General features: G+C 34.3%; 13 protein-coding genes and 3 long non-coding RNA genes across 20 annotated transcripts; 10 read left to right on the forward strand and 6 right to left on the reverse strand.

Annotated features, from left to right (window-relative positions):
• The first annotated feature begins 3,316 nt into the window (after positions 1-3,316).
• Positions 3,317-4,558, forward strand: LOC112733891 (uncharacterized). Of its 2 annotated transcripts, none has more exons than XM_025782993.2 (4): positions 3,317-3,638; positions 3,772-3,877; positions 3,991-4,074; positions 4,254-4,558. In XM_025782993.2, the coding sequence occupies exons 1-4, from the start codon at positions 3,573-3,575 to the stop codon at positions 4,304-4,306; spliced, it is 309 nt and encodes a 102-aa protein (XP_025638778.1). In that variant the 5' UTR covers positions 3,317-3,572; the 3' UTR covers positions 4,307-4,558. The 2 variants fall into 2 exon arrangements, with proteins under 2 accessions (XP_025638778.1, XP_025638779.1); XM_025782994.2 differs by having other exon boundaries at positions 3,430-3,638; positions 3,991-4,129.
• Positions 4,559-4,629: 71 nt separating this feature from the next.
• On the reverse strand, positions 4,630-6,908 carry LOC112733890 (protein YABBY 7-like). The gene is made up of 6 exons (XM_025782991.3): positions 6,440-6,908; positions 6,238-6,358; positions 6,108-6,156; positions 5,947-6,022; positions 5,710-5,805; positions 4,630-4,919 (listed from the first exon to the last, which is right to left on the reverse strand). The coding sequence occupies exons 1-6, from the start codon at positions 6,659-6,661 to the stop codon at positions 4,842-4,844; spliced, it is 642 nt and encodes a 213-aa protein (XP_025638776.1). The 5' UTR covers positions 6,662-6,908; the 3' UTR covers positions 4,630-4,841.
• A 15,786-nt stretch (positions 6,909-22,694) lies between these two features.
• LOC112736062 (uncharacterized) lies at positions 22,695-25,592 on the forward strand. The gene is made up of 4 exons (XR_003168711.2): positions 22,695-23,395; positions 23,642-23,785; positions 24,045-24,133; positions 25,285-25,592. It is a non-coding gene; the product is annotated as an uncharacterized lncRNA (long non-coding RNA).
• Positions 25,593-37,068: 11,476 nt separating this feature from the next.
• LOC112733895 (probable BOI-related E3 ubiquitin-protein ligase 3) lies at positions 37,069-40,870 on the forward strand. Of its 3 annotated transcripts, none has more exons than XM_025783001.2 (5): positions 37,069-37,336; positions 37,414-37,455; positions 38,005-38,134; positions 39,010-39,371; positions 39,961-40,870. In XM_025783001.2, exons 3-5 carry the CDS (start codon positions 38,050-38,052, stop codon positions 40,510-40,512), a joined length of 999 nt encoding a protein of 332 aa, XP_025638786.1. In that variant the 5' UTR covers positions 37,069-37,336; positions 37,414-37,455; positions 38,005-38,049; the 3' UTR covers positions 40,513-40,870. The 3 variants fall into 3 exon arrangements, with proteins under 3 accessions (XP_025638786.1, XP_025638784.1, XP_025638787.1); XM_025783002.2 differs by having other exon boundaries at positions 37,094-37,336; positions 38,024-38,134; XM_025782999.2 differs by having other exon boundaries at positions 37,079-37,455.
• Positions 40,871-41,440: 570 nt separating this feature from the next.
• On the forward strand, positions 41,441-45,201 carry LOC112733892 (protein STABILIZED1). Its single transcript, XM_025782995.3, has one exon. It carries the CDS (start codon positions 41,853-41,855, stop codon positions 44,964-44,966), a length of 3,114 nt encoding a protein of 1,037 aa, XP_025638780.1. The 5' UTR covers positions 41,441-41,852; the 3' UTR covers positions 44,967-45,201.
• A 326-nt stretch (positions 45,202-45,527) lies between these two features.
• On the forward strand, positions 45,528-47,537 carry LOC112733893 (putative pentatricopeptide repeat-containing protein At3g05240). Its single transcript, XM_025782996.2, has one exon. The coding sequence runs from the start codon at positions 45,528-45,530 to the stop codon at positions 47,535-47,537; it is 2,010 nt and encodes a 669-aa protein (XP_025638781.1).
• A 686-nt stretch (positions 47,538-48,223) lies between these two features.
• LOC112733894 (probable polygalacturonase At1g80170) lies at positions 48,224-52,401 on the forward strand. 2 transcript variants are annotated; one of them, XM_025782997.3, is made up of 9 exons: positions 48,224-48,460; positions 48,597-48,725; positions 48,821-48,991; positions 49,102-49,122; positions 49,479-49,686; positions 50,053-50,134; positions 50,393-50,501; positions 50,815-50,931; positions 51,768-52,401. In XM_025782997.3, exons 1-9 carry the CDS (start codon positions 48,224-48,226, stop codon positions 52,068-52,070), a joined length of 1,377 nt encoding a protein of 458 aa, XP_025638782.1. In that variant the 3' UTR covers positions 52,071-52,401. The 2 variants fall into 2 exon arrangements, with proteins under 2 accessions (XP_025638782.1, XP_025638783.1); XM_025782998.3 differs by lacking the exon at positions 50,815-50,931.
• A 13,842-nt stretch (positions 52,402-66,243) lies between these two features.
• Positions 66,244-71,351, forward strand: LOC112733896 (polygalacturonase At1g48100). The gene is made up of 7 exons (XM_025783003.3): positions 66,244-66,776; positions 68,279-68,410; positions 68,860-69,087; positions 69,214-69,258; positions 69,349-69,556; positions 70,268-70,458; positions 70,733-71,351. The coding sequence occupies exons 1-7, from the start codon at positions 66,357-66,359 to the stop codon at positions 71,123-71,125; spliced, it is 1,617 nt and encodes a 538-aa protein (XP_025638788.1). The 5' UTR covers positions 66,244-66,356; the 3' UTR covers positions 71,126-71,351.
• On the reverse strand, positions 69,861-70,349 carry LOC140178078 (uncharacterized). The gene is made up of 2 exons (XR_011870246.1): positions 70,219-70,349; positions 69,861-70,043 (listed from the first exon to the last, which is right to left on the reverse strand). It is a non-coding gene; the product is annotated as an uncharacterized lncRNA (long non-coding RNA).
• A 404-nt stretch (positions 71,352-71,755) lies between the features above and the next one.
• On the reverse strand, positions 71,756-72,459 carry LOC112733897 (uncharacterized). Its single transcript, XR_011870245.1, has 3 exons — positions 72,314-72,459; positions 72,126-72,145; positions 71,756-72,046 (listed from the first exon to the last, which is right to left on the reverse strand). It is a non-coding gene; the product is annotated as an uncharacterized lncRNA (long non-coding RNA).
• Positions 72,460-74,024: 1,565 nt separating this feature from the next.
• Positions 74,025-77,699, forward strand: LOC112733898 (1,4-dihydroxy-2-naphthoyl-CoA synthase, peroxisomal). The gene is made up of 9 exons (XM_025783004.3): positions 74,025-75,057; positions 75,134-75,256; positions 75,676-75,777; positions 75,972-76,010; positions 76,298-76,396; positions 76,527-76,574; positions 76,709-76,804; positions 77,045-77,167; positions 77,390-77,699. The coding sequence occupies exons 1-9, from the start codon at positions 74,764-74,766 to the stop codon at positions 77,504-77,506; spliced, it is 1,041 nt and encodes a 346-aa protein (XP_025638789.1). The 5' UTR covers positions 74,025-74,763; the 3' UTR covers positions 77,507-77,699.
• A 721-nt stretch (positions 77,700-78,420) lies between these two features.
• On the forward strand, positions 78,421-81,368 carry LOC112733899 (ADP-ribosylation factor 2). Its single transcript, XM_025783006.3, has 7 exons — positions 78,421-78,573; positions 79,198-79,367; positions 79,710-79,780; positions 79,886-80,005; positions 80,383-80,501; positions 80,594-80,675; positions 81,117-81,368. Exons 2-7 carry the CDS (start codon positions 79,220-79,222, stop codon positions 81,120-81,122), a joined length of 546 nt encoding a protein of 181 aa, XP_025638791.1. The 5' UTR covers positions 78,421-78,573; positions 79,198-79,219; the 3' UTR covers positions 81,123-81,368.
• Positions 81,369-83,111: 1,743 nt separating this feature from the next.
• On the forward strand, positions 83,112-87,666 carry LOC112733900 (pantothenate kinase 1). Its single transcript, XM_025783008.3, has 10 exons — positions 83,112-83,405; positions 83,858-84,067; positions 84,668-84,714; positions 84,898-85,014; positions 85,477-85,596; positions 85,691-85,785; positions 85,873-85,966; positions 86,118-86,249; positions 86,731-86,843; positions 87,151-87,666. Exons 1-10 carry the CDS (start codon positions 83,321-83,323, stop codon positions 87,377-87,379), a joined length of 1,242 nt encoding a protein of 413 aa, XP_025638793.1. The 5' UTR covers positions 83,112-83,320; the 3' UTR covers positions 87,380-87,666.
• Positions 87,667-87,748: 82 nt separating this feature from the next.
• On the reverse strand, positions 87,749-90,844 carry LOC112733901 (uncharacterized). The gene is made up of 6 exons (XM_025783009.3): positions 90,598-90,844; positions 89,999-90,142; positions 89,748-89,909; positions 89,267-89,389; positions 88,880-89,023; positions 87,749-88,421 (listed from the first exon to the last, which is right to left on the reverse strand). Exons 2-6 carry the CDS (start codon positions 90,134-90,136, stop codon positions 87,987-87,989), a joined length of 1,002 nt encoding a protein of 333 aa, XP_025638794.1. The 5' UTR covers positions 90,137-90,142; positions 90,598-90,844; the 3' UTR covers positions 87,749-87,986.
• An 865-nt stretch (positions 90,845-91,709) lies between these two features.
• LOC112733902 (probable nucleoredoxin 1) lies at positions 91,710-94,127 on the reverse strand. The gene is made up of 4 exons (XM_025783010.3): positions 93,972-94,127; positions 93,328-93,807; positions 92,771-93,250; positions 91,710-92,497 (listed from the first exon to the last, which is right to left on the reverse strand). Exons 1-4 carry the CDS (start codon positions 94,062-94,064, stop codon positions 91,919-91,921), a joined length of 1,632 nt encoding a protein of 543 aa, XP_025638795.1. The 5' UTR covers positions 94,065-94,127; the 3' UTR covers positions 91,710-91,918.
• Positions 94,128-102,838: 8,711 nt separating this feature from the next.
• On the reverse strand, positions 102,839-105,106 carry LOC112733904 (probable nucleoredoxin 1). The gene is made up of 4 exons (XM_025783012.3): positions 104,839-105,106; positions 104,260-104,739; positions 103,697-104,176; positions 102,839-103,624 (listed from the first exon to the last, which is right to left on the reverse strand). Exons 1-4 carry the CDS (start codon positions 104,923-104,925, stop codon positions 102,962-102,964), a joined length of 1,710 nt encoding a protein of 569 aa, XP_025638797.1. The 5' UTR covers positions 104,926-105,106; the 3' UTR covers positions 102,839-102,961.
• Between the last annotated feature and the right edge of the window lie 7,982 nt (positions 105,107-113,088).

Below are 113,088 nucleotides of genomic sequence, written 5' to 3' on the forward strand. Positions count from 1 at the left end.
ACATAAAATTACTCAGGAAAAATTTGCCATTCCTACCAATTACATTCATATCGAACACACTTGAAGAAGTAAGTTTTTTGAATAATTGTGGACATTAAACTTTATCAAATTAACCGTTTAATTAAGGTAATCAATACTTCATAAGTTTTATAAATTTAAAAATGATTTTTTTTTCTACAATGGAGGCCAAACACAAGTAAGTACAAATGGGTCATGACCAAAAACCCAAAAAAATATCCAAATAGGTAAAATACTATTTTGATCTTTAATATTTGGATTAAGTTTTAATTTAGTTTATAACATTTTAAACATTTTATTTTAGTTCTAAAAAGTTTTAAATGGGTTTAATATTGTTCTATTGTTAGTATATTTGAAGAGTCAATAGCCAATAAGTTATAATTCAAATGGCATAATTTTTTGATACTCACTTAAGAGATCGCGGGTTCGACTCTCCTTATCTCGTTCGATATCATAAAATAGTCAGAAAATTTTAGATCGGCTAGTTTGATTTTTAGAAGAGAATGAACTTATTTTTAAATGTTTCTTACTAAATAAAGAATTACACTTTTTGAGATTTTGTTAATTAAACAAATTTTAGTTCTCTACTTATTATATTTTATATCAATGGTTTAGATTTAGGGTTAAATTTAAAATTTATGATATTTTATTATGTTTTTTTTAACCTTTAATATAGCAAGTTAATTTTTAAAGTACTTGCATTCCCATCAAGATTGATTGGTTCCACTTTTAAGAGGACTAATATATCTTACAATGTATATATTTTTTGAACTTAATTGTCTTTTAGTAAAATTTGATAGAATATTTGCTTTATATATATGTATATATATATATTAAAAATTTAATTTAATTTTAATGTTTTGTTAGTATAAATTAATTTTATATTTACATACAACTACGTAATGCATATTAACAAAATTAATTACTTTTTATATTGACGGCGTGAGTAATTATTTAAAAGAATTGATATAATTGTATAATTGTGTAAAACTTTTTATACCGCATCAAAATTAAACTCTTAAAAACTTTATTAAAAGCCATGTAAACATTTATAAGAGTAAATCTATAATTCACTTAGACCAATCTGATGTTTACTTTTAACTTTTTATCTTTATTTTGCCATTTTTATGTGCGAATTTTTGTTGGGAAAAAGGTTTAACTGTATTAAGAGTGAATGTTAAGATTAGGGTTAAGTATGATTTTGGTCCCCAACGTAGGGGCTGAAAATTTTTTTCGTCCCTCGCCTTTTTTTTGCTCTAAAATGGTCCCCAAAGTTTCAGTTTGTTTTAAAACCGTCATTCGAACCAAAATGCCCCTATCCCTTCTTCCCCAAAATTCTCCATTCTTCCCCAAAATTATGCAAAGCACCAGCACCACCACAACCACCACCACCCACCACCGACCACCTACCACCACCACCACCACTATCAGAACTCAGAATCATAACAACCACCACTACCACCACCATCATCATCATCATCATCATCATTATCAGAACTCAGAATCAGAACAACCACCACCACCACCACCACCCCCCCATCCACTGCCACTCCATCACCAGCATCCATCACACCAAAATATCAGAAAATCCAGAAAAATCAACATCAGAAAATCAGAAAAACCAAAACATCATAAAATCAACATCATCATCGTCATCCTCATCAAAACCCAGAATTCAGAAAATCCAGAAAAATCAAACAACAATATTACTCAGAATCAGAAAATCATCATCATCATCAAAAATCCAGAATCAGCAAGAAGAAGAAGAAGAAGGGTCGGCGGTGCGGCGGTGGAGTCGGCGGGCGGCGGTGCGGCGGCATGGCATCCCTCTTGTCTCCCCCTCCCCCCCCTTTCTTTCTTTCTCCCCGCCCTCTCCCACCCCGCTTTTGTATCCCCCTTTCTTTCTTTTTTTCTTTTTTCTTTTTTTTTTATTTATTTTATATTTATTTTATTTTATAATTTTTAATAAAGGGTAATTTGGTAATAAAAAAATATAATTGGTAAAAAGGACGATTTTAAAACAAACTGAAACTTTGGGGACAATTTTAGAGCGAAAAAAAGGCAAGGGACGAAATAAATTTTCAGCCCCTACGTTGGGGACCAAAATCATACTTAACCCTTAAGATTATTATTAATAATTTTTTTTGATATTTTGTTTTAACAAATACATGACACATATATATCTCTCTTAAACTTTACGTATTTTTGATAAAAAAAACTTGATTAATAACATTGAAGATTTAGTTTTTTTTTTTGTTGCCCACGATATCCTCCAACCCGACAGGTCAAAGACTAATCCGTCGCGGATCTGAACTCCATTTAGTGAGCTGACCACTCGACCAACCCAAATTGGTTAACATTGAAGATTTAGTTAAACTCAATAAAACTCGAAGACTTATTGATGATGATAATTATCATAAGGGGAATGTTAGGGGGACAATGATTTTGTTGAACAATATGAACAACCACCAATAAAATAAAAACACACTACACCTCCAAATTAACCCTCTAAATTTTAATATTAAAATAACCATCCATACACTAATAAAATGAACATTCGATATATCTATTATTTACATTATTTAATATTTTCATTGTTTACCTATACTTTTCCTTATCCTAATAATGACACATTGTTTTTTGGTGCAATGAGATACATTTGTTGAGAAAGAAGTTTGCAAATAAAGCACGCTGCATGCACCGGTGTGTAATGCTGTAATTGCTTGGAAACTATAACAAAATTATCGATCTCTCTCTGTGTTGAGCAAAATAAATCTAATAAACTTGAGAGCAAAGCGACATTAATACCAATCCCATCGATGTTAGAACATATTATGACATCGCTTCAACACTTTCTAATTTTCGATTTTATTATTATTATTGTTTGTTGTTGGAAATGGAAAAGACTGAATCTCAAATCTCAATTGCGTCATTGATATGGAAGCAAATGCAATCAAGTGGCTAGCTAGGAGAAGAAGGGGACCACCTCCCTCCATATTCATTATTCATTGCATTTCACCAAAAGAACTTCGTAGGACCCCCACAAAAATGTGGCAGTAATTAATTGATGTTACTATATACCATACACTATACAGTAATAGTAGCAAGGTGCCCTTGTTTAAGTGGTTATAGCCTTGTCCACATTTTGGTCTTAATCAGCACATAAATTTGAAATATACATCATTCACACTTCTCTTATCCTCTTACAAGATAGATGAGGTGAATCTCTAGTGTTGGATTTCTTGAGCTATTTTGGCCCTTCACTATAGATATGTGTGGATAACACCATACAGTACTCATTTGTCTCTTTTCTAATATATATATATTATAATAAGAGCAATTCAAACCTCACAAAATATCTTCATGCATCCCTTGTACTTTTTTTTCTTTTTATATTATTTGTGTTTGTTTGCTTTCCTCTATTCATTCTTTTCCTAATTTGTTCTCTTTGATAATTTGTCCAAACTCCAAACATTTCCCTTTTTTTTCTTCTCTTGCAACTCACAGTAGCATATATATAATATATATAGCACACAGTACAATAATATAATAATATGTATCACAGTCACCAGTATCCTCTTCCTTGTTTGTATTGCCACCCACACAGCTATATCAGGATGGTATATATAGATGTGTTCCTTATTGTATTTTTTCCCCTTCTTTCTATTTGTGTACATTTTGGACATTTGTTCTAATTTAGTACTAGTTATTATTTTATATTGACATGCATGGAAAATAATAATAATAATGCAGGTTCAGAATCTTATAGAGAGATGCCTGCTATTTCATATGAGTCAAGATCAGTGCATAAAGGCACTAGCTGAACATGCAGGAATCAAGCCACTTGTTACACTTACAGGTCCATATTATATAAACCTTATTATTAATGAGTTTTCAATTTCATCACTATGTACACATATATGTATTTATTTGCATGTTGTGAAATTAAGTCTATGTTACAAATTTGTGCAGTGTGGAAAGAACTGCAAAAGGAGAATAAGGAATTCTTTAGGGACTATTTTCAAGTTACTACTCCCACCAGAAGGCCATTCTTCAGTAAGAGATCTGATCTAATTAAATAACCTCCCATTATATAAATTTTAAAAAAAAGGTATAGAGATTTATATATGCAGACTATAACTGAGGTTTCTTAATTCTTATCATTATTAGTGATCTGAGAATTGGAAGATATATAGAATGATCTGATGGTGAGTTGTCTAAATTTTACATTTCAGGTAGATATTGTAAAAGGGGACCAAGTTCAGCAAGAAGGAAAAACTGGAAATAATAATGTATAATTAATTACCGGATAATTATAATTAATCCAAAAGGGAATGAAGGAATAGTGATTTATATATAGCTGATGATGATGAATGGTTAAAATTAATTAGTTAATGATGGTTTGATCATGTGACTACTGCTGCTTAAGTAAACAGCTATATATATAGTTAGTATCCAATTGAATATTGATTGATGATGATGTATTATTATTGTAGCAGGAAATTAAAAGTGATGAATAAGATATCTATATACCCTGCTACTTTATGATCTTTTGCAATTCGTTTGTGTTACGTTGGAAAATTACCACGTAAGATAGAGAAATTTTGAGAATTTTTGACATGATCAGAACTCAGAAGATATATATAAATTAAGCAATAAGAATTTGTGTGATCCTAAGACAAGTGAGATTGGGCGTACTAGTACTAGGAAAAATTACATAGCATTTTCTAAACTCAAAATTTCTAATAATTTCCTTTTCCATTCTGGTTTTTTTTTTTTTTTTTTTTTTTTTTAAATGATTCTGAAAACATCTTTTTATTTCTTCACTTGAACGGTGCATTTATCATAGAATTCTCTAGATTCTTTCTTCCACGTCGATCTTCACCTTCTTCAATATTCACCTGCCAAATTAACATTTAATTTCAAATAATAAAATTAAAAATTAAAAGTACTATTATAAATTTATAATTAATTAATAATGACTCTATATGATGCATATAATATGTAGTACTATAGTTTAATTTTGATACCGTGTAAAAAAATTCATACAATCATATAATTATATCTGAGTTTAGATAATTCTTTAGAAAAAAATTCTTTTAAAATAAAAAATTGATAAAATAATAGATTAAAATGAGAAGTTAATTATTATTAAATTTAAAATTTTTATTATATATAAATTTTATTATTTTAATTTAAAATAATGAACTAAATTCTATTATTTTATCAATTTTTTTATTTTAAAAAAGTTTAATCTAATTTTTAAATAATAAATTTAAAATTTGACTATTTTTGTTAATACAACAATACCTAATTGATTTTTGTAAATTTACTAATGGTAGATCAAAATTAGAAGTGAGAGTCGAATTCAAAATCTAAATGAGAATGAAATGATTATACTATTTGAGTTATAATTCGTTACCTAAATTACCAAAGATTTGATATATACAAAGTTACAACTCATATTTTAAACTTGGCAACTACTCAAATGAAGATGGCAAAAATATATTTTTATAAAGATGCTTTGTTTAAAAGTGTGATTTATTTATTTAGCCACACTTTAAACAAAAACAGCACTTTTATAAATATCAAAATCTAACCATCCAATCCATCATCTAAAGGTCAAAAGGAAATATTTTCACATGAAGACAATGATAAAGTCTTCATTGTAATATCCACCTTCAAACTTACCTTATTATTATTAGCAAGTTGGGGTGTGTGGGTAGAGCGGTCTTGGTCAATTTCATCATCTCCTCTTCTATACTCAGATGGGGGGAAATTGGCCCACTGAAAAAAATCATCATCACCATCACCAAATTCATCTTTCAAAATAATCTTTTCTCTACACACACTCCAATCTAAAATGCCTGTCATAAAATGATTTATTTAAATTCAAAGCATGGAAGGTAATTTAAGAGTGATGAGTACATTTTTTGCAGCAGTACTGAAAGCTTCCTTGTGGGCCATTTCAGGGTTTTCAGCTTTAAGCCTCTTAATCTCTTCTCTGCATTATTAATTAATTAAACTAATAAGTTTCATAATTCACAAGAAAATCTCTGTGAATTTAAATTAAAGACTATAAACATTACTTGATGAAACAGTTATAAGCCGACGGTGTTCGCTGTTTCTTTTCTGGTGCTGTACATCCAAAAATCATCTCGTCATATAAATAAACAGTGCAATTAAATTACGAAATCATATTCGTTCATGCTTACTCACGTTTATTGGGAGCAGAATCAGTTGTAAATGGAGTAGTTACATCATTATTGGCTTCCTCACAATCATTATAATTATTATGAGTGTTCAAAGTGCTAATCTTGTTGCCATCCTCAATATTTAGCTGCATTAATTAGAACTCATGAATTAATGAATGAATAATGAGCATATCATGATGGATCACAAACAATGCAATTGTATGTACCTGATTGGAAGGGGTTACTAGAGAAGGAAGAAAGGAAGGTTTGAACATGTTGACAGAGAGAACGGTTGTGCAGTGGCCGCATCTGACACTGAGAACCGCCATTGACATGCTGGTGCATGGCACACTCACCACTAAAATGGATGAACACAATCCACATTGCACGTAACATATCTCTTCAGGAACATCAAACACATGCCTCACTAGTCTTCTACTTGATGACATGCTTAATATTAATTAATTATATCAGAGTCATGAGGAGATAGAAAAGTAATGGAAACGAATTGAACCATTTATATACTCCATATAGATATAGTTGAAGAAGCTAATTAATAATTTAATTTGAAAATGGACAATAATAATATTAATAAATCATATATCATATATCATGTGCATCTTCTTCCTTTTTGTATGCTGCTTTAATTTCCACTGCCGCACTCAACTCCAACATTCATCCTAACAATCAGGACACAATTTCTTTTTCCCTTCTACTTCTTTAAATGGATTTAATTTTACAAATCATTTTTAGTTGGTAATTAATTAATTAATATTCATGTGCAAACAATTGAAAACCTCCTTGACTTAATTAATTATTTGACTTGTTTAATTTGAGAAGCTTAATTAATAATGTAATCTGCAGCTAATCAATTTCATCAGTATAGTTATGTTTAACAATAATTAGGGTATATACAACATTATGTATCTGTGTTGATTCACAATTATTTCTAATGGTTCTTAACTCATGATATCCCATAAAAGGTTGAATATTCATTAGTATTACAAAAAAATTTGAAGATATCTTAAAATTCATAAAGATAATATGACTAGTAGAATTTATTATTTTTTATTAGCAGTTTGTTATCAATATTTAAAAATACAAAGTAAAAATACGTTATTGAATTATTAAATTAAAGAAATTAGATTGATGAATAAAAATTATGATAAAAAAAAACAATAAATTTTATTTATTTTTTAATATTTTTTTATTAAAAATATCTTTGGAATTGACATAGGAACTTTTTCACGGGGTTCCAACATATGCATTATTTACAAGCTGAGGAGGGAAACTTGAATAGTAAATGAAAACTGGGCATGTTAGCATCATTGGAGACAAGTAACATCGTTAATATTGTTGCAATAATAAGCTTAATTAGCCATAGCTACGATCTAGCTGTATGTGTATGTGTATGTGAATGGGAGGGCCAGCTGTTAGCACTAACCATGTGAATAAGAAACTAACAAAATGAATAATGATATTGTGTAGTGTTTAGGGTTCAAGAACCGCATAAACATGTCAAGTAGTAGTGACACATACACATGCATAATACAAGTACCCTTTATTTCAAAATTTCTTCAAATTTGACGATTTGGCTTTATCCTAAATCATGCTGTCTGTTTATTTATTACGCGTCCCCAACCTAGTAAGCATAAGACATGCAAGTCTCATTCAACTTTTTTGGTTCATTAGCTAGTGTCTTTGAATTTTGGAACAATAATTTTTGTATGGAAATCAATTCAATATATAATTCCAAGTTTCGGGTCGGAATTCCATTTTCCAAAACAAGTAGCAATAGTGAAGTAGTAGATATACTTATTGAGAAAGTTCAGGCTCAACAGTCAACATTTTTGTTGAAATCTGGTCAGCACTTAATTATTAAAAAAAATGATTAATTTTATATCATTAGATCTTATCTCATACCATTAAAAATATTAATGATGGTTAATTGATGGTTAAACATCACAAATTCTGTTAGTCCCTAGCATTCTTCGTATCTATTTTGACATAGTGAACTATTCTCAACAAATCTCGTTGGTATTTACTAGGTTTTGTAGGGCGGTTTGGATCAGTTTTGAGTTAAAAAAATTTTCGATTCAAATACTAATTTTACTTGCAGCAGTTTGGATTGAATTTGCGGTTTGGTAAATTAAAAAAATTAAATATATATAACAAGTCTCAACATCAAATTTTAAGTAATCAACAATAATATAACAAGTCTCAACAATATTTTAAAAACCAACGATAACATAAAAATAAAAATAAAATTATAGGTTAGTTAAAATAAATAAATAAATCAGCTTTTGAACATAAAATATTTATTAAATAATAATAATACATAAATAGTATAAAATTTATAATAAATTGAACATGTTATAAGTATAATTGTATATATAATGATAAAATAATAATATTAGAGCGCATTGTGCAGTTTGAATTGGATTTGATCGGTTATGAAAAGTAAATCCAAAATTCGATCCAGCGATTTGCAAAAAATAAAATCCAATCAAATTTAAATTAGTGCAATTTTAATCAGTTTTTAGTTTGAATTGAATTGAATGAGTAATTTAATTTAAATCGATTTGGATTTAAACACCCCTAGTATTTACTATACTAATTAGGTGACTAATAAACAATAGTCAGATATATATAAGTTCTGTATATTCTAATAAATAATAAGACTAATAATGCAGTTTGAATTATTATTTAATTGGACAAAAATAAAAGTGCAACAATCCGGAAGCTTCTTTCCACATTTCCACACATACAGCAACACAAGATGAAACTTTTGCTATCTAGTATCTACATGAAGTTATGAGAAAAAGTGTAAGTGGACCCATTTCATGACACTTGGTTATGAAGAAAATATTCTGATATTTTAAGAATATTTTAATAAATTATATACTAAAAATTGTTTCGGCTTTGGATGCAGTCGCAGTAAGAATAGATGGAGGAAGGAGTCCGTTTTGTAAGTGAAACAAGGAACGGCGATGCATCTTCTTCGGCTCTTCGCTCTTCGCACTTCGCAGCCTCAACTTTCTCTCCCTCTCACCTAAAAGCCTTCTGTTTTATGGGTTTCGCAAAATAGAAATGGGGCAACTATTTTTTTTTTCCTTAAAGCCCAAAGTTTGTAAACCCTAAACCGTCCAAAAATACAAACTATTTTTTTTTTTTTAAATTAAAGGGAGTTCAACACAATAAGGTGGAGCAGTGAAAATGTGATACAAATACCAAGAATAAACTAGATACCAAACAATCTCTAATCAATTTTGACAAGGCCATCAACAACCAAAGGACTCCCCACTAATCCATTCCTCAGCAAACTCAAACGACTTGTTTATAATTGCCGGCACACCTGAGTCTTGATTTCGGAACAGCCTGCTATTCCTTTCTAACCAAATTGTCCAGACAACAGCAAAGAACCCAATGAACCACCGCTTTCTATCCACCTTCCTTGCTACTGAGGTCGTCCAGTTTTCAAAGTGGTCCTTTAGAGTACCTGGCAAACACCAACTCCTTCCAAAGGCAAATAGCCAAGCACACCACACCTGCCATGTAATCTCACAACCAAGAAACAGATGAAAGTCTGTTTCCTCAAACTTACAACATAGCACACACAAAGTGTCATTCTGATCAATGACATGTAGTCTACCCAGCCGGTCCTTAGTATTCACCCTTCCGATCAACACAAACCAAAACAAAAGCTCAATCCTCGGGGGGACGAACCCTTTCCAAATAGCACTCGTGAAGCTATAGCTTGTGACTTCCTCCGGTAGAACTTCCGCATGCAGCGCCTGGGCAAAGGACTTAGTTGAATAAACACCTGTTCTATCAAATTTTCACACCACGCTATCCTCTCTCTCAGCTGTGGGCTTGACTGTGTGTAAAGTCTCATGAAGTTGGTTAACTAAATCCAACTCCCATTGGAACAACTCCCTTCTCCACTGGAAACTCCAAATCCAGTCTAACCCATTCCAAAACCCACAATTCCCTACCACTGAACCATTAAGGGTTAAAACCGAGTAGAGTCTATGAAACAAATCTTTCAATACCTCATTAGGTAGCCAGCTATCCTCCCAAAACCGGATTGTTCTGCCGTTCCTGAGGTCCATCAACAACCCGCTGATCATCTTTTCTCTCAACTGCGGTTCGCGGATATGTAGCTGACAGATATCCTTCCAAGGCCCCCTTTTTTGGGGACAGGCTGGTCGCACAGCATCACAGCAGGATCCATGTGGGTACAAGAGTAAACCACTTTCTTCCATAAGGGACAGTCTTCCTTTGAGAACCTCCACCACCATTTAAACAACAATGCTGTTTTTCGAATAACTGCATCACCAACTCCCAATCCACCTGCCTTCTTTGGAGTCATTACTACTTCCCACTTCACAAGTGGTAATCCTTGCCTCCCCTCCTCCGTACTCCACAAGAACTGGCGTTGTAATGTAATCAACTTCTCTGCCACCGTCTTCGGCATCCTGTACAAGCTGAGGTAGTAAATAGGCAGGCTACTTAGGACCGACTTAATGAGTACCATCTTACCCGCTTTGTTGAGGGTCTTCGCTTTCCACAAGCTCAACTTTTCTTCCGCCTTATCAATCACTGGTTTCCATGTCCTAACTAGTCTCGGATTTGCTCCCAGGGGAATGCCCAGATATCTAATTGGTAATGATGCCTCTGTACAACCCAATAACAGACACATTATATGGGTCCACAACCTATCACAATTGACCGGAATGATGTTGGACTTCTAAAAATTGATGCTCAATCCAGACATCAGTTCAAAGCACCGGAGCAGTCGCTGATAATTTCTGATGGTCTCCTCATCAGGTGGGTAGAAGAGAATAGTATCATCTGCAAACTACAAATGAGATAGCTCAATGTTATCCTTCCCAACCAGTAGCGAAGAGATACGACCGTTCCTGACCGCCTCTCCAATCATCCTATGCAACACATCAACAACTAGCACAAACAGGAACGGAGATAGCGGGTTTCCTTGTCGCAGACCCCTTTCCATTTTGAACGGCTTCGAAGGTGATCCATTGACAAGTACCGACATAGAAGCAGAACAGACATACTCCTTAATCCAGCCTCTCCATCTCTGACCAAAACCCATCTTCTGTAAAACAATATCCACAAAACCCCACTTGACTCTATCATAAGCCTTTTGGAAATCCAGCTTTATTATCGCGGAGCTCTTTTTCCGTGCCTTCAGCCAATGCATGGTTTCACAGGCGATCAAATCCCCATCGTGTATTTTCCTACCCTTCACGAAAGCACTCTGAGTCTCTCCTACCAAACCCGGCATTACCCGCCACATCCTCCGAACCAAAACCTTAGAAATGACCTTATAGACACAACCCACCATACTAATCGGCCGAAGATCCTTTATTTCTCTGGCTCCAATAAACTTCGACGCCAGCGCTACCCAAGTGATGTTCGATTCGCTAGGAAGTTTTGTTGACTGGAAGAACCCTTTAACCGCTCCAGTGAACTCTCCACCTAAATCTTCCCAACACTTCTTTATAAAATTCATATTATACCCATCACTGCCTGGTGCCTTTGTTGACTCACAATCCCAAACTGCCTCCTTTATTTCTTCAGTAGTTGGCATCAGCTCTAGCTCTGTTGCCTCTTCCAGAAGAATTTGCTTTACCAGCCCATCCCTGAACCCAATAACTGGCGAAGGCTCCTGGTGGTACAGCTCCTTATAGAAGTCTCGGATAGCAATCTTCATCCTTGCTTGATTCCTGACCAACCTCCCATTCACTAGTAAGGCATCAATCCGATTGGACCTTCTTTGCGCTGAGGCTAAATTGTGAAAGTAGCGGGTATTTTTATCCATTTCCTTCACATGCCGAGATCTTGACATCTGCTTCCAATGTAGCTCCTTTCTTATATACCACCTTCTACAGAAACTCACAAGCGCCTTTCTCCTTGCTTCAGTAGTCCCATCAGCCACTCCAGTACCAACCATGTCATCCACTTTCCTTATTTCATCCTCAAGCTGTGTGATCCTAGTGTCCATGCCCCCAAAGTGCTCTTTATGCCATCTGCTCAGTGGCATTGCCAAAGCCTTTAGCTTGTCCATAAACTGTACCTCCCCTAAACTCCTCCATTCCTCTTTTACCATCCTCAAGAACCCACCATGCGTAAACCAGGAGTCCAAACTCTGAAAAGGTCTAGGCCCCCCTCTAATCCGTGAGACCTCCATAATCAATGGACAATGGTCAGATAGCCCTCTAGGTCCACCTCGCAGCCTTGTTTCAGGAAACACTTCTAGCCACTCCAAGCTAAGCAAAACCTATCAATTTGACTGCACGATTGCCCTCTAAACTAGGTGAACAAGCGATCAGATATTGCTAAGTCCACTAGCTCCATATCCTGGATCTAGGATTTAAACTCAGCTGCAGACACCGTCAAAGAAGTAGCCCCCCTTCTCTCTTCCATATGAACTATCTCATTAAAATTCCCCAAGTAGCAAAGCGGGACTTGACCTAACCCAAATAAGAAGCTCAGCTCCTCCCACATAACAAGCTTTTCCACCCTATCATGCGGGCCATAAACTAGGCAAAAAGCACAAGAGAAATTATTCTGTAGTAACACACCCTCCACACACAACCAACGATCTCCTTTATAGCAATTGTTCATCTTAAATACTGTTTCATCCCACATTAAAATCAGACCACCTGCAGCGCCAACTGACCTCACGAACTCCCATTTAACCGCCCCATTACCCCACAGTTACTGTATATCAAAGTTTGTCACAACCTCTTTCTTTGTCTCTATCAAGCCTAGCATATGCAATTTAAATTTTCTCCGAAGGTTCTTTACCATACTCAGTTTACCAACTCCCGCCAACCCCCTAATATTCCAGGAACTAAAAATCATTTTAAAACATTTACACACACCTTCTTCCAATTTTTCGGCCGACTCCGTCTTGCTTTCTCTTTCGGCTTCGCCAGTTTTTTCTTTCGCGCAATTTCCTCATTCTGTGCCTGCAGTATTGCCATTATATCATCTTCCTCATCATACTGCACAGCTCCAGATTCCACTGCAAGCTTCCACACTTCCCGGTTTTCTTGCATTTCAGCTGCCCATCTGGTTTCGGACGTTTCCGGCTCAGCTTCACTTGCTTCATCACAGGGGTCATCCTGCAGATCCGTTAAAGCTTCCCCCATACCCCCCGGTGCAGGATCTACATTCCCCATAGAGCCCCTTATGCCACTCTCTGCCGCAATACCCTTCCCTTCCGAAACATTCCCCTCCTCGCCTAATCCATCCATATTCCATGACGTCGCCACACTTGGGCCTCCCAGCCAACTTCCTTCCCCTCTCATCTGGCAACACGCCATTCCCTTACAGCCCCTAGCACTGTTTCCAGCACAAGCCACCGCCAACTCCTCTTCCCCACTAGAGTGGAGCGCCACCCCCCCACCATCCACCTCCATTGTCCCCTTCACACCAATTCCACGAAACCCAGACCCTTGCTCCTCTTCCCCCTTTCCTGACCGATCCCTTTCCAACCCAACCGTCATAGGCCTCGTGTCCGAACTGCATAGTAGCAGTCCCATCGACCCCAGCCTGACGCCCCCACCCCCATCACGGGTCGTTGACGGCGCTTGGCCTTCGTCGCCATCAGCCACCAGCGCTCCATTACCGGCCAGCACCATGGAGGACATCGCGGGGTAGCCAACCACTCCCCATGGGTGTGACGCGTTCTCCGATCCGAGGGAGCCGCAAGCCTCCTGCCTTCTCCTTGCAATGAGCACTCCTGCGCCGCCATGGCCTCCCACCCCATCAACGCATCACCTTTCCTGAGCAGCGCTTTTCCCAGTCCGACCCGCCCGAGAGCGCCCTTTCCTGTTGCCCTCAGCCCACTCCGCTGCAGATCCGTTATTGAGGCCCAACCCCAAATCAGCGTGAGTACCAGTATGTGGGCCTTTGGTGTTTTGGCCCAAAATGGCTTCACTTGCCTTAAGAACCCTAACTCCCAGATCCATTCCACATGTCCCCAGCCTTATTAGCCTTCACTCCCACCCGAACCTTGCTTGTGATCTCCCCCACAGCCAGCACCCGATCCCTATCATACTCCCAGGATTGAGTTCTGTCTGACGTATCTCTTACACAGTCAGCCCTTTCCTTTCTGGGAGAATAATCCACGATCCATGCCGTTGCTGGTTTTGAATTCAAAAAATCGTTACTCCATTCGTTCAGAATCTCAGAACTAATTACAGCTTTACCCCCTGCCTCTCTTCCACCCTATTCGGCAAGGCCTCCATCTCAGTCGTCGTATCCCACCCCCCTTGCTGAATAGGACTTCGAGGATAGCCAGCCATACTGGCACAGTTCTCATCCTCCGTAGCAAACACTTCGAAGCCAGAGGACCCCACAGTTAGACGGATCCTTTCAGAAATAACATCAAACCTCCATGTATCGATCACCACACGCCCAACCCGGAACGACGTAGCTAAACTTGTTTCAGCGTCACAACCCACCACCTCACCCCACTAGGCACCAATCGCATGAAACGTAGCCACCGTCCATGCATGCAGCGGAACCCCATAACATGCAATCCACACTCTTCTCTTATCACACCGTTCTTGCTCATGCCAGCGGCACACCCTATGAAAGAACTGTCGGAGGCCACCCTCATCCCCTGCCAGCGCCTCCTCTGCCCTCTCGGTGCTATCAAAGATCAGCATGGCTTTGTACTTCCCCAGGTCACAAACTTGAACAACGTGCGGCCAGGCCCTTCGGGCGAAGTCGTTCAAGAACCGAAAGTCAATTGCCCTCATAGCGCTCCCAATAACACTCCTCTGCAGCCAGACTAAATTATCCTACACTACTGGTACCTCCAGCCCCTTCACCCCCCTCCCACCAGTCCCTCCTCAAGAGTCGGTGTTAAGGTACCCAAACATGTCATTCCTTTCCCATGATCTCCGTCTTCAGGTGGCGTGATCTCCTCTGCACCTCTCCTTCCATCAGCCTTGACCCCCGACGGTTGCTACTGAATCCCTCCCACAGTCAGCACCGTAGCGGTCCCTCTCCGTTCCTTAGAGTCATCTCTCCTATACTTCGCCTCCACTACTAAAATCTCTGATCCCCTTAAACGCATACGATTCATCTCTGCGATTGCTTTCAGAGCGCCGCCCTTCGTAGTATACCGTATGAACGCGAACAGATAAACCATTCCATTTTTCATCTTCCGTGAAAGGTAAATGTCGTTGATCCTTCCCGTCCAAGCAAACAGTTCAAATAACTCCCGCTTCGAAATGTCACCTGGTAATCTGTCCACAAAAATGCTGAACGAATCCCGTTCCAGTCGGATGTACGCCTCCCGATTCCAGACCCTGGAGTCCCTCTCCAGCCTTGAGGAACGCCTATACCTACCCTGCCCGGTGTTTTCCCACCCTGCTCTCCCACGCTCTCTCTCACTCATCTTGAAATCTTATTCTATTATGAAAAAACTATTTTGTCTTTTAAAATTGGGCTTATTTTGAAATATTGAGATTAAAATACTAATTTTAGTATTATGCTTATTGACGTGAGATAGAAATTGAAATTTTACTAATAATTTATTCTAAAAATATTCATATTCCAAATTTTTAATTTTTAATTTATTCTTTATTTAAATTTAATTAGGACTTCTTCTCATTATGTTGCTTCTTTTCTTAAATGTTGGAGCATTATCGTGCAGACTTTGCTAAAGTTTCTGTTTTATTGTCATCATCAGGACCACTTCTTCTTTTGTCATTGTTTCAAGTCAATAAACATAATACTGAGTCTCAATTCCCCAATTTCAGTTTCAGTATTTCAAAATAAATGCAGTCTTAAAGAACTAATTTTTTGTCAATATTAGTTAATTTTTTAAAAATTATTTTTATTTTAAATTTTAATTTTAGATTCTAAATCATAAATTATAAATCATATCTTAAATTTTAAATTATTTATGAAATAAGTTAAAAATATAATTTTCTAATAAAAAATTTAATATATATTGATGAATTAAAAATTAATTTTTTATATTTTTATTCTAATAAATATAGATTTTTTTTTTTTGGTAGATGAATTCTTTGATTGTGGGTTGTCAATATTGTATGTAAATGTAAGAATAATCACGTTATATTTTCTATACTAACCTCTTAATAAGTCTTAATTAAAGGATCAAACGATGAGTTACATATCAAATTATCAATCATGTTAACTGAAGTCTTAAAGGAGCTCTGTAACTATTATCAATAATATGGCAACTTCATTTTGTTGGGAATTATGATTAAGAAAATGACAAAATTTTATATTTGTTTTAGTTTTAAAATACGATAAGATCATTTTTTAGAGAGATATTTATTTTTATATTTAATTGTTATATAATTAATGACAATATTTTTTTAGGATATAATAAAATTTATAAATTTTTTAATTATTAATAATAAAAAATCTTAAATTCTCTTGAACTAAAAAAAAAGAAGACTTGACAAACAATTTTCTTACTTAACTTGTTTTGAGTGAAAAGAATATATATATGTTGCATCAATAATTCAAAGTCACCTATCACATTGAATGGTTATGAGTCTTTGTTATCGTGTGAATATATGAATAATCTAAAGTCACGTACCATATTAAATGGTTATGACTTTTTATTATTGTGTGAATAGATACAATGTATCATTACATACACCAACCATCACATGTATAAATATACAACCATTAACAATTAACTAACTCAAAATTGGTTAAAATTTAACCGCACTTAAATATTAATATTAATAAAATTATATAATACACATAAATTTGAAAATATCCTTTATATTTAACGTAGTTGCATTGTATTGCCAACAAAGCTAACTTGGCTTAAATGATCAAACACACTACCAAAAAAAAAAACGTTGAGTACTATTGAATTTACTGTCGAAAAATAAAAAAATCAGACAATAAATTAATTATCGTCGGATTAACTGTTAAAAATAATTAGACGGTATAAATATCGTCGGTAAATATTTGCCGTCAGATTTTTTTCGTTCGTCGATAAGACGGGATATAGTTAGTATGAAAAGGATCGTGTTGGTAATACAATCTGCTTTCCGATAAGAGATAAAATATTTGGTTTCTCCTACAGTGTTGATAAGGAGATTTGAAATATCAAACAGCTGAATGGCGATGCATGCAAATACAAGTGATTCCAATATGTAAATTACTGAGCATTAGTATAAAGATCCTCAAATTCGACAACATTACTTAGATTTCATAACAACGGGTAATGTTATGTACAATTTTTTCTCTTATGAGTTGAATTTTAGTATCGTGGTAAATAGAGATATATTTTACTATGGTAACTGACATGTTTATGTATCCTACACTAGATACCTTCCATCTCCTTACTATAGGAAGACCATGACACATTCAGATTTGAGTACAACTAGATTGGTAAGTTAACTCTAATGAACTCATTTCTTTTTTTAGCGAACTTATGAAATATTGATTTTGTATTTATTATTAGTTATATAGAAAAACTCTCCTGAATCCCTAAATATGAATCATTCATTGCATTACTTGTTCATTGATTTTGCTGCATATCTAAAACCATCTGGGCATGGTTTTGCCTGGAAGATAACTGGTTTACTTTCCAGTGTAGGAAAAAATATCTTTTTTTCTACTTACTGAGAAGTAGAGGAAGAGATTCAGAGTGGAAGTTTGGGATTGAGTGGAAGGAATGTTGTAAATTGTATAAGTTAAAGAGGAGAGACAACATTATCCTGAGACTAGCCTCCATACTGAACCAGCACTTAGAGTTGGAGATCGAGAGATTTTAATTCCTACATAAAAATGGCTCTTTATCTATTACCCTGCGGAAACACATATTTTGGTTTATATCTTGGATTATATTGGACATGTTTCGTTTTGTTTTTTATAAATATCTGACAATTGATGTTTTAAATATGACAAATAATAGGAACCTATAGCTGTATTGTACATAATTTTTTTTTATCTAAACATATCCATTATATTTTTTTATCTAGGCATATTTGATGAGCGGATAATTTATACCCTTTTTGGCATTGTTTTTAGATAGTTTTCAGTATGTTTTAGTTACTTTTTATTGTATTTTTATTAGTTTTTATGCAAAAATCACATTTCTGGACTTTACTATGAGTTTGTGTATTTTTCTGTAATTTTAGGTATTTTCTGGCTGAAATTGAGGGACCTGAGCAAAAATCTGATTCAGAGGCTGAGAAAGGACTGCAGATGCTGTTGGATTCTGACCCTCCTGCACTCGAAGTGGATTTTCTGGAGCTACAGAAGCCCAATTGGCACGATCTCAATTGTGTTAGAAAGTAGACATCGTGGGCTTTCCAGAAATATATAATAGTCCATACTTTGCCTGATATTTGATGACCCAAACTAGCATTAAAAGCCAGCCAAAAACTTTCTGGCGTAAAACGCCAGAACTGGCATAATTCTTGGCGTTAAACGCCCATTTTGGCACCCAGGGTGGCGTTTAACTCCAACTTGAGGCATATGCACGTGAAAGCTTGAAAGCTCAGCCCAAACACTCATTGAGTGGGTCCCGAAAGTAGATTTCTGCACTATCTGTACTTAGTTACTCATTTTCTGTAGACCTAAGTTACTAGTCTAGTATAAAAACGACTTTTAGAGATTCATTTTGTAACTCATGATTAGGGATGGCAGCAGTACCCGTACCCGCGGGTACCCGTCCCGCCCCTACCCGGGCGGGGCGGGTCTGAATCGTGGCGGGTTGATGAGCGGGGCGGGGCGGGGTCGGGTTCAGGCTAAACCCGCCCCTACCCGCCCCGGAGTATATATATATATATATATATATATATATATATATATATATATATATATATATATATATATATATCTTTTTAGATTAGGGTTAGTTTGGAGAAACCTCAGTTCTCACCCTCACTCACTCAGTTAGGGTTAGGAACCCCTTTCTCAGTTCTCACTTCCTCTGTTCCTCAGCTCTTCTCCAAGACCATAGTGAGTCCTCTCATCACTCTCAGTTTCTCTTCACTTCACGTCTTCACCCTCAAAAAGAACAGAGCTCTTCCTGTTTCCCCTAAAAAAACCCTAGCCTCCTCCACCGCCGCCGCCGTCCGTCGCGCCCAAAAGCTTCGTCTGTTCGTCGTGCTCCAGCCCCTCTCCACGTTCCCCTGTTCCTCGTCCATTCTTCTCGCTGCTCAATCGCGCTTTGCCCGCCGTCTCTCGTCGTGCTCGTCGCCGTCGTCCGTCGTGCTCGTCCCTCGAAGGTAATGGCTTCTTGTCCGTCGTGCTCGTCGAAGCTTCTTCGTTTTTTTTTCAGAAATCATATTGAAATACTGAATGATTAGCTTTAGATCTGCACACTGCTGTAGTTCTTCGTTTTTTTTTTTATTTTTTGTTCAGAAATCATATTAACAATCCTCAATGCTCACTGCTCACTGGTCAGTGGTCACTCCTCATCCCTCAATGTTCAGAAATCATGTTTTGTTCTTCGTTTTTGAATTTTAATTGGCTACTCTGAGTTTGTTTTGTTCAGAAGTCATTTTTTTGTGCTCAATGCTCATGCTCTTAAGTGTTGTTCTGTTTTTGTTCTGATTGATTTTTGACTTTGATTGCATGTCAATTGAACTCAACGCTATGAGAACCGTGTGTTTGTTTATTAAAACTTAAAAAGGAGAATGGGACTTGTAAGTGAAACAGCTTGATTTTAATTTTATTCTGGATTCTGGATTTTGATTTTATTCTGATTTTACAATTGTCATGGTGTTCTAACTATGGAGAGAATTACAAACTACATACTGTTCTGTTTTCTTGGTTAACAAAATATGCACTTAGTTTGATGTTGATGTTAACTTTGATGTCATTGAGTTTCTTCAGCCTCATCATATTGTGAGATCTAAGTTCTTTTTTGGTCTTCCACAGATTCATCTCTTGGTTGCCGTCGCTGTGAGCTTGGCCATCGCCATTGCATGTGAGCCTGTCATCGGAGCCCCTTCTCTTTGTCTCTCTGAGTCTGTGACAGTAAGTTTTATAATTTTTTATTCAATTTTGTAAATGTATGTGCTGAAGTGGGTTTATATGTGTTTGATTGAGAATTTTGTTGTAAATTTGTTGATTGAGAATTACTTTGTTGATTGCAATTTGTTTGTGTCTCTGATGGTAGTTTTTCATTTTTCATTTTGATTGAGCATTTGAGACTTTGTGATTGTAATTTTGCTTTTATGTGTCTAATTGCAGTTTTTTAATTTTTTATTTTGAATGAGAATAAGAGACATTGTAATTACAATTTTGTTTATATGTGTTTGATTGCAGTTCTTTATCATTATAAATTGTTATTGCTTCTAGTATTTTTCATGATGTTGGCATGTTGCAACTAGTTATATATGTTAGATTGAGAATGAGGCTATCATATTCATGCTTTAGATCAACAGAACAATAAAAATTTAGTACTTCTATAATTTATACTAGTATTTACAATCTAATACTTACCTATGCTATAATGCTTCTTTGTAAAGTTTTCAAAGTGCTTCCAACTTTTACATTAACAAAGATTCAAGAATTGAAGAATCTTGAAGAGGAAGTTAAGAGGAACCAATCCTTGAAATCTCTCTTGCTATCTCCTTCTGGTGACTTTGTGATTTCTTATTATGGAAATAAAGTAAGCTACTAATTAATTAACTTGTAAACTAAAACATATCTAGCAGTTTCCAAATGTGATTGTGTGTAGATTTATTCATTCATTCAGATAGCTGTTTTTGAATTCAAGAGCAAGATGGTTGGGCTTTATTTCAGTCGAGTTCATATGAAAGATGCACTGACTTTACTTTCGGTCTGGTGGAGTTTTATGACAAGTTAAGGTCAGATGAGGAGAGCTTTGAGATTGTGATGATACCTCTTGATGAGTAAGAAGAATCCTTTAAGAAAGGATTGGAAAGTATGCCTTGATTGTCATTGTCTTTTGAGGACAAGAACGGTGGAAAATGATCAAAAATAAAGATCGAATACTCTTTTATATTAATGTTGTAATTTTTTTATAATGGTGTTAAATTTATAGTGATCAAACATTAGCTTTTTTTAATTTTAAGTTATTGACATTATATAAATCTTATGTTTGTATTTTAATTTATGCATGAATTTTAAGTTTTTGTCTTAATTTATATATGAATATGTAATAATTAAAATGTTATTTAATTTTTATAGAGGCGGGTAGGGGCGGGGCGGGTTAGGGTACTACAGTTTACTACCCGCGGGTAGTGACGGGACGGGTAGTATATGAGTAACAGGACGGCGGGGCGGGGTCGGGTAGGGCAAAAACCCGCCCCTACCCGCCCCACTGCCACCCCTACTCATGATATTTTACACTTCATTTTGTATCTTCTATGGCATGAATCTCTAAACCCCATAGGTGGGGGTGAGGAGCTCTGCTGTGTTTCAATGGATTAATGCAATTACTACTGTTTTCTATTCAATCACGCTTGATTCTATTCTAAGATACTCACTCGTACTTCAATTTAGAGAATGATATGATCCGTGACACTCATTATTATTCTCCATTCTATGAATGCGTGCCTAACAACCACTTCCGTTCTATCTGAGCTCAACGTAGTCATTGGGCGACAGCTTGAGTGCGTATCTCTTGGGTCTCTGATCCACGGACCGAGTTCGTAAGATCAGAACCTTCGTGGTATAGGCTAGAACCAATTGGCAGCATTTCTGGGATCTGGAAAGTCTAAACCTTGTTTGTGGTATTCCGAGTAGGATCTGGGAAGGGATGACTGTGACGAGCTTCAAACCTGTGAATGTTGGGCGCAGTGAGTGTGCAAAAGGACAAGGGTCCTATTCCGACGCTAGTGGGAACCGACAGATGATTAGCCGTGCGGTAGCTGTACATGGTATTTTTCATCTGAGACGAGAAATTCGACAGTTGATTAGCCGTGCAGAGATCGTACCTGGTATTTTTCATCCGAGAGGATCATAAAGCTTGCCATTGAAGGAAGCCATGCGTGTTTGGAGAAGAAGACAGTAGGAAAGCAGAGATTCAGACGACAGAGCATTTCCGGAACCTTAGCCTGTTTCTCATTACTGAATCACAAGTAGTATTTATTTCATGTTATTTATTTTTCATAAATACAATTACTCTTATCATTAATCTCCTGACTAAGATTTACAAAATAACCATAGCTTGCTTCAAGCCGACAATCTCCGTGGGATCGACCCTTACTCACGTAAGGTATTACTTGGACGACCTAATGCACTTGTTGGTTAGTTGTGTGGGGTTGTGAAAAGTGTAATCACAATTTCGTGCACCAATATTCATCATAATAAGGTAGTACATTACTTGTATTCCTTTTTGCTTCTAATCTTTGGACAATTCAACTGACAAATTATCGTGGGGCGTTTTAGTTAATGCTTTAATTTGTACATTATTAGTGATTATTTAATTAATTTGTAGCTGCAAATCCATCCATATTCATTGTCCCATGCAAGGTGGGAATTTCAAGTCACAGGTCCAAATTATGCACAAGAAAATTCCTCTTCTCATCCCCAATTTTTTCCCTAATATTTCAATGCATTGCAGTGTATTCAGAGGTACAAAAAAGCACATCATAAGTTTGATCCATACTCAATCTTAGATGGGAATGGAAAGCATTTATAATATATACCAGTGGCGGAATAAGATGTTTTTAGATAGAAATTGCTTAATTCTTGCCTTTCTCACCTTTACTGTATGCTGTGCTGGTTGCTTTGAAGGTACCTCTTAACACCCTTAAAAAGTTGCCAAGAATTGGGAGACAGCAGATACTCTTTTGGGCATGCACCAAATAGGTTATTCATACCTTTCGTATGTTGAATATATATATATATATATAGAGAGAGAGAGAGAGAGTTTGTTTTCGTTGTATATATATATATAGAGAGAGAGAGAGAGAGTTTGTTTTCGTTGTAGCATGTTGCATTCTTACTCTATATACAAAGTAGCTATTGATTACAATAATTTACCAGCCATGTTTTGACAAGGATCCTCAGTTTTTTGGTACAAGATGGACACTGCTCTCTCTCATCAGCAGAATGGAAAATCTTCATAAAGTTGTGGAAGGGTGATTGTAGAACATTGCAATATCATTGGATTAGGATTTTGGTTGGAACACCCAAGCAAACTTGAAGAGAAGCAATAGGTATAATGTTCACTCTGAAAATTAAATTTGATTACTTGTCTTTGGCTATTTTTTTCGATGGCAAAGTTAAAGGATGGTATATGTGAGACTATTTTGAAACAAATATAACTACTTTCTTAAACTCACGGTGCTCTGTGTCTTGTGCAAATATGGTCTCATCTCAATGTCACCTGAGACACTATCAAGGTTCAATAGAAGTAGCAGTTGCGTGAATAGTCTCATATGTCAATGGTTGTTTTGATTCAGTTTCCTAGAAAATCATGAAGATGCAAAGGGACAAGGACAGCGGTAGATCGAATAAGAGGCTAGCACATGCAAAAACCATGGAGGGAATTTTGGGCAGTGGACCAAAGTTTTGATGGTGAGGGGAAGATATTGGTGTAAAGAATGGTATGTTCTCTAATTTTCTGGCGTGAGATGATTTTTGACTTATTTAAATATTAATTTATAATTTTTCTCTCTGATGTTAGTATCACACTAATTTATGTAACGTTGCACTAATATCACATTGTATAAGTATTGAAATTTATTATATCCATATAGATATAGCCATATGGGTAATTATGTTTATTTGTGTCTTATGAATGAATTATGATATAAAACTAGGTTGTCTTTGTATCTTACAATTCTATACTTGGTGTGGCTGCAGCTCACTTTGAAAACGAGGATTTGAATATTTGTCTTTTGAAGTGGTAGAATGGAAATGACATACCAAATTCAACCACTAAATACAAAAAGGTATGGTTTTTGAACTACAATCTTTATCTGGCATATCACAATTTTGAATTCAGAAACTGTTTCTGATTGTGCTAACTCTGGCTGGGATCAGAAAGTGAAGTGGCATGCAACACCATTTGAAATTTTTTTACTATAATCTGAATTCACTAATTTAGATTAGAATTTGGTTTTGGATTCAGCTACTTCTTGGCAAAATTATTTCATTAATTATAAATTGGTATATCTTTGACATTTGCCATATCAAGATGCAGATTGATTTACCATTTTGAAGCAAAATTAAATTTTGTTAATAATAGTGAAAAACAGAGCTATGAAGTTTATATCATAAAAAAAATTCTTTATTCATTTTTTACATTAGCATCACAATCTAAACTGTAATTTATTTCTAAAACACAACTATCATATCATTCAATTCTATAACTTGCTCCTTCTTTCCACTCAAATGCTAATAAAAACTCATTCCTCAACTACTGATTTTATATCTTGCTTTTTCTTTCTACTCAAATGTTAATAAAAACTCATACTCTAAGTGACATAATTTCACAATTTTTCCCAACCATTTTGCAACCAAACTTCATATTTTTTTCCTTCAACTCTAACATACTTCTTATTTTCTATTGTTTGGTAGCTTCGCCACTATAAGAGCTGAGTTCTTTTTCCAATCTTTTTTCACATAATTTTTTTAAATCATCTGAAAAATATAATATATATGTTACATAACAGAATTATTCATATATCACATGCTATAAGTATTATGCATGAAGAAGAAATAAATATAAATTTAAAAATATATTTTATTACGAAATTCAAAATACAAGTATTTAAGATAAAAGAAAGATATAAACTGAAATATTATACATTGTCCAAATTTTCCAAATCTTTTATAGAACTAATGATTAGTTTGAGCTCTTACTGTTTACTTTAATAAAAGGAAACACAGTTGCATGCTTGGCCACATTTACTTTGCTCTCTTTTATATGCTTCTTGCCCATACTATCAATAGATTTAAAAAGTCATTGTGGTTGCTGGATTATTCAACATGAAAGAATATATATTGCATGAATGAAAAAAAAATATACAAACTAGAGTGCTTACATTGTTTTCTATTTGATTATTTGTACCTTATTAGAATATGTGTTAACTTCATGCAGGTAAGGGTTGTTATGCTTTGGCAAATTTACCAAGGATTGAAAACTGTGCTACTTTTTATTAGGTCTTGGGTGAATGGAATGATTGGAAAGGTTATTGGTATAAATACAAATATTTATTGTCTTGGATTTTGCAAAACTGTGTGCTAGACTCAAAACTACTCATTAGGATGATTTTTATCTCTGACACTATGATGAGTGCTCTCCACATTAATCGAAAAACGATGCATTTTAGCTTTATCTTTTTTTTTTATATGACCTTTGATGTATGTAATTTGGGAGAAAAAAATCCAACCTTAATGGATGTTATCAATTACAAGTACTTTTTTCAGTTATTTATTTATTTTTTTTTATTGGTGATTAATTGTAGTTGTATGCATATAAAAAATGAGCATGTACATAAAATTTGGAGTGCTCGGCCAAAAAATTAAAAAAGTGTGACTCAAGTAGTACAAAGTGACAAAATCTAATGGTCTTGCGGTTTAATATTTTTGGTATGGTCCAATTATACTCATTAAAGTATCCCACTTGTATTTAATTTGGTCCAAGAGCCATAAAAATCTACACATTTATCAGCTCTGAATTTTAGTTTCATTTTTTCGGTTCCCACTTGTTCAATCGTTTTTTGCTTATGGTTACCTTCATTAATGATATTCACATTTTCACATCACATGTATACCCATATAATGTCTTTAATAATGTCATAGTTAGATAATAATTATATATTATACATATTTCCTAAATCACAACATGCACATTCAATATTATTGTAACGCATGCCATAAATATCACGTAATAATAGTTCGTATGGTGGGCGATGTTGGTCAATATAAGTGGATGAACTATTTTGTTGGTTACACAAACCATAGATGAAAACACATTGGAAACGAATCTTTAAACTAACAAGAGTACAGGAGTATGAATATAGCACTATAATAATATGGTAGTAAATTAATTATAACTGAGACATTTTGATTTTCAAAAAATTCAATTTATTTATAAAATAATCTTTAGAAAAAAAAAGAAAATTTTCCTTTTCAAGATTGATTCTAATTTTATAAAATATAAGATTTTATTTAATAACTGAGAAATGATTCTATCTATCTATATCTATAAACAATAGAATTCACGTCGTTTCTTCTCTGAGCTGGAAAACTCCCCGCAGTTCATGCCGATTCACATCTGATGTGTATCTTTTTTTCCAGTTATAAGAGGGTAAACTATTAATAAAGTTTTTATTTATACTTATTATTATTAGGGATTAGATTTTTTACATAATGATTAATTTTAATATTCATTTTCTGATACTTAATAGATTTTAATATATATACTTATATATTTATTATTTAAAAATAATATATTTTTCCTTTTAAAATTTTAATAATATACACTTATCTTGATAACGTATGCATTTTTCTCTCATAAAACACGTAATATATCTCAGCATAATTATCTGCAAAAATCTAAAACGTATCTAAAGTGGAATCCATGGGTCAGGTTGAAACCAAAGTCCAAAGGTCATCTAAATGAACCCTACTCCTAATACCACAATCCAGTCTCTCCCTCAACCATCACTAGGGCACATTCCCTCTCCACACTCATCCTTCTGGGTTGTCAGTCTCTACACATTCAGACTCTTCACTCACCACCTCATCCAGCACTCGGTCTCATCACCTCTCCAGTCTCCTCCTCACCGCCGCTCAGATTCTCCAAATTGGAGTCCTTCCCTCACCACTTCACCCATCACTCTATCTCAGCCCCTCTCCTGTCTCTTCCTCATCGCCGGTCATTATCTCCCCATTCACAGGTCTTCTCTCACCCTTTCCCTCCTTCACAGTGGTAGTGTTGTTGTTCATCGCCTGTCGCTGTGCATTTGCGCTTCCAATCCGCATCCAGTGTTCTCCAACGCTTTGCAAGAGCTGTCATTCTTTCAGGTTTCTGTTTTTCTGAACTTCTAATTATTTTATTTTATTTTTTATTTAGTTTGATTATTTGTTCTTCTTGGTTCTGTTAAAATCTTCTATCGGGATTTAGTTAATTATAATACTCTATTTTTCAGTAAGAGACAAAATCTTCATTTTCTTCTCCAGTCTTGATACGAAGACTAGAAATCTCATACAGCTGAATGATGATGCATGCAAATAGAGAAGATCCAAATAGGTAACTTATTGAACATTAGTAGAAAATCCCTCAATTTCAACAAACTTACCTAGGTTTCATCTCTAACTGTTTTACCCCTTCTTAACCAAAGCTCTTGGAATTAATTATCATGCATATCCTCTTTCTGCATAAAGAGAACAAGATGAGTAAATTGTGAATGAAGGAAGATGATTATATTCACTTTGGTTTTGTCATCAGAAATTTGTTTTGCTTTTATCATGCATATGCTCTTTTTTTTAGAAAAAAAAGGCGATGAATGATTTGAGAAAAAAGAAAAAAGAAATGGTTCAACAACAAGATCATTCACTTTTCTCTCTCTATCATTTGAAAGCAATATTTAAGGTACAACTATTTATAGGTGAAAAAATAGTTTAAACTGAAATTTTGTTGTGATACAGTCAACATTAGAATACCTCCTGAAAACAGGGTTAGCTTAATCTCTTCAGGGTCTGGGTCATATTATTATGGTTAATATTTCCCATTATTTTTTAAAATAAACTTCTGGAAACTATCAATCTTCGTAATTTTATTTCTTAACTTGAGGTTTAGGTTAGTTTTCTTCACTGCATTTTGGATTTCATTGAAGTGTGATCTACCTTTCTATTCACTGTCCTTCACATTAAATTGTCAAAATTTTCATGTCAGTTGAAATTCCATGTTATGTCATCTATAATTTTTCTTAAATGCTTTGTCAAATATTTCTCATGTTCTAATTCAATTTTATTGCCTTTTCATTTATATCTAAGTCAAATTTCATAAGTTTCCAGAATTTTTAAGATGTGTTGTATAGTTGTTTTGTAAGGTGGTTTCTTGGACTTTAGTTGGAGGAATAGAGCATTATTAGAGAAAGGATAGTGTAATAAGTTGCATTCTCTATGATATTTAATGATGTTGATTGCTTGATGGATGTTTGGATTTCATAGGTATCTAATTAAAAAGTAGTGATATTTTTTAGAGGTATTGGTTATTGTTAAAAATCAGTAGTTAATGAGGGGTGAAACTTTCAGGAAAAATTTATAATGTTCAATAATTGGTTTGTATTTTTTGTATACTTAATTACTTGGTTCCTTGCTTAAAATGTGTCGGTCTTAGATTTTGATTGTCTTTATATACTTGCTTAAATCGTTTTAGTTTGTATAAATAGGTATCACATTAGTATGAAAAATGTGTAGTCCATTTACTAGATTTTAAAATAACTACCATGGTGACTCTAACCTATAATGATACCATTTTGTGCTATCAGGAGGGTTGTAGCAACCCAACAACATTGGAACAAAGGAAAAGAAATAATTTTTAGGTTTCAGCTTTTCAACGGGCAGGTAACCAAATATATTATGTAATATTATGTGATGCATTTTAAACAGCCTTTGTTATACATGAATTAATTTTAGAAATAACATCGAATATAGGGTGAGAGAGCTCTTCCACCTAGTTTTGTATCAACTTATGAAAATGAATTAGGGTCAACCTTCTATGTGATTGATGAGTTGGATAATTGCTTGGTGCTAGAGGTGAAACGAAACCATGAGCAGCTGCTTATAACTAACAGCTTCTTTGAGCAAATTAGACTTTTCTATTTTGTCAATAGAGAGGCCACTGTGCAATTTAGGTATGTGGGTTTTGAAATCTTTTTTATTTCACTTTGGAATCACATGAACCAACCAATTCAAGTTCTCCCCGATTGTAACTTTTATGTGGCTTACCGAATAGACCAAAAAACACTTGGCAACATATATAGAGTATTCCACATAAAGTATAACAAGAATGGTGATCCTTCATCACCTGATGTGATGGTGCTGTCTGGGTCTGAACCATCTGATGATAAGTTCTCATCAGACGACGATGAAAATGACACAATGGAAGGGGTTGATCTTCATAATCCAATAGATTTGTCTCGTGCAAGCCATTCATTAGTTGAGGTAAGCGAAGAAAGTAATGAAACAAGAGAACTGTCTGACAACGGGTAATGTTACATGCAATTTTTTCTCTTATGTCTTGGATTTTAATATCGTAGTACATAGAGATATCTTTTACTGTGGTGACTAACATGTTTAAATATCCTAACCAGATACACTCTATATGCTTATTATAAGAAGACAATGACACGTTCGAACTTGAGTGTATTTAGAATGGCAAGTTGATCTTAAAGAAGTTATTGGTTGTGTATCTCTTATTAATTATATAGCAAAACTCTCCCTAGACCCTAACTATGAAATATTCATTGCAGTATCTGTCCTATAATTTTGCTACATATCTTAAACTGTTTGGATATGGTTCGGTTTGGAAGATCACTGGTCCACCTTCCAGTGTAGGCAAGAATATATTCTTTTTTCACCTTCTAAAAAGTGAAGGAAGAAATAGAGAATGAAAGTTCGGAGTTGAATGGAAAGAATGCTGTAAACTACACAAGTTAAAGAGAAGTGACAACATTAACCTGAAGTTGGCCTCCCTACCGAACCGGCACATAGAGTTGTTGACTGAAAGATCTTAGACTTTATAAAAAAAGGGCCTCCTATGTATTACTCTATGTGACACATGTTTTGGACTATATGTTGAATTGTGTTAGAGATATTTTGTTTTCTTATCAATAGCTATCTGACAATCCATGTTTTCAAGATTATACATAGTAGTAAACTACATCTGTATTGGACATATTTTTTTTTTTGGTGTCTAATAATATCCATTATATTTTATTATCTTAAGAAATAGGTTACAGTATTGATTGACATACTAGATGATTGTTATATTCTATTATTTTATTTTAACATAGTGTTAATCTTTTTGTTATCGGAATATTAATACAACATACGTATTTTTATCTAACATATTTTAGTTCTATCTTAATATTCTTTATTTATAAATTTTTTAAATACATGGATTCTGTACAATTGCACGGGTTATCATGCTAGTATTCTTTATATTTAACGTAGTTGCATTGTGTTGCCAACAAAGCTAACTTGGCTTAAATGATAAAACACATTACAAAAAAAAATGCTAAGTACCATTGGATTTACTATCGAAAAATAGAAAAAAATCTGACAACAAATTAATTACCATCAGATTTACCGTTAAAACAATCGGACGGTATAAATATTGCCGGTGAATATTTGCCGTCAGATTTTCTTCATCCGACGGTAAGACGGAATATAGTTAGTATGAAAACGGATCGTGTTGGACATTACCGTAAAAAATTTCCGACGATAACATTAGTGCCACATCGTTCATTTTTCCACTATATTACCAATGAATTCATCCAACAATAATGATGACGGTAATGTTTTTTTGAATCTTTTTTTAAAATTATGTTATCGTCAAAAAATTTCGACAATAATTCTGATGGTAGTGTTTTTCCTTTTTTTAAATTATCTTTTTCCAGTCATCTCTAGTGTACCATGATAATTAGCAATTGAAAGTGTTTCAAACCTGATGTGAAGTACGACAAATATGAATTACAAATACCAAATGATGGCAACTAAAATATCTAAAACAATACTAACTATTTTACATTCACAAAACTATGTTTACAATCATTGAAATATATATTACAAATACAATTAGGTTTTTAAAGAAACACATATTACAGAACTATGTTTACATTAACCCTAAGCAGATTCATCATCTTCTTCCTCTAATTCACTATCCTCCTCTTCAGATGTAATTTTCTGATTATCATCGAACCCGTCTTTCTTTTCTTTGTCGCCATCGACTCCGTCTTCTTCTTGAAGATCGTCATCCTCTGGTAGAAGTGCGTCGACATCTAATCCAAGGTCAATGATGTCATCATCCATAACAGCAGACCTAAGGAAGATTGGCTCACTGGTATCAAGCACCGTTTTCGAAGGAGTTGGTTCCTTCATGCACATTTCGGGACTCAGGTTATAAGGTGTCATGACTACCGGCCAACAAGAGTACGTATTACCGAAATTGGAATTCAGTGCAAACCCGTCAGAACACAAAGCTAGTCTAATGTTCCTAGGCTCGCTTGCAAATGTAGGATGGATCCGATCAAAATGCTTCCAAGCTTTTCCGTGTGACGGATGCATCATGACTCCATCGTCTCTCTTGTTGCTACTATGCTAGGTCATATGAGGGACCGAACTCATTGATGCAGATAATCATTTCAACCTAGGGATTAAGGGCAAATAGTGCATTCGTTTAAGTGGATTTCTCTTTAACCCATGTTTACCAATCTGTTCTCTCTCGACTTGGAACCTCGGTGATCTACAAAATCTGCATTTATTAAGGTCTGTATTCATCTTGTAGTACAGCATACAACTATTCAAACAACAATCAATTTTTGCCGTATTTAGACCCAATTTCAAAACTACATTCTTTGCTTTGTAGTCTTTTCAAGGGATGTTAGATGACCCTATAGGTACCAGTTCATTGTAAATGGTGGCCCACTTATCAAAAGACTCTTGGGTATGATTTGACTCCGACTCAATACTCATCATTCTAACACACGCAGACAACTCCGAATGAATGGACCTCTGGTACAAAGGTTTCACAACAGCTTCTAGTAGATGATAAAATTTCTTTGCTTATAGGTTAGGCTCTTTTTCAGCTTGTCCAATTTCGTCACACCTCTTGCATCACACTCCATCTCGTTGTATCTCTCTTGGTTAGCCTCCCAAGTCATTTCATCCATATTTAGGTCTCTCACCACCCGAACCCTCGTTGATTGACAATCGGACCTATTTAAATTAGAGGCAGACCAGTTAATTCCCTATTCGTCCACTTTTCCATGTTCCATCCACATTCAATACCCATCTTTAAACTCGTTACGATAGAAGTGAAGCGTTATGTCCACAGGTCTTAACTACTTAGTCAGCTGACACTTTTGACATGGACACCTAGAAACTCCTTCAGACATAAATGATTTCATGCTGAAAACATGCACGACAAACGTGTCAACTCCCTCAAAGAATTCGGGTTTTAAACCTCCGGTCATCGTTATCCCTCTCATATATCCATAGACGATGACTTAGAATCATATCGAAACACACACCCTAGAATTCAACGAACAACAGAAATTATTAATTTTTTTTTTGAAATTTCGGCAAAGTATCCCCCTATAATTAGAATCTCACGTCGAATACAGTTATCATTTTCTGACAAACTAAACACGTTTTAAACAAGTTAAACGATAATTCGGCAGAACTTCTCCTTATTTTAGCGACATCCATCAAACCAATATAACAGTTTTCATATAGGAAACAACTGCAAGCATAAATCAATAACATATAGGCATTCAATAAAATATCAAATCCTAACCATTCTAGTATACAACCCCTAATAACTCTACAATTTTCCAGCAAACAAGGATTTCGAGAAGACGTCACTACACGATCTTCTCTCATTTCCTTCCTAAAACTCTATCCTAAAAAAAGTAAGTCCAACATAAAATTTAAACAATTCATTGTATTCAGAGAAAACCAATATAGAATATTACTACACAGACAATAAAAGAAGAAAACTCCAACTGAGCTTAGAGAAAATAACATAGTCTTAATGAAAAAGATTACTTATTAAATTCACAAGTTAAAACTAAATCAAAAACTAATTTAAAAGAATAGGTAAAACTCATTATTCTAATTAATTAAAGCCTAATTCTTAATTCAACCAAATTAACAAGAGACATGACAAATTTAATTTTTACTTACATTAAATTAACACAACAACTCCTAATAACATACTTCATTAAGCAAATTTAACCACTAATTTAATAACAATCATAAGAAAATGTTAAACTCACAAAATAATATAAAAAAATATAATAACTATACCAACAAACCAATCTGATGATAGTGGCTACAATCTCTCTTTAATATCGTGGTGACAGAGGCGGCGGTGACGGCGACGCGAGCAACAACCACGGCGGAGGATGCGACGGGGACAACAACAACAGCAGATTCGAGGAGCACTTGCAGCGGCGATGACAGCGGGTGCTCCAGGCGCGGTGGCGATGTCGGCAGCAAGCTCCGACGGAGAGAGAGAGAGAGAGAGAGAGAGAGAGAGAGAGAGAGAGAGAGAGAGAGAGAACGGCGTTGGACAAGTGAGGGGGAAGGGCTTCGTATTTGAATTTAGCCCCAAATTTACCGTCGGATCTGTTTTTCGTGTGTCCAAAATGTAACGATTCTCTAAACAACGTGACCGTCAGATTTACCGACCAATAAATTCTATGATAGTGAACGCGCTAAAATTTTTTTCTTCTCCAAATATTACCGTCGACGTTACGATCATAATTATTGTTCCGACGATAATATTTTAAAATGACAAATTTATTGTCAAATTCGACAGTAAATCTGACGAAAAATTCGTCATTAACATCCGACAATAAATCTAACTGTACTCAACATTTTTCTTATATCAACATTTTTCTTATATCGACATACACTAACCAGATAAAGATAAACTATGCCATAATTTCATTACATTAATTAATTAATCAGAAATAATCTATGATGAAGATTCTTAAGTAATACATACACGTATGGACTATGGATTGATGGATGTATATTATAAAGTGAAGTTCATGAAACCAAGTTCCATAATGTAGGCTGAAATACACGATGAATATATTATATTCTCCACGTGCTGATGGGCATAACAATTTTTCAAACCGAATAAAAATTGTCATACATGTATCAAACGTCAAAGGATGAAATTAAAGTTTCTAAAATGCATCTATATACATAGTTGGAGTTAAACCTAAAATAGTTTTTGAAATTCGTGCACTAAAATCGTCTCTAAAATTTTAATTATACTAATTACGTTCCTGTGATTGACAAAAGTGTACTACGTTAATTTCTGACCCATTTCCATTAGGTAGTGTTTGGTGGAAAGACAATAACTGAGACTAGGAGACAGAAACTGAAATAAATCTCTATTCTGTCTGGTGTAAAATGAAAGACAGAAATTAAAATAAGAATAAAATTCTAATTTAATTTGTATAAAGGGTAAAATTGGAATTAATTAATTGAAATGAGAATATTTTAGGTATAAAATGTTATTAAAGTTTCAGTCTCTATCTCTAAAAATTTCAGTCCCTGTATTTCCATTTTTTAGAGGTACTGAAATACTGAAATTTTGGAGACAAAGACAGAAATTTTAGTACCAGTCTCTGAGCCAACAAATATGATACTGAGTCTCAGTCTTCCAGTTTCTGTCCCAGTACCTCAAAAGAAACGCTTCCTTAACGACGTGATGACATAGCTTGATGATGTGGGCTGTTAGTGACACGTGTCACTCTATGATTTGGCCACGTGTAATAGTATAATGATGTGGTGACCAGTGACATGTGGTATGCTGATGTGGATGATTGTGTCACATGTCACAATACTATTTGGGCAGGTGTCTGTTTGTGCCACGTGTCGCAACAGTATTCAACCACGTGTCGTCCATTATGTCATGATTGTAGATGCACCAAATTAGTCCATCACTTTGCATTAAGTGACTCATTTTAGTCCCTGAAATTTAATGTCGTGCATCAAACTAATCCCTTCACCAGTTTTTTCTCATTTTTTTTAAATTTAAAATTTTCAATATCTTGGATGCACTAATTTCAATTCTATTTTTTCATATATTATTTAAATACCAGTGCTTTTATAAAAAATTTTAAAATTTTAATTTTAATTATATAATTTTTTTATAATAATTTAACATTAGTAAATTTTGTAATATATAAGTATGCTATTATAAAAAAAGAATTATATGATTGATTAGACAGATTTTTTCATCAAAAAACATGTTTTTAATAAGAAATTAATAATTAAAATAAATATTTTTTTTGTTCTTATGAAATACACGTTTCCGTTATGTGTAAATGGGCTAGACTGAAGGGACTTCAAGCACTCTCACTATCATCTCCGACCTCTTCAGTCTAGACGAAAGAGGTCGGAGATGGTAGTGAGAGTGCTTAATATGTCTTCACGTCAACTCAAAGACGGCGGTTAGGGGTAAGAGAAAATTTATTTTATAAAAGCACTTGTATTTGGATAACATTTGAAAAAATAGAATTGAAATTAATGCATTCAAAGATATTGAGAATTTTAGATTTATAGAAAAAATGAGAAAAAACTGATGAAAGAACTAGTTTGGTGCATAACATTTAATTTCAGGGACTAAAATGAGTAACTAAATGCAAAGTGAGAGACTAATATAGTGCATTTACAATGATGACATAATGGACGACACGTGCACGAACACTGTTGCGACACGTGGGACAAATGCATACGTGGCCAAATAATATTGTGACACACGGCACAACCATCCACATCAGCATGTCACGTGTCACTGGTTACCACATCATCATATTATTACTCGTTGCCAAACTATGGAGTGACACGTGTCATTAACAACACATGTTATCACGCTATGACATCACGTCGTTAATAAAAAATGGGTCAAGAGCTAACATGGTGTACTTTTGTCAATCTCAAAAATATTATTGATGTAATTAAAATTTCAGAAATGATGGTCAATCTCATAGACTATTTTAGGATTTAACTCTGGTTGTAGAAGGGCATGGATGACTCGGTCCTTAACATTTTGCTTTAATTCGTGATTACTTGATTAGCAGCCTCAACACAAAAGTTAAGCAAGAAATAACAAAGCAATTTTCTTGGCATTCAACAATAGAATAAAATCTTTTTAAGTTTTAACTGAAAGTCCCATATGTTGAATGCACAAATAATGGATCATGCATCATCATTTTTTCAATACATGGTTTTCGAGTAATACACGACTTTTTTAAGGTCAACACTCAACATGACAACATTTCAAATTAGCTATAATCTTATTAGCAAAATAATTTATAAAAAAAAATTAATTATACACAACCATTTAGGTATGGAGAGAGAGAGAAAAAAAGCGCACACACATTTGTTGCTCTGTTTTATCTGATTTTGCAATATAAAATAAGGTGGAGACGTGGAGTGGTGGTGTAAATAATAGTAAACTAAATTCACATATTTAGTTAAAACATGAAAAAATATAAAAATTACAATATGATATAAAATATATAATTAATTTAGCAGCTAATTCTTTATATGCAGATAGTATTTTTGTTAATCTTATTAGTATTGTGATATCGAATTTATAAATGAAAAGAAATATAAAAGAAGAGTAATAATATTGGTGTGAGTAGTTGGTGCGTTATTATGGAATGCGTTAGGTGTTGGACCTAAAATTGTGCGAACCAATGCTAATGGCCGATGCCCAATGGGGCCTCCATGGTTACCCGCCAAAATCATCCAGCAAAACGACAAATCACTACACAACACAGTAAATGTGGGGCCCACCATAATTCTCACTTTCTTCACCGTAAATACGGTTATTGAGTCTGTTACGATTTTTTCAAAATCCTGAGCATGGTTTGTTTCAAATAAATACAATGAGTACTTTTTTTTAGTATTTAATTTTACTGTTATATTTAAATTGAAAAAAGCTTACTTTATGAAAGTTATATGAAATAATTAAAAATATATCACTGATTGATATCTTGAAATCAAAATTCAGTAGCAAATTAGAAAGCAGTTTGCGTAAGCATTTGAATAATAATAATAATAATAATAATAATAATAATAATAATAATAATAATAATAATAATAATAATAATAATAATAATAATAATAATAATTTTGTAGATTTTGCAGTATCAGATTGTGTTCTCTTGCGTCCACTCCCACCCCACTTAGCTTTATTCTCTCTATTCCCCTTCTTATTCTCATCATCTTCATCTTCATCTCTCTCTCCTTGTCACTAGTCACTACTGCAGGGTTCTTATCTGATGCTCTGGAACTTACCAACTCCATACTTAACTTAATTAATTAATTAATTAATTTATTTTCATCTTCTATTTTTTCGTGACTTCTCTTATTACAAGGCATTTAAGGTATTATTTCTTTTATTCCAATGCTTGTTGATTCCTCTATCGATTTTGTGATTCAAGCGTCTTATCTTGTGTTACAGCTGTTAGCTACTAGCATTGTGTTTTCGTCGGAGACATCCAAGGTAACCTTCTATTTTGCTCTTCACGCGTGTTTTTTTTGTGTCTTCGTTCATCAATTGCTTGTGGATCATCATAGAACTGGGTCAAACTTTGCTAGATTAACTTGATCCTCATGAACCTTTTGGTTTTGGAAGATTCTAGAACAGTTTTTTTTTTTTTTTTGTTATTGTTATGAAAAAAGATGATGGTCTACTTTTGAATGGTTCAGGAGTTCTCTATATTTTGTAGAGTAAACATCACCACTTTAGAGGAAATTGTGTACATTCTTTTATTTTTGTTTGAACAAATAGATTCACTGCTATTGTTATATGTGGGGCATGAATTATCATCAGAACTTGCTCCCTAAACCTAGAGTCCCTTGTGCCAAAACTGATAAAATAATACTTCATTAGAACCACCAGTTCCCTTAACCCTCTTAACTTTCAAGCATTTATATCTTAAATTGTTCTGCTAATTTTTTTCTTAAAATTGTTGATGATGGTGTGTTTCATCATGTCAGCTTTGCATATTTTGCGACTTTGATGTTAATTGATCTTCTTTCTTACATGTAGATATTTCTTACTAGTTCAGGATACACAAGTGCTTCTCCAAGGATAATGTTGGGGCACAAAAATGTCTTGGATGAGGCTCGATTTCAGTATCAAACCAATGAAGCAAATCAACTGCAGTTGTTTGGGAATAGTGAGTTTTCGCCTTTCCTTTTGTCATGGAATAATGGAATTTCACATTGAATGCTTTATCATTTTAGATATGGTTGTTATATATGGGATCTCTTTCTTGTTTGTTGGAGTTTGTTTGCCAGTTGCCACCGCTTGTTCACTAGTAATGGTGATGTTACTTGTTATAACTTTTTATTTGCCTGGAACTGGATTCTTTTACATGTGCTGTGTAACAACCGGCATTGGTAAAATAGAAGAATCAAAGAGTAATCAGTAATAGAAGACAAAACTGCACTCCTTTTGCCTGATATTTGTGGACATGACGGGGCCATCCTTTTTTTCTGGAAAAAGGATGGAGTGACAGATTCTGGGTTATGACGTTTTTCTGTGTTGAATGTTTTTGCTTATGTGCATTTCATATGGATCTTGATGCTCTGGGAGATGGACCATATATCATATAATACACACCAATTTCTGCACCTTTCATGTATTCTTATAGAACTGGTTCAGACGATACCAAGAAACCAAAGAAAATATGTACAATTGCTGAAGGAAATTCATAGAGTCAGGATATCGGAGATCCCTCGCTATCCTTAGTTCCCAAGTTCCTATATCCTCAACATATGCCCTCTGCTCCGTAATAACTTCTTATGTACATTTATCCTACCAATAAACTAACCCTAATCCCTATGTACAAAGTCCCATTTGTCAGGGCTCCATCCTTTTCACATCCTTTCCCTTTTCATAACATTTGAATTGGCCTCACTTGAATGATTTTACATCTTACTGGCAAAGATAAAAATTACCATTTTTTTGTACATCATGTTACTTGCTGTGTAGTTCCTTGAATTCATTTTTCATAGTCTCAAACCAATGTATATGTGACATATCTTGCAGTACAAGCTGGATGCAATATTGACCCTGTTAGTTATGTTGGAAATGAGTATCTCAGCTCCATGTTTCGATCTAATAAACGAAGCAGAGAAGCTGAAGATATATCAAAGCAGCAAAAGCTTCAGATTTCCTTAAATTACAATGTCTGTCAGGACGAAGCTGATCGATTGGCAAATATTCCAAATCCAAATCAAGTGTCAACAGGATTGAGGCTTTCTTATGACGATGATGAGCGCAATTCTTCTGTTACTTCTGCTAGTGGTAGTATGACTGCCGCACCTTCAATCATATTATCCCTTGGTGACAATTTCAGAACCGAGCTTGATAGGCAGCAAGAAGAGCTGGACCAGTATATTCAGCTACAGGTAGAGTGTCATTATAGCTCTTCATTATGTTATTTTGCCCTATAAAAATGCTGAAGAGCCTGAAATATTTAAATTGCAAGAATGATGAGGCATGTGGTTCGTTCTCAGAAGATTGAGTCAGTCCTACATCTATATTTCAACCAACAACCACCATGAAGTTTTTCTGGTCAAGTAGCATTTCTCTTTGTAATATTGTTTGTGAGAGGTCTAGCTTCTATTATTGGTGCTACTTCTGTATGTCCATGTTTTCATCTTATGGTGGATACTTTTCCATTTTGCTTTATCATTTTTCTTCTGCTTTTCAGATAAACCATTATGCAGAGTTCCTGGTAGAAATTTCTCCTTTTTATTGGTAGGCCTTTCATTGAGTAATTTATGAGTAGTTATTCTCCTTGTGAATTATTGCTTGTTGAACACCTCTCAAATGTTTAAATCATGGAGTAAGTCGTGGAAATTTTTTGAATGATTGCTTATGAGTTTTTATCAGTTTTATGTTTTCCTATTGCACTAAGATACAAAGACATATGTTTCACTTTGATTGTGAATCATGGATTTGAGTCTAGTGCACTTTATAATGTTCTCTATGCAGAAGGACCAATTGTCAAAAGCAGTGAGAGATATGAAACAAAAACACATGACCAGTGTCTTTAATGCCATTGAGAAAGGTGTTAGCAAGAAGCTAAGGGAAAAAGATGCAGAGATAGAGAACATTAACCAGAAAAACAGGGAACTAGCAGAGAGAATAAAACAAGTATCCATCGAAGCACAGAGTTGGCACTACAAAGCAAAGTATAATGAACAAGTTGTCAACGTATTAAGGAACAATCTCCAGCAAGCAATTACACAAGGAGTCGAACAAGGAAAGGAAGGGTTCGGAGACAGTAGCGAAGTTGACGATGCCACCTCATATATCGATTTGAATAGCTTGATCAGCAATCCAGGTGCACGAATGAAATCTACTTTGAAGAAGCACCAAGGCATAGAGAATCTGATGTGCAGAGAGTGCAGGGTGAAGGAGGTTTCCATGTTGTTGATGCCTTGCAGACACTTATGCTTGTGTGACAACTGTGATAGATATATCAATGTTTGTCCTGTATGCCAATTGATGAAAACTCAAAGTGTCCAGGTGTATCTGTCTTAACTTGCAAAGGGTAAGTATTTAAAAGGGAAAAAAATGGAATATGCATGGCTGTTCTTGTGTGACTTGTTTACCTAAGATGAATTATAAGTGAAGTTATTGCAAAATTCACATCCATAGAATATCAATATTCTCTATTGAGATTTCCTTGTGTTAACAGCTTTCCTCCTTTTCCTGTAAACTTTCCTATGGAGCATCTTTCCTCAGTGTGTTAATAATTGATGCATCATGAACACATGAAGATTGGGCTGTAAATATTCTTTAAACCCTGTTGTTGGTTGTATAAGAAGGAACATTTGCTGCTCTATGTTAATAACTATACCGAGTTTTGCATCATATTTGGCAAAATGGTTTTGATGAACTAGCTCTTGCCTACACTTTTCTTATTGGAAGGATCCATTTCTCATGTTATTTTTGTTATCTATTTTTCTTTTTCCTTTTTTTGTCTCATGTTTTATTTAATACCATGTACCAAACAAGAGCTTAATGTTATCACAATTTTCTGTTATTACACTATTCTGTTAACATATACTTTCTTTTTGGTGACTACACTATTCTGTTAACATACAATAAAACTCTCTTGGTAATGGATGTAAGTGGAAGCTGGAAGGTCACTATGTCAAAAGTCTGAGAGTGGTTTATAGGCACTAGGCACGATTATGCATGGATTCAAGAAATTACTAGGGGTATTCCAGATGAAACTACACCGGCCACAATTCAAATAATAAGCATGTTGTATCATTATTACAAGCTTTCTTCTAAGATGCCTTGCTTGAAAAAAGAACACGCCATCAAAACAATTGTCACCAATTGGTGACTGATAATTTGGTGAAGTTCTTGCTAACCGTTACCAATCTTCAATTCTTTATACATAGTATATAATTGGATTTGGATGATCCTTGCGAGATTGAATAGATCTAAGTGCCTCAAATTCTGACTGTGGAAGGGAACTTGAATATAAGATTACACTTTCGGAACTGAACATTTAACGGCCAGCTCTTCAAATTTTTTATTTTGATTTCTATTTAAATAATTTATCATAGAAAAAAATACACCTGGGCTAAAAACACTGTGGGCTACTGTTCACTGGGCCTGATGGGTTCCAAATGTAACCAAATCATGAATCATGGTGGGCTACCAAAAAATAGACACACACACACGAATGGCGGTTCTATCTTCTAGTAGGTAGTCCTAAAAATTCCAGAACAGTTAACAGTTAACATAGCATAGGTTCTATCTTCAATTTGTGCCATAAGCACAAAAGAAAGCTTGGAGATCGAAATCGATCATCATAATCCCCATCATCATCTTCCCTCATTCGATTTTCCCAAAAATACCTAACCATGGTGTTCATCGTGCCACCCAATCACAGAACCCTAGCATTAGACATAAACCCTAACTCCACCACACTCCATCGCCTCAAGCTTGCAATTGAAGATAATTATGGCATCTCCGTTTCTCAGCAGCGTTTGTTTATCTCCAACAGCCTCCGACTGCTCGGAAATGACGATTCTGCACTTATATCCGACCTCGGCGTCGGACCTTACTCAACTCTAACCCTTCACGTTCCTTTCCTTGGCGGCACGCAGCCTCCGGCGGTTCCCAAGCCACGGTTCGACTTTCTCAACTCGAAGCCGCCGCCGAACTACGTCGCCGGTCTCGGTCGTGGTGCCACAGGGTTCACCACTCGATCTGATATCGGTCCTGCCCGCGCCGCGCCCGATCTTCCCGACAGATCCGCCACAACTATTGGCGGTGCAGCTGCTGCCCCCGCTGGAAGAGGAAGAGGGAAAGGCGGCGAGGAAGAGGAAGAAGATGAAGGAGAAGATAAAGGCTATGACGAGAATCAGAAATTTGATGAATTCGAAGGGAACGATGTTGGTTTGTTCGCATCTGCGGAGTATGATGAGGATGATAAAGAAGCTGATGCTGTTTGGGAAGCTATTGATAAGAGAATGGATTCGAGGAGGAAGGATAGGAGGGAAGCGAGGTTGAAGCAGGAGATTGAGAAGTACCGTGCTTCGAATCCGAAGATCACAGAACAGTTTGCAGATTTGAAGAGGAAGTTGTATACTTTATCTGCTGATGAGTGGGAGAATATACCCGAAATTGGGGATTATTCATTGAGGAACAAGAAAAAGAGGTTTGAAAGCTTTGTGCCCGTACCTGATACATTACTTGAGAAGGCAAGGCAGGAGCAGGAGCATGTCACGGCATTGGACCCTAAGACCAGGGCTGCTGGAGGGACCGAGACTCCTTGGGCGCAGACTCCGGTGACGGACTTGACTGCCGTTGGTGAGGGCAGGGGTACTGTGTTGTCCTTGAAGTTAGATAGGTTGTCGGATTCAGTTTCTGGTTTAACTAATGTGGATCCTAAGGGTTATTTGACTACTTTGAAGAGCATGAAGATTACCAGTGATGCTGAGATTTCGGATATTAAGAAGGCTAGGTTGTTGCTCAAGAGTGTTACTCAGACGAATCCAAAGCATCCACCTGGCTGGATTGCCGCTGCTAGGTTGGAGGAGCTGGCGGGGAAGATTCAGGCAGCGAGACAATTGATACAGAGAGGGTGCGAGGAGTGTCCTAAGAATGAGGATGTGTGGCTGGAAGCTTGTAGGTTGGCAAATCCTGAGGAGGCAAAGGCGGTTATAGCTCGGGGTGTGAAGTCGATTCCAACTTCTGTGAAGTTGTGGATGCAGGCCTCGAAGTTGGAGCAGGATGATGCAAACAAGAGTAGGGTGTTGAGGAAAGGGTTGGAGCACATTCCGGATTCGGTTAGGCTGTGGAAGGCTGTTGTGGAGCTTGCCAATGAAGAAGATGCCAGGCTCTTGCTTCACAGAGCTGTGGAATGCTGTCCTTTGCATGTTGAGCTTTGGCTTGCACTTGCGAGGTTGGAGACTTATGATAATGCTAAGAAGGTTCTTAACAGGGCAAGGGAGAGGCTGCCCAAGGAGCCTGCCATATGGATAACAGCTGCAAAGTTGGAAGAAGCTAATGGGAACACTTCCATGGTTGGCAAGATTATTGAGAGGGGTATAAGGAGTCTCCAGAGAGAAGCTGTGGTAATTGATAGAGAGGCTTGGATGAGGGAAGCGGAGGCTGCAGAGCGTGCTGGATCTGTCGCTACTTGCCAAGCTATAATCCATCATACAATTGGAGTTGGAGTGGAAGAAGAAGATAGGAAGAGGACATGGGTTGCTGATGCAGAGGAATGCAAGAAGAGAGGTTCTATTGAGACTGCCAGAGCTATATATTCTCATGCATTGACTGTCTTTTTAACTAAGAAGAGCATATGGCTCAAAGCTGCACAACTTGAAAAGACTCATGGAACCAGGGAATCTCTGGATGCATTACTTCGAAAAGCAGTTACCTATAGACCACAGGCTGAAGTTCTATGGCTTATGGGTGCCAAAGAGAAGTGGCTTGCTGGTGATGTCCCTGCAGCTCGAGCCATCCTCCAAGAAGCTTATGCTGCCATTCCTAATTCCGAGGAAATATGGCTTGCGGCTTTCAAGCTAGAATTTGAAAACCATGAACCTGAGAGAGCCAGAATGTTGTTGGCTAAAGCCAGAGAGAGGGGAGGCACAGAGAGAGTGTGGATGAAATCAGCAATTGTTGAGAGAGAGCTGGGAAACATCGAAGAGGAGCGGAGGTTGCTAGATGAAGGACTGAAGAAATTCCCTTCATTCTTCAAACTGTGGTTGATGCTTGGCCAGCTTGAAGAGCGGCTTGCTGAGAATGCAAAGAGACAAGATCAGCCTGAAAGCCACCATCATCATACGAGGGAAGCTAAGAAGGTCTATGAATCTGGACTGAAGAACTGTCCTAATTGTGTACCTCTTTGGCTTTCTCTTGCTAATCTTGAGGAGATGATGAATGGACTGAGTAAAGCTCGTGCAGTTCTCACAATGGCTAGAAAGAAGAATCCTCAAAATCCTGAACTCTGGCTAGCTGCTGTAAGAGCAGAATTGAAGCATGGATTCAAGAAAGAAGCTGATATTTTGATGGCAAAAGCATTGCAGGAGTGTCCCAACAGTGGTATTCTTTGGGCTGCATCAATTGAGATGGTTCCCCGTCCTCAGCGCAAAACCAAGAGTATGGATGCTCTCAAGAAATGCGATCATGATCCCCATGTTATCGCGGCTGTGGCCAAATTGTTCTGGCACGATAGGAAGGTGGACAAAGCTAGGACCTGGTTGAACAGGGCAGTGACATTAGCTCCTGACATTGGGGATTTCTGGGCATTGTGCTACAAATTTGAACTTCAGCATGGAACTGAGGACAGCCAGAAGGATGTTTTGAAGAGGTGCGTTAGTGCAGAACCAAAACATGGAGAAAAATGGCAAGCTATCTCAAAGGCAGTTGAGAACTCCCACCAGCCTACCGAAGCCATCTTGAAGAAAGTGGTGGTTGCACTTGGGAAGGAGGAGAATGCAGCTGAGAATAATAAACATTGACGTCGCATAGTTATAAGCCTATAGTATTTCTGTTGTTTAGATTGTAGTATGATTTATTAGTTTAGAATTTTGATACCTACGATTATGAGTAGCTGAAAACAGAGGTGTGTTTTATAGATATTTGGAGCTTTTCAGGGAAGCATTCGTTGTTGTTTCAGAATCTAAATTTGTTGCATATTTAATGCTCAAACCATTTGATGCTATTAATTGAATCACAATCAAGCAATTCATATAAGTAGTTCTGCAAGGTTAGCTAGGTAAGGTTTTTGAGATGTCGTGTGTTTCGGGTCACTGCAGAGGTAGAATTGCTTCATGAGAATTCACTTAAAATATGATGAGATAAAGATAAACAAACTTATTTTATTGTTCAATTTGAGCAGTTAAAAAGTTCCAACTATATAATATAAAACCAGTATATTGACTATATTCATTCGTTTATTTCGGTTTCTTCACACCAAAGAAAAGTTTGCTATAGAATGAAAAATAATGCAAAACAGATAAGAACGCAGAGCTACTTGACAACATAAAACTTTTTTGAAAGGAGGCATCGTCATTCCCTAGATGCTGCTGAAACACTTGTTCTCCAAGCAAACAAATCCTCAACTCACTCTACTCGCTTTCGTTAGATCCACAACAACAGCAATAATACCTTCCAACAATTCCCACGTGCCATTTCGCCCCAACACCGTTGACCCTATCTATCTCAAGAACCGCCAAATCAACGCTTTCATCAAATCTAGGAACCTAAATTCAGCACTCGCAGTGTTCCACAGCACTTCCCTTCGTGATGCCGTCACCTACAACTTACTCATTTCAGGGCATGCCACGTGTCATGATGGCTCACCGCCACGTGCTCTTCATCTCTACGCCGAAATGGGTTTGCTTGGAATAACGGAAACCCCAACCACGTTCACATCTGTTATATCTCTCTGTGCTAATCATGGGTTCTTCGGAGAAGGCCTTCAGGTTCATTGCAAGGTTGTCAAGTTTGGTTTCTTGTCGAACGTGTTCGTTGGTGGCGCCCTTGTTGGGTTCTATATGAATTTGGGGTTATGTGGGGCTGCACTGGAGCTGTTTGACGAATTGCCAGAGAGAAATTTAGCTCTGTGGAATGTGGTGCTGCGCGGGTTGTGTGAATTGGGTTGTGTTGATGAGTTGGTTGGGTTTTATTACTCTTGGATGTGGTTTGAAGGTGTGGAGCCGAATGGGGTCACCTTTTGTTATTTGCTTAGGGGGTGTGGTATTGAGAGAAGGTTGCATGAAGGGATGAAGATTCAAGGAAGAATTTTGAAGATGGGTTTGGTAGAATCTAATGTCTTTGTTGCTAATGCTTTGGTGGATTTTTACTCTGCTTGTGGGTGCTGGGTTGGTGCAAGGAAGTGTTTTGAGGCTATACTAGTTGAGGATGTCATATCTTGGAACTCGTTGGTTTGTGTTTATGCAGAAAATGAGTTGGTGTTTGAAGCTTTGAAACTGTTTAGTGTTATGCAATTCTGGGGGAAGAGGCCATCTGTGCGTTCTATGGTGGGGTTTTTGAATTTGTGTAGTAGAAATAAAGATGTTGTATTGGGGAAGCAGGTTCACTGTTGTGTTTTGAAATTGGGTCTTGATGAAATGAGTGTGCATGTTCAATCTGCATTGATTGATATGTATGGAAAATGTAGTGATCTTGAGAGTTCTGTAGCTGTGTTTGAATGTCTCCCTGAGAGAACTTTGGAGTGTTGCAATTCGTTGATGACTTCCCTTTCTTACTGCGGTGCAATTGAAGATGTGGTGGAGTTGTTTTATTTGATGATTGATGAAGGTATTAGGCCAGATGAAGTAACCTTCTCTTCAACGCTGAAGGCATTGTCGGTCTCTGCTTCAGCTAGCTTCACGATAACTCAGTTATTGCATTGCTTTGCATTAAAATACGGACTCGAAGGAGATGCTGCAGTGGCATGCTCCCTAATGGATGCATATTCAAGATGTGGCCATGTGGAACATTCTTGTGAGATCTTTGAGGGTCTTAGTTCTCCAAATGCTATTTGTTTCACATCTATGATCAATGGATATGCCCGAAATGGAATGGGGGAAGAAGGACTTGCAGTGCTTCAGGCTATGATTGAGAAGGGCCTAAAACCAGATAAAGTTACCTTTTTATGTGCATTAACAGGATGCAATCATAAAGGGCTAGTTGAGGAGGGCAAAATAGTTTTTGACTCCATGAAATCTCTTCATGGGATTCACCCCAATCGCCAGCACTTTTCATGCATTGTAGATCTTTTATGCCGTGCTGGGCTCCTATATGAAGCTGAAGACTTGCTGCTACTCTCACCAGAAAAAAGCGATTGTGTTATGTGGAGCTCGTTGCTGCGAAGTTGCAGGGTCCATGGGAATGAAGAGGTTGGAACAAGAGCAGCGCAGGCTTTAGTCGAGCTAGGCTCCAATAACCCTGCAGTGTTGTTGCAAGCTTCAAATTTCTATGCTGAGATTGGGAAGTCTGATGCCTCAAGAGAAATCAGAGAGGTTGCTCTAGCAAGGAAGATGATAAGGGAGATTGGACATAGTTTAATTGAGCTAAAATATTGATTGTTGAAATATACAACTAAAAGAAAAGAGTTCGTGAATTGGGGAAGCATCTTGCCCATTATTCACACGAGAAACCAATCATGGCAGATATTACTGTGTCGGTGAAGATGTTTACTAAGATGTCCAGGTCTTGTGTCTTGTCTATTTGGGCAATCCTACATTCTAAGGGAAAGGTTTCTTTTGGGAGGAGCTTCTGTTGGGCATGCCAAGAAATTGAAAGTCGGCATTTGTGTTCCCTTGTTTGGTGTAACTAACTGACACTCCTAATAATAGAAAAATATATACTTTTTTCCCTTTTATGTACAGCATTGAGTTATGGCTACATAGTAATGCAATTTGAAATAACTTGAGAAATGTAACAAGGTCTTAGATTACATGTGACCTGATCCCCTTCTCTTTCAGGTTGGCAAATTAGAGATTGTGCAACTGTTAACAGTACTCATGAGTTTTGTAATTGGTTGATGAGTAAAGCAAAATGCTACAAAAATATATTTTTCCTTGTACTTTAAGTGTGGGGCATGTAGAAAATGTAACACCTTCATACACTTTCAAGCCAAGCCATAAAAGCACTCCAAATCCTTCATTTTTCAGAGCTAATCTACACATATAAATTAAAACCAAGCATTCATTCATTCATTAATCAAATCAACAACCAATCCTTGCAGTACAGCCTACAACAGGAAAACATGGACAAATTCTTCTTGGTTTCCTTATTGTGTTTGCTGATAGCGGCTCATGGAGTCACAGGAACCCTGACATGTGACAACATTGCCATGCTTGATGAACTTGCAAATATGGATACAGAAGAAAATGAGATAGAGCTCTCTGACATTCCTTCATGGACAAGTGAGCGTGGTGGAAAGGTTCTTGTGAATGTTGATAGCTTTGGTGCTGCTGGAGATGGAGAATCTGATGATACTGAGGTAATTTCTTTCGTTATCAACAAATATCATTATTGATTTATACCTGGAATTGCCAATGTGGTCCATTGTTTTTGCTGAACATGCACTTCACAAATTTGACAATGTTGGATTTTTTATCTAATGGTGTTATGCTCAGGCTTTCCGAAAAGCATGGAATGTTTCTTGCTCTACACCAAATTCTGTGTTCTTAGTTCCCCAAGGACGCCGCTACCTTGTCAATGCAACAAAATTCATAGGGCCTTGTAAAGGCACTCTAATCATCCAGGTGATCATGCACGGAAATATTTATATCTTTCATATTTTATAGTTTTGCATTATCCATGAGTTCATGTTTATTGACATAGTATTAGCATTTATCAGATTGATGGAACAATAGTAGCACCAGATGAGCCTAAGAACTGGGATTCAAAATTAGCACGCGTTTGGCTTGATTTTTCAAAATTGGAGAAAGCTGTTTTCCAAGGTGCTGGAGTTATTGATGGCTCAGGCAAAAAATGGTGGGAAGCATCTTGCAAGAAGAACAAGTCTAATGTAAATTTTCTGAACTTGGTCTCATTGAATTTGCTATATTTTATAAAAACTTCAGCTGCAAGCAATTATTTCTCTCTCTCTATTTATTTACTTTTATTTTTATTTTGCAGCCTTGCAAAGGTGCACCAACAGTAAGCACCATTCTCTTAACCACTAATTATATTCTACTCTCTGTATTCGGTATATCTGTTGTTCTCAAATTTCAATGTAATATTTATAAGTTTCATTCTTTTTTTTTCATATTTATTGTCAACACTATGTTAAACATAATAAACAATAAAATGTATGCACTATAAATTAAGTAGTTGTTAAATAAGAGTATTTAGGGTATTTAATTTTGTAATTCATTCTTTATTTTGAGTTCCTTGATTATTGTTCAAATATAGTAAACTAGAATCTAGGAGGAGTATGTTCCAACTAGAAGGTTTTACAATGTGTTATATGAAGATTACCAAATGTTGCTCAACTTTGATGGAATTGATTGCAGGCATTGACCATTGATTCAAGCTCAGGTATAAAGGTGAAAGGACTAACTATACAGCATAGCCAACAGATTCATTTTACCATATCAAGGTGTAATTCTGTTAGGATTTATGGTGTCAAAGTGTCATCACCAGATGACAGCCCAAACACCGACGGAATTCATATTAGTGAATCAACTAATGTCATAATCCAAGACAGCAAAATTGGAGCAGGTTCTGAACTTTTTCACCCTTTTGTCAACTTAGTGATTCTTGCATCAACACAAGTTTAACAACTCATTTAGATATGTCTTCACAATAAAAGTGGTTCCATTACCTTTATTTTAAGACAGATTTATTTGTACATGGATCTTACCAACTCCTTTTTTTTTTTTTTTTTGTATTAAAAACATGATTTATGAGTTGTTAAACTTATGTCCTTTCAAAAAATTTTCAGAATTTCTTTATTTCATTTATAGTTCAACCTTTTAAATGAAGACATTGAATTGTGAGTTCAGACCCTTAGAAAAAAGAACACACTGAATTCTTAGTGGAATAAAATCACTTCAATGTTTCTAAAGTTTATACTATGATATTCAGGGGATGATTGCATATCAATTGTGAATGCCAGTTCCAATATCAAAATGAAAAGAATTTTTTGTGGACCAGGACATGGAATTAGGTATCATCTAATCTTCAAAACAGCATTTAATGAATTCTTGTGTCACTATTTTTAGTTGCTAGGTTAAAATGTTTATATTTTTAGGCTCAGATTTTCAGTTTATTCGCTGATAATCTTATATTTTAAATTGTTATCAATTTAATTCTATGTGATAGTTTTGTTAGTCTAAAATTTCATGCCACTTTAACAAGCTAATTAATTGACATTTTAACCTTTTTTAATTTTTATTTATTACCCAAAAAATCTAAACTTTTTCAGCATTGGGAGCCTTGGGAAAGACAATTCAACTGGCATAGTGACAAAAGTGATTTTAGATACAGCAGTTATTAAGGATACTACAAATGGTGTCAGGATTAAGACTTGGCAGGTACACCTCCTAATTGATATTTTTACTTTTTTATTTTATTTTAATTGTAACAAATTTTGGAAGGTATTAATTCATTGCATATAGTTGAAAATTAAAAGTTTCAGTTTTTAATTAATAATTTTTACTATTGAAGGCTTAAACTAACAACTTAGTTGATTAGCAAAACCCTTAGATTTATAAAGGTTTCTACATGCACTGAAAACAATAACAAATACATACAGTATAATAATAATAATCCATGAAAATTGATGTATCTTGTATATGAGAATGACAAGATTTTTCTTTCCATTGTTTTTCTCTGGAACATACACAGGGGGGTTCTGGGTATGTTCGTGGAGTACGCTTTCAGAATGTGAAGATGGAAAATGCCTCAAACCCCATTATTATTGATCAATTTTACTGTGATTCACCAACTACTTGTCAAAACCAGGTACATAATTAAAACTATAAAATGAAATTAATGAACACAGGATTGACTAAGAACTTATATTTTTGTTTGATAGCATGCTTCACATTTTCTTGTACTTAATTTTGAAGTTTTAATGAATTAAGCTCAACACTAGGTTGATTTAGGTGATTTTGGCAGTTGATTTCCTTTAGTACGGTCTTAATTGAAGTCATGTAAATGAAAGAAATTACTTGAGGTATAATGATTTCTTTTTATACAAGTAATTTTATGTACAAAATTAAACGCAAACCTTTGAACGAATAATGTGTTATTTCGACCAAACTGGAGTGTTTTGCAGATAAATTCTCTTGTTTTCCACCAATCACCTCTATTTAAATAATTTCAAATAAAATATTTTCATATTATGCAGTAATAATAATGTTATGTTATGATGATCTCTTAGCCTGCGTTTGGTTTTGAGCACATGACAAGACAAGACACAAAGGATAGAGACATAAAAATTAGTATTTTTGTATTTTGTTTGGTGGTGAACTGAATATAAGATAGAATAAATAATAAAAAGTCTAACTTACCTTCATTTTTTTCTTCACACAAAATTTAGAATAAAAAATAAAATGATAAAAAATATAATTTTGAAAATTTGATAGTGATAATAAAAGAAAAAATAAAAAAATAAATTGTATCTCCGTCCAGTGTCTTTATGTCCTTTATATTAAAAATGATACAAAATACACTAATTCAGTGTTCTAAGACACAATATCTCTGTCCATGTCTCACTTACTAAACACGATTTTGTGTTTCAGTATCCTATCTTTATAAACAAACACAACCTTATGTACATGTGATTTTTTTGTCAGACATCAGCCGTGGAGATAAGCGAGATCATGTATCAGAACATTAGTGGGACAACAAGGAGTGCTAAGGCCATTCAATTTGCATGCAGTGACACAGTTCCATGCAGCAGCTTGGTTCTTAGCAATGTGGACTTGGAGAAGCAAGACGGCACTGTCGAAACTTACTGTCACTCCGCTCAAGGCTTCGGCTATGGTGTTGTGCACCCTTCTGCCGATTGCCTCAATTCCAGCGACAACACTTCGGAAGTTATTACAGAACCAATCACAGTCGAAGAGGAGGAGGATACTCATCACACTGAACTATAAGTTGACTCTCTCTATTATCTCTATAGAAGCATTATTATACAGTAATGAGTAACCATTTGATTGCTATTATTATTATTTATATGAAACAAGGCAAATGAGAATGCAAGTAGGAATAGTTATGGTATGTTGGATGAGGTTTGAGGTGAGAGATCAGAGAGAAAAATCAAAGGATGTCTTGTTGACACTATACTATTAGGTATTACATTGAAACTGATTTCAGAAAAAAAAAACAGAGAAATGTACTAGCATTGATTGAAGAAAGAAAAAGAGACATGTATCTGATTTTATAATTTTGATTGAGATTTTATGTTAATCTTTAGTATTGTGTTTATGGATTTGATTCTTTCTGGTGATACTTTCAACATAAAGTACAGTAAGATTGTGCAACAATTTTCCTTGTTATAAAATTGGTCTTTGGTTAATTTTTCATCATGTTATGAATTGCATGATCACTTACATATAGTAATAAATAATAGTAATGTTCTTATTTGGCCACCAGTCATTGCAAATGGACAAACACATGGACTCTTCAGGAACACTGCATTAATGTAATGTATTTGAAAACTGTGGTCCAAAGTGTCATATATTAGTTGATGAAGCCAATATTTGGAACTGGTAGAATCCTAGAAAGGAGTTGTTTCTTTCAGTTGGTTTCTTTTACCAGACAACAAAAAAGGAGGACATAACAAAATGATGGTATTATCATTTTTATGTAACTAGTTTATGGATCTTTTCAAAACTCAAACATAACCAAAATTGGACTAAACTGCTAGTATTTAAAAATTCTAAAATTAATAACTGATCAAATAGGGAGTTGAAGACTGCAGTGTCAATGGTCCAGTGCACATGGGGTTGTAAAAAGGTGTGGATCAAGATGGGATTTTAGCATATTCACTTTAGGATTAGATTGGATAAAGATGAATACAAAGACAAAACAAATCAACAATCTTTATGTGGATACAAGGGTCCAGCATTTTGTGTAGTTTGTTATCTTACACGTGGCTCTTCTTTGGTCTTAAACTTATATGCACCAGAAAGAAATCTTCCCTAGTCTTCTAAAGCACATAAAGAAAAAAAAAACTCATGATATCATATGTAATATTATGAAATCCTAAATCTTAATAGTGCCAACTAAGACCATACATTTAAAAAAAAAAAAATGCTCTTTAGTTATAAAATTTGCATGAAGTGCCAAATTGAGGTGACCAACTATGAGTAGTTACAAGCTTCCCTTTGACTAAGCTTATCAACTTTCATGGGGCATATATATTTCCACCATATTCGAATTGGTATTAGCATATTTTAAATTGTCCATAAAAATTTGGAAGTATATTATTCTCATATTTGTTTGAAATTTTTAAATTTAATTTTTTAAAAAATAATCTTTTGTCTAAAATATAAAATTTTATTTCTCATCTGAGAAAAGATAGTAGTATTTGATACAAACATTTTTTTAATAATATTTGAATATAATATTTCCAACCACAATATTACAGAATATAATTATATTCTATCTTTGTTCCAAAGTTTTTATGGAATTGTATATCCACTTTTTGTTCTTTTATTTTTAAATGGCTCTGATTAGTAGTTACTATGTCACTATTATAATTATGATCTTCTGATTCTTTTGTTCCCTTGATGTATACAGCTAATAACAGCAAAAGTTATACCTGTGATAACTAAGTATGATTTTAAAGAACTAATACGGTATAAGCAAGTGTCATATCTACAAGCTACGATATACACATGACACATTAATTATCATATTCATACGTTGTTTAATTAAAGGATAAGAATTAATAGTGTTTCCCTAAGACAAAGGAACAGATATACAATGATTAAGCTTACGACACCATTTTTATAAAATTGTCTTCTAAAAAACGTACGGCGTTTCCTTTCTTCTCCTTCTCTAATCTTAAGACATTTTTTATGAATTCCGCTAGAGAGTCAAATAGAGTATTTGTACAATATGTATAATGGACTATTTATTTGGCCCAATATAAGATAAAAAATAAATATTTAGAATAAAATATTATTAATTTTTTAAACACAATACTTACCAGGAATAATAAACATCTGATATCCTACTGAATCGAACATCCCTAAACCTCTATTATATACATTGTACAGATACTGCATTAGCTCCCTATACTTCCTCATTTTTTATACATCATATAGTAATTATTATGGAAGCTTTGATCTTTACAACAAAATGAACATTCTATAGTGGCCAAAAACCAAAAGGGTCACTTGGATGCACATGGTGAACATTAACCATAGACAAAATTATAGGCTTTTTTTTTTTTTTTCGGCTGTGTGTGAATATGTGTCTCATTTTCTGCCGTGGGATAAGGGTCAATGCTCCTGCCTTATAGGCCAAAAATTTTCAGATAAAGGGTCTCCGAAAATTCTCCTCCAATGAAATTATTGTGATGGAGCAAAAATCTTTAGGGACTTATATATATATATATATATATATATATATATATATATATATATATATATATATATATATATATATATGGGTAAAGTACTAAATTGGTCCCCTAGGTTTGGGCGTAATTCTGTTTTGATCCTTAAAGTTTAAAGTGTTCTATTTGAATCCAAAACGTTTTCATTTAGCATCAATTTAGTCTCACAGTGAGGTCAAAATTAAATAATTAACAAAATGTCCTATATAACAACAGTTCAAGAACAAAATCGATAATTTGGAGAACAAGTACAAGCTCCGGAGGCATAAAATCAACCATTGATACATCAATACATTTATTTATTATTTTTTATAATATAAATAAAATATTTTCTATAAAACTAAAGAAAATGATAAATAAATGTATTGATGCATCAATAGTTGATTTTGTGCCTCTAGAGCTTGTACTTGTTCTCCAGATTATCGATTTTGTTCTTGAACTGTTGTTATGTAGGACATTTTGTTAATTATTTAATTTTGACCTCACTGTGGGACTAAATTGATGCTAAATGAAAACGTTTTGGATTCAAATAGAACACTTTAAACCTTAAGGACCAAAACAGAATTACGCCCAAACCTAGGGGACCAATTTAGTACTTTACCCTATATATATAATATCATTTTTTTATATTTCTATTATATAGACAAAAAAAATCAGTTATTCTATTCATATAAAATATAAATTAAAATAAAAAATATAGATTAAAAATATATAAAATAATTTTTAGTGACCATATAATTTGATTACTGTTTATATATATTACATAATATTTTAGTTTTTATATTTGTATATTGTAGTTAATTTATTTTTCTCTAATACTAGATTAGACATAAAAATCGTTTAATATTTATTGAATAGATTTAGTATATAACATAATATTATTTATCTTTAACGAAAGTGACCCTTTATATAGGCTATGATCACAGGGAAGACCAATAGCAAACAAACAAGATATTGTCGACAAAATACACATTTGTCTTTAGTATTTATATATTAACTTATAGAATAGGGAAATAAAAATGATGATCATTCACATTCACATGTAGACAAATGTAACTTCTAACTTCTTCCAACCGAAATTTCAAAATTCACATGCACCAAAAGTGTAACATATTAGCAACAGCTACAAGGAGAAATAATAATCTCCATTCTCCAATTGGAAATTTTCAACTCTGATTATATTGCATCTTTATTATTGCTCTATATATGTACATGCATGTACATCTTCTTTTTTTTTTTTTTAATAAAAAAGAAATTGCTCTATCACTGCTTCATCTTCAAATTCTAGAACAATCCGTGAACCAAAAGCATGTGAATCCATTGTTGAGGCCTTAATGAGGTTTCTAATTAATTATTGTTAAATGCCTGAATACTTGAATAGGATTTTTAAGTTTTTTAAAATATTGCATATTTCAGTTTTGATTTCTATATATATATATATATATATATATATATATATATATATATATATTTTAATTTCCCGTTCAGGTTCTAATATTTTTAAAAATATTTAGTTAATTCGTTTGTATTATTTTTTAATCTCTACATTAAAGTAATAATACATGTATTTTAGCTTTTTAAGTCTCTAAAATATTGTAATAATTTCATTATTTAAGTTACTTCAAATAATGGTTTGTACTTTCTAAACCAATTTATCATACTTTTTCAGAGACAAAAATCAAATAGTTTTATAAATTATTGGACCTAAGATTATATTTTTATAAAGATTAAATTATATTTTTATCAGGGTAATGTTTTGGTTTTTTTGGTTCATTTTTTTTTAGTCTATAGAAACATTTGTATAATAATGTTCTAAAAAACGATAGATCTTAAGCAGCATGAAAACAAGGTTTTAGATAATTAAAGCCGCCAACAGTGTGTCATGTTTGGCATTTTCCGTCTCAATATAATTTCTCTTTATGACTTTATTTGAATTCTTATTAGGGGAAAAAACAAAAGAAAGTTGCTACGTGTGACGTATTTATGTAATTTATGTGGCGCAAATTAAATATTAAACGATTTTGTTGGCTTCTAAATTTCTTCAATAGATAATACGATAGTGCAATAAGATTATTAGAGAATGGCAAAGTGACCCTACATGAACGAGTTCCATAGTATATATATCTAATCAATGTATTTAATATAAGAGAGATGTATAATTATTATTATTATTATCGTTATTAAACCAACTTGTTGAAAAATCAAACAACAAGAGACATTTCACTCTTTTGGAGGTTGGTGCAAACTTGCAAAGGAATCTATTTATAGTATAAATGATTTTCACATATTTTCTTGATCATCACTAATTGTTTTAACAAAAGAGTGCAATTTTTTTTTTTAAAAAAAAAAAGAAAAAGGCAATAAGTATGTATGATGTATCTCCCTAGCTACCTTATTCTTAGGGAGAAAAAAAAATTAATTCCTTTGAATATCGTAATAATTAGTTTTACTCTTCAAATTTTTTCAAATCAAAATTGTAGTATATCTCTAATACTATATTAACATGCTTTTTTTTTCATTTTTATATATAAACATAAATAATATACTAGCTAGCTGCTAGTGGGGTAAGGAATAAATAATGTGCAAGTAACATACATTACTGTCTCAGAGTGTCTCTAATTATTGGTTTGGTTCATATTTTGTTGTGTATGTGGACGAACGTGTGAAGTGAAAGCATGAAAATGAAATTGTTTATCATTAGTTTGTCCATGAATAATGAATCATATTCACAACAACTTAATAATAATTGTTAGAAACAAGAGAATGAAAGAGTAATCTGAAAAATGTATTATTGAGTTATGATCAAAAGGTACAATATATAAGGGGTATTTATAGGTGCTAAATGAATCAAAGTAATAAAGACATAGAATCCTACAATTAATGTACAGATATACTATATAAATATAGACGATACTAATTGATCTAAATTGATTTTAATGATTCTCTAACATCCCCCCCTCAAACTCAAGTGGGAGCTAAGGATACCAACTTGAGTTTGGATAACAAAGTCCGGAAACGAGTCGGGTGATGAGCTTTCGTGAAGATATCAGCAGTCTGATCTAGTGTTCCAACAGCAATGAGACGAACAGCATCAATAAGGATACGTTGCCGAACAAAGTGACAATCAATCTCAATGTGTTTGGTGCGTTCATGAAACACATCATTATGGGCGATCTGAATAGCACTGCGGTTATCACAAAAAACATCAGTAGGGGACGACTAAGGAGCACCGAAATCTTCGAGAAGCCAACGAACCGAGATAACTTCAGCAGTGGTGTCAGCGAGGGCACGGTACTCAGCTTCTGTGCTTGAGCGAGCAGTGAACGTTTGCTTCTTAGCACGCCAAGAAATGAGAGCGTCGCCAAGAAACAAACAGTAACCAGTAGTAGAACGACGATCAGTGGGATCACCAGCCCAATCAGCATCGGAGTAAGCCTGAAGAGACAAAGAGGAATGGGCAGAAAAATAAAGGCCATGAAATAGAGTGCCTTTGATGTAGCGAAGAATGCGAAGAACTGCCGCATAGTGAGTAGTACGAGGAGCTGACAAGAACTGGCTAAGTACATGAACCGGATAGGCGATGTCTGGTCGGGTGACAGTCAAGTAGACGAGATCGCCAACTAACTGTCGATAGAGAGTCGGATTATCCAAAACAGTGCCATCCATAGGGGTAAATCGAACATTAGGCTCAAGAGGAGTAGACTCAGTGCGACTATCTGTAATCCCAGCGCGAGCAAGAAGATCTGAAGCATACTTAGCCTGAGAGAGATAGATGCCATCATCGGTGGAGATGACCTCGAGACCAAGAAAATAACTGAGAGAACCAAGATCTTTCATCTCAAAGGTACGGTGAAGTGAGGCCTTGAGATCAGAGATACCATCAACATCATCCCCAGTAATGATCATGTCATCCACGTTCGCTTTTACGAATGAAGAGCGCATTCTCATGAGGGCTAGAAGTAAAACCAAGACTGCATATGGTAGTGCTGAACTTGTCAAACCATTCACGAGGAGCTTGCTTAAGTCCATAAAGTGCCTTGCGAAGGAGACAAACCTTATTAGAAGGACAAGGATATCCCGGAGATGGTTTCATATAGACTTTCTTTTTCAAATCCCCATTAAGAAATGCATTCTTCACATCCATCTGACTGAGAGACCATTTTTTAACCGCGACAATGGCAAGAAGAGCTCTAACAGACGTAAGACGAGCGACAGGGGAAAAAGTCTCTTCATAATCAATACCATACTCTTGCGTACAACCTTGAGCAACCAAGCGGGCCTTATAACGGTCAATAGAGCCATCAGAGCGAGTCTTGATCTTGTATACCCATCTACTGCCCACAACTTCCTGATCAGAAGGAGGATCAACCAGATCCTAAGTGTGTGCTTTTTCAAGTACCTGTAATTCTTCTTGCATTGCTTGTTGCCAATTTGGGTTTGAGGAGGCTTCTCTGAATGTCTTAGGTTCATGTTGATGAAGAATAGTAGAAAAGCAATGGTAATCAAAAAGATGAGGAGGTGGATTTCTTACCCTAGAAGAACGAGCGGGAGGAGGAGGCATGACGGTAGGAGCAGGATCATCGTCCGGTCTGGAATCATCGGGAGATGGAGAAGGCGGAAGAACAGGAGACTGTGGAGGGTCACTCGAGATAGAATCTGTAGAATCATCACTAGGAAAAAGATCAACATTGGAGTTAGTAAACAAAGGTGACTCAGTAGTAGGAATGGACTCAAAGGATGAGAATCGAGAAAACATGTGGTGCTCCCAGAAGACAACATGACGAGATATACGAATACGTTTAGAGAGAGGATCCCAACAATGATAACCCTTGTGTTCAGTGCCATAACAAAAAAAACAACACATACGAGACCGAGGTTCATGTTTACTATGTTCATGAGGCTGACGAAGAACAAAACATACACAACCGAAAACTCGAAGAGAACTATAATCTGGGGAGGTATGATAAAGACGCTCAAAGGGAGTAACATTACCAAGAACAGAAGAAGGGAGTCTATTGATAACATGAACAACAGTAAGAACTGCTTCACCCCAAGTACGTTCAGGACACGAAAAAGAAAGGAGCATTGCCAAGACGGAGTCAAGAATGTGACGGTGTTTGCGTTCAGCTCTACCATTTTGTTGAGATGTACCAGGACAAGAAAACTCAGACAAAGTACCCTGTTCTATAAGAAAGGATAAGAGTTTGGAATCACGGTATTCCATAGCATTATCACGTTGGAAAACCTTAATGACCTTGGAAAACTGAGTTTTAATCATAGTAGCAAAGTTGATATAGATCTGAGGTAACTCATGGCGATTAGTCATCAAATAAACCCAAGTAAAACGGGAATAATCATCAATAAAAACGACAAAGTATCGAGCTCCGCCCATAGAGGCAGTGGGAGCGGGGCCCCAAACATCAGAGTGAATGAGATCAAAAGGAGAGCAAGCAATAGATGAATTATTGTGAAAAGATAAAGCAGGTTGTTTGGCAGTTTGGCAAGAAATGCAATCAAAAGATTCATTTGGAACCTGACCTAAAACACCCTGAGAGACAAGAGGACGCAGTTTTCCTAAGGAGGTGTGGGCAAGACGCTGATGCCATAAGTGGAGGGTAGAGGGAGAAGAAGCAGCACATAGATTTGGTACAGGAGGAATATGAAGATTCTCGAGTTCGAACAACCTTCCGACCTTACGTCCAGTCTTGATGATTTGTCCCGTCCGAGGATCCTGTACATGACAACCAAAAACAGAAAAAGTGACTTCAAAACCCAGATTAACAAGTTGACCAACAGAAATAAGATTGAAGTTTAATTTGGGAATATAATAAGTATCAGGAAGATTAAGAGTTGACTGGGATATAGAACCCTTGTGTATTGCGTGCAAGAGGGAGCCATTTGCAGTATTGACAGAAGGTCCATTTATAGTGTTAGACATGGACGAGAAAATATTACGCAACAGAGACATGTGATTAAAGCAACCCGAGTCAAAGTACCATTTAGAATTACCTGGAGGGGTGGAAAAAACAGCAGGGGTATTACCAGAAATAGAGAGAAGACGCTGAAGAAGAGATGCAATATCAGAAAGAGAGACAGGAGACGAGTTGAGTGGACTAGGATGTGGTGGATGAGTAGGACAGGCAGCAATTAAATGTCCCGAGAGCTTGCAGTAACGGCAGAACAGCTGTGAACAATGGTAGCTAATATGACCTTTCTGGTGGCATGTGCGACATTCAATAGAAGGACAGTCGGGGAAGAGGTGCCTAGAACGGTTACAGCTTCGACAGAATTTACCATTTCTGTCGGTGGCAGCAAAAACATCTGGCTTTTCCATGATAGCAATCACAAAGATCAAAGAGAGAAGAGAAAACGGCAATTTCAGAGCAGAAAATGAGAAATCGGAGTGCAGAATCGGAAAGAGCCCACCAAAAAACCTTAGGGAGGGTCCCACTTGTCTGCCACATCAGCGCCATGTCAGTGCCACATCAGCAGTCTCGTCAGCGCCATGTCAGCAAGACAATGACACGTGGCGGCACCTGAGAGGAGGGAGAGAGACACACTGGCAGCGAGGTGGAAGTGCGGGTCAACCAATGATGGCTTCGGGCCACACGTGGCAGCACCAGGAGCGTTGGATCTGCACCAAGATCAACGGTTGCTGAAAACTGGAGGCGAGGAAGGCTAACGTCGCGACACGTGGGAGCGTGAGGAACGTCCGATCGGCGCCGAGATCTAACGACTGCTGAAGCCTCTGGAAGGAGAAATAATGGAGGTGGACAGCGAACTTCCGGCGGCGCGTGACGGCGCATCCGGTGGGTGATGGCGGCGATGTCGGCGGCGTTGGAGAGCTGACGAAGAGAAGATCACAATAATGCCGGAGGTGACGAACCAAAGCGTCGGAAACAAATCGAAAAATGCGAGCAAAGAGGCACGGGTGGAATCTGGAAGGAAGATCAACCTGGTCGTGGTAGCGTCTTTCGACGGCGCGTGGAGGCATGTCTGGAGGCGTATGGCGGCGGTTCTGGTTGCATTGGAATCACGGTGACAAGACGAACAAGATGGTTACAGGGGTGACGAACCAAAGCGTCGAAAAGGAAACGAAAAAAGAGGCCAAAGAACATTGTCGGAAAGGAAAAAACAATGGGGCTATGAACTAATATTCATTGAAAAAAAAAAAGATCTAAGCTCTTGATACCTTGTTAGAAACAAGAGACTGAGAGAGTAATCTGAAAAGTGTATTATTGAGTTGTGATCAAAAGGTACAATATACAAGGGGTATTTATAGGTGCTAAATGAATCAGAGTAATAAAGACATAGAATCTTACAATTAATGTACAGATATACTATATAAATATAGACGATACTAATTGATCTAAATTGATTCTAATGATTTTCTAACAATAATAAATAAATTATATACAAATCAGAATCGAAGAATCTAATCATCTTTGTGTGCATGAAGGTCACGAGAATACTTTAAAAGTTCACGAGCAATATAATTCAAATAGACCACTACTAAGGAACTTGTGTGGTGCAACATTTTCTTCTTCCCACTCTCTATCTCTATATAAATTAATTCATCATATATATTAATTATGAAAATGAATCGAAAGTTTAAACTATTTTTCTCTTTATTTTTCTAATTTTAATAAAAGAAATTTTGGATATTTTAAACTTTTTTATCTTTTAAAAATTAAATATACATTTGAATTATTAATTAAAAATAATTAAAATTCTTAATCATTCCTCTACATTATTATTGGATAGAATGTGAACTTCAATTAAAACTATTATATAATTACTAGCTAGTACAAATATAACATATAGTGTAGGGGGAAATAATAATAATAATAAAAGAATAAATAGTACACACATGTGGTTTTAAATTTTAATGTCCTAGGGTTCAGGGGTGGGACATTATTATAAATGCATATATATGTTGGATATAATTTTCTTTTCTTAATTGACAAAAGGATATATCATATCATTGTAAATATGTGAGTTCATAATTACATGTATATATGGGCTAAAAAATTTTGATATAAAAATAAAATGAGTGATATATTTTAATATTGTAATTTTTAGTGTTTTTTAAAATTGTGGAGTACACAAATCGAACCATCCGATTTGTATTAAAAATTTGAAAAAATTTAAGGTACACAAATCAGACTCTCCGATTACTGTAATCGGACCGTCCGATTACTCTCCTTCCCATTGGACCGTCCGATTTGCTTGACGCAATCATCACAACTTGATGAAACACCCTATATCCCCATAACTATGCTATACACCATTACTTACTCCATATCAAAATTAAAAAAGTGGTATATATGCATTCTTTGAACCAAAAGTAAATAATGTTATTTATTTGTGAAATAAACTAGTCACCAATAATGAAACAGATAGAGTGACAGGTAAAAATAAAGTACAAAATCTATTATAATCGTTGAACCAAATCAAATTGTTGTTTTAATTGAAGTTCTTAACCGTACTACATACTATTGTTTATTTCTAGTAGCTTCTATATTTTATATCTTTGTTAATAAGATTTTACTCATTTAGAATCAATCTTAATTACTACATGCTATTATACCTGGAGGGAAAGGGACATGTGAAAGGGTATCTTTCAAGCTGAATAGATGAAGAAATTAACCTGCAGTGGCATTATCGTAAATATGTAGCCACCATGTTTCATGTTTCATCATACATCACCCCACCTCGTGCCTTTCTTTGTCATCCTAAACGCCAATATTAATATAAGTGTATTAACTTTAATTAATTTCTTCAATCTTTTTGGTGACTTACTATGTTTCCATCAATTTATCCAATTATATATTATTACCATGAAAATAAAAACAATTAACTTCCATGTTTATGTAATAATAAGCAACTCTATCTGTTATGTAAAATATATGTTTCACTTTTTGTTGAAAGCACATCTATGTTTTGAATTTAACCATGTGGAAAGTTACTTTTTTTTTAAACTATTATTTTTTAAGAGGATTTAAGATTTAGAATTTATAATTTAAGGTTTAAAATTTAAAATAAAAAAATAATTTAAAGTTGATTGATTAAGTGAATAAAAAAGTGTTAAAGGACAATTTTTTTCATTAATATTAACCAATATTTTTGATCAATACCTTATTTTTATACTATTAAAATTTATAATTTAAAATTTAGAATTTATTAAATATTAACCTAAAATGATAAATTTATCGGTGATCTAGCATTGCATGGTTGTTTATACATAATTCATAATTTTCTATGTCTAGTGAAAGAAATATGTCTATGACATCTTTTCTACTCTACAATGTGCTGACTTGCTGATTAATTGAAATTCAAATTCTTACCTGAAATTCTTTGCCAATGGCACCTATACTCCATTATTATTATTATTATTATTATTATTATTATTATTATTATTATTATTATTATTATTATTATTATTATTCACTTAGACTCTTAGAGTTACACCAAAAAATTTTCACTTTGTTGAATAAAGAGGAAAAGAAAGAAAAAGAGGGAGAATCATAAAAAGGGAAGATGGAAGGAATTAAATTAAAAGTTAATAATAAGGAGTGTTTGTGTGACAACAGAAATATTTTGTAAGTAAAGAAAATTAATCAAAAATAATTATAATTTATTTTATTTAATATTTATTAATTATTATAATAATTAATAAATATTAAATAAAATAAGTTCTTTTATTATTTTTTTTTGTCTCTCTAACATTATGAGGGTAACAAATATAGGAATGGTTGATGGCTTAAGAAGACAAAATTAAAGTGAGAAAGAGTAGTAGTATTATAGACCCGTGAAGTTTGCATGTGACCGTATATAAAAGATTTATAGACCCACTCACGTGGATTTCTTTTGCCATTTGCATCAAAATCTTGGTTTATTGCATTACTAATTAATACAAGTTAATTATATATATTAATTCCTTTTTATATGCACAATTTGCATGGACCAATAAATTTGATGAACACCTCTCATAATTATTGGTAATTGACAAAAATGAATAACGAGTGACAATTTCTCTTGAACTAACAGTTCTTGTTGATTGCATCTACAAGAATCTTTTCTGAACTGATGACATGGTTTTATTCTGGTGATGCTGAAACATGCTTGCCCTTGAAGAAATCTCTGTCATTTTTCACATTTTAAGTTCTTTACAATTATATATTGTTACTAAGCAAACCAATATTATTGCTATACTTACTTTGAGCTAAGGAATAAAATTCAATGATACTAATAAACTTGGACACTATTAATTGAGAAAGTATATATAGAGAACCAAAATTTAGTTAATTAATATTAGACATTTTTTTTTGAGAATTTACGGCTTAAGAATTTATCATTTAAGAGATAGAATTAAAAATTATAATTAAGAACTTAAAATTAAATATAAACAAAATAAATTTTAAAAAATTAATTAATGTTAGCTAAAAAATGTGGTTCCTTAATAGGGTTGAGAAATTCTTTTAGGTTTAATATTGACCTAATTACTTCATTACCAAAAATTATTCTATATATGTACAGAAATAAGAGAATAATTTTTTAAAATTTATAATTCCTTTATAAATAAAAATAAGATAACTCATTTTTTTGTGTATTCAGTGAAGGCTTGTCAGTTACCAAGAGCATGTATGCATGGTTAAAATGCAAATGGCAGTTCCCCAACTGTCACTTTGTTAGGTCACATGAAATGATGACTTTGGAGTTTGGATATGTGGCAAGAGATATAGTTGCAGCCATACTGCTCATCAATTTAAACAAAAATTAAAATATAGTCCTTCTAACCAAAATTCACAAAAAGAAAAACCAATCAATTAATGAAATAGAAAAAGAACAAATGGGAATGAATCATTAATGCCTGGCATTATCAAAGAATAAAATATTTTATACTTTTGTGTATGTATGTATGTATGTGTGTGGCTGATGCACAATTATTATTATTAGGTGAATGTTATCCTATCCTCTCTAAAATAACATATAAATTTTTCTCTGATGTGTCACATTTTAGTTGGATGTTTATTTTAACCTGAATTACTTTAATCTCATGAGAGTTAATATTTTTAGAGGACGGTGATGGCCCAACAGAAGGAGAAAATGGGACACTTAATGAGACGGTGATACTTGGGAGGCGCAACGACGACGAAGGAATAAGGAGGAGTAAACGCAACTAAAAAATTACTAAAGGGGTAATTGTATAATATTTTAAAATATTAAAAATTAAACCTTGTCTTTTTTTTTTCCAAAGCATTCTTCGAGAAAAGGTACTTGAACTCTCTCTAATTACGTTTATTTCTCCCCACTACTTTATTATTGTCGTTGTTGCGCCTCCCAAATATCACTGTCTCATTGAGTGTATCGTTTTCTCCCTCTGTCAGACTGTCACCATCCTCCAAAGATATTAACTCATAATATTAAAGTAACTCAAATTAAAATAAACATCCAATTAGAATGTGACATCAGAGATTGTAGAATAGTATTCATCTTATTATTATTAGGTGAAAATGCAGGTGTAGTCAACTTTACATGAAGTTGATAGTTGAGAGTCGTTAAATAATTTGATTAAATTTTCATCTAACAACTCTCTGTTATCAACTTCACCTGAAGTTAACTGCACCTAAATTTCTACCTTATTAATTATTATTATTAATAATAGTATTAGCCTTTAGGTTCAGCTGCTTCCCTTTATATAAACTTAACCGTCACTTGTTTATTTGGCAACACAAAGAGCTACTTACTTATTCTTCTTTTTCTTTCTTTCTTTCTTTCTTTCTTTCTTTCTCACACTACATACCACGAAAAAATGATAGGTGGCTTTAGCTTAAAGAGCTTCACATACATTTTTCTAATTGCAATTCTTATTTGGTGTTCAAATTTTGAGTCATGCATTGCAAGGAGAGGGAGGCATTGGAGGCATAACAATAATAGAGCTTTCTCTTCTTCTCTTATGAAGAAAAAAGTGAAGAATTATGGTAATCATAATAATAATGGTGGAGGCTCAAATTCAAAACCAAAACCAAAGTCACCATCATCATCATCATCATCACCAAAGTCTACTCCACCACCATATAAAATCACTCCTTCATTACCACCACGAATTCCTAACCCAGATTACCCTCCAAGTCCTCCAACAAAAGGTTACAACAAGGGTGGCTCTTCTTCTACCACATTCAATGTGCTAGATTTTGGAGCTAAGGGTGATGGAAATTGTGATGATACCAAGGTAACTTACTCACTAACTCTTCAATCTCATTACACTCAGCTAGTAAATTTTTATAACACTAAGATTTTTCAGTTTGTGCCCCCATGAGAATTCAGGGGAATGCATTGTTATGCCATGAAACTTGATGAGAATCTTTATGTTGCTTAAGGTTTTACGCATGCTATCATCCAATTATATATTACACGTTAGCAGAAATAATTACTTCTCAAAAACAATAATGGTCGTCCAAAATTTTACATTGTTAATAAATCAAAATTAAATTCTTAATTTAAACACTTAAATTTACACATTCTGTATGGACATTTATTTTACTCCATCCAACTTTAGTGTGGTCCCGCTCAAATATTTAAACTCTTAGTTCTTTTACTATTAGATTGGTCCAATGTCTATAAACGCCTTCTGTTTTTGATATTCAATTAAAATAACAGTAACTCTAAATGTAAACAATAAATAAAAATATTATTTTTATGTTAAAATTAACTATTAAAATTAGTTATTATATATTTATATATAAATATATATAATTTAATTTATTTTTAATATATTTTTTATATTTTAAAATAATTAATTTTAATATATACCTAATATAGTTGTACATAAATATAAATATATTATTTAATATCATTCACATTAGAAAGCAGGGGAGTTCAGTAGTTCACTCACGAGAGAACATTTGGTTAATGAAGACAATGTAAGAATCTTTTTTTTCTCTATAATAAATGTTAATGATTATGTGTGTGGTCTAATCAATTTGAACGGCAAAGTAATATTCCATTAGGAGCAACAAGAAAGGTTTGTCCTTCTGTCCTTTTTGTTTTGGGATGTTACTTTGGAGTTAACAATTTGCAAATAAAGAAACTAGAGAGTCATAACTCATAAGCTTGATTATAGATAGAAAGTTTAAGAAATGAAAAAGAATACACAAAGGTGGGACCTACTTCACAAATGATTCTCGTTAGACAGTTAGGTCACAGTCTCTTAATAAATAAAAATATGTTATTTATGTACGGTTTAACTTTTATATATTAGATGTTTGATCTTATTATTATATTAACAAAATTAAATATTTATCTCATTAACTATAGAAATTTAATCTTGAATAAAATAATTTTATACATGAATTTAATTACGTAACCTTACATCAATAAATCTAATTACTTTTTATATTAACCGTATGAATAATAATTTAAAAAAAACGAATTACGAAATATAAAATACTTTATTTAAAGTTTGATATCCTATTGTTAAATTTATGGTGTCTAATTATTTTTTTCTTTCTTTTTTTTTTTTTCAATGTATCAAATACAATTTTTCCTTTCCAAATAGAACAATTTTTTTGCCCCGGAAAATGAGTAATCTATATCACCAAATACCGATCACTTAATATAGTAAATTTTATCTTTAATTGAACATATATATATATATATATAGTGATGATATTCTACTATGGTTGTGGTTGGTGGCATTAAATAAAGTTGCTATGCATTGAAAATGCAATGCAGGCATTCGAAGCTGCGTGGGCAGCAGCATGTAAGGTAGAGGCATCAACCATGGTGGTACCAGCAGATTACACCTTCTACGTGGGGCCCATCTCATTCTCGGGCCCATACTGCAAGCCCAGCATCGTTTTTCAGGTACTCACAACCACCCCATCAGGAAAGGTAGCTCAGCCTGTGACTCAAACCACAACAAAAATACATTTACTGATTTACATGTACCAAAATAACCAACACTAAATTTCTACTCATCATATACAAAATTACATTTACATGTACCATTGTACCTCTCATATTTTTGCAAATTTCAGAATAATTACATACCAAAGAATAGCTATCAAACTTAGCAGTCAGCACCACCATCTCTTGGTATTTGTTATTCTATTATTATTATAGTTTAAAGGTTTATAATAGAATTAAAATAAAAAAAATTCATAAATAGGATTAATTTTTTTTACTAAACCCCTAAATTTTACATATTTTCAATAAAGTCCCTAAATTATATAAGAATTCTTATAGTTTAAAAATCTTATGATCAGACAACACTTTTGTATTAAGTGAGGCTAATGAAGTCATTCTTTTGTTAGCTTGATGGCACCATTGTTGCTCCAACAAACTCCAAAGTTTGGGGTGGAGGAATGTTCCAGTGGCTGGAATTCTCAAAGCTAGTGGGAATCACCATTCAAGGAAATGGTGTCATTGATGGAAGAGGCTCGGTTTGGTGGAAAGACCAACCATATGATGACCCTATAGATGATGAAGAAAAGCTCATAGTCCCATTGAACCACACAATTGGGAAGCCACCACCAATGCCAGTAATTACCCTTCTTTAATTTAATTTGCTTTTGCACCTTAATATAGCATCATATCATTTCAATTAAATTCATTCTTCTAAAACTTAGGCTAATCAATTGATAATTTTACTTTCCAAATTCTACTAGGTTGAAAGTGAGCTTGGAGTAAAGATGCCAGGCATCAAGCCAACTGTGAGGACCATTCTATAATATTTCAATTTCATTTCCATGTTTTGTTGCATTCCAAACACACTCATAATGATTGCAACCTCTCTGAATCAGGCATTAAGGTTCTACGGGAGTTTTTACCCAACTGTCACAGGCATAACTATTCAGAATAGTCCACAATGCCATCTCAAGTTTGACAGCTGCAATGGAGTCCTGGTCCATGATGTGACCATATCATCGCCGGGCGACAGCCCCAACACAGATGGAATTCACCTTCAGAACTCTAAAGATGTTCTCATCCATAGCAGCAACCTTGGATGTGGTAATATTAATAATGCATTTCAATGATTCATGAGTTATTCCACTTTTCTTATTCATTTGAATAACAGATACTATAAGCTAAGTTTGAGGATATAGAAAAAGACTTGTGAGCAAAAATACCAGTATATTAAGATGGGTATGTAGTAGATACTACAAAGGAACAAGGTAGAGTGAAAACAAAGATTCCAAAAGGAAACAAAGAGTGAAAAAACAGAAGGAGAAAGCGTAGAGTAGATGCAAGTTATATGATCCTTAAAAAGAGCCTGACATTATCTTATCCTTTCTACAGAAAAGTTGGACACTACTAAGCAACAAACAATCTCACAACTCATTGAAAATGAATAATCAGCCACATGGCAAGTGTCAAGTTCAGAAGCCCAAACAGCATAATCCAAACATGAAAACTTAATACTATGTTTGTCTTGTTAGAAAATAGAGCTTCAAAGATGGTCATGGTCCTGAGCCAAAGTTCTCACAGCATGTAAAACCTTGTTATAAATAATGAATGGATATGGTAAAAGAATAAAATGACAAAACACATTGATCTTCCTAATTACTAAATGATTGAATAAATTAATTGTTTTTTAAGATTTAAGATATTAGAAGTATCTATTTTATACTTCATATAGTATTTAGGAAGATTACTAAGGTGATATATCTTACTCTTCAAAAATTGGCTTAAGTGTTGTTTCGAATTTGAACTGTTTCGCAGGAGATGATTGTATTTCCATACAAACTGGGTGCTCAAATGTATATGTACACAATGTCAATTGTGGACCAGGACATGGAATCAGCATTGGGGGCCTAGGAAAGGATAACACCAGAGCCTGTGTCTCAAACATTACTGTCAGAGATGTCAACATGCACAACACAATGAATGGTGTCAGAATCAAAACATGGCAGGTAAAATTGCATTAAAATATATAGTCATAATTCCCATGATTCCTGAATTTAAGGTAAAGAAAAAACATCTGGAGTAACACTTCCAATGTGCAGTAAGCATTGTATTTTGTTATAGCCTACTATCCAGTAGTATACCATTTCTGTGTTATCAATTTTGAGTATGATTCAATCAAATCCTGCATAGTTCTCTCTCAATCCATGTACTGCATCACTTCCAAGATCTGAGCTTGATGAAAATGGTTAAAGTCATACTAATTAAGTGACATTTATGCAGGGTGGATCAGGTTCTGTGCAAGGAGTACAATTCTCAAACATTCAAGTTTCCGAAGTTCAGCTCCCTATTGTGATCGATCAATTCTACTGCGATAAAAGATCCTGCTCGAACCAAACAGCCGCTGTGGCGCTAGCAGGAATCAATTATGAAGAGATAAAGGGAACATACACAGTTAAGCCAGTACACTTTGCATGTAGTGATAGCCTGCCTTGCGTTGATGTTTCTTTGACCTCAATCGAGTTAAAACCAGTTCAAGAACAATACCACCTGTATGATCCATTCTGCTGGCAAACTTATGGTGAATTAAAAACTCCGACACTGCCACCAATTTCTTGCCTTCAGATTGGGAAGCCGCCGAACAATCGGATTCAGACAGATCATGATTTATGTTGATTTATCTTAGATATTATTTCAAAATGGTTAGCAAGTTAGATAAAGCATGTATATTTTAGAAGTTCTATATAATAGGAAATTTTCTTCAATAGGGTAATATTGATTTACTATTGTGAGAGAGTATACTGGCCCTGCTTTTAGCAAGAGGCCAATAATAGTGTGAAAAGCAGCTATGTAACTATAGCATATTGTGAGAGCTATTATATTATATATACAAGTTTCAACATCTGCATATGCAACTAAAATATCATCATTTATATAAGTCCAATATTATGAAATTTTAATCCAAGGACAACAAGACCAGAACATAGTAAGCTGTAGAACATCAGTTTCCTGAACTATAGAAAAGAATGACCAACTATATATATATACACACAAATGCAAAATAAACTAATAGAGTTTTGAATTTTAAACTACGCTAACAAACTAACAAAATTTTGAATTTTAAACTTCAACGGAGAAAAATGCTCATGCATGACATGAACAAAGAAAGGAAGATGACATCAAGCATAAATAATGGAAAAAACGTCAAATTATATATTGGTGATTATGATGAGGATTTAACATAGAAAAAGCAAAAATATCAACTGCATACAGATGCACTGGTAAATGGAAGCTTCCAACACAAGCTCAAATATCAAGCTGCCAAAAGATTAAAGGATAAACTCTTGGTTATAACCTTCTCAGAAATCATGTTTCTTGAAATACAATTTCAAACATTGAAATAAATGCCTCCTAAGAATTCATGTTCAAACAAGAGAAGAGAAGATACCTTCCTCTTTTGTAACTCAGCTCTATCAATGTACATTTTTAGTTAAAAACACAGCAATGCATCAACCAAGCGGTTCTAGTCTTTAGAGTAACTCAACCATGAACCTGCTGTGCCTTGGCCCCATAATCAAGTGCTGATGAAGCACAAGACTCCATCAACCAAAACTTTTCAGTCATGTATTGAAAAAGCTCTGTTAAAAATCAATGAAGATTCTGTGTTACCACTTACCAGACATCTGCTTTTACTACCTGTCACATCAAAATATTAAAGTGCTATCAACTTCCAAATCAATATTCTGAGTTACAGTGATGTATATATCATTTGCATTATTTCGGAAATAACCATAATAAAGTACTTGCATGTTTTTTGTCCATTCAAAGGAAAGAAAGCATAGTGAGAGAACAAAAACGGCTTACTTGCCAGAAATCAAATCAGAATCAGCAACTTTCACCGGAGTTGGATCTCTTCATGAAACAGAGGCTCCAAAATTATGAGTTAAAACGAAAGAAACTTGGTACTCGAATTGGACAGACTAAGTTCCCCTTCTGTAATACTCCGAAATTAGGTCATCTTCTTCTTGCACTAAAACTGTTCGATGAATTGCCTCACTCACCTGTCATACAAAATTTCAGCTAACCTCCGGGTTCACTCCCTAACAAGTTGCATATGAGAATAATTAATTAATAAACTGATGTGTTTATCTGAATTATTTCACATTAAACCAAGGTTCGAAAAACCGGACCGATCATCAAATCACTCTAGTTACTTATTCATTGGTTCACTAGTCTAACGGATTCACCAGTAATTTAACCGAAAAAATCATTTTAAAATAAAATAATAAATAAATTATAAATAAACATATAAAAAATAATTATAGTCTAATATAAATCTTAAATATCTTCCAAATTTAAAATATTAAATAAAATGTGAACTAAATCCATATGATATTATTAAAATACAATCTCAAAAGTTAAATAGTGAAAAGAGCAATGGTGCACGGCAATATAACTAGAAATAATCATTAATCACTCCTAAATTAATTCAAAACAGTAACATAACAAATCATAGTTATCAAACCCAGATCGAACCGGTCGGTTCGACCGAAAAACCGATGAACCGGATTCCAAACCGATCCGGGTTAGCATTTTAACCGTATAAGTAAGCGAACCAATCAGATTCGGAAAACCCGGTCAAACCCGGTCTAAACTGTGATTCAAACCGGACCGGTCGAACCGCTGATGCCAGCCCAGCATCACTCCATTTCAAAAATTTAGAAAACAAGTCAGGCACTTTGGGGGTTCGAACTTGGGTCTTTCAAGTTGAAAAAAAGCCTTCAGCCACTAAGACAAGTTTTTCATATGTATTATATGATGTCTTTTAATAAATATATTCCTAACTATTAAACATATCTTAATTAATAATTTATGTATTAATTCTTTTAGTCATGTAAATTTAAGATATATTTTTTTTACTCTAATAAATAGTGTTCATATTAATTTGATTTATTTTTTATTTTATTCTTACTTTTTTCAAAAATTAATTATTTTTTAAATTATATATAATTATTAAAATAAAAATTAAACTTTGTTCAATATCTATAAATTAAGAAAGATAAGCAAAAAAATTTTATTAATCAATGACATATTTTTGTTATTGATAATTATATGACATCTATTAATATTAATATTTTTTAACATATATTTAAATAATATAATAAATACTAATTAATTAATGAATTAAAAAATAAGTTACTTTGATATAAAAAATTAAATTTTATATAATTATTTTATTATGACTGGGTTAACCGGTTAAATCTGTGACTCATCGGTTGAACCAGTAATCCAGTGACCCAGTGACCTAGCCAGATCGATTGCCGGGTCAGTTCTGATAACTATGTAACAAATAATCACCCCTAAATTAATTCAATACAGCAGCATAACAAAATCACAAATCACAAATCACTTATTACAAATTCAAAATTCAAAACACTCACTGCCATAAGTCCATAACAAAACAGCAACATAAGTACATAACAAGTTAACAACAGCAGCTTAATAAGTCACTAATCAATAATCACAAATTTCAGTAGCATTACAAAAGACTCAAGAAATCACAAATCACAAATTCAACCTCAACTCCCTGAAACAGAGTAACACTCAACTTTCCACTAACCTCAAATCAGTAAATCACAATTTCATTAACCTTCCACTGGCATCAGGAAGACGACGGCGGGACGACGAAGACACGACAGCCAGACGACGGCGACACCACGGCGCGCCAGCTGGAGGCCTCGAGCAGCGAGTTCACCTGGGAATGGAAGACGTGCCGAGCTAGAAATGGGAGACGCCGCGGAGAATGAGAAGGAAGAGGCCGCGGAGACGCTGACACAGACGAACGGCGGCGGCGGTTCCGTCCAGGAAGCTGGATTTTTGGGTTGGGAAGGAGCTAGGGCTTGCTCTTGCTGTGTGTTTCGTCCAGGAAGCTGGAATGAGCTGGGTATTTGGTGGGGTGAGGGACTGAGGGGGTAACTCGCGTGGGGGTGGTTGGGTATTCTTTTTTCCCCTTAACAAATCAAAACGACAGCGTTTCATACGAACCGTCGGTTCCCGGTCCGGTCTTTACCGGCCGGTTCAACGATTTCCTAACGGTTTTGTCTCAACAGTAAGTGTGCCGTTATAGTAAATCTCTTTCACCTTATCAGCTTATCTTATCCAAAAATTCGGTATGAAATCTCCTCTCTCCCTTTAATTTCAATAAAAGTTAGCGGGGGAAAAGAAAAAGAGCACCAATGCTTTATGCTTCACTTCATTCGTGCATAACTAAGTAACTAACTAACCATAACTTTATCTCTCACAAAAAAGCTTCAATGGCAGAGAAGAAGAACCTGCTTGTACTTGACACCGTGACCAGGAGACTCACCTCCATAGCCAACCACCTTGGTGCCTCTTCTCAATCTGATCACCCTTCTCTTCATCCTCACAACCAACTCCAACTTGGCCTCTGTGACTCTTCAACTTCCCGGAATGATAGCTACGAACGTGTTCACGGTGATGTTCCCTCCCACGACGTCGTTTGGAGGGTCATCGCTTCCGATGCTGACTCCGACAAGGAGTACACTGACATCATCTACGAGAAGGCTGTTGGGGAAGGCATAGCCAAGGTTTCAATTTCAGCTTTCAACTTTTTCAAGTTCATTTTTATTTTGGATTTTTGTGATTGGGTGAGTGTGGTTGCAGATTAGTATTAATAGGCCTGAGAGAAGGAATGCCTTTCGACCCAATACAGTTAAGGAACTTATTCGTGCTTTCAATGATGCCAGGCATGATAGCTCTATTGGGGTTGTCATTCTTACTGGCAAGGTATGCCTCCTCCCTACTCCAGTGTTTTTTCAATTTATGTTCTTCAGAAATTTTGTAAATTGATGCGTTGACCTCAAAAATTAAGGTTAATTGAGATGGATTCAGGCCAAATGGTTGGGGTTCATGCCCCTTTTGACTAGAGTTTAATTTTGATACACTATTATCCAATCAAATCTACTCTTAGAGTCGGATGATCATTCAAGTGATTGGTGTTAAAATGAGTTTAATTGAATGTCAGTGTATTGCATCAAATTAAATCCTTCTTTGATTATTTTAAACATGATGCTTCCAGTGAAAAGGACATTTGGCCATGTTGTTGTCCCTTTGACATGAATGGAATATTCACATTTTATGTGCAAACTAGTGTGAACTTGATGTTCATGACCCTATTGATGTTGATTTGCCTATTTATTTTGTAGGGGACCAAGGCATTTTGTAGTGGTGGTGACCAAGCTTTGAGGACAGCAGATGGTTATTCTGATAATGAAGATATTGGTAGCCTTAATGTGTTGGACTTGCAGGTTTATTGATTGTTGGCATTTTTTTATGAGGCAATTAGTAGTGTTATTATGCCAATTTGGAATACGATGATAGCTGCGTTCAAGGAACATTTGTTTGTGACAGTTATCTATGCTGTATTTATCAAGTTACGTGAAAACCATTTGTCCCTCTCTTTCTCTGCTTTCTTCTTATCCATGCTTTTCTCCCTTTGCAGGTAGTGATTCGCCGCCTTCCAAAACCAGTAATCGCAATGGTACTCTCTGTATACCTACCTTTATGCTTTTACTGGCTTCCTTAATTATCATGTAGTCTTGATACCTTAAACTCATGGTTAATCATATCTTGAACAATAGTTTTTAGATGACTTTTTTTTCTTTAAATTCCTGGAAAGAAAGAACAAGGTTACTTCAAGGGCCTACAATTCTAGGCCTAAAAAAATTTCAGGTAGTGATACATGTCTAGTTTTGGTTTTGTTTTTGTTTTTTTTTATTTCCGGCGAGTCTAGTTATATGCAGACTATTTTCCTAATATTAAAAACAGGTAGCAGGTTATGCTGTTGGAGGAGGACATATATTGCACATGGTCTGCGATCTAACTATTGCAGCCGATAATGCCATCTTTGGCCAAACTGGTCCTAAGGTGCATTGCTAATTTCTTTAAGACACTAATATAAAAACAGAAGCAAACTTATATTGCTCTCCCCTGCACCTGTTTGTAATAATACTCCATCATGAATTTGTAATGTGTTCTATCCTTGCAATGGTGAAAGGTGGGAAGCTTTGATGCTGGTTATGGAAGTTCCATCATGTCCAGATTGGTAAGAAATAAGAATTACATGCTACTTATTTTACTGACAATTCATCACATTGCATTAGTTGTTAAGGATTGAATGTTTTTTCATGCTAGTGTTTCTCATTTCAAAGGGATAAAAAGTGAACATTACTTAAACAGGTAGGTCCAAAAAAAGCACGTGAAATATGGTTTCTCACTAGATTCTATACAGCTGATGAAGCAGATAAAATGGGCCTTGTTAATACTGTTGTGCCAGTAAGTTTATTTCTATCTACCCTATTCTAATTATAATAATTCTTATATATTTCAATGTTTAAGAAAAGAACAATTTGATATCATTCAAATATTTCATCTATATATTTCCTATGAAATTCAAATATAACTAAAAACTCCCATGGACTTTTTAGAACTCACTAAAAAAAGCAATGATAGATAGACAGATACTCTAGCATCAGCACAGCGCATTTACGAAATGTAATGTTTTTGTTTGTCTAGCTTGAGAATCTAGAAAAAGAAACGATAAAATGGTGTCGGGAGATACTCAGGAACAGCCCAACTGCACTTCGAATTCTCAAGTCAGCGCTTAATGCAGTGGACGATGGGCATGCTGGACTTCAGGTATATCATGATTAATTTTTTCATCCATTAGTGTTATATGCTATATGCAATTTCTAAAAGATGATTCTGAATGTACCAAGCCTCCAATGTTTTGCAATGATCTATATTTCCTTTAGCTGAATGTGAAGTTTTGGTACTTGGTATTTCTTTTCAGTTTTCACCCTTGGGGTATATATACATGCCTATTTTAATTTGTATTTTCATATCAAATTGTATTCATAGGAAATGGCTGGAAATGCAACCCTGATATTTTATGGCACTGAAGAAGCTATTGAGGGAAGGACTGCATTTATGCAACGCAGACGCCCTGATTTTTCCAAGTTTCATCGGCGACCTTGAATTCTAAAGTTTTCATGTCTATTGATATTACCTTACATTCTAAACTGATTTGCTGTCTCTTATCTCTTGTCCTTAATTTAATTGGTCTTTGGGATACAAAGCTATTATCCCAAATCATTTACTTGTCCTGCTTGTTAAGAAGATGAACCACTCAAATAAATGAGAGCAAAGATCTCTAATTATTTTTTCTTAATGCCTATTCTTGATCCTTGATCTTCTGCATACGAAATTTCTAACAACAAAAATAACTGTTACATGAACTACTTACTTTAATTTTTGTACTTAAATCTCTCACCAGAAGCTTAGAACAGAGCCTTCATGCTTCTGTTGTTTAGGCTTTTAGTTGGGTTGTAAAAGCACCGTTTAATTTGTTTTGGGATAAATCTGTTTTATATGCAAATGCAACCATTACTCAAGAAGGGTTTATTAAGATAATAATTAATATGCAATATCAATAATTATATAGTGTTCCTCTCCTCATATGGCTTTGTCCATTGAAAAAAGTGAAAAAAAAAAACATTGATATATACATTTATTTATTTAAGGAGACAATGTTCCTTTCATTTTATGCTTTCCAAATTTAACAAGCAATTTCAAATCACTAAACGGACACTTTGATTGTGTTATTGTGTATTTACTTTTATCTTTAACTAAGTTGGGTTAAAGAGGAGTAATAGCAAATAATAAATTAGTAAAATCAATTAATAATTAGTGGTGTATCTACCAAAAAATAAAAAAGGGATAACCAGTGGTGTAATTTTCACTTTTGAGTTTTGACAAAGAATCTAAGTCCAATTTTTTAAGGTTGGTTGTGAATGGAAGCTTCCAAAATCCAGAGTACAAACAGGTATCCAGCCATCGAAGGGTACCATGGTAATTTGACCCAAAACACGCAAATATGTCGGGTACCCTTCGCTCCGGTCTCCGCGCTATAAAAGCCACCCTTGCACCCTCCCAATTAGCGTTCTTGGAAAGCATTCTTCACCCTTCCTCCTTCTCTCTCTCTCTCTGTTTATCCTCTCTCATCGTTTCTCTCCCTTCCTTTTTCTGGTTCCAGATCCCTTAAGGTAAACTTCATCTTCTCAGATCGCGTTTCTTTTATCATTTCTGCGTTCTGTTACTATTCGATTTGAAACCTCCGTGACTTCATTTCATTTTCGATATTTTCCCTTGCTTTGGAGATTTGTTCTTGCATGAGAATTCTGAGCTGGTTTATCTTTCGCGAATCGCTTCTGAATTTTGGCGATCCTCTTTATTTGTTTTGTTTTCGTTTTTATATGTTATATGCTTTGGTTTGTTGTGGTTTGTTCTACATCGTTTGATCTCAGGGTTTCGGGATCGAGATGTTCAGATCCGATCAGGGATTTTAAAAAATTTCATGTTTATTGCGTGATTTTGTTATGCGCAATCTGTTTTGATTCTCCCTTAATGGTTATCTGGTGCTTTTAATGGAAATGCATGTCGATGTGTTTCAATATTTGCTGTTTAGCTTGAGATCTGGCGGAATCCATTGGGATTAGTATGATTCTCTAGTGTGTTAGCGCATTTGGTCTCTTGATTATTAGGTTTGCTGGAAATAACTCGATTCAATTGATTTTTCTTTTATTATTTATTCGGTTGATATAGTTTGGAATTCTACTCGGAGAATAAACAGAGGATGCTAATATTGATAGAAAATTTTGGAAATGTAGGGATCCACAAGCTGAAGGAGAAATGGGGCTCACATTCACTAAGCTTTTCAGTCGGCTTTTTGCCAAGAAGGAAATGCGAATTCTGATGGTTGGTCTTGATGCAGCTGGTAAGACCACCATCCTCTACAAGCTCAAGCTTGGAGAGATCGTTACCACAATTCCTACCATTGGTAAGTTTTTTTCTTGATTTAATCTTGTTACTGTTGGGATTTTGTATCTCATCATTCTTCACTCTTGTGGTAATACTAATTTATATGATATCCATTCTCAGCTTAGTTATATAGGGACTCGCTCACATAATCACATGTTGTGATGTCAAATGGTTTAAGCCAAATCATGAATTGCTAATCCATAAATGAACCTTGAAAATGACAATACAGTTTTCAGATTTCTTCGGTGTCTCCATGGTCATGCAATATATGTTTGGAAAATCTTTTGTGCATAGAGGTGGCATATTTCTGGATTTCTATGTCTGCTGCTGCTATATTTTTTATTTCTCTTATTTATTTCAGGGTTCAATGTGGAGACTGTGGAGTACAAGAACATTAGCTTCACTGTTTGGGATGTAGGTGGCCAAGACAAGGTGTGAAATTTGGTTCTCATGCATCTTATAATTTTCTTGATATATCCTTTATAGTTCTCTATTTTGTGTGTCTTGGAAAGCAATGCTGAAATGTTTTCATTCCAGATTCGTCCCTTGTGGAGGCACTACTTCCAGAACACACAGGGTCTTATATTTGTTGTTGACAGCAATGACAGAGACAGAGTTGTTGAGGCCAGAGATGAGTTGCACAGGATGTTGAACGAGGTACATAGTCAATTAATGAATTTAGTACGGCTTGTGTGCGAGTTTAATGTCAGACAAGTTTGGACCTTTTTTTTCCTTTTCAAAATGTTGTATGTCAGATACTGAGATATTCATTTGACATGTAAGTTATAAAATTTCTTCCTCTATTATAGTTGATATTTTGAATAGTGGAAAGAACTATAACCCTATCGAAGATAAGAGTTCTGATTTAAATATCCATTACTTATTTGATGCAACTATGATTGTTCATCATGTTTCTCTTGAAACTGGGAAGATAACTTGATATAAATTAGTAGTGGTGTTAAAGCCTCTTTTTCTCATATTCCGGAGATGAAATGATAGAATGTGTGACATGCCTTGATTTAATATGCTTTCAGGATGAACTGAGAGATGCAGTATTGCTTGTATTTGCTAACAAGCAAGATCTTCCAAATGCAATGAATGCTGCCGAAATTACTGACAAGCTGGGTCTCCACTCTCTCAGACAGCGCCACTGGTAATTATCTTGATCGTGATGTCCTCTTGTCCAGGATTACGTCTTTATAGCTATATCCTGTTGGTTCTAACATCTTTTTGTGGTTTTTTCAGGTACATCCAGAGCACCTGTGCAACCTCTGGGGAGGGTCTTTATGAGGGTTTGGACTGGCTTTCCAACAACATAGCCAACAAGGTATCTATTGATTTCTTTCTGGCAATCATTATTCTGCACATTTTTATTGAAAAATAACATGTTACATGGATTTATGTTAGATGGAAAGAAAGCATCATGATAGAATATATAATATGATAAATAGGAAGTAATTGACTATTTGGGTATTATTATTAGTGATGAGAGGAATAGTATAATTAAGGGGAAACACCATTGTAATAGAGAAAGGAAATAGTAAAATTTGGTGAACGGTGGTTCATTAGGAGTTTTCTCTTTCACTTCAAGAGAATTGTTCTTAGTTCTTAACCATCTTCTTCATTGTCCTCAAAACACATTCAACATTCTTCTCAAATCTCAACTTAAATACGCTTACAATCATTTAAGTATGTGCTTGCATTGTCCATCTAGTTATGTGGATTTACACTGAAGTTATCTTTTTTGAACGATTATATTTTATTTCAGGCTTAATGCTTGTTGGGAGTCTTCTGAACCGGTGATTCTGGATGCAGGGGTGAATATTATCTAGTTTGCGTTTTTGGTCGTCTTCCGAGACAAATTGGATTTGTGTTCATGTTTTTGTGGTTTAGGACATCTTGATCTCTAAAATTATAGTAGGAATTTGTTTCATGGGATGTCGAATACTTTTGACCTTTCTATTGGGTTTGGATTCAATGTTTATAAATGTAATGGATAACAAAGCAATTCAATGCGCCATCCCATTCTGAGTTTTATAGTTTATTTGTTTGTTATATACCCCTCATTTTACAAGTGTTAAGTTGGAGGATTCACAAAAGTAAAACATCTTGCTTTCCTTCCTTCACTAGATTGTAGTTGTTCCTAAATGCCCTGGTTGCCATTAGATAGTACTCCTATAGTTTCCAGTTGCATCTTTGCATTTTCGCGCCATCTGTATTTTCTTTTACTAGTTATTACTGTTAATTTTGGGTTAACGTACATCCTCCCCCAAATTAATAGCATCTATGATTCAGATGGGAAACAAGTTAGTTGCATCCTAACGCGAACTAATACTGGACACTACTTTATGATCACTAACCTAAAAGTAGAAGCAGAAGGGCGAAGGCTGACCGATAGCCCAATCTTAGTATAAATTATCTATGTTCTCGGGTACCCCCAAAAGATTTGTGCTAATTTTGTGTTGCATCATTATGTCAAGGAAACAAATTAAATCAATAAGGAAAATTTAAATCCGGTTGAAGGGTTAATGCGCAGTTCAGCGCACCAGATTTGTATGATATGTGCTCTTAAGTCTAAGTTGGTGGAATTAATTGCTGATTAGTTGATGAAAGACGTCATTGTTTTGATTTCACATGGCAGTAGCAATAATAAGCTAGTATTTGATCAAACTGATCATGAAAATAAGCTATTGCTTAGGAGTTTTTTTTTTTTTTTTGGGTTGCCCTCGAGTTGATTACTTAAGAGCACATTTTGATCATGAAAAAGGGATAAGCTTTGGGAAGTGCGAGAGAGAGCATCATGGTATAAGAACCTGGTTAACCATGTGCTTGGGATGGGAATTGAACACAAGATCGCTTGGTGAAGCAGGACCTGATACCACGAAAGCAGCCGCTCGACCCAAGCATCTATTTTAATTTTGTATCGCTGGATTAATATATATATCTGAAAAACAATCAAACGAGGACCCACAACGTCGTTTGGCCATAATATAAAATATGTACCTGAAATTCAAAGGATAATGAATATTGGTCTGACTCTGATATATGTCAAGGTTTCACGGCGACGCCAGTGTAAATAAAATAAAACTGCTATCCACTTGGTCACTTGGCTGAGTATTATATACATGTTGACCCTTTTATTAAATAAATTTTCTGTCTGCAATAGTGCAAAGTTGCATTGGCAAAATAAAACAATCTTTTATTTGCACTTAAGATAAATTGGGAAAAACGATCGGTGATAAAATATATTAATTTATCATCCTTATTTTAATTTATTAATTAAAAAATACTAAATGAATAATATTTTTTATATTGAATTAATACTAATTAATTTTTCATCTTTTTAAATAAAAATATTGATTCCTTAATATTCTTCATATTCAAAATCCTAGAAAGATAATTTTGTATAGGTGTATTATTTTAAGAGATAGATTAAAATTTAATCAAAACTAATTGCTGGTATTTGAATTATATCTTTCATAAAATACTAAAGAGAAGTGTAATGGAACTAAAAAATATATAAAATACGTCATGTATATATCAAAAATTAGTTAATTATATAAAATATATATTAAAATATATAAAATAATACATGTATATATAAAAATTTATAATAACTAATTTTTGTGTATACATAATATTTTAAAAGTATATTAAACAAAATTTTTTCACAAATTTACATTTACAGTACTCTTATAAAAAATAAATAAATTTTTAACTTAAAGTATTCTTAAAAATAATAAACTTTAATTAATTATTAATTACTACAGTTGAAGAAGGGGAAGCTCAACTACTTTTCCGTTCTTTCCCGAACGACATACATATGTTTCAATATTTCTATGCCATCATCAATCATATATATGCTACCAGAGATGAACCCTTACGAATTATGATCACTCACGTAAAACCGAGGTATGCATCATTCACCTAACAATTTCAGAGCGTGAATCACAAAATCCCCCTGAAAACAAAATGGATCCCAGAAGGGCTGAAACTGGAAAAAATTCGGATCAGATTCAATCTGGTCATGTATATCATCTCGCTTTGGATATTGGGGGTAAGTTTTTATTTTCTTTTTTTGAATTTTATTTTCAGAGTTGTTTTCATTGCAATTGAGCTTATTTGGTTTCCGCAATATTGTGGGGTGCACTCGTTTGGATAAAAGTTGCCATCTTTTCGGAAATTTTCTCTTTTTTTTTTGCGCTGTTGATCGTGAATTGTAATGTTCCAATTATATGAACTTGAGTAGAAGATTACATGAGTTTCTTTTGGGAATTGGTGTTTTTATTAACTTGCAATCTAGCTTTCTGCTTAAATTCAAATGTATGAGTTTAGTTTGTGAAGGGTGATGGTCATTCTTTACTCTCTCATTTTTTCTGATTGATGAATTAGTAATTTCGCATTCTCGAGGGATCTTGGTAGCGTAATTTTGGTGAAATTGTCCAAAAAATGTTCTGCTTCCGCATGACCTGCATCTTGCCTTCAATAATTTTGTTTATCTTTTGACAGGATCTCTTGCCAAGCTAGTTTACTTCACCAAAAATGATGAGCACATTGTTGGTAATGAAAAGAAAAAATCTCCGTTGAAGGCTTCAGGGATCTCCAACAGCAGTAGAAACAGTCCTGTTCTTAATGGAAGGCTCAATTTCAAGAAGTTTGAAACAAGCAAGATTAATGATTGTTTAGAGTTTATCAACAGCATGAAACTTCACCTTGGAGGTGTGTACAAAATTGTTGTTCTTTGTTTTTTGAAACTCCGATGCTGTTTTGTTTAATTCTGGGTATTCAAAGTTTATGTGGCTTGTAACCAATTCAATTAGCAATATTTATCAAGTCTTTTAGGGTTTTGATAAGCTAGAATGCTGAACTGAGCTTCCTCAATGGGAATTCCTCCTTCAGTCCTTCCTATTCTTGCTAAATTCTTTTCATCCTTTTTTTTTCCCCCTTTACTTGCTTTCTGCATAATATGTCATAGAAGTCTTCACTGTCTGTCAATGGTACATAGGTAATGAGAAACTTAACCTAAGGATACCTAGTCTTTGATCAGGAAATTAATCTTAATTTAAGTCTGCTAATGCTAAGGTGGTAGATATGCTTCATAAAATTCAAATTCAGTTTCACTTCAATGACTTACAAACTGATGGATACCCCTCTAGCACACATGCACAAACACACGCGCATGTGCGCGCACTGATATAATTCTTACAGGGATTACTACCATACATCTCAAGTTGTCTAAAACCAATCTTGGGGTCATTCTGAAATTTTATTACTGCTTAGCTATATCTTTTCAGTTGATTGCAATGGTGATGAATGCAGGTTGTCAGCAGCCAGAAAGTCCTGGAAGCCAGACGATAACTATTAAGGTAATCAAACAAATTAGTAGGATTGAAAGTTTATTAGTAGTTTCCAAAGGTAAACACATATGCCCAAGCTTAGGGAGATATTTCGCATGAAAATATTTGGCTTGTACAAAATACTTGATTAGTCTTAAGGCACTTGAATTTACATTATCTAGTTCTTAAGAATGAAAAACTATTGGTGCAAAGGCCACAGGTGGTGGTGCATACAAATATGCAGACCTCTTCAAGGAAAAGTTTGGGATCAGTCTTGACAAGGAAGATGAAATGGATTGTCTTGTTGCAGGAGCAAATTTTCTTCTTGAGGTAGGATCCTGTTATTTTGATTATTCTCTTATTTTCTATTTAGTCATCAAACAACTAGAAATTCATATTTAGTTTTCCTCCAAGTTAGCCACGATTATTGTATGACTGAATGCTTTAATATTTAGAATCTCTAAGCACTTGTTGTAGAAGTGAATATGATTTCTTGTGATTGCCATATTTGTTGATTTGTTATATTTTAATATATTTTTCCTTCCAAGTTTATTTTATCTCTTTTTGGAGCCTTGGGTATACAGTAGGCTTTCTTTACTTGTTTGGAGTATGGGTGTGCGACATTTCGGTTTTCCTTCATCAATGATTGTATGGAAATATATGAATTTGCCTGTGATGTTCATTTGGTTTGGGTGGGGCTTGTACAAGGTCTTTTTGGTGTGCTATAAATTAGTTATGCGGTCATGTTCTCTAAACATAACTCTTGTCCCTCATTTTCTCTTCTTTCAATAGACCATCCACCAGGAAGCGTTTACCTATATGGGCAATCAAAAGCAATTCGTGTGGATTGACAAGAATGATCTATATCCCTATCTTCTTGTTAATATTGGATCCGGTGTTGGCATGATCAAGGTAGTTAAATGCAAGCTACATTATTTTCCCTATTGCTTTCCAAATATTTACTCTTTTTTAAGCACTTCAAGTAGTCTTTACGATTTTCATATAGGTGGAAGGAGATGGGAAGTTTGAGCGAGTTAGTGGAACAAGTATAGGTGGAGGCACTTTCTGGGGTTTAGGAAAGCTTTTAACTAAGTGCAAGAGGTTAATGTTTTGTGGTTAAATTCATTATTGATCTATATATAGACTCATAGGATTAACATAAATCCATTAATTTGCATTTTGTTTCAGTTTTGATGAGTTGCTGGACTTAAGTTACCGGGGGAACAACAGAGCAGTGGATATGCTTGTTGGAGATATTTATGGTGGAATGGACTATTCAAAGGTATGACTAGGTGAAGTTTGCGCTTTTTCCTGTTTAAAACGATAAGATATCATTCTTCTGTTCCATTATTGAAGAGTTTTTGTAAACCATGATTGATTCAAATCAAGAACTGTCTACTTAATGTTTGCTTCCCCCCTCTGATTGATAACAGATAGGTCTTTCATCTACTACAATAGCATCTAGTTTCGGGAGGGCAATTTCTGAAAATAAGGAGCGTGATGATTACAAACCTGAAGATATTGCGCGATCTCTGCTAAGAATGATCTCAAATAATATTGGACAGGTATTCCCCCTTATATGACTTCTATTTTGTTTTAGTACTTGGGAAAAAACAATTGATCCGTGGAATCATTGCTAGTGTCATTTCATTACAGATATGTTTGAGAAATATTTATTACACATACAAATGAACACAGTATAGTAATGGGGAAAAAGGTCAGAAACATTGATGAATCTATCTATCTATTTCTTAACTGATATGTTGATAATGATTAAATGCCATGTATTATAACAATTTAGCAATAATACCTCTTCCATTTTCTGCATATGTATCTTCTAACCATTTTTTATCCTAATATATGTATTATGCAAACTTTGAATGAAAATGTGGATATAGTGGATTTATTGGTGCACAATTGATCTGTGCGCATTTTAAATTATGCCTTTTGTAATTCATGCCTCCATTTATAAACAAGTTCATACCGTATTTATCTGAGGTTGCAGATGTGAAATGGAATTGAGCTATAACTGTTATTTGCTTGTAGATCTCTTACTTAACTGCACTTCGATTTGGACTGAAGAGGATTTTCTTTGGTGGATTTTTTATTCGGAGGCATCCTTTTACAATGGACACATTATCTGTTGCAGTTAATTTCTGGTAAGTGGGACAAAACTTAATGAGTGACATTGCCTTGTCATAACTGATACAGGGCTTCTATATATGAATCATCTTAAAGCTTCTTGCCTATAGTAACATATAAAGAATATAATCTCAAAGATTGTATTGAAAATTATCAAAGCGACTATGATTTCCATTATCCATAGAAGTTATGCAAATTTTCTCTGGTTATTTCATCAACAAAAGCCAATATTTAGCTAAATTGGTATGTTTCTCTGCACATGCAACAACATATAGTAATTTACAAATATTCATTAAATTTCTTTTCTTTTTTTAAATTTTGTAGGTCCAAAGGAGAGGCAAAAGCAATGTTTTTGCAGCATGAAGGGTTCCTTGGAGCTGTTGGTGCCTTCATGAGTAGTGACAAACATGGCCTCAAGGAGTTATTGGCGAATCAAAAGGTGGAAAGACCACCAAGTAAATTGTCCTTTTCATTGGATCAAACACAAGTTCCACAACAAGATGGGGAATTAAATGGAGATGAAAGTATAGAGTGTAGTGTCTATGGAGCTTAGATGAAGCAATTCTTCGTTGCTTGCATCACTTATTGTTGTGACTTTCTGTAATTTAATTCTGTAAAATGGTCAGAAGAAGCTAGTTATTGGAATTATACACACTGAAAATTAGAATAAGACAAGTAGAACTACTCATAATAGGTCATGTATCATTTTACACTTCCACTCACAGCATTGTTACTCATTCAGTGAGATCCTTTTCTATTATTTTTTCTCTTCATCTGTATTTTGGACAATTTTTAGCTTGAGATCTTCAAATGAATTTTGCCATTGAATGTTGTTCAAAATTGTTTGATAATCTACAAGCAGATTACTTGTGTTTGTTGCCACGTCAACATTGCCATTAAGGGCAAGAGTATAATAAGCCACAATGACTCATCTTATAAACACTTATGACATTAATTCATTAATTGATTATTGAATACATGATACATTGAATTTATCTTTTTCAAAAAGAATTTGGACATTGTTTTGAAAGCTAGTGTGATGATGCATCAAAATAGTTGTCTATCAAGACATGTAAACTAAACTAATATAGAGAAATCTAGATAGTTTTCTTTAAATTATAAAAAAGAAAAAAAAAAGAAAGAATCTAATACATGGAAAATCATTTAGCAGCCAGCAGCCTCCTATTGTTTTGCTTTGCATTTTTTCTATGTAAAATCCATCTTTCTTTAATGTCTTTTGTGTCAGAAACAAGGTCTAAACTTTTCCCAGGTTTTCCCTTAGACTTTTTGGCCTCATTTCCTCTAATTCTCGCAGCTTCCGCAAGAAGATCATGTATAAGCATCTCAGTCGTCCGGGTTGTGATTCCCCTCAGATACCATGATATAGGAGGTGGAGGAACAATGGCTGGTTGAAGTATTTGTTGCAGGGTCACTTTAGACCCTACTCTTCCTTTGCCTCTTGTGCATGATTTGTAGTCTTCTTTTGTCAGTGGTTTAAATGGAAAACATATTCCTTCATCAACAAGTAATGGCTCTACTCTCCAACAGCCCTCAAATTTTTTCATGAATCCTGTTTTGATTTGCTTGAACTTCATCTGACACACAATTGAATGCAGCATGTAAGATAGTCATCCTTTGTTGGTTTTGAAAAATACAAAAAATACACTAAATTTTTTAATCATAGAATTCAATTAAAAATTGCCTCTAAGATATATCTCTTATGTTGAAACACAGAAATTATCTTAAAAACTATACCAAAATAGGGAAAATTTTTAATTTTTTAATCTTCACTTTCTCCATAAGATACTTTTATGCATAATATCTTTTGTTTCTCCTCTGTCTTGGGATAAACCATACATTATTTCTATAGAATCCATTTATCCAAGCAAGAGGTGTTAAACTCACACCACATCAAAACATATTTGGTTAAGAAAGAGTGTCCTGGAGGAGAGATAACAGCTAACTTCGGTAAGTCTCTACTTGCCGAAAACAGTAAAAAACAACTGATATAGGATCCATCCATCCATTATCTAAAAGAGATGAAGATCCTTACAGAGTGGTCATTTCTGTTTTGATCTACCAAGACATTAATCGCAATGGTCCCGGACCACCACAGAAATCTCCATATGGCTGCTTGTTCTAGTTGAACCACTTGCCTATGACCCTCATCAACTAAAACTTCTCTGGATATCACTTCCTGACAAAGAAAGACAATGAAGTTAAAAATTTCAGACCTTTTGCGGGATCTCCAAAAATAATGTAGCCGATATGTAATACAAGCTAGAAGTTCCAAAATGTATCAATTAATAAGAAACACAGTTTTCCAAAAATGGCAGCTTTCACTTTTCAATATTTTTAAATTTAAAGCACTTTTTTTTCCTATTCAGAAGTCAGTAGTAACCGATTACATTATGGGGAGAGGAATGGATTAGTGCAGTACTTTGATATTTTTGAAAACTCTCCTATTATCAGGATCTGTTACTATATTATACACTGCATCAGGTGGCAAACCAACATCAACTTCTACGTTGAGGTTGCAAAGAGAGCCTTTTGGAACAGTCACCTGCCAAAACAGAACATTAAATTCATTATCTATACTTTGAATGAGACATGAACATTGCCATGTTTGTTTCAAACAGCTACTATGCTACATACTGGAATTTTTATACCAAGCTTGAGGCACACAAAAAAGATAACTATTTCGCCTTCTGAAATCTTAATCGAATTAAAGTACTAGACACTTAATTTATAGAATATTAGATATATCTCAACAAAACTGTATCAACAACGGAGAATAGCCTCTAAGGATAACAGTTAAACCTAATGATCACCTAAACTGTGAACCCAAGCATCATTTTTACTTCTGAAGAAATCAAAATTTTACATACAAAATAACAATTTCCCATTTAAACTCTGTTCACCTTTATCTCAGGTGCCCTATCAACCCAAGAAGGGTTTTCTCTCCACAATTGCAGTTGCTCATTCAGTTCAGCTTCAGAGGCACTAAAAGACTTGTACCCATTATTCTGGACAGATCTCGTCGAGTTCATTCCATCCCTCTTTGCTAATCTACTCAGCTGTGACTGTAGTTAAGAAATAATTAGGAAACAGATATTGTTAATATTCATGTTCCTAATAAATTTAAAGCCGAAAATATAATTGATTGACCTACCTTAAGAACATTCTGAAGCTTGTTGGGGATCTGAACAAAAAAAGTAGATATTGCAGGATCCAGTGCCTTAGGGAACGCACTTTTTCCATTCTTGTTGATGTTTAGGCTGAATTTTTTCACCTCTGACTCACCCATCATAAAAACCTGAAATTTTTTTCATTAACATTTAATTAAGCTAGTTCATATTATAGATAACTTACTATAAATCATTAAAGTTCACTACTTGGTGGTGATACCAATTTGCATTTGCATAATGTTGCTCTGGATCAAACATAAATTATCACAGGAATTTTAAATGCCCTTCACATAGAGAGGAGGATGTTATCACAACACAAATTGGATTTAAGACTACAATCCCATAACCAGAGCATCATGATCAAATTTTGCAGGAAATTCCTTACATATTGAACTCAACCCAAATTTTGGAGTAGCATGACCCATAAAAAAAAAACTAAAAAAGGGTAAAACTAGCAATTACAAAGAGATAAACAGAAAAAGGGTAACTGCTAATCTTATATGGTTACTAAAATGAAACTTAACAGCTATTGCCGAAAGTAATGAAATGAATAAATTGTGGAAAAGTTTCAAAGCATTCTTACAGGGTATAATCCAAGGAGGAAGCTCAGATCTTAGCTTGGAACTTGGAAATGAAATATGAAAAAAATGGTTTTTTATTTTGAAAGGGTTAATCTTTATTCAATTTATATTTTCCTATTGTTTATATTTTTGAAAAGTAGAAGTCAGATTGTGGAGGATGAAAGAAAAGGATAAGTAAGGAAGAACACGTGCAGAACATGTTGTTATCAAAAGTACACTTGGTCGTAAATGATTGGTCTGCTCTTCCATGAAATATTGGGTTTGATCCGTGCTGTGCTTTTATTCCTCACAATATTTATATAATATAAGATCTTTCAATAAGTTTGAGATTTGCCAATAAGATATAGCTCAAATGGCATAGTCTTTCCATACTCAATTAAGAGGTTGTGGGTTGAGTCTCTTATCTTTGGTAAAAAAAAAAATTATAAAATTACTCGTTTTTTGTTTAAGTTATAATTAGAGAGAAATATATAAATTTATTCAATTCATATTTTAATTTTACAAATTTGTTCCTTATAATTATATAATTAAAAAAAAATATAGTATTAATTGAAATGTGCTCTATAATTAATTCTAAGGTTAAATATGTTTTTTATTCCTAAAGTTGCAATTTTTTTTTAAAATATCTTTAAGGTTTAGTTTTTTTAATTTTGCTTATAACGCTTTTAATTTGTGTCAAAACTACACTTAAAATTTTTAATTTTATCCTTAAAATTTTACATAGAATTAATATATATTTACGAATAATTTTAATATAAATCAAAAACATTAGAGATAAAATTAAATGAGACCAAATGTTAGTAATATTTTTAAAACTAACCTCCATATATACATACACATGTTTCAAAGCATAAGACATCCTACTTTAAAATTTTCATTTCGGTGTTTTCATCAAATCTAATAATTCATGAAAGTGTGGATGTGTGATGATAATTTTCTAGAGAATTTTTCGTTTCTCTTTTTTTTTTTTTTTTTAAAAAAAATCGTAATTTAGCCATACATGTTATGGTTGATTTATGCAAGAATTTCTTTCCCCCCACACAATATAAAGATAGTTGCCCAAGAAAATAAACAAAAGGTTTGTGAGCTTTAATTTGTTCCAACTTCCAAAAAATATAAAATTGAAGATTATGCATTTGATGAAGATGTATATAGACAGGGCTTGTTTTTGAACATGTATTCAAGATTAGCATTCAAATCTCCCAAAAATGGCATACATGCATGCACACGAATCACTGAATCACTTATGTATGTTTGCTGCATGAAGTAGGAGGGTTCTTGAGTGCTATCCGATCGATGTTGGCTAATTCAATTCCTTAATTACTACTCAGCCATTAATGCACATTTTGGATGCATATCAAAGTCACACTTTTCACAGCAATAAGACCATTTACGCCCCTCATCATCACAAACATCACAATAATAAATCATACGGACGGTCAATGAAATCTCATGCTTGTGTTTCTCATGGTCCAGCTTCTCCGGCCACCCCTTTGCAGCCTCATCCTCTTCTTCCTGAACCTCTTTGATCCTCTCCTCCGTGAAAGGATAAGTCCGTGCCCCATGATAGTTTATCAGAAATCTCGCGTCTTTTGTGATGGTTTGCCCGTTTGCTCCAATTGCAACAAGCATGGGGACTTCATACACCCTGAACTTCCGGGTGAGGTATGACTTCCTTGGATCCCCATAAGGGATAGCCAGCCATGGCATCACTGCAAAGGATTCTTCAAATGATGCTTGGTCGTGGTCGCTTGAGATGAAAATCACTTCGAATTCCTCCTCCTTTTCCTTAATCTCATGATATGCTTCTATTAGTTTTGGATGGAATACATGGCATGCAGCACACCACCCTCCTGAAAAGTAGAGGAGGATGTTCTTTCCCACTAATTCTGACACTAGAACCTGAAACAAGAACAACTCCTAATTATTTTATTATCCAAATTACTAATGATAGTTGGTTAAAGAATAGTTAATTCCCTAGTAAAGTTGTTTCTATAACATGAGTCCTATGCAAGAAAAAAATAGTTAGAGTTGGACACTTGCAGATATATATATATATACAACTTCTAGTAGTGATTAATAAGAAGTAAGAAAAGATAAAAAAAAATGTTTTTTATACCATAAGAAAGTGATACAAATATCATTTCTCTTTGTCGCTAAGTTTGTTCTTTTTACCTTGGTACCATCTTTTCGAATGAGAAAATCTTGATCTCCAGAGACCAACAAGGACTCGAGGGTTTGTGATGCAGCCTTGGCCTTCTCGATCTCACTTAGCTCAGCAAACTTTTCAGGGGAGAAAGGGTATGCAATAGCTCCGTGTTCCTCAACAGCCTCAACAACATTAGAATGAAGAGTTTTCCCATTTTCATCAATAATTACCAAACGGGGGAGAGTTAAGACCTCAAAGTATCTTATCAACTTTCCACAGTTCTTGTCCTCAAAAGGCAATGACAACCAAGGCATACTTTCCAATCCTTTCTTAAAGGATTCTTCATCCTCATCAAGAGGTATCATCACAATCTCAAAGCTCTCCCCATCTGTCTTTAACTTGTCATAAAACTCCACAAGGCGGGAAGTAAATTCAGTGCATCTTTCGTATGAACTCGATGAGAAATAAAGGCCAACCATCTTGCCCTCGAGTTCAGAAACAGCTATCTGAATGAATGAATGAATAAATACACACACAATCACATTATGTTTTAGTTTACAAAGTTAGTTAATTAGTAGCTTACTTGATTCCCATGGGAAGAAATGACAAAGTCACGAGAAGGAGATAGCAAGAGAGATTTCAAGGATTGGTTCCTCTTAGCTTCCTCTTCAAGATCCTTCAATTCTTGAATCTTTGCTAATGTAAAAGGGTAGCCTTCAACTCCATATTCACGAATAACATCAACTCCGCTATCAGTAACAACCTCTCCAGTTTCATCAAGTAACACAAGATTAGGAATCCCTTCCACCTCGAATAGTTCATCAAGGCGGTTGCGTGCCTCCGAATCGGAAAACGGAATAGCAAGCCATGGCATCTGAGAGAAGTACTCCATAAAAGTGGCATCATCTTCATCAGCAGAGATAAACACTACTTCGAAGTCACCTTTGGGGGCGAGTTCATTGTACACCTCCACCAAAGCTGGGGTGAATCTTTGGCATGGAGGACACCACGATGCTGAAAAATACAAACCGAGTTTCTTTTGCTTCAAGGTCTCTACTTTAACCTGCAATTCGCAACTAACCCTTTTATACAATATTCCATTCATCACCTTTAAAACAAACGTATCATACTCCAAATTAGCATCTAAATTCTATAGGTTTAAGTGAACATGAGATCAATTGAATCAAATCTAAAATGAGAATAGATCAATTGAATTGAATGAATTACCTGATCGCCATTGTTGTTGATTAAAAAGTCCCTGTCAGGAGAAGAGAAGAGGTCTTGGAATTCGTCGGGGGCATCATCTTCAGAATCTGCCATGAAAAGAGATGTGGATGCGAGTTGCGAGTGAAAGTAGTGACTTTTTCGATTAATGCCATGTGCGCGAATGAAGGGGCCTATTTATACATTCGGGTTACCAAATACCAATCAAACCCAATATCTGTTCTGTAATAAATTTTTAATTAACTAATGTCTGTTAGTTTTTTAAAATTATTTTTTTAATTTTTTATATTTGTTAAGATTTAAGATTTAGAGTTAGAATTTAAAATTTTAAATAAAACATAATTTTAAAAAATAACTGGTATTTAATGAAAAATTTTGACTCTTTAATTATTATTTTTTTGTAAATATACATGTATTTATAGATTAATTTAATTTATGGTGTTTTGATGAAAAAAAATTTAGTTTGTGAGACATTACCACGTACCTAAGATAGAATATACATCTTACTGTTTTTATGACATATGTTAAATTCATTCTAATTAATTTAATTTTGATAGAGATATAACAATTTCTGTCGTTTTTATTAGAGAAATAATTCAAGGATCAAATTTATTGTTTTTAACTATTATTTTTAGTCATCAACATAATTCACTTAGTCTAATAATTTAACAATATATTTTTATCTCATATTTTTAAACATTAATAACTAATTACTAATTAAAAATAATAAATTCTGATGACTCTTAACCTTATTTTTTTATTAAACAAGCCAATTTTGATTAAAATTTGATGAATGTAAAAAAAAAAAAAAAAAAAAAAAAAAAAAAAAAAAACTTACTTTAAAGATTATCAATGAAAGTTATCTTCTTCTTCATTTAATTTTATAGGAAAAAAAAAAAAGAATGCGTCAAGTAGATCATCTTAATTTTAATATGGAGGTAAAGTTTGGGTTGGACGTGGTTATGTAGAAGAGGGGTGTTTGACCTGTGTGTGGTGTTAGAACACCACAAATCGGACCATGTGTGTTTCTCATAGCTTGTCGGACGGTCCGAGTTGTAGGTGAGAAAACGGACTGTGCATGTTGTGGTTCTTCAGCCACGTGTCGCGTACAGATGTCTCCTCACAACGGTGCCCTTATACCCAACCTTACCCCATGCTGAACCCACACCCATCATCTGTTTTCACTTTCATCTTTTCACCAAAGAACAGCTACTACTTCTTTTTCTTCCTTTCTCCACTGGTTCTTGGTTTGCATGGTGGAAGAAAACTCAAAATACCAAAAAAAAAATCTAGAGAAGTTGATCGTCCTGAACTTCATATTATACATTATCTCAGTCATCCAAAATATGTAAGTTTTTTTTTTAATATTTTATAATTATAATTATTATTGTTAAGAAGTTAATTATTATTGTTGTGGTTAGAAATTGAATTTAGGAATTATTATTATTATTTTTACTTGATTATGTAAGTTTATTTTAAAATTTTTTTAATATTTTATAATTAAAATTATTATTGTTAGGAAGTTAATTATTATTATTGTCGTTAGAACTTGAATAGGAATGTTTATTATTTTTACGTGATTACGTTATTTTTTTTTTGAATTTTTTTAATATTTTATAATTATAATTATTATTATTAGGAAGTTAATTATTATTATTATTATTGTTGTTAGAAATTGAATTTAGGAATATAAATAGAATAATTATTAGTTTTTTTTTTAATTTAGAAATATATGTAAAAATAATAGTTAGAATATTTGTTTAAATGTAGTTAGAATATTTTTTGTAATAGTTTTTAAAGTTATAATTAGTTAATTAAATTTTATAATTAATTTTAGAGATTATAATTTTAGATATTATAACATTTTTTTGTAACCGTGAATAAATAAACAACTAATCTAGAATTGTTAATTAAATAAGAGCATTATTAGTTTAATAAGAATTGGAATTATGTATTACTTGTTATTGTTAATAGTTAGTTATGAGTAATTTTTAGGATTATTAAGTAAATTTAGAAGTTAGAATTATTTGTTTTAGTTGGATTTAGTAAGATAATTTATGATAGTTGTGTGGTTTCAATTAATATATTGTTGAGTTAGTTGTGCAGATTTTTTACTAATGAGAGTTAATAAATTGGTGGGTTAGTACATGGTAACTACTAAATATTGTAATTAGGAAAAAGTTTAGCACGAGTTTGATATTTTAGTTGCTCTAATAGTAAATTAGTAAATGTTAACGAGTTGATAAATAATAATTTGTTATGTTTTTGTAGAGTTTAAGGATGTTAACATGTGATCACCCAGTCCCTCCAGATCGGTACAATGATAGGGTGGAGAAGCATTTATGATTAACTGGTTTTTATCATGTATCTAGATTGGGGTAGTCCAATGTCAAAAAGCACTGGTGAATGCTCTAATCAAAAGGTGGCACCCAGACACACATACCTTTTACCTTCCGATTGGTGAATGTGCTGTGACGCTTGAAGATGTGGCAATAATTCTTGGTCTTCCGACGGACGATTTTCCAGTCACAAGGATGACAATGAGTAGTTTTGAAGTCTTGAAGGCGGAGTGTTTACACCAATTTGGAGTTGCACCCAGTAAGTCGGACTGTAGAGGAAGCTACATAAAACTGACCTGGCTGCAGGATCTAAAAGAAATTTTACAGTTGACTGATGATAACAGTATACAGAGGTACGTGAAGTGCCACATTATGTTGTTGATTGGAACAATCTTGTTTGGGGACAAGTCTGGCGCAGGTGTGCATTGAAAGTTTCTACCTCTGCTTCGTGATTTTGGGAGTATTGGACAGTACAGTTGGGATCGGCATGTCTAGCACACTTATACAGCGCGTTATGTAGGGCATCTCGTTATGACTGTAAGGAGATTGATGGTCCGCTAACACTTCTGCTGGATTGGGCTTGGATCCGCCTGCCATATCTAGCGCCGCTTCCTAGGGAACCCCGCAGTTTTCCGCTTGCAAACAGGTAATGTTCTCCTACAGTCACCTCGTATCTTATTATTTAGAATCCAATTGTGTTAATAAAATAAGTCATATTAGGTGGCGTAATTGGGAGCATGTAGACCGACGCTATAAATATCTTACGCTTGCTCACTTTAGGAAGGCCTTGCATGATCTTCAGGAAGGCCAGGTGTGTTTTCATTAAAGAAGTATTTATTTCGGGTTTAGTGTTAGTGTTAATCTTATTGTTATTGTTATTGTTATTGTTATTGCCATTGTGATTGTGAAATGGATTGTAATCATGAGTTTACTTTATCTTTCCCAGTTTGTATGGGTTGCTTATGCTGTCGATCGCGTGGATCCAGACATAATTCCTCCAGACATCTACATGCACTCGGTTTGTTGGAGCGCTACGATGCCGTTGGTCTGTTTTGAATGCATTGAGTGGCATGCAACCGATAGGTATAGGCGACAGTTCAGTTTTGTTCAAGGAGTTCCTCATCAGGAACGGAATCTAAACAAGGCACACGGAGAAGTCATGACTGGTCCTAAGAATCTTAATTAGGCCACGGCCACGACTCATTCATTTTGGGTGATGAAGTGGACAAACAGGTATAATCACGTTCTCACTGGGCTTTCCATGCCTTTACAGCATCCCTTGGATACTTACAAGTACTGGTATTGGGCAAAATTTGGGGACCGTTTGAGGTTGTCCAATCTTGTGGTTCAAGAGAATGATGAGAGTAATCAGGATATGAATGTTGACAATCAAAAGCAGGAGCCACAGTCACCTCCACCACCCCCTCCACCTCCAAATCCACTTCCACAAGAACAACCTATGTCCTCAAGCCAATATGTACCTCAAACACAGTTTACCCCATCGTACCCAATACATCAGCAGTATTGGGGTATGCCATAGTTTGACTCAAGAGAAGGAGGTTTTTTTAGCCAGTTGCTTGGTTTCATGGCTACAAATGCAGGACAATCACAATATGCCCAGCAGCCTAATTACTTTATGGCCGGTAGGTATTCCTTGGATGCGAGGCATTCGTGCCGCACTTCGTCGGGTGCTTCTGGAGGGTTTGTATCTGTTGACTCTAGTAGGAGTGACAGTGGTCGTGGAATTCTTAATAGTCAACACCCTAATCGTGTTTCAATGGGACTCATTGAAGAAAATGCTAACACACTTGAACAAGAGACTAATGGGTATCTAGTAGATGAACCGGACGATGAGGACGAGGACGAGGAGGATGAAATAGAGGAGTCCGACGAGGATGAAGAATCCCGTAATGATGGTATTATATTTTATACATTGCTTTACTTGTTTAATGGGTTGATTATATTGTGATTCAGTTGACTATATGGTATACTTGGTTGGTTTGTAGAACTTATTATTATACGACTGTGGTATCTTTGCTGGTTTGATTACTTTATGTACTTGTTTAATTAAATTGTATACAGGTGAGGCACGTACTCCAGATGAGGCAGACAAAGGTTACAATCTCAGGGTTAATCCGCCACGTCGTAATGCTAGTCGGTACATTCCTTCTGTGTTCAAAAGGCCGCCAAGAAGTGCAAGAATTTTGTGAAGGATGTAAAGTGGGCAATGAGAAAGTAGTTGTTAGCAACAAACTTAGAATTACTCAATGTTACCCATATTGACGACCAGTTTTTGTAGGTACGGTGCCTTGAATTTTCTCAGAAAATTCGACTCTATATGCCTGATGCAAAACATGTGAAAAGCTCTGGGAGGTGACCAAGCTCCGTTACTGCGTACCACAACTGCATTGATGGATTCGTGTTGGTCGGATATCAGCCCCACACCATCCCGAGTGACAACATGTTGTCGCAGGTTACTGAGGAAAAAGTGCCACGCATCAGAAGTATCTCCCTCCACAATAGCAAATGCAATTGGGACGATATTGTTGTTGCCATCCTGTCTCAAAATGGACAACAGCTGATGGCTCCTTATGACACATGGCCTCAAACCACATAGGCAATGCTTCGTACGATGCTTCCCAACCTCTGTATATTTTTTCTACTGCCTTTTGCTTAGCCAACCATGCTTTCCGATAACTAACGGTATAGTTGAACTTCGATTGCACTTCTGCAATAACTGATTTTACCTTTAACGAAGGGTCAGCCTCGACTAACGGCTTGATGGCTTCTGCAATTGTGATCGAATCTAGCTTAGAATGATCCTGAGAAATGGTGGCTCTTGATGCTCTTGAATTATTACCGGTTCAGAATTTCACAAGATGAATTCATTAATAGAATAGTATAGTCCAAACCAATAACCGATCCCCGAGTCAAATTTTAAAGGATTTGGTTGTCACAAATTCAACCACAATGAAAGTTTAACCGAAGTATTCAAATCTCGGGTCGTCTCACAAGGAATGGGCAAACATATGCTTCAACATTGGTTAGAAATCCGGGGTTGGAAGTCATGATCACAATTTAAACTACTAAACTTAACATGTAAGAAATCTTAAAGTGCAAGAAACTAAATCAAGAGAATCTATGATCTACTTCTACTCCAGAATTAAGCAATCAACTAAAGCAAGGACTAAACAAGTGAGATTTTTGGTTTTCAAATGTGAATAATAAAAGGAACTCTTGGCTAAGCATGGGAATTGGGGTCACCATCCTTGTCTACAACTATAATTCGCCAATTATGATGAACCAAACTCACTAAGTCTACCTCCAAGAGCCTTAAGTACGTAACATCTACTCCTAGGCTTGAGGTACGTCAAGTGGCTTGATCAATTTCAACCCATAAGTCTCAACCAATCTACTAATTAAATTAGTAGTGGGTTGGTGTCAATGGGTATCAACTTGACCACTAAGGGTTCTCCAATCAACAATCCAATGAGACCCAATGACTCAAGGTCACCCAATTCTCATAGCTTAGACCAAGAGTAAAGAGAACTACTCCATAATCAAAGGGAACATTTCATCAAACACATGGAATGCACAAACAAAAGACATATTCAAATTGCAATTAAATTGGAAATTATAAGGACCCACTAACCATTATCCATAGAGAACAACTCAAATAACACTAATGATCATAGGAAACATCAATGTACTCATAGAATTCAAGATCCATAATATTCATAAAATTGGGTAGAAAATTGGAAAATAATAAGACAACATAATTCAACACAAGGTCTAAGCAAAATCATACTAGAGAATTCAAATTAAGTAATCCTAACTAGCAATTAACAAAATCCAATCCAGAAATTCAACAATGGGAGATCAAAATCAAACTAGATCTAGAGAGGAATAAGGGTTTCTCTCTCTAGAAGAACAAGAACAAAAAACTAGCAAAAATTGTGTCTAAGTGTCTAATGAGTGATCCCCCCCTTCCCCCTACAATCCCTGGGTCTTTTCCCTTAAGAGTCCTCTTGGAATTGGGCCTGGAGAGCCTCAGAAATCGCCAGCCATGATTTCATTGATGAGGTCACGTGCTGGACACCACGCGTACGCGTTAAGCACGCGTGCGCGTCGATGGGCTTCTCAATCCACGCGTACGCGCGCGGTGCGCGCGCGCGTCGGTGAGGTTTTTCCAATGCACGCGAATGCGTCAGCTGTGTGCGCCGATTCCCAGCAGCCTGCATCCACGCGTGCACACAAGGTACGCGTACGCGTCGATGCCTAAACTCCAAAGCTCCATGTTCCCTCCAATTGTGCATGCTTTCTTTCCATCTTCTAGACCAATCTTGCCATGTAAACTCTGAAATCATTTAACAAACGCATCACGGCATCGAATGGTAATAGAAGAAATTAAAATATAGCATTTTTGAGGTCAAGTAAGCATGTTTTCAATCATGAGGCGAAATAGGGAAGGAAACACAAAACCATGAATTTTATGTGGATAAGTGCAGAAAGTATTGACAAAATCCCCTAAAATCAGCACAAGATGAACCATAAAATTGGAATTTATCAGCTCTGGTACAGGTGTGACTACCATTATACCTCCTTATAACCCAACAGTGCTTCCTGCTGATCATGCTAACCCTGACAAGCCAATCACACCCTGACCCATACTGTGTACACTTGGCATAAAATGTCAACGGCTCCGACTCATACACTCGGTAGTCTATACTTCTTCGGATGATATACTCTTTCATTGCCTTAATAACAGCTTATCTGGAACTGAATTCTATCCCAACGGCAAATTCACCATCTGCGACAATAGGAATTTCTGTTGCGAAGACAGCCGAACAGAAAATACTTAATACACGAATATTTAATAAACGAAACTAGAAGTAAATCAATACTCACAGCATCAATTATGATATAAATAAACTGTACATTTGGTCATTATCTCATTCTAAACAAAATAACAACATAAACACATAATTAAATACTGATTAATAAATACTAATTACTAAATCAATAACTAACTAACAACATTATTATCTTAAACTTAACTAAATAAACCGATAAACAAATGCTAGTTGAGTATATTTTCACACTTCACTTAACTATTTGGTCCATCGATCAATCTAAATTATTACAAGCTTCTAATCCTATTTATAAATATAGGCAACCACGTACCTGCACTCATATATTCCGGAAATTCCGGAACATGCATGGCATCTAAATCCAAAACTCACATGAAAGATGGCTCCTCAAACGGCACTTCGTTTGCGAGTGCATTTGCCACGTCTGTCACATTTGGAGCCATGATGCCGTCACCTTGATCTTCATCACCGTCTGGACCAACAATTTCGTAATTGCTTTCGAACTCTTCTTCACTGTCACTATTGTAATCTTCGCGTACAATATTCTGGCCAGCCTCAGATTGTTTGAACTCAACGTACAACTCGATGAACGAGATTTGAGCACGACTTTCAATATATATTGAAAACATCTCTTGTAAACTCGCTTCGTCCGTTATATATTTGGTTTGAAATTGGACGAATCCACCAAACACCGGTATGAGATATCTGTATAAAATACAAGATATTTTCCTTGATATCTCAGAATCTATCTTCTCACAGATCACACCTTTGAGCTCTTCAAATGAGATTGTGAAGGGAATAACAACATCTAACAGATTTTCACAAATGAATTTTACTCCTTCAGATGTTTGTAACAAAATCTAACCAAAATAATACACTTTTAAAAGAACTCTATCATCCATTTCTCTCACTCTACTAAATAACAACAGAAACTACACTACCAGATTTTTGGGCTACATACCAAGAAGGAGAAAAACACAAATGGAAGAAACCAGAGGAAGAAGCCGAGCAAGATGAAAAAGAAGACGGGATCTAAGACTCTTCTACGAGTTACACACTTTTATATATACAATATCCATAAATCGGACCTACCGATTAGGGAGAGCTGATTCAAATTAAATTTAAAAAATACAACTCGGACCGTGCGACTTCATTTTCGGATTAATACAAAAATTCATATATATACATATACAAAACCCACCGTCCGATTTACATGCTGTGAAATTCAAATTTCAGTCCCTGCTAAATCGGACCCTCCGACTTGTTAGCCAATTTTTTCCAACAAAAAACTCGGACCATGCGAGTTCTAACCCCTGCCACTCACATAAAGCTGTCCCACCATTTGATCTAGCACGCCCTATTTCCATATCCAGGCACATCACATTCATGGGTTCCATAACGAAAAAATTGAGCCGCGTCAAGTAACCTATCCACAAGTGCAAATACATAAAAGTTGTTTCCACTCTGTTTTCCTACACTTTGGTATATTATGGTAGATGACATTGTGGCACAAGTTTTGAGAATGTACCAATGTTGAGTAACAGTTATTAATGGAGAATGACTGAAGTGATCAATTGAATTCTTTAACTTAACACCTTTTCCAAGCAAATAGCCAAAATAAGACAAAGGAAGATGCAGAATAGGAGAAAAAACTCAAAAAAGATGAAACCATAGTTTTATTAACATTCACATCATATTATATAGCATCCAAATTATTCCACACAACTCACAAGACATAATATAGATATAATAAAGGCCTGAAAATGTAACATGTAAGGAGATTTCAAGCTTTAGTGCAAACTTGTCCATCACAAACCCAACCATGTTTAGACTTGTCTTCATCGTTGGCCTCATCATGTTTGCTTTCTTTGTTCTCCAATGCACACTTTGGATGCAGATCAAAGTCGCATTCGGCACAATAGAAGGACCAAACACGGCCCTGGCCATCACAACCATCGCAGTTATATATCCTGCGGCGCGTGAGCACAAGCTCATGCTCATGTGATTCATGCTTCAACTTCTGAGGCCACCCTTTTGCAATCTCTTCCTCTGCTGTCTCTAACTCCTTAATCCTCTCCTCAGTGAAAGGATAAGCATCTGCGCCGTGAAGGTCAACGAGATCCCTGGCCTCTTTTGTGACGGTCCTGCCGCTTGATCCAATGGCCACAAGCTTTGGGATGCCGGATACCTTAAACTTGCGGCTCAAGAAAGCCTTTCTTGAGTCTCCAAAGGGAAGCGCCAACCATGGCATTCCTCCAAAGAATGCCTCAAAGGAGTCTTGGTCCCGGTCACTTGAGATGAAAATTACCTCTAATGCACTATTGTCCTTTTCCTTAATCTTCTGGTATGCATCAATGAGTTTTGGAAGGAATGCGCGGCATGGAGGACACCAATGGGCTGAGAAGTATAAGAGGATGGTCTTTCCTACTAGCTCTGAAACCGGAACCTGAAAAAATTGATAGAATAGAAAATAGTTTAGCTTTGAAATGATAGTTTTCAAGATATAGTGTGTATATACCTTCACCCCATCTTTTGCTATGACAAAATCTTGTTCTCCAGACACCAAAATTGACTCGAGTGTTTGAGACGCCTCCTTGGCCTTGTCGATCTCACTGAGCTCAGCAAACTTGTCAGGAGTGAAAGGGTATGCAGCAATACCATGCTCCTCAACAACCTCAGCAACATTGGAATGAAGAGTTTTGCCATCTTCTCCAATAATAACCAAAGTTGGGAGAGCTGAGAGCTCAAAGTACCTTGCCAACTTATCAATGCTCTTGTCATTGAAAGGCAAGGATAGCCAAGCCACACTTTCAAGTCCTTTCTTGAATGATTCTTCATCACTATCTAAGGGTATTCCCACAACCTCAAACTTCTCACCCTTTTCCCTCAGCTTCTTGTATACCTCCAATAGCTTTGGAGTAAAATTTGCCGATGCATTGTATACAACAGAGTAGAAATACAGACCAACTATCTTGCCCTCAAGCTCAGATACAAGTACCTGCAGGGTATACACCAAAATTAAGCTCAAACTCTGCAAGTTATGGTCATCATCAAGCCAAAAGTATGAATTTACTTGCTTACTTTTTTCCCATCAGAAGATATGAGAAAATCACGAGAGCGAGAGACCAAAATTGATGTTAAGGTCTGGTTCCTCCTGGCTTCCTGTTCTTGATCCTTGAGCTCATGGATCCTTTGTGACGTAAAAGGGTATGCTTCAGCCCCATGTTCATTGATAAGCATAACCCCAGTTTTAGTGACAAGTTTACCAGCTTCATCAAGCAGAACAAGACTGGGAATCCCCCTCACTTGAAACAGCTTCTTGAGGCTACTAATGGTCTCGGAATCCGAGAAGGGAATAGCAAGCCATGGCATCTTGGAAAAGTAACCGTTGAAGGAATCTTCATCTCTATCAGAAGATACAAAAACGATCTCAAATTCACCTTTGGAAACTGTCTCATCGTACACCTCCACCAAAGTTGGGGTGAACCTTCTACATGGACCACACCATGATGCTGAAAAATACAAACCAATGTTCTTTCCCTTCAAGCTCTCAATTTTAACCTGTAAAATAAAATTAACAGAAACTGGTCTAGTACATTATTATCCAGAGTTAGCTTCAAAATCAATCATAAATGAGGAATTAAGTGATGAATAGTTTACCTGATCAGCGTTGTTGCGAATAAGAAAGTCCCTGTGAGGAGAAGAGAGGAGTGATAGAACATTGTGTGCAACTGCAACATCCTCCATGGTAAACCAAACAGAGTATTCACAGACTCAAATTCACTTGGGTACCGTCATCAAGCGGTACCAGAGTTCGTAATATATATAGACGAGAAGGTATAAGAAAATAACGTTTTTTTTTTACAATGTAAACAATAAATTAAAAAAATTAATTTTAATTTTAAAATTTAAAATGCAATTTATTGCTAACATCCTTCATAATTTCCATTAACTATTTAAGGATTGTAGATAGACTTAGGCAACGTCAAGTGGAAAACCGTGTATTCGTCACTCTTGCTTACGTCTATAACCGTCTACTCTTCGCTCTTGCTTACGTCATCTTATGTGAAGCTATTTATATATTAATTATATTATAATATAAAAATATACTAAAAATAAATTAAATAATATAAATATTTATAAACATAAATACACAATTGATTTTAAAAATTAATTTTAATAACAAACAAACAACAACAAAGCCTTGTTCAAGTAAGTGGGGTCGACATGAATCAAACCACGCGATTGTATTCTATCATGTATCATGTCTACAAAAAGACCGTTTACATGTAGATTTTGTTTGATGGTCTTCTTAGGTCTTCCTCTACCTTTTACCCCTTGTCCATCTTCCATCTCATCCACCCTCCTGACTGGGTGTTCTGTCAGTCTTCTTCTCACATGTCCAAACCACCTGAGACGTAATTCAACCATCTTTTTCACAATTGGTGCTACTCCAACTCTCTCCCTCATATATTCGTTTCTTATTTTATCCAATCGCGTATGACCACTCATCTATCTCAACATCTTCATCTCTGTCACATTTAACTTATGTTCGTGCTCTCATTTGGCTGCCCAATACTCCGTACCATAAAATATAGTCGGTCTTATAACAGTGCGATAGAATTTATCTTTAAGTTTTAAATGCACTTTACCAGATGCACTCTGTCATTTTGACCAATCTACTTGGATCTTATGATTTACATTCTGTTCAATCTCCATTATCCTGTATAATACACCTAACATATTTAAAACTTTTAATTTTTGGTAGGATGGTTTAATATATAAATAATAATTTTTTAATATATAAATAATATTATTTTTATATAAATAATATTTTTTTATTTTAATCATTATTCTCACCGCATAATTAAATACATAAAACAAAAATTCAATTAGTCAAAAGTTATGGCATTATTGTTTTCTGTGCTTGTGCAGTTGTGAGTTGTCACTTGTGTTTTCATTGTTTCAAGCTTCATTGATGATAACTAACTATGAATGAGAGAATTCTAGAATTTAGAGTCCTCATTGACTTGGAGTCAATTTTGGAATATATAATACCTTAACCTATGCCTCATTGGACCGTCTTTCTGATTGATTTTGAGCATTCATCACAGAACAAAAACAAAACAAACAAAACAAAGAATACCCACTTCATTTGTTAATCCATTTATAAAAAATACTTTAATATGTTTAATTAAATGATTTAACATGGTATATATTTATATCTTAATTATTATTTTTAATGAACTCACAAAAACATTTTTATATTAATAATTATGTAATTAAAAATTTTATATAATAAGTTAATAACATACATCTCGAAATTTATTTACAAAGAATAAAAAATTGTTCGATATATAACACGCCAAGATTAGACTTGAGAGTTGAGACGTCGACTTACTTAAAGTTGTGGAAGTCACCAAAAAAAAAAAATGTGGTTAACTTAGGAGGGAAGGATATGGCATGAATTTTCCTAGTTCTTTCCTTTCCCTGTAAAATAATATTATCCTAATAAAATAAAATTTTCACGCGTGATAATGTTCATATCTAATAAAAAAAATTGAATATTAATTTAGTGATTATAACTCAATCCAACTATATCTATAAATTAGAATTTAAATACAATAATAAATATGGTTTATTTTCAGTTAGAGAAAATTTTGTTGATAATAATTTACTCAGAAATAAACTAAAGTGATTATCGAAAGATCAAACAAATATCTCAACCTTTCTGCTGAGGATTACACTCTATAAATATCAAACTCTAGCTATGTAAAAGGGACGCTACTTACTCTGAATAACATTATACTCATTTTCAACTCTCACTAACTTGAGCGTCAGAGTATCTTTACAGGTGTCCGTTTGCCACCGTTTCTCTTGAAACCGACGTATACCTCTCCCACATCAGGCAAATGAGAGCCCAATCCCTAAACAGGACGAGCTATACCTCAAGTCCGATTTACTACATAGGAACATTTGGTGCCTACTGTGGAATCGAGTTTACTTAATCTCACTATCATCTTTTCTGTCCAATTACCTACCCTATTTTGCAGGTTTTAATCAATAGCAGAAAAGCAAAACAATCCACGTCCTCAACTCTCTACTATAGCCTAACCATTAGTGATTAAGGAATCATTGAAAGTATAAATTTAAAGATTAACCGAACTTGTGAATCAAAACGAACAAGGTGATGAGAAAGAGTAGAGAAATTTTGGTAACGATCACAGCAGTGATAACCATACTTTGGAAATAACGACCGTGCTTTAGTTTTAATCGACGAATTCAAAACATGTGTTTGCAATCCTCTGTACAAAAAGAAAAATTCGAAATTACCTCATAAAACAATCGAAAGATGAATGACCGCAACAGATCAAATCGATAAAGTATTATACCACGGTAACATAATGCGTACGCATAACCTAACTTGCTTATATAATTCTTTTACTTTAATTTTCAATACGACATGACCTCTTGTAAAGTATACACTACTCTATATACTTGAACCGCTTCACTTTTATATATTTTACCATTTCATATACTAACCTTGGACACACTATATTTTTTCATAAATTGTCAGTCTATGTTTCATTTCTGATAGACCTTCTTTAAGTATATCTGGTATTATTGTTTCTACTATATACTTTCGCGTAAAATTTTGTATACAAGATAATACAATCATGCCGACCAGAAGAAAGTCAAGCAGTGATGTTGAGTTTGGAAAACTAAATTAAAATTAATATGATGAACAAACATTATTAAAAGTATTTTTAATGATTTATTAAAATATTTTCAATTATTTGTTTGATTTATTTGATTAGTGTGCAGGGAAACAAAATTTAGCATCATAACAAATTATCCAAAAATTAGTGGCTGAACCTTGAAATTAAGGAAGAAAAGACAAGCCTACTCACAAGCCCATGGACCAACCTTGATGAATTAAAAGGAAGAGAACCAAAGTGGTCCAAAGCCTTCAAAAGCCCATACAATGATCACAAAATCAAAGGGTCTCACTTTGCAAAGTTATCATTCTTGATAACGAACTTGAAATTCAATTTGATTTAATTTTTTGGAAAGCTTCCACAAAAAGCTATTCTATCTCCTCTCTCTTGCTTCGGTCAAATCATTCATTCATCCAATAAGAAGAAAGAAGAAATGGAATGCTCTGAGATTAGATTATGGATGATGGCAAAAAGGTTTTTGCCAAATCTAAACAAAGCAAATGGGCTACATGGTGGCTAGTCTCTTCCTCTCTCGGTTAATGCAACACAAAAAGTTTCTTTCCTCTTTAGTGCTTTACCAAGGAATCAAGAAGAAAGTTTCAAGGCCTTAAGTATGGAAGAAGCAACAATGGAGAACGTGGAGCCATCTTGGGTCAGAAGCACATCAATAGTCAAAATCAAAATTTGGGGCCAAAGTCAAGCTCAATGGTTAAGATTGAAGAAGTTTGAAGAAAAAGGATGAGAGAGAAGAGGTGAGCATGCATGCAACAGCTTTGGTCCTCTCTATCCTCTCTGTTGAAGCTGCTGCTACTCTGATGTTGGAGAAGAAAACATTATGAGGGTTGAACTTGTTTCAACCTTGGAAGCTTCACCCTTTCTATACTAAAGGTGAACGGCCAAGGGTTGATGGCAAAAAGAGTAAGTAAAAAGTACAGAGTTTACTCTCATAACTACCCAAGCTGTTAGAGTTCTTCTTCTTCATGTAGTTCTATTAGTATTTTCTTTTTTTCTGTTTGAGTCTCATTGTAAAAGGCAAACATGGTGAGGTTTGTAAGAAAAAGCCAATGAAAAGTAAAAGGTAGTGAGTTAAACAGTGAAAAAATGCCATAAGATGTCTCAGAGATTTTTTGTACATCTTTATGTTTTGTGTCATGATCCTGTGGGGATTTCCTTCCAAGTTGGGTTAGTACTTTGCTGTTGAAAGCTAGATTGAGGTCTAGTCAAATTTAGATTGGGATTAGAATCTGGATTTGTCCCAGATAGGATTGGATAGATCCTAGGGAAGGAATTGGTGTTTGTAATTTGTTAGAGATAGTGAAATTTCGTCACTGTTGTGATGGAGACTGGATGTAGGCTACATTGCACCTTGTAACTGAATCAGGATACATCTGGGTATTCTATCTTCTTCCCTTCTACTTTTCTATTTCTGTTACTCAGGAGACAAAAATGAAAATGTCTCTCAGTTGTTCACGAGACAAAAGTAAAAATATCTCCTAAGTACTTTTGAGAAAGAAAAGGTAATAATCAGCAGAAAAAGTAGCTAAGATTCAACCTTCCCTTCCTTAGTTACTGATAACCATTAAGTGATATAAACAAACTCACCAAAAACAACTATAGCAATAGTACCGCTATGCGGACTATAACTCGAACAATCTGAACCTTCTAATTAACAGAGCTCAACTCCAAAATCAATATATAAGATTGGCCTAAAGGTGCATTTCAACTAAGCTCACAAATCGAAATACGGTAATGTTTTCTTCTTTCATTAATAAAATATATTTACTCTTCTATTTTCAATTTTTTATATTAATCTCATTTATCACTATCTCTAATTGATCTATAAGCCATTCAATATAATCAAATCAAAATCGAACTATACTCCGATTTTCAAATACACAAGATACCAAGTTATTTATGATATTCTATTATCCCTAATAACCGATCATAAAGATCGGATACTCAAGCTCAAGTATAACTCACATACACAAGTGATACTTTGATACAATCATTCAACTTCAAAATCAATCAATCAATTCGAGAATAAATTCGGTTAGCAATTAATCCGAAAATAAATTCAGCTATCAATTCGAGAACAAACTCAGTTATCAATTAGTTTCCGAATAATTATATATGCTCTACTAATCATTATCTTTCTACATTTTATAATCTCCATGAGACCATGACTAATAATCTTCTATTCTATTATTGGTATATCAATTCTTGAAAGCTAATAGAACTCTTATCTAAGAGAAACTACGACAAACCAATATTAATGTTGGCATACAAAAACAAACTGACAGTTATAAGTCGGTATCAATCCAACAAACTGACAACTATAAGTTGGAACCAATCCAAATAAATCGGCAATTATAAGTCCAAAATCACTCTAAACAAACCGACACTTATAAGTCGGAATCATTTCAAACAAATTGCCAATTATAAGTCCGAATCACTCCAAACAAACCAACACCTATAAATCAGAATCATTTCAAACAAATCGGCAGTTATAGGCCAGAATCAATCCAAACAAACCGACACCTATAAGTCGGAACCATTCCATACAAAGCTGACTCTGACAAACAATCAACTTTGAGTTCATCCAAAAGTACACTAATGCAAGCAACACCAAATCTCATTCTTAAGATTATCAAGTTAATCTTGGGGACTAATCTTCATCTCATTATTTAACCATTATTTCTAATCATTCTCAAATTTCTTTTACTTTACTATTCACCTCAAAAACAAACTAAGGTGGTTACCGAAAGATCAAGCAAATATCTCAACCTCTTTACAGAGGATTCCACTCTATAAATACTAAGTCTTAACTATGTAAAAAGGACGCTATTCATTATGAGTAACATTATACTCATCTTCTACTCTTATTAATTTGAGCGTTAAAGTGCTTTTGCAGGTGTCCGTTGCCACCATTTCTCTTGAAGCTTACGTATACCTCTCCCACTTCATCAGGCGAACGAGAGCCCAATTCCTAAACAAAACGAACTATACCTCAAGTCTGGCTTAGTACGCAAGAACAGATATAAAATCATTATTTTTTAAATGCTAATTTTTCAATTTAAAATATTAATTACACTTTTTCATAATATATACGTGATTATTGTTAATTAATTATGTACATAAGATTTGTGCTAAAAATATATTTTCTTTATTAGATGTACTAATAACATTTTAAGTTAATATTTTATATGAAATATTAACTAAATACTAATATTTGATTATGAGTATCATCATTGTATATGACTACCCACAATTTTTCACTTACTGTCCAATTAGAAACTAGAACTAAATGTAATAAGAAGATTTACTCTCTTTATCGTGCATTGGAATTGACTTTGAAAGTTTAAATTATGTTTGGAGATCAAAATAATGCAAATATAAGTTGTAAACTTGGGGTATAACTGAGACAAAGAATTCATCTTGCTTTAATTCAATGTCAAAAATTCGAAACTTACTTCACACATGAAAAAACTAAAAATTTTGGATCAGTGTTATCTCATCTCTCGAAATGCCTTAATTACATAGCTAGTAGATACATTATTGTAATTTTAAAACTTTTTTCCAGTATATAAAAATAATTATATATACACAATAATAATAAATTAAAACTTAGGAAACTTTTTATATATTTTTCTCTGACTTTATAATTTTTTTTCTTACACTACACCGTGTTTGTTTGGATTACAGTTTGTAAACGAGAGTTTGCATAGAATTAATTTTGCAAACTTGATTTTGATGTAAAGTAAGTTTGTATTAACGTGATTTATGTTTGGCAATCTTTATGTCAAAATGGATTATAGTAAAATAATTGTTGTTTGGATTATACTACTCAAAATCACTTTTAGATAAAAAATTACTAAAAGAGACATCAACTAAAATAATTTTAAATATTATTCAATTATTTTACTTTAGATATTTGAATAAATCTTTTTAATTCATTTTATAATAATGTTAATAATTTACTTACTAAATTAAAGTAACATATAAAAATTGACAATATAGGACTTTTTTGTCATCCAACATTCATAATTTTATTAATACTTATGAATAATTTTTTATTTAATTTGTCTTTTTTAATGGGATCAATTAATCTATATTATAAAAAAGTTACAATAAAATATAATATATGAGAATTATAATTATAAATTTTACATCGTTCGAATAAAAAATAAAAAATTTCAGCCGAAACAAAAAATAAAGTATAATAAAATATGAAACGAGAACTCACGTAAATAAAAAACGATAAAAATTTTATAAAACCAACAATATATATCATATGAATAACAGAAATATAATAAAAGATTAAAAAAATTTATATGAACTATATCAAATAAAAAAAATAAAATAAATTTCATATAAGATATAAATACAGTGCATAAAAGAGAAAAAACGAATTCATATGAATAAGAAATAATAAGAATACCATAAAAAAATTAATAATATACCTGAGAGATTAGAACACTTAAAAAAATAATATAAAAAAAGTCAATAATAAAAATAAATAAAAAATAAAAAAACAAAGTCAAATAAAAATAAAAAAGACACTTTACATATTAAACATAAAGAACAGTAAATAATAAAAAAAATTCATATGAACTAAAAAACAATAATAAATAAAAATATAAAAGGGATTACTATACATTTTATAATATTAAACAAAAAATATTTTATAATTTATTTTAGTGTCGTTAGTACTCTTTAATCTAGTGTCATTTTGGACTATAAATTTTTATTATTTATGACTCTTTTGTTACTTATAATTAGTATATAATAAAAACAAAAATAAAGTACAGTAAGAAGTACAATAAAAATAAAAAACAAAAACAAAAAAATTCATACAAACATAGTATATAATAATCACAACCAACAACATATATTATATGATCAAAAAAATTATAATAAAAAGTAAATAAAATTCATATAAATAAAATCAAATAAAAAATTAAACTTTATACACAACATAAATATAGTACAATAAAAGATTAAAAAAATAATTTATATAAAAAAAATAATAAAAATATCATAAAAATTAATAAAAATAAAAATTTATATTAACAATAGTTGTCATATAAATAAAAAAATACAATTAAAATATAACAATAAAAAATAAAAAAAATATCAAAAAAATGATATGAAAAATATTTATAATATAAATAAAAAATACAATAAAAAACAT

Source organism: Arachis hypogaea, chromosome 13, assembly GCF_003086295.3.
Source record: "Arachis hypogaea cultivar Tifrunner chromosome 13, arahy.Tifrunner.gnm2.J5K5, whole genome shotgun sequence".
Lineage (NCBI taxonomy): Eukaryota > Viridiplantae > Streptophyta > Magnoliopsida > Fabales > Fabaceae > Arachis > Arachis hypogaea.

Bases quoted from the DNA above. Each gene is read 5' to 3' on its own strand.
- LOC112733904 (XM_025783012.3), bottom strand. From the start codon at position 104,925: ATGGAGGATGTTGCAGTTGCACACAATGTTCTATCACTCCTCTCTTCT. The intron at 104,740-104,838 runs GTAAACTATTCA...TTTATTTTACAG, and splicing joins TTCGCAACAACGCTGATCAG to GTTAAAATTGAGAGCTTGAA. The intron at 103,625-103,696 runs GTATATACACAC...CAATTTTTTCAG, and splicing joins TAGCAAAAGATGGGGTGAAG to GTTCCGGTTTCAGAGCTAGT.
- LOC112733893 (XM_025782996.2), top strand. From the start codon at position 45,528: ATGCTGCTGAAACACTTGTTCTCCAAGCAAACAAATCCTCAACTCACT.
- LOC112733901 (XM_025783009.3), bottom strand. From the start codon at position 90,136: ATGATGGGTGAGTCAGAGGTGAAAAAATTCAGCCTAAACATCAACAAG. The intron at 89,024-89,266 runs GTACTGCACTAA...TTTCTTTGTCAG, and splicing joins GAGTTTTCAAAAATATCAAA to GAAGTGATATCCAGAGAAGT. The intron at 88,422-88,879 runs GTAAGGATCTTC...ATTGTGTGTCAG, and splicing joins AAAACAGAAATGACCACTCT to ATGAAGTTCAAGCAAATCAA.
- LOC112733902 (XM_025783010.3), bottom strand. From the start codon at position 94,064: ATGGCAGATTCTGAAGATGATGCCCCCGACGAATTCCAAGACCTCTTC. The intron at 93,808-93,971 runs GTAATTCATTCA...TGCGAATTGCAG, and splicing joins TCAACAACAATGGCGATCAG to GTTAAAGTAGAGACCTTGAA. The intron at 93,251-93,327 runs GTAAGCTACTAA...TCATTCATTCAG, and splicing joins TTTCTTCCCATGGGAATCAA to ATAGCTGTTTCTGAACTCGA.
- LOC112733892 (XM_025782995.3), top strand. From the start codon at position 41,853: ATGGTGTTCATCGTGCCACCCAATCACAGAACCCTAGCATTAGACATA.
- LOC112733900 (XM_025783008.3), top strand. From the start codon at position 83,321: ATGGATCCCAGAAGGGCTGAAACTGGAAAAAATTCGGATCAGATTCAA. The intron at 85,597-85,690 runs GTAGTTAAATGC...ATTTTCATATAG, and splicing joins CCGGTGTTGGCATGATCAAG to GTGGAAGGAGATGGGAAGTT. The intron at 85,786-85,872 runs GTTAATGTTTTG...ATTTTGTTTCAG, and splicing joins CTTTTAACTAAGTGCAAGAG to TTTTGATGAGTTGCTGGACT.
- LOC112733890 (XM_025782991.3), bottom strand. From the start codon at position 6,661: ATGTCATCAAGTAGAAGACTAGTGAGGCATGTGTTTGATGTTCCTGAA. The intron at 6,359-6,439 runs GTACATACAATT...TAATTAATGCAG, and splicing joins TAGTAACCCCTTCCAATCAG to CTAAATATTGAGGATGGCAA. The intron at 5,806-5,946 runs GTACTCATCACT...GATTTTTTTCAG, and splicing joins TCAGTACTGCTGCAAAAAAT to TGGGCCAATTTCCCCCCATC.
- LOC112733895 (XM_025782999.2), top strand. From the start codon at position 37,357: ATGCTTGTTGATTCCTCTATCGATTTTGTGATTCAAGCGTCTTATCTT. The intron at 37,456-38,004 runs GTAACCTTCTAT...TCTTACATGTAG, and splicing joins TTTCGTCGGAGACATCCAAG to ATATTTCTTACTAGTTCAGG. The intron at 38,135-39,009 runs GTGAGTTTTCGC...CATATCTTGCAG, and splicing joins ACTGCAGTTGTTTGGGAATA to TACAAGCTGGATGCAATATT.
- LOC112733899 (XM_025783006.3), top strand. From the start codon at position 79,220: ATGGGGCTCACATTCACTAAGCTTTTCAGTCGGCTTTTTGCCAAGAAG. The intron at 79,781-79,885 runs GTGTGAAATTTG...TTTTCATTCCAG, and splicing joins ATGTAGGTGGCCAAGACAAG to ATTCGTCCCTTGTGGAGGCA. The intron at 80,006-80,382 runs GTACATAGTCAA...ATATGCTTTCAG, and splicing joins TGCACAGGATGTTGAACGAG to GATGAACTGAGAGATGCAGT.
- LOC112733891 (XM_025782993.2), top strand. From the start codon at position 3,573: ATGTATCACAGTCACCAGTATCCTCTTCCTTGTTTGTATTGCCACCCA. The intron at 3,639-3,771 runs GTATATATAGAT...ATAATAATGCAG, and splicing joins CACACAGCTATATCAGGATG to GTTCAGAATCTTATAGAGAG. The intron at 4,075-4,253 runs GTAAGAGATCTG...TTTACATTTCAG, and splicing joins CACCAGAAGGCCATTCTTCA to GTAGATATTGTAAAAGGGGA.
- LOC112733898 (XM_025783004.3), top strand. From the start codon at position 74,764: ATGGCAGAGAAGAAGAACCTGCTTGTACTTGACACCGTGACCAGGAGA. The intron at 75,257-75,675 runs GTATGCCTCCTC...TTTATTTTGTAG, and splicing joins TTGTCATTCTTACTGGCAAG to GGGACCAAGGCATTTTGTAG. The intron at 77,168-77,389 runs GTATATCATGAT...TTGTATTCATAG, and splicing joins ATGGGCATGCTGGACTTCAG to GAAATGGCTGGAAATGCAAC.
- LOC112733894 (XM_025782997.3), top strand. From the start codon at position 48,224: ATGGACAAATTCTTCTTGGTTTCCTTATTGTGTTTGCTGATAGCGGCT. The intron at 49,687-50,052 runs GTTCTGAACTTT...TATGATATTCAG, and splicing joins AGACAGCAAAATTGGAGCAG to GGGATGATTGCATATCAATT. The intron at 50,932-51,767 runs GTACATAATTAA...TTTTTTTGTCAG, and splicing joins CAACTACTTGTCAAAACCAG to ACATCAGCCGTGGAGATAAG.
- LOC112733896 (XM_025783003.3), top strand. From the start codon at position 66,357: ATGATAGGTGGCTTTAGCTTAAAGAGCTTCACATACATTTTTCTAATT. The intron at 69,557-70,267 runs GTAATATTAATA...ACTGTTTCGCAG, and splicing joins TAGCAGCAACCTTGGATGTG to GAGATGATTGTATTTCCATA. The intron at 70,459-70,732 runs GTAAAATTGCAT...ACATTTATGCAG, and splicing joins TCAGAATCAAAACATGGCAG to GGTGGATCAGGTTCTGTGCA.